Below are 143,205 nucleotides of genomic sequence, written 5' to 3' on the forward strand. Positions count from 1 at the left end.
CTTACAGTGTATAATCTATGTCTAAGAAGGGGTTAAAAAAGTATTTTATTTTGAAAAGCTGTCAGGAAACCGTATTAGATTCCTGTAGAATTGACAAAAGTTAAGAATGGAGGCTGTGGCCTCTGACGTGACTGCAGAGAGCCAATCAGAAGTGGGAAAACTTCCCTCTGGAGTACAACTGTTTCACTCCATGTTATTAACATTTAACAAAATAATAATAATAATAATAATAATTGAATACGTTTCAATAAGTCCAGCCAGTATTAACGTTTTCTTACATTTATTCTTCAGGTTCACTGCAGCTTAGTAAGTGTTTTGATGTGTTTATGAGGTAAAAACGTATTAGATTAAAGCGGCAAATTAGTTTTTAAGTAAACTGAAAGATGATGATTTGATATTTAAAGATAAAGTCACACATGTTCAAAAACATTTACAACTGGTTCGTCGTTTTGCTCACATTCTTTTACCATTTGTTAATGTCCTCCACTTGTAATATTTCACACAGCACTCACAGCCAACATAGTTTTCATTCTTTCCCAAGGCCTGCTCCTCTGATAAGCGTTCAAATATGATATCCACTTCAGCTGCACACATCTTATTGCAGAAATCCACAATAAAAGTTGGATGTTTTGCATTCAGTGAAGATCTAGAATGTCTCTTGATGGATCATTAACATAAAATATCTGTGAGCTATGTGTTGCATTAAAACAAACCATTTCACTGCTACCAAGAAATGATTCAAATGAGCAATTGTGCACAAATGACAGGTGATGTTGATGCAGAGGCATTGGCTTGTGGGGGTTATTCTCACATAAAAAGGAACAGTCATCCACTTTCTAAGAGCGGTGTTTCTGTAAAAGTTTTACTTTTAACCCCTGTAGGAGTTTAACTGCCACATGTACCTCAGTGTTGTTAATCTTTGATCTGTCTTTGAACCAGTCCAGGATGCCAACACAATACCAGGCAGGGTGGGAGGAAGCTGGGCATGATTAGAGGAACACGTACAATGAAATGTGGTTATGTGGGTGGACTTATCAGCCAACACTTGAACCAAGGTTTTTTGGCTTTGTGTAAAGGGCAACAAGCAACAATCAGGTATTTAATGATTCAAGTTAAAACAGTTTTTAAGAAGATAAGGAGGTGAAGATCGAGTGTTTGACAAATCTCCAGTTTGCATTTACAACATATTAGAATTTGAATGTCAGATAAGTAACTCTGATAGTATAAATGATATGTGTTGAGAATATGAAGTTGTGTGTTCTCTCATTGTTGCATGTCCATATGTGTGAAGCATGAACAAAAAAACTGATTGTAAACACTGAATTTCCCCTCGAGGATTAATAATGTACCTTCTTCGTTCTGCTCTGCACAGTTTCATGGCAGTATGTCAATAAAGTGATTTGATGAACTGAAAAAGGAGATATTTTGTACACACACGTGCAAGCACAGGTTTAAATCAAATGTTTATTGATAAAGCAGAAAATAATACAAAATGGGATTGTACTGATTGTACTGTATCAGTAGAGATGTTTGTGCCCACCTATAATAACTTTATTAAATTGTAGTTGTTGTCTAAATCTTTGGAAAAGAGAAGCTGCTGAATCCATAATGGTGTAAATCCTAATTGAGTTAGTAAAAACGTGGTTTCTCAACTGATGATGTACAATCAAGACTCAGAAAAACAAAAGCTTATGTTGTGAGAAGAGGCACACGTCAACTCGTTTTAAATGTGTGGTTAATGACATCGCCACTAGAGGGCGCCCTGTCAAAGATGGTTTAGATTAAGAAGCTTAACACTTGGTACTGTAGGAAAATGAGTCCCACATAGAAACATCGATCTGTTATTAGCCTATTGCAAACGCAGTCATAATTAGTATCAAATGTACCTTGATATATCACCTATTTTACATTCAGAAAACTATATAAAAAAGTTGTATCCACACTCCTCCCTCCTTTACATGTCACACTCAGTTTAGATTATCATTTTAATATGTTTTACTTCCAACCACCAATTGACATGTATTCTGGGAACATCTCAATTCCCCCTTTCCCCTTTACATCATGCAGAATTATCTAGCTAGAGATCATTTTACTGTATACTATTTAGATGCACGTAGTTAGTCAGACTTTAATTCTAACAAGTGAATGAGCTGTTGATAACTTGGAGTACATTTGATCTCCACATAACTAAGTTTAAATAATCTATGAGAATAATAAAGAAGAATAAGCAGCAAAATTACCTTTGTAACTCTAAAATCACTGACTGTAACTTTTAAATATTTTACATTATGTTATTGCACTTTTTTGTTTTATTGTTTTTCTCGACTGTAAAGTTATTTCTTAATACTTTTATTATGTTACTTTTACATGTCATAAATAAAGGTTAAATTATAATAGTTTTTATTAGTTGTAATGTAAAGGAAGTGGTAGAAGTACGCCTTGTCTAATTAGCCAAAAATGAGTAAAACATCACATTTTCAGTCCCAAAATTGATTTTAATGAAGGCCTTGATATATGCCTTCATGAGTGAATAAACAGAGGGGTAGAAAAGCAACAATATTAAGTTAATTTATGTTATCTTATTTTATTTTGTCTTATCTTTAACATCTTATTGTACCTTGAATTACTTGTCCTACTTATAATAATAATAATAATAATAACTTTATTAATATAGCACCTTTTAAAAACACATAAGAACCCAGGCAACACAAGAACCCAACAACACGAGCTGAGACCAAGAGCACCAAAGATTTAAAAAGATGTAAGAATTTGACATCATTAGTAATTATTTATGTAATTTATTTATGTAATTAAGATAAGATAGGATAATACTTTATTGATCCTCAGAGGGGAAATTTGGGCGTTGCAGCAGCACAGACAAGAAAGCTCAAAATACACATTAAACAGAACAGATAAGATAAATAAAAATAAAAACAGAGGGTATATACAAGTACAAAATGAATGATGAAGTTAACTATGTAGGGAATTGAGACAGTATTTACAGACAATGACAAGATAAAGTGACAAGTGATGATTAAAGTGACTTGGTGTGGTAAATAGCAGCAAGTAATGTAAACAGCAGAGAAGAGAGGCAGTGTTGTACCACAGTGATGCAGAGTGCAGTTATATAATATAATGTAGTATAATATAATATAATATAATATAGTGTAATATAATGAAATGTTATATAATATAGACTAATATAATAATATAATAAAATATATAGAATGTACAGTATATATATTGAAACTAAATAATAATAATAACACAATGTTAGTAATGATAATAATGAAGCAGGTCATGTGGGTAGTGTTTTCTGGGGGTGAAGTTTTGTGTCAAGGACAGACTGTTATTTATGTTATTTAATTATTTGACAACATTAGGATATTGCAACTAAAAGTTTTCATGAACTCAAAAAAGGACATCAAATATTTTAATTGTGACAAACAAGAGACTTTCTAATGTCTGGGTCGTCTGCTTTTACTTTGGTGATTCGTCTGCGGAAGTAGATTTTATTCTGAAAACGGGACCGGAAGTGTGCTCTGTAACAGTTTATAACTTGACGGTTGTGTTTTCTGTTCCCCGGGGCCACAGTGTTTTCAACGGGACTCAACTTACACATTTACTGGACTCGCTATGGCCGCTTGACCCAGGCTGAAAACACTCGTTTCTTGTTTCTTGTTTGTAGGAAAAGTTTTTTTTTTTCTCCAGATAAAAATTTCTTCTTCTGTGTAGTTTTTATGTCAAAAAATAAGGATGCAACCCCCACCGAGAAAGGTGAGTTTTCCCCGTTGTAGCCACGCTTTGTTGCCTTTCGTCTGCTTACAAAAACCACATAATTGCTACTTTTTATACTCTGCAGATGAGCGTGCGGCTTGTGTCCTCGAACTTCTTTGATGTTTCTCTAAAATAGCGGCGAAGGAGGAAAAACTTTGGGGGGAAAAAGGGTCCCATGTGCCGCAATTTTTTTAAGGAGAATAGCCCCGTTAACGTTTCCCTCTCAAACGGGGACACCGTCAAACCACAGACGTCCAAAATGTCACTTTAAATAGTGTTTTTATGACGAAACTAATTGGCACAGCTTAAGAAATAGTGCACACATTGCAGTGTGTTACAAGTGATTCAGAAAGACACTCTTAGGATCAAGTAAATATCAGTGTGACTCCCTCTGGTCCTACTGCCATCCGTAGATTAAACACTTTTGCAAGTTAATATCCGAATAAAATGTGATTCTAGTGTTTTATTTATCCATGCCGAATTTGTGAGTGGAGCGAAATTCCTGCAAAAAGTGCGAAATGAAACTATTTTCTTGCATGCAAGTTTGCCTACAGCCCTGGAGCAGTAAAATGTCAGATTTTTTGCATGTTCTTTGGTGTACTTTTCTCCTTCAAGGGGAAAGTCCAGGGGGAGGAGGGAGGGAGGGGAGGGGGGGGCAAAAAAGAGACAAAAACAGTCGAAAATGCAAAAATGCAAAAAATGGCTCGAAGTTAGAACGCATAGCAAGCTGTTAAGGAAGGTTTTAAGCGTTTTAGTTTGTGGAAATAAACATGAAGAAGTCAAATCTTGGCACAGTTTGGTTCGGTGCGAAAAAATGTTCACGGGGGATCATATTTCAAAAACATGGCTCAGCAGCATTTCTTTTCTCTGTAGTACTTTGAGCTGCTCGGTGAGATCAGACACATAGAAGCTCTTTTATCATGGTGTTTATATGTGGCATGATTTAAAGATACATGTTAATGTGGATTTTGTGTCTTACAACTTTTGCCTTGCCCTCCATTGAGGGTGAAGAACAACCATTGCATGTTGTGAAATTGCATCAATAGTTATCAAACGTTGGTGACATGTATAATACGATAACTACACCTGATCTGTTGTTACTTGATTGAAAAGCTATGTGTTTAAAGTTCTGTCCTCCCATGGGGTTTAACTTTTAAAAATCAGAACATATTGTGGATTTTCATGCCATGAAAAGCACAACATCCACTATTCGTTTAGGTTGCATTATCAACCTTCAATCTGGCTCTGTTTCCCTGTTGGTAATAACACCTCCTCTTATCAGGTAGGGGATTAGGTCACTGTACTACCTGGTCAGTGCAAAGCCCCAGGAGACCTTATGACTCGTAGTTATGTGTAAGTTAAGGGGATGTTTCGCCACTGAAGATTTTAAAAATAACACAAAATGAACTGAACTTTAAACATCAGAGGACCTGTGAAGTAGACCAAGCCTCATTAAGACGTCTGATCTTCTGTTAGGCATGTTACATCCTGCTTACCTCTCCTTTAAAATCTGTAGATAAGCACTTCAACTAACAAATGTGTTTGTCCTCAATAAGCCCGGTGATAGTCTTTTTTGAATGAACTGTTGATCTACCAATAGGGCTGGACGGCATGGACCAAAACTCATATCTCGATGTTTTTTCACTGAATGGCGATACTCGATATATATCAATATCATCTTTTTTTAACAGTCAGTTAAGTACAACATGTATATGAAAACAAACTACCTCTTTGTGAAGTTAATTCATTTTCTGCACAACAAAATAAACACAGTTGTGTGTTTTGTTAACCATTTAGTTTTTTGAGTTTGGCTCAGAAAAAGACAGAGAGAGAGAGAGAGAGGAGAAATAGGTGAACTAGCAGCTCTACAGCAGAGACGTATATAACGTTATTTTAATGCAACATGAACTATATCAATATTAACGATATTGTCCTACCCTATATCGGATTGAAAATATATCGATATATCTTAAAAACTCGATATATCTCCCAGCCCTATCTACCAAGTGTCAGAAAATTATGAAAACAGTAAAAAAAAAAAATACATCAGACACATTTTGAGTTAAAAGATATTGAGTTCACTATCACAGATGATTAATAAAATGATTTTATAAAATCACTTTCGAGCAGTTAGATTGAAACAATTACTGGTCATTTGTCTTTAAACTGAATTTAAAGGTTTGTCTGTTATGAAGCTAGTTACAGATGTGTACATTATTATTATAAAATGTTTTCCTTTAGACAACACTAACAGTTCCAGGGATGAGACCTGATCCCCGCTCTTAATCATTTATCTAACGGAAATTAAGAAACCCAGCGTGATAATGGATGCAGTCAATTTTCACTTGTACTGATTGCAGGCTCAGCTGAATCAACACTGCGGCCCTTGGAGTCATTTGGTATACATATGGGAATTATCTTGGGAAAGTCCTCTTTGTGTTTCTGTTTGAGCTGAAGAAAAAAAGAGATGTGACTCATCTTCAGATTCTTTTTCTCATAATTCAGTTTTTTCCCTCCTGACAGGTCCGGGTCACCCAGGAGCTGAAACACACTCATGCAGAGCAGATGAGCAGATTACACATCAAACACCAGACAGAATGTGACCTCCTGGAGGACCTGAGGTGAGCCGTCAGGAGTCAGACTGTAGACAGGCTCGGTGACAGAAAGTATTCATGATGAACCTAAAGACTTGTTGAACATGCATTTATATAGCTTGTCAGTAAGCTGCTCAATTATGCAAAACAAAATAGAATCATAATCATTTGGATTAAAGTTGTGATGTTTGAACTTGATTATTGCATCATCTCGACTTCAGCTGAACTGAATGCACCTCATCGTGGCTGAAAGTGATGCTGCATTTACATAAGTTCAGTCAGACAGCACGAGAGCAGGACATACAATGTGCAGTGAAGCTGGCTAAAGTAAATGTAGACTGCACAGCCATCCAAAGTTAAACTAAGTTCACCCACTGAATTAAGAATAAGATGTTATTGAAGCTCCTTGGATACAGATGTTGAATCGGTGCATCCCATAGCACCAATCAATTTATCTTGATATTCAGTTTTTATAAGCACTGAAAACCAAAATTTCCCGCTACCAGTTTTGCCGTGTTAGCCAGCACAAGCAAGTAAGGCTGGGCGACATGGACCAAAACTCATATCTTGATATTGTTTAGCTGAATGGCGATACTCGATATATATCAGTATGTATTTTATTAACAGTGAAAACACATGGAAAAATAAACTACCTGTTTGTGAATTTAAAAAGTAATATTATAAAATAATAATGTTCCTTAAATACAATAAAAGAGAGAGAGAGAGGAGGAGCAGGGTGAAGAGGGACAGACAGTCAGTCATCATCAGTGAGATGAGAAAAAGGAGACCTGGCACCTCTGTAACGTTATTTTAATGCAACATGAACTATATCCATATTAACGATATTGTCTTACCCTATGTCTTGTTTGGAAATATATCGATATATCTTAAAAACTCGATATATTTCCCAGCCCTACAAGGAAGCCAACTGTTAGTTGTTGCAAGTCTTGTGCCTTGTCTAGAAACACACACAACAGGAAACCAAAATAATGAATGCCTCCTCAAAATAGGAATATCACACCTCAAGCTGTGAACACATCACGTGAACTATTTAGCTTAATGTAATTCATTCATTCATCTGGTAAATCATTACTCTCTTGTAGCTTTTCTTTTGGTCTCTCATCAAGGTCATCTCTGGCTCATGCTTCACCAGCTCGCCTCACACTGTGTATATACTCGACCTTCTTAGCAGGTCGGGTAATAAAGCTTATTTTAGCAGTGACATTGCACGTTGAAGAGTTTGAAAGGGTAACAATTGTATCTGACTGAGTGGCATATCTCCAGAGAGTTTTTATTGTGTTTTTTCACAACCAGCAATCATCTCACATTGTCCTGTGGGAAAAGACAAGTCGAGCATCATCAAGCTAAAAAAAAAAACAGGAACATTTTGTGTAGAAGTTGGAGTTGCACTAGTTCTCGTCTTTTAAAAAGAAGATCCCCTGCTGTGAATGTGTAGTCCTGACATTGAACAAAACTCCCCCTATGTCAAAGAGAATTTCCAGATAAATACCCCCTGTATTTGGTGCAAATGCTAATTTCAGCTCCTGCTCTGAAATGCCTTGTTATGGTTGGTTACAGGGTAGAACGTTTTTACCCACATCACTGATTAAAGTCTGTCTCTGAACCTTTTGATTATCTTATAAGTGCATATTCTTTCAGGGTCAGGTTCAAGCATCCTGTCTCTTAACAGGGTCTTCCTTCATTTAAAGAATATTTATGTGCAACTAAGTCCAAATCCAGACGTGTGAAAGTCCTCCAGCCAGGTAAACACTCGTCTTTGATTCAGGCAGCGAGCTTTAGCACTGTGATTAGAAGCATTTTAAAGGTTTAAAAGCTAAAGGTTGTGGTTGTGTTTTCAGTCTTAGTTTTGGGTTGAGTTGACAGCCTACTGGCTCCCCACTTCCTGTCTGTGGTTGGTGGCAGAGCTCTGAACCTTTCAAACAGCTGGAAGTTAAGGTCATAGAGAGCTGCCAGATGTTCTGACTGCTTTGAATCGCTCGCCGTGGGAGGCTGTTTGAAACAATGTAAAACTCGACGGGTATTGAATTTGCGAGGGGTCACTCTCCCCGAGCCCAACGAGAAATGATTCAGCAAACTGGAAGTTGCATCTGCTCGTCAGCAAACGCTCCGTTTGGGAAAATGACAGGAAGTGAGTAATGGCGGGGCGTCGGGGCGGCGGGGGGGGGGGTATTGGAAGAGAGGGAGCCTTGGAAAAGCAGTGAAGAGGAAGGGAGCAGGCAAGAGGAAGAGAGGGAAGCTCCCAGGAAGTAAGCCAGATTGTTTAGAGCAGGGTGGAGCATGGCAGTCAAGTCTCGACATGTTTAATGACTTAATGATGATTTCGCTGCAGTCACATTTTTCCCAGGGCGCTGACCTCTCGTCTTTTCTTAGACTTTTGTATAAATTCGACTTGAGTTATTGCTGGTTTTGTTCCTGTTGTTGTAAATCAACCTTGAAAACTGTAAAATACCCATAAAAACAAAATCCATCGAGATGTACTGCAGTTCTCAGCCCATATTATGATTTACAGCTCTATTTCTTAAACCCGGCGTCAAGCATTTTAACCAAATTGAAACTTAAGACGTGTTTTTGTTCCTATTTTTTTTTTCTTTTTTAAAATCTCCTATTCCCATCAACATTTGAGTCACATTCCTAGTATGTCCACACATACCTGGCATATAAAGATGATTCAGATTCAGATTATGAACATGCAGCAAAGCAACAGAAGGAAGTACTTTACTTCGGTAGTCTCAGTTAATCCGTAATAAATCAACACAATAACGACAATATTCTTCATTTTTCTACAACCCTAATTCTGCTTCTGTCAACCAATTTGAGTGTTATCACTTTTGAAATGGTATTTTCTCTGGTGTTTCATTTGCACATGTGGACCTGGTTTGATTTGGAGATCATATATTGGGTAGTTCGCTGCTGCAGAAGGCTTTTAGTTACAAATAAATAAATAGTAGATAGTTCAAACGCTGTGATCTTGATAGATAACCTTGGTGTTGTTATAGTGAAGTGTTACCACTTTAAGCATTTTAATGTTTGATATTGAGTCTTTAGAAAACATTCACATACCAAAGATATTTCCAGTTCAGAGATTGCTTTATTTAAAAAATAAACGACTGCATCATGGATTGTCCAATTTGTTCAACTTGCACGTAAATACAAGACAACAAACCTATATTAAAATAGTGTAATACAAAACTACATGTGATGCTTTACAGTCCATATATAAAGAACATCAAATGAAGCCCTTTGGATAATCCCCACATCACCAAACTGTGTAATACTGGAATAATAAATGAACTGCTTTTCTTTATGGATATATTGTCTCATCTGTAATCCAATAATAATATGGTAACATTCACTTTATCTTCTTTTTAGGACTTTTAGCCAAAAGAGGGCCGCTGTAGAACGAGACTACGCCCAGGTAAGTAAATCTTAACCCTCTCACAGCCCTTTCTGATGCTTGGTACCACCATCGCTGCTCTCCCTTGTCATTTGCGCTGCTAAAAATACTCCCAGTTTTTTACGATACTGTCCTCCAAAGTCACCATATGACAGTGGGGTTGAGGATGTGGCCTTAAGAAAGCTCTTTGTTCACATGTGGCCAGAAAGCTCATAAATGGTAAGCAGCCGCAGAAACAAACACCACAACTGAGAGAGAAACAACTTCCACTGGTTATCCTCTCCGGCTCGCTTCCTCCTTCGCCGTGTTGTTTTTTTTCCCCGCAGCTTCCTGGAGATGTCAATCGTCCGTCTAAAAATCCGGTCTTTGCCTCTTTGGCTCTGTTCAGGTTTTGCAGCCCTGTGAGGAATGTCCACCACCACTGTGAAGAGAGAGGGGGGCATGTCGGCAGATCTGACTAGCGTCTTTAAATGTCTGTTTGCTCTTATGCATCTGGTCCTAAAGGCTGTTTCCATGAAGGTGGTTAGATGAAGCAAACAAATAGTACCAGGATGGATCTGTTTCATCAAGCCAACTGGGAGATTATGTGACCATTCTGAGTCGTGTGTGGTTTATTACATGATTTAGAAACCAAAGACTGTATACAAGAAGTGGACATTACCATTGTGACATGACCGAAGTGCACTACTGTTATGAAGCCTGAAGTAATGTCTTTTGGCTGTTGCCTAGGACTGTCCCGATAATTGCTATATTGCAATACTGTTGACAAACCAACTGCAGTGATGGCAAGCCATGACCACAACCCATTTGTTCACATTTATTCTTATCTTCTTGAGGCTCTGCCCTTCTGGTTTTTAACCTTAAATTTGTGCGTATTGGATGTTAGATAAATAAATTATGTGAACCAGAATTTAAAATATAACTTTTCCAGCAACTGAAGCTCCTGAATCTCTCTCTGTTCCCTCCTCACCCTCTTCGGGTCATGCAGAGTTTCAGTCTTTGTTTTTTTTAACAGAAAACTATCCGATTTCTCTGGTCACAACACCAGATTTTACTCTCACCAGTCTGAGAACATTTCAACTTTTGGTTATGATAGAGACAGGAAATACAGGGAAGAGGGAGTTGGGGATTTCATGCAGAAAAGGGCAGAGGGGCTAGGTCGAACTCATGACCTATGCAGTGAGGACTCGGCCTCTGTACATGACCGAGCCAAACCGGTGTCCCAAGAAGTACACAGAATAGTACATGTTATCTTTGTGATTATTCAGATGTCAAAGCACAACTGCCCGTTCCACTCCAAAAGTCTGGAGAGGCTGAAGTGTTAGCAACATATACAAAACCCTAAGCACCCCTATGATGCAACATTTGGTCGACGAGATGGTTCCTTTAAGCCTTTTTATGAACATTAAAATCAGGATACGTTAAGAAATCTGTTGAAGAACCCAAGACTTTGGTGCTTTTATCACATCCTGCCACCCTAAATCACAGCAGGGGAGGTTTCCCAACATGGCAGACCTACTGGCCTTTTTTTTTTACTCTCTGGAATACGATTCTGCAACAGCACCGCAACAAAGCTCTGCCATCATTATGCCTTTTTACATTCATATTGCTTCTGCAGAAGCATAACATGTAGAGAAACAGTTGGGGCTCTGCATACATACACACACTTAGACATGCACACACACACACACACACACACACACACACACACACACAGAATGTGGTGCTCTCCCCCTGTTGGCTTTTTCCAATGGGGGGTGATCCTGTCCCCCTTTAATGCCTCTGTTATTACCTCCGATGGCGGAGCAGAGTTGGACTCACTTTGTTACATTCATAGTGAATGCTAGACATCACAGGGGCGTAAATATCACATCTGAAAGGACAGTCTGAACGCCATAAGCGGTCATGTTGAAGCATTTCGTCTTAACCAGGTTAGACTTGTTGGGACGTTTCAGTGGTGACTGAGGTTAGACATATTTGAGCCTGCTTTACTAAACTTAACTTCCTGAAAAGAAAAATCCTGAAGAAACCCTGGTTAAATTCCTATTTCTGCTTTCTTGGCTTGCTCTGCTGAAAATGCATTACAGTATGACCTGGGATCAAACGTTCACCTTGGAGTTTGTTTAGAGATAGAGTTATACTCCACATTCACAGGTTGAATGTGTGTACACCGCTGCGGTTGAAAATCTCTGACACCTGTTTGTACATAATTTATATTCGCGTGTATTCATGTCAGCTTGCATAAAAAATGTATGATGTCTCAGATTAAGGAAAGAGGAGTACAAATACTACACTGAACTCTGCACACAAGGCAACCACAGAGAGAGCATGAAAGTAACTGTTACTATCCGTGAAGCTGTGCAGCAATGAGAGTTTTGGGATTTTTGAATTTCTGATTGGCTAGATTGTCCATTTAAAACACTCGAGTGTCTGGCAGCTGAAACAGGAATGCAGTTATCAGCTGGTCTGTAAATCAACTTGAAGAAGTAAACACTGAGATCGTATGCAAGTATTTGTTATGTTGGCACACTTTGAGGAACGGGGAACATGAATTACCCCATGACACATTATTTTTGCATTTATTTAAATACTACATGAATGCAGTGGGAATTCAAAAATGAGTATTCAAATAAAGCCATGTGTTTTGTTTAGTGGAGAGTCAAGGTCAGTCTGCACTGCAGGCTAGCTTTTGTAACCCATTTCATGTGTGTTTTATTGGATATGCATGCCCAAGTTATACCAGTGTTTTAAGATTCAGATTTCATCAGATCTGAGCGCTGCAGCACAGCTCTTTCTAATTTGTATGTCTCATGACATGTTGTGAGTTCTCCATAGGAGTTGTTGTCAAAGCTGATGCCTGGATATCAAAAGTTGAGTTTAAATCATTGATTAGTCGACTTGATAAATATTTCTTCTTCCTCTTTAGTTTGAAGGGTGATCTGTGTGTCTTGATTGTACTGGCCGGCTGAGAGTTGTGTGATCAATTAGACACCCGCTGCCAATGATTGAATCAAAGTGGGTCAGAGTGTCTCTGGATGGAACACTTGGTTCCCTTTGGTCACACCCGCTGCTTTTTCTTTTTCTTTAAAAAGAAAATCTCTTCTCTTTACACGCCTTTTCTCTTAACCTCTTACACCTGCAAGCTGCTTCAGCCATCAGCTGATTACTAGTCAAATCACACAGTGTGATAAAATGTCCTCCTCTGTGCGGCTCTTCCTCGGCTGTCCTCACATCCCTCCTCCTCCTCCTCCCCTTCCCTTGTTCCCATCGCAGTATTCAGGCGTGTCCGCTCGGCTAGCTCAGTTGGCGATCCTCTCTCTATCTGAGCCTACAATGGTCGGGTTTGTAGCCGCTCTGAAACTTTGGCACTAAGATCACCAAGACCAGCGAGTTCAGAGCTTGTGTCACCAAAGTGGACAGAGGCAGGATAGATGGGCTAATTTCATTAATGGGCATTTTATCTGTTTTTTTAGCACAAGACAAAGTTAGAAAAAGATGAGAAATGTGGTGGCTGTCTGTATATTAAATGAAAATCCAGCTTGTTAAATTAAATGTAGCATATATCCATGTACTCCAATCTTTTGCATCACTGCTCTTTTGCACAAAAACTGTGCAAAGAATTTCATTATACAAGTTTTTCCACAAAAACTCAGTTTCAGAACAGACTTGACTTGTAAAACTTGATTTCATGGTCATTTGTGATTTTGGCTAATGCTGTGGAACCTGTGGGTGTTACTTTAGATCGATGTTTTATAAAAAAAAAAAAAACATTTTCTACTGTAGTAACAGCCCGAGAGTTTACAGTACATGTAATGACATAAGCATGACTCGAGCAAAATAGTGTCAAAGAGAGCTGTGGTCTCTGGGTCAGGGTGGCTATGAGCCTGATGAAGACATGTGGTTGAAACAAGGTCACACATTTTTGGGGAGCTATGATTAACAGTTATTCTGTTCTAACAATAGCTCTGGTATGTGTCTTCTCACTGGTTATGTACGGAGGGAACAAATACATGGCAATACCTGACAGTCTACCTGTCTGTTATGACTGGAGGCAGAATACAGTTTTAAGTTGGTATTTAAAAATGTGTTTTATAAAGCTAAAGTGGCACTCTTAACAGAATCCTTATTCAGCGCTTCAGCGTTGTTAACTTGCTGAGCCACAGCTGATGAATGAGAACACAACGCAGAACATTCACCCTGTAAACATGCATGAAACAGATTACTCAGTTTAAAACCATCGAGGTGGTAAACCACTGAGTGACTTCAGATGTGCTACCTACTTGTTGTATAACCTGTGCACTGCCCCGCCTCCTATTACATTATCCCACTAAGTGTGAAGACAAACAACTTTATGAAGTCATTTTTATACTTATACTGACGTGACAGTGTTTAACCTCAAATAAATAAATGGTTGAAGTCGGTGCAGAAGAAGGCGAGATGTCTGGACTTTGAGTCCCTTGTGCAAATGAAGCTCCATAAATGTTAGCTGTTACAACTCCAATAAAACAACAGTATATTGTCTTTTCATCACACCCACACTGCATGGTGAAATATCCACATCCTTTAAACTTAAAGCCAAGGATTCATATCTTATCTTTCGGTTTTTACATTCATAGCTCTCTTTAATTTGGTAGACACTCAACAGCTGTGGGGACAATTTGTTTTGCTCCAACCACCTTTTGAATTAACAGTTTTTATTGTAAACATTGGAACCCAAACAAAATCATTTTCTACATAAAACATAACTAAAACGGTCAATGAAGTGAATTTGCTGTAGCTTTTATGAGTCGTTTTGGCTGTGTCTTATTTAAGATAAAATGATGACTCAGCACTACTTTTAGACTTCAGGAGACTACCAGACATACAGTACATGCATATACAGAAACACCCAAGAAATCATCCTTACAGTTTAAAAAAAATAAAAATGTTTACTGGCCTGATATTTTGGGTCTTCAAAGGTTAACCTCACTGCGGTCAAGGTAGAGGAACCTGATATAGACTCTGGAGTGAAAGAGGTCCAAATATTCACATTTATCTGCTATAATTGAACCTACATCAGCATTAAAACCAGTAATGAGCTCACCTTTAAAAAAAAGAGGTGAACAAGTTCATGCAATGCTGATTTTAAACTCCCTGCAATCAGAAAAGACTTTATATCAGTTCCTGCGTCTAAAACTGATGAACATGATGAATTAAACTGGAAATCTTTGAACTCTAATGAAGAAAAGATGTCGTTTTGTTCTGATTCTGCTCTTTCTATCCCTCTGTCGTCGTGCTCTGGCTGCCCGGTGGTTTATGGGACAAGGTCAGAAAGGGGCAGCGTCCTCCATGCATGTCCTGTGTGAAGATGAGATGCAGAAAATGTGTGTCGGTGTCAGAGGTGGAAGGTCATGCCTGTTTTTGTGTCTCCCTTTCTTCTCTTCAAGGCCCTCCAGAAGCTGGCAAACCAGTATCTAAAGAGAGAGTGGCCCGACAGTCCCACAGATGAACAAGCAGATCAGAGGTAACACCTTTCTCCAAACTTATTATGTGTCAGGAAAATAAACTAAAAAGTCTATTTTAGCTAACACACTCACACGCTCGTCTGAAGGCAGATGTTGTTTTAAAACATTGAATCAGCCTTCAGTCCCCAAGCAGGAAGGAGCTCAGATATAGATGTTCTGTATTATAAAGACGTTTTAGTCATCTTTAATGCAAAAAAGTGCAGATTTCTTTCCGTTTCTTGCTCCTTTAATGAAAGTTAATTATCTTGCTTTTGTAGGAAGTGATATTAAACTGATTTAGATTTTAGTTTTGAATGATTTTTTCAGACAAAACCATTTTTAGAGAAAAAATAATCATCAACAAATCACAGAAATACCGAGGGAGACTCTGTGATTAAAATCATCGTTTGTTGCAGCCTTACTTCACATCTTGCTGCCTTCTTCCCAGGGTTCATCTGTTTACAAGAATTGAATTGACAGCTCGAATGGATTCCTTTGTTTTGTCTTTGTTTGCTCCAGGAACATGTACTGTGTATGGAAGGATTATTTAGAGGGTACGATCCAGGTCACACAGTCCAGAATCAGCGCCTGTGATAACTACAAAGTCCAAGTCGCTGATCCAGCTAAGACGGTCCGACTTCAGAAGGAGCAGCAGCTGAGGAAGGTAATGCAGATTTATTTGACACCTCTGCTTGGGTTTCAGACACAAACTTTCTTTGCACAGCTCCACCTTTGTTATTAAAGCCATTTTCATATATGCACTCCTGAACATTTCAGGCACACTGCCCCTGAAGGCAACACATGCCTTAATGTCACAACGACAGAGCGGAGAGGAGCATAAATGGTGAACAGAAAACATAACAATGCAGTTTCACGACGTGCACGGAGATCGCACCAGTCCCATGAATACAATCTATGGCCGTGTACTGTGCGCAGGATATATACTGTATGTCACCATCACCTGGCTCACGGTGAATTTTCCTGAATATTTCCTGCTGCATTAAACAGTTTCTTTAGGGGGCTGGTATGGAACATTTCAGGTAAAGTCAGAGTGAAAAATGTGGCTGTTTGCGTTCAGGCATGCATCTCATCCTGAACACTTCAGGAACTTCAGGAGTTTTGTGTGAAAGCACCACAATTTTCTCTTAATCAAGAAGTTAGTAACATATTTTTTGTCACTTGCAACCATATAAAATTAAACTAAGAGATCTCTCCTTTCCTTTTTCTTAGTTTAAAGCATTAAACTAAGAGATCTCTTCTTTACTCAAACCGTCAGGAGTTACTTAAACAAAGAGACAAATGGCACTTCAATACTGAAGCCTTGACAGTAAGTGCCTTTGTCCATCCTTCCTTTGTTTTCTTGTATTGACACTCTGCCACAAATGTCAGCAGTGTGTTGGAAGTCCTGAATATCTTCTCTGCACTGAGAACCTTTTTGTTTTTTCATTTTCTCTCTGGTCATCGCCAACTGAAACATGTTCAACCCTAGTTAAAGTGCTTTGCTTTAGTAATGTAATTTTGACTTACTGTACATGTGAGGGAGGGGGCTGAGCAAATAACACAGAGACCGACTGCCACATCATACTGTATATGTACATGTGGCAGCTAATGGTTTTTCAGAATACCCCCACGGTGCCCAACCCTCAATGAGCTGCTCTTTCATGCTGTGCAAAAATACCAAAAAAAAAAGAGAAACATGCATTTGTTAAATTGTAGAGGGATATTATGTATGTAGGTATCTCTACAAACTGCCCAGATAAAATAAGGTGTGAGCTTTTTAAATAATTATGTTACTAGTTTTTTGACGTTGTTCTGCTGCTGCTGTAAATGTGACATTTCCACAGGAGATTAATTATTTTACTATCCATTTATTAGTTTTGAAAGTATCCATAATTAAATTTTTATTTGGTTGTTATAGAACCTTAACATAACGTGGACGCAATGCAACAAGATTCTTAAATCCATTAGGGGTTTTGATGTGTTAGCAGTATAAGTAGCAGAAGTTCTTACCCCTCTGGTCTCTTCAAAACAATTTCCAGTAAGAACCAAGAGTAAACAACCCGTGTAATAAATGATAAAAGGTGTAATAAACGATCGACTAGAGGAGGGCAGACGTCACAGCTGCTGTTCTTATCATTAATTACTACTCTCAGTTACTGATTGGGGGCACTGTGCTCGTTCAAAGTTAATCATAAGGAAGTCTGAGTGTACCTTTCTGAAAAGTAACCCGTGCGTCTCTCTGGTTTCTGCTGGACACGCTGCTGCACTGTATAATGGTGCTCTTGTTTGAACTCACCTTTCACAGTTTTCAAACCTCTCGTATGCATCATTATGACATAAATAACCTCCCTCATGATTTCTGTTGATATGGTTTGGTGGATTGCTTTTTAAAAAAAATTTCAGGAGGTTAATTCAATAATATTTTCATAAATGCAAACCGCTCTCTTGTTTTTCTGTGTTTCTGTGTGTGTGTGTGTGTGTGTGTCTCTTACACACACCATCAGTGTATCGATCAGCTGATGGCGGTTCAGGCCGAGCTGCAGGACTCGGTGAAGGAGCTGACCAAGAGCAGGAAGAAGTACCAGGAGGCCGAGACGATGGCACAGGCAGTACGAGAGAAGACGGAGCTGGAAGCCAAGTACGAACCAGATTACTCAAATATCTTTGATACATTATGATGATGTTTTGTTTGGGACTGCAACCAAAACTTGATTACATTCAGTCTACTACTGGTTTGTCTCAATGTTCCCTGGTGGCGCAGATCTCTGTGTCCAAAACACTCCCTCTTTCATTGGCATCTAACTGGTATTGCTCAAATATGATCTCTTAACATATAAAACGGTCAATTTTACTTGAGTAAAATAGATTTTTTTCTGAAGTTAAAGTTACATCAGGGATGGGCAACTTTGGTCACAGCAAGGGGCCACATTCATTAAATTCTCACAGCGAGGGTGGCAAATTGTAGAATAGAAAAACGATAACAGTCAATTATGTCTCAAATTTAACTCAACATATACCAGTGATCAAATATTATTATGGAAATATTTCTGGTTTTCATGATTTCATGGCAGATTTTGTCATGTTTTCTTCATGTTTTGATATATAAAAATAGGACAAAAAATACTTCTTTGGGTTGACATTTTTGTTGGACATGTTTTGTTTGAATAAGTTCAGTCGACAAATAGTTTGAATTTCCCCTCTCTAAAGTTTAACTGTTGGGAAAATCTTTGCGTATTAGTCCATTCTCAGTGTTTGTGCACCCAAAGGTTAGCTTTTCACATCACACTTATGTAAACTGCAAACTGGGCCAGGATTGTTTTTTTCAGACTAGTTGTGATGTCATATCCTGCTCGTATGTACTTGTCTTAAATGGAGCTTTAAGGTGAACACACGGAAACTTTCTCCCTTTCCCTAAACAGACTTCTAGGCTTGAACTCTGCACATTCATCTTCGCACACAGTGAGGCTCTCACATCCAAGTGAAACAAAAACAAGCTGAACACATTTTGAAATGAAGGGAGGCTTTCTTAAAAGAAGCTGCAGAAAAGTTTTCAAGTTTCAGCCCAACAAATATTTTATATTCAAGCTTTGGGAAGGTGTCATTTTCTCTCTTGTACCATCAACTCTTTGTCGTCCTGGCACAACAGGAACAGCTGGCACTTTGACACTCAACACATTGCAGACATTTTTCTGCACCTTAGGACAGTTTGGTGTGGAGCTGATATGCTGCTCTATGAAGTGTTGCTGTCAGAAAGGTTTCACAGCTGGATTGGATCTCATTCTAACACTACAAATACTATGTTGATGATCTGGCCTGACACAGTCCAGTGGCTTCAGCTCTGTTTCTCACTTCCTTTTAACTTCTGTAGAGTGAAATGAACTGAAGGTCATTGAGTTGTAAAGGTGCAAACATCTGCTCTACAAATGGTTTTGATAAATAACTTTACATCTGTTTGTGTTGTAAACTGTGATTTCCTTCATTTCATTAGTTCGTGTACATGCATATAAGGAAGCAGGTTACTCAGAGAAACAAGGTTAAACAGGTTATGAGAGAACATGCTGTGTAGACGTCTGGTGGATGTCAGTCTGTGTCTCCGAGCAGCAGGTTAGAAATCAGATTCCTCCCCTCCCTCAGACCTTATTTTGAAAACATGCCTTAATATGTTATGATAGAAGACATGGCTTTGTTACTTTTTTTTGTCATTTGTCTCTTTTTTTTAAAAATTTCGTTTGTCCCTAAATGTGAAGGTTTCTGCATTTCACAGTCAATTGTTCAGATTCTCTAACAACTGTTGAGGCAACCTTGTCAAGCTCATTTTAAATGTTAAGTGATTTTATATAGAAGAAGGCATCACTATGAAATTATGTTTTTTTTTTCATGCAGTCACTTCACATTTAAAACATTTTTCATGTACATAATTAGATGAAATCACTCACTATAACACAAAATACACTTCAATACAGCCAAGAAATTGGGGTTCTATTTTCTAATCAAATGCAAAATGTCTGATAAAAATGATACTACAAATAAATATTTGTTTTCTTTTGTTGTAGCCAAAAAAAGTCAAATCATTCCTATACTTTATTTATTTCTGTTCAGGTCGAAGCTGAGTCTCTTCCAGTCCAGGTCCAGTCTCCAGAGGGCAAGTGTGAAGGTATGACATCATAACATCCAAATAAACTGCTCGCCCTTTTGTGCCATTTCTGTGCCACAGTCAAACAGTATGAACTTTAACGTTCCAGCTGAAAGCCAAGAGAAGCGAGTGTAACTCCAAAGCCACGCACGCCAGAAATGACTACCTTCTAACGCTAGCAGCCGCTAACGCTCACCAGCAGCGCTACTACAGCACAGACCTCATGGACTGCATCAAGGTGAGGAAATATCGTGCACCGTGAATTTGTAAGTTGATGATTGTGGGGAACACCTGTACTGTAATCGTGTTCTTTATGTTTGGATCTGCAGGTCTTAGATGGCAGAATCTATGAGCAGGTAAAAGATTACCTGGTGTCCCTGTGTCAGACTGAGCTGGAAACGTACCAGGCTGTCCACAACACCTTCAACCAGATCCTGAACAGCTCAAATGGAGTAAGTCTTAAAAACCTCCCAGTCAACCAGTACTTCACTTCATGTCCTGTTTTTAATTTTAGACCCAGAGCCTTTTTGTGTGATTCTTAAAGCTACTGCAGCCGAGACTTGAAAATAGGACAAGATAGCATGGATTTAATCCTGAAAGAATTATTCCAAAAATATTGAATCTGTATGATCCAAAAAAATACAAACATGGAAGCAAAATATGAGCATTGTTTATTAAATCTATATTTAGTCTTCTTACTTTGCTTATCTCAATATTTGCAAGATAGTCGAGCCAAATCCTGAATACCCTGATTCAAAGTATTCATTGATCTGCAAATACTTTCAACATCGTATGATTGAAAGCTAGAAAGAAGATGTGCCGAGTTTCGAGAATTCAGACAACAGCTAAGTTTAATTTCCTCTTTGTTCGAGGGACTCAGAAGAAAGGTAAATTAACTAAGCAGCTGAATTCAACCTGCAAAAGTGAAAGTCATGGGATAAAAATTAGAAACTGCTTCCTGAATGTTTTGTTTATACTCTGCATTTTGCCAATTTTCAGAGTTTCACTGGTGTAGTCAATATTTTACATTCTCCAGCTGTATTCTTAGTATTCAGTGAGACGCTCACAGTGTAGATCCTGGGTGTCATAAAGACGAGCAGCTGATTTGGACAAAACAAAAAAATAGGAAAGGTTGGCAATGGATTGTGTTTTCTTAGCCAGGTTTGATTTATAAATAATACCAAGGCTGATCCTTCTGATGTAGTGGACATGTCTGATTCTGTCAGTATCTCAGTGTTTCTTTGTGAATGGGGGAAGAGCTGAACACTGGCTCCTTATTGGCTGCTAATGAAATGGCCGGTTTGAGTTTCCTCTGTGCTCTTGGTTACACGCTCGTGGCCTCGGTCAGGGTGATATCTTCAGGTCCTCTTGCAGCTCAGGAGTTTCAGTGGCATTTCGTTTCTCTTCAGCTCCGTATGTATGAACAAATCATGAGACAGCAAAGAGTACACAGATCAGTTCATGTGCTTCTAGTGTCAAGACAACTCCCCTAAACCAGATCTTATGTGTGCTTTGTGTAATTAGGCATTCTAATTTGAGCTATGTTCTTGTCTTGTAGACTATGTTCATGTAATGTCACGATCGATTTTCCCTGCAGAATATACAAATTTTGACTCAAAACATGCAAATACAGACTATTTAAATCCTCCACTTCTGGTTTTTCTGGTCTAACGGGAGCAACATAATAACTCTCAGATGTTTTTAAAAGCCATGAATACATGTTTTTTTTAGATAATGATGCTGGTTTGCTTTAATTAGGTTGTTTTATCAGGCACTTATCACTCCCTCAGTGCACTGCTCTGATAAACTGTTTTTATTTTACGTAATTCTTTCACTTATTGGGTTCGACTTTATGGAAATTAACCGTCAGTAATGGCTAATAAACTCTGATTTGTACACGTCCCTGTATTCCGAAACGCCCTAAGAACAGGTCACAAACGCTGCAGGTCGATGTTATTTTTGTTAAGATCTTTGGGAAAATCATCAACTTACTGTTGAGACTCTACAAAGAAACTTGTGCTACTATAAATACAATGTGGATTAAAGCAATTATTAAGAGATTTACTCTAAGATAATATGAATTGTTAACATATACTGCCTGGATTAAATCTCCAAATAGGTTTTTTTAAATCTGTAATTATACATCTAATATGTTCTATAATAAAATGCATATAAAGGGGCAACAGTGACTGAAAAATACAACAAAAGTTATAAAGAATTAAACGGATTACGTCTGATGAAAGATCAGGATTCTCATACATTTCTGCAAAAAGTCTAAACATGTGTTTTTCTGTTCTCCTTTACGTTTCTGTAGGTCGCAGAGGAGTTCCACCAGCAGCTGTTTGTACAGAGCAACCTCATGTTTCAGCAGGCCCCGGACTTCTTGTACCAGCCCATCGACTCTGACACGGTTTGTCCTGACGCTTTTATTTATAAAATGTTACATGATGTGAACCAGTACAGCAACCATTGGAGGTGTATCTGTTCCTTTTCTTCTTCTCTACTCTCTTTTTGGTCCCCAGACCTTAGACATGAAAGTAGATTTAAAGTTGATACCTGTAGGTCTCAGTTTGTCACCATGTTGAACATGAATTGTCTGTGCTGACTCAGCTGTGTGAGACACAAATTATATTACAGAAAACACACAAAACACTAATATAGATCAAGTTGTTCTAGTTGAGTGTGATCAGACAGATTCAGGTGCAGGTGACTTTATTTGAACCCATAGGTAGATTTTTTTGCAACCAGAAACATTGACATCCATCATGACACACAAACTACAGAACAGATGTAACAAGAGACAAGGCATTAGAGAGAAAGTTAACTATTTAAAACATAAAAACAAAACTAAGAAATTATAAAAAAATGTCCCCTTTCCAATTTGGTGGAACCACTGGGGGTCCTTATTCAGAAAATATGTATTTATTTTTGTTCTGTTTTAGTTATGCCATGAATACCACATGTTTTCATTAAAGAAAAGTAAGTTAAATATACACACAACATTTCCAACTTACCTCAAAACCTTGCTGATCCCCGATAGCTTTTATAAATCAAGCTCATTTCATCGTAGTTTTAGCTCTCATTGTGGAATGACTTTTTACCTACCTGCCGTTCATTTACCTCATTCTGAAACAAGAGAGAGTTGCTTTTACAATCCATAACAAATACAAACATACAACACACATGATACATATCCTGGTCCATAAATATTTACACTTACAATAAGAAATGTTTATGACTCTCTACCAGATTTATGGCTTCATGGCTGCTTAGTTTATCTTGCAGCGTTTTAGGGAGTCATATCCCCAGATTTGGAAAGTTGTGTAAAAAAAAAAAAAAAAAACTACAGCTAAAACAAACAGTGTTGCAAACTGTCAGAAATTTAACCAAGCTCATCAGACGACGGTCTAATTTGTTGGGATTGGTGTACATTCCCAAATCAGTTCAAGTGGAACAAGTAGTTCATGACGGGCATCTTAATGGCTGAGCGGGTCAATAACCTGGATTCAGCTCAGACACATTAACACGTCTCAGTCTTTCAAACATTTCTGTCCTGACTGGATGCATTTTCAGGATCAAAAAAGTAATTTTAGAATAAGTGCTTTCTTTTACAAAAAGATCTCTCTTTGCAAAGATGAGTGTCTTAAAGCAACATTTTGGAGGAATTTGCACTTTGGCGCCCACCAAAGGTCTCTGAGTGTAACTGCACTGTCGTTAAACACAAACGGTGCTTTTACGCCTCCCCCTCAAAGACGCAGGCATTTGTAATCAACATTTCAAAACAGCAGTTGCATAATTGTATCACACAATCAGGTCGACCGTATTTAGCCGTCATGACATTTAGCCCCGCCCCCTGGATTTCACACACCTGTTCATGAAGCCCACACTGTCTCATGGACTGGAATCTATTTTTGACAGTTTTCCACCAGTCATGGTCGCTTCATCACATTTTTAACCCTCTATAAAAACTCTCATAAATGTCACCTTTAGTCCAGAAATATTGAATCATCACCCTATGAAGACGACCCTGCTGCCCTAAATGCGGCAGTGGTTAAAGGGTGGCTTCTGTATGTGAATGTGATGCATTGCTGAAGGTGTCACACATACTTCTCTCTTAGCCATGCTTGTCTGTTGCCCCACTCTGCCGGTCCTCCTTTGCTCCGGTCCTCTGCTCCACCGGACAACACTGGACAATTTGTTCAAACTGCAAACGCTGGCGTTGTTTTCATTGGAAGTCAAACAAGCAGCAGCCTGTTCCTAAAGAAAACATTAGTGGTGGAGAGCCTCCCCTCTCCTCCCCTGCCGCCCCCCGCCCCCCCCTCGCCCTCCTGCCCCATACCACTTGCACCAGACGGAGGGATCCGGTGAGGAATAGAGCTGAACTGTGAGGGAGGGGCAGGAGGTAGGCCGGGCCCTGTGAACGGCCCAGCTGTGAAAAGGAGGCATTGTGAGTGGGCCTCACCAGAGTGCACTGACCCTCCCCGCCCTACACAGACACACACAACACACAACACACACACACACACAACACACACAACACACACACACACACACACACACACACACACACACACACACACACACACACACACTGCTGTTGTCATGTGGAAACGTCTTAACTAAAAATGTAATAAAGATCAAATTAAATTAAGAGATACGAGGCAAACCGAGTCGCCCCCTTTCCCTTTTTACTGAATTTAGAGCCAGCTGGACCTCTGCGTGTAAGATCATTATGTTTCCTTTCTGTCTTACATTTTGGATGATAATTAACTACTTCAATACAACCAGAAGAATCAGACTGGAACAGAATTGATGCTGAGACGCTCTATTCCAGCCCCTCTCCTGTCTGCTGTCTGTATGTGTTAGCCAGTCCCCTGTTATATGTAAAGAGGAAGTTGCCACATCAACATAAACATAACTCACACTGGTAGTTCCCTTCACAGGCCTTTAGGAAAACCACAAGGTCCTCTTAAAGCTTAAGTAAGAATTTATTTTGGACACTTTTTTAACAAAGATTGCATTTTATACAAACAACCTCAGAAAGAACTCAAAAACAGGCAGAGCTCTCTGAGAGTTTGCTTTGAAAGTTTGTTGACAACAGTTTCAGTAACTAGAACAAACCTGACTCTAAACCGGTCAATATAAACCTTTATTTAACATTTAGTTGATATATTGTACAGTAGGGGTGAGACACAATATCGATACGGCAATATATTCTTGTCCTGACTCGCTGATAACATTTTGGAAGCGTGGTGCTGAATATTATTATTCCAGTTTGGAAAAAAACCCAACAGGGTCCTCGACAGATATTGACCCCAAACTGCAGTGAATAGATAACGGCCGCTGTATGATCAACACGGCTCAGTTACTTTTTACTGCATGTTTTTTTTTATTTGAGATCATTTATTTCCTGATCAGACACGGAGCAAAGAGGATGTGTGTACAAGACACGATCTGTAGGACGCAAAAGTACAGGGATTATCACACATTTGGAAAAGAGCGCAGGTGACGTCAACAACACCTTTCTGAAAAGTTGAAAGAATTTCAACTTGAGCACTCAGAGCGGCCGCTCAGAAAAAAGCTCCCATCGGTTGCCTGTGATTGAGAACGCTCTCTCCTCAATTGAAAATGACACTGGCACTCAGAAAAAACCCCCGTTGTGGACACCAAGTGTTACATGATCATGTTGCAACATAGAAATGACCGTAATACTATCGTAACGGTTTGTTGTTTTGTAATAAGTTCCTGAAATTCCCTCCCGTTTCCCTGTTTTCTTGAAATGCATTCTTGTTTTTTTTTAACTTTATTACCTACCCTCCCTTATTCTCTCTCTCTCTCTCTCTCTCTCTCTCTATCTATCTATCTATCTCTCTCTCTCTCTCTATCTCTCTCTCTCTCTCTCTATCTATCTCTATCTCTCTCTCTCTCTCTCTCTCTATCTCTCTCTCTCTTTTGTGTGTGTTCAGGTGTTGCAGCTTGAGAAAGAAAATGGAACGGCAGAGGAGCACAGTCTGGATAAAGAGGCAAGGAAATGGGCGAGCCGCGTGGCCCGAGAATACAAGAGCATCATCCACACTCAGAGGGTGAGTACGTGACTCTACTAATGGAGAGATGAGTTTGAAAGGCGGCCTGAGATTACCCTGAGATAATGTGCTGTGCCACAGCGGTTCTTTAAAGTTGTCATAAAGTTAAATTAGCGGTTTATATCTGTGTCAACCATATTGGAACTTGGCCTTTAACCTGAAGAAGGTCGATAATAACAAACCCAGAGATCATAAAAACATTCCCCATGTGTCAGTATAAATATGATAAGAGTTTATCATCAGTTACTGTAATCTCCCTCTCTTCCTGGTTTATTTCGAAACCCACATCAGGAAATTATTCCCAAACTCTGTCAGTGACGTTTTTTCCAGGATCAAACAATCTGTTTCCATGAAGCAGGAAATGAGTCACTGTGTCTCCACTGAAGCTCAATCAAATGTCTTCAATTAGAGGGGATTACTGTAGGAGGAATTCAATGTTGTGATGTTTTTATACAACTCAGATGACGGTTGTGAGTATCATCTGTTTGTGTTGTGTTTCCAGGCCCTGGAGGAATACGGGACACAGGATTCATCTGAGCAGAACAACGGAGAGATGGAGACCAAGATGGAGGTGGCCAGACAGAGTCTGAGGAGGGCAGAGGTAAAGTGTGTGTGGAGTGTGTGTGTGTGTGTGTGTGTGTGTGTTATTGAGTAAGAAATGGGCTCTTCTGTTTTCTCAATCAGGCTCAGGTTACTAAAAGTGGCCCCAGTGCTCCACCTGCTGGTTTACTGTGGTGGAGGAAGTTTTCAGTCAAAGTAAACCACACAGTGAAAAGACTCCACTACAAGTCAAAGCACTGCATTCAAAACCTGACTTCATTAAACCTTTAAGAATATAATCATCAGTGTCTTCTTGAAGGAGGATTGTTTATGTTTTTGCTTTTTTCACTTGACATATCGTTGGGTTTTTTGATTCTGCAACAACTCAACATATTGTGTTGGACTGGTGCTCAAATTGGGTTCAAAGGTCAGGCAGGTGTCCTTAGCAAGATATCTAGGGGGCTCCTTTTTTTAAAATGACAAAGTGACATAATGACAGATGGGTTTCATTCACTGTCTGAAGTACAACATCTTAAAGTAAAAATTACAGGACGAATGTCATCGAACGGGTTCTTTGTTTGTCCAGGGTCCTTTATTGATACATCAGCTGCATTAGTTTGTATCATTGCTGTCCTGTGGAAACCACAAATCTATGATATATTATATTACAAATTGACTCCATTAAAGTTCAGTTGGAAACCGACTGAGATCTTCCGGTTCAACTGGTCCTGGTCCAGGTTTTAGTCTGCATCAGAGTTAGATATTCAGACTCACACGAGCCTCAACAAATCAATGCAAAGTGGAAAATGCACCAAGCAAGTGTAATAAAGCTGAACACAACATGTTTGGACTTTATGAATCCCAGAGGTCGTTACAGTTGCTCCAAAATATACAATATAGTAGTAGAAATATAGAATAAAAATATTAATCAAATAGAATAGGAATATAAGGTTTCAGTAATAGGTACAATAAATATTTACACAAATAAGAGTCAGATGGGATATATACACACATTTTCAAGATTATTGCACTTTGTTATCATGGACATATTATTCATTATTATTATTATATTGCAGTTTTAATAAATAATGATAATAAATAATAAAAGCACAATTAGTGTGAGAGTGTTTGTAAAAAATGTTTGAACACAAAAAATGTAATGCAACACAGCCTCTGTTGTCCAACATCTACACGTATGAAATCTAAAATCCTTGCCAGAAAAAGTATCGGTATCCTCTTTTAAAAATTCAACTCATGACAGTTTCTGTGCTTTTTTTGAGGCCAAACTTCCAAACTCTTGTCCAGATTATTTTCTATTCCTCTTTTGTCCTCATTTTAATTGTCTTTTTTATTTATTTTTATTACAGACGGTGAAAGTGAAAGCAGAGGCCCGTCTGGATTTGCTGCGACAGGCAGGCGTCGCTGTGGAAACATGGCTGAAGAGCGCCATGAACCAGGTGATGGAGGAGCTGGAGAACGATCGCTGGAACAACCTCAACACCCATGATCCTTCACTCTCTGTAAGACCCACAAAGCACTCATGAGTATTTAAAGATGAGAGATGCAGATCATCATAACAGCTTGATTTAAGGAGGATTGGTTTTATTTCCCGTCTGTTCTGTCGGTGCAGGGAACAGCAGATCTAGAGCGAGAGGATGAGGAGGAGATGGAGGACAGCGGTGAAGTGTTGGACGATAGCAGCTCCAGCCCCTCCAGCACCTTGAAAAACTATCCCCTCACCTGCAAAGTCCTCTACTCCTACAAGGTACCAACGGAATATAAGATAATGCTAAATGTGCTGTAAAAAAAAAAAAACATTTCCTAAAACTGCTAAATTTGAACCTGATCTGATACGTTGTTTCCAGTCGTCTCAGCCGGATGAACTCACCATCGAGGAGCAGGAAATCCTCGAGGTTATCGATGATGGAGACATGGAGGACTGGGTCAAGGTGCGTTTGAATTGTGTTCACTTTGTAAGCCAAAGATTTCAATGTCTTCTACTGCACTTGGTTTTTTATATGGCTTTTTGTTTTGTTGTTTATTTTTTGGCCACCAAGAGTCAGATTATATATTTTTTTGCATTTCCAGGCCAGAAACCGCAGCGGACAGGTCGGCTACGTCCCAGAGAAATACTTACAGCTGCCTTCGTCCAACAGCTTGCTGAGCATGCTGCAGGCTCTGGCCGCGCTGGACGCTCGATCACACTCCTCCAGCAACTCCACAGAACCTGAGACTGAAATCCCAACCAGCTCTGTCAACGGAGACTCCATTGGTAAGGGATTCCTCCAGTGTATATACGTTTCCATGGTTTCCATCCATATCCAGATATTTAGTAGACTTACCAAGCCGTCCTTTTGCTGTTTCAGTGTCGTTTGCGAAGGCCCTGTACGACTACGCGGGACAAACGGAGGATGAGCTGTCGTTTCCAGAAGGAGCCATCATCCGAATCCTGAGCAGAGAGACCCACGAGGACGACGGCTTCTGGGAGGGAGAGTTCAACGGCGTTGTGGGCGTCTTTCCCGCCGTGTTGGTGGAGGATCTGACCGGTGGCAGCGAGAACGGAGATGGACAGAGAGATGGCAGTGCACAGGTGTGTTGATGTAGAAAAACAGGAAGCTTACAAACATCTGGATGGGACATGAATGTTTAGACATCAGCACTAAAATGAACACTTTGGATGACTTTGTTTTATTTTTATAAATGACATCCTCCTGCACTGAGCTGATTAATCAAAAACATTAAAGTTTAAAACAGTAATTACATATAAACTTTATCTTTCTGCAGCGACTGGGCAAAACAATACTCAGCAGAAAAAGCAGTTTAATATATTTTTCTCTGTTTTCAAGGCGTCGCCCTCCCCTCTGGCTCAGTGCGATCGATCCCCTCGTAGTCCCTTCCAGCCGGGGCCCCTCCACAGCAGCCCCCTTCAGACGCCCACCACGTCCTCTCCTCAGTCGAGTCCCTGCAGCGCCACGGCCTCTCCCATTGGTCGACCTCCTTCCTATCACAACGGACATCACAGGCCGCCACCGGCGCCACACAAAAGCCCCTTTCAGAGTAAGATGATCTTCTTTTTTGTCTGCATCAGAGTATGAGTGAAGTATGAACCCGATGGTAACGCTGTGTCCTCTGCTCTCCTCAGGTCCAGCTCAAGGCTCGCCTCAACCTCCAAAATACCCTGAGAGCGGCGCTGGCACCATTCGACCTGTGAGTTCACATTTTAACTTCCACTAAAAAATGACCGACACATTGTCATCAGTATTCTTATTGAACCGATGGGGATGGATGTTTGCAGGTCCGTGCTGCTCCTCCGCCCCCTAAGCAGCATCCCCGCGGGCAGGTGAAGCGGAGGGAGGAGGTGGAGATCACGCTGGTTTGAAGGCAGCACCCTGGTGGTGAAGGCGATGAAGAAGAAGGCTCTGTTTGAACCAGCTGGGACTCAGCGACTCTCTGACTCTTAACGGACTCCTAAAGGAAACCTGAGAAACCTTAACCCCCCCCCTCCGAAGACACGTGGAGGCCGGGACACTTGGTGCTCTTTGTCTTTTCACACAGCACCTCACAGGGTCAGTGTGCTGAGGAGGGAGAACGTGCCTTTCTCTTTACTATCCTTTAATTTCCTCTCATGTTCAGTTTTATTCAAACTCCCTTCACCAGCGTTGGTCCGCGGTTTGACCGATGGAAAGGTCTGTTTTCAAGACTTTTATGCAAAGCTACACGTCCTCCGCTCCGTACTGTCCAACTCTTTAAACCTGGACATGAGTCTCACCTACAGACCGTCTGATCTAAGCGTCTGAAAGCATCTGTCCTGGTGCTTGTTCTCCAAATTCATACTGCTCCAATCCTGTTTCCATTCTTTGCTATCGCTCATAATAACTGATATAGTGATAACAGATCAGTGTGATGCATCGTCATCTGTGCAGGCATGACTAATAGAACTGGATGAATCACCCGGGCATTAATTACAAACAATGATGTTAAATTAAAAACAACTTTTAGGGACAGAGTAACGCGCTGCAACTCAATTCTGAGAAGAAGATGGTTTGTTCATCTGTCTGGTAACATCACACTGAGGAGGAGCGATCAGGAAAGAGATGACTGATACGTGGTGACAACATGTAGGATGAAAGTGTCACAGCACATTCAAGGTGTTAACAGGCAGAGATCAGTTACCTTTAGATAAAGCAAAGCTAGCCGATGGCGCCCTGTTTCCAGTCTTTGTGCTAACCCACGTCAGCGGGGCTACGATGAATTCTAAATCAATCATCAAATAAATAAATATATAAATGTATGTATAAACATCCCGGCTTCTCAGAATCCAAAGTGATTTAAATCAGTGTTTTGTTACGGCGCTCCAAATCTCCAATATATTCAGTTTATGTTAAGATTTAATACAAAGAAAAGCAAGAAGTTTCCATGTTTTAAAGGATTCTTTTTGTCATTTAGTCAACGATCAAATGAGTCTGTTAGCTTGTCAATAAGTCTTGCGATTGTTTCAGCTGCTAAAGTAAGCTAACTGGCTGTAGCTTCATATTTAGCACAGGATGGAGAGTGATGTCAATCTGCTCAACAGACTGAAAAAAGGATATCTTTAAGTGAAACAACCTGGCACAGATACACTGATTGGTCAGAGGTGCAGAGTTATAATCATGAAAAGCAGTGAACGCTTTGAAACAAATCCATGTCTACACATCATCACCACATGAACACTAATGATTTTTAAATATTAACCCTGAATCACTCGCTGAGCTGCTCCGGCACCATTATTGGATTTCTTCTATGCAACAACGTCACACTGTGCCGCTCATCACACGTCATGTTGGGAACACGTAGCTTCAACATAAACCAAAAGTCTTCGATCAAAAAAGAAAAAAAAAAAAAAAAAAAAGACTAACTCCAGCAGGAGCGAGGCTGGTCCTCTCCTCCAAACACACGTAACTCCACACAGTTACACTAACAAAGGGAAAAGTGGCAATTTTAGTTGTTATGTCAGTAGGGAGAATCTCCTAGAAAAAAATAAATAAATAATGGATCCTTTACCTTATTGTTGAGTATTTGTTTAAAATCCTTCTTTCTGTGTTAGTTTTCTAAGACGGCTCTAAAGGGAGTAACGCAGTGAACTGTTACTTTCCCTCCTCGTGCGTTGTAAAAACAAAGATCCAGAGAAGATATGAGCGCTGCCAGTAGAAGTCTCTGGTTTGCTGCAGTGGAAGCGGTCGCAGTCGATGACAGTTTTACGACGAAGTCATGTGCAGTTTAAAAACACGCCTTCGTTTGAAAAAAGGAGGAAACCACCCTGAGCTGCTAGCTGTCCAATTTTACGGATAAGAATCTATACTGTCACAGTGAAGCACTTTTTGATGTCTTCTTATTCCTTTTCAGTATTGTGGATGCTGCGTTGTCGGTTTTAAGTTCCTCGTTTGACGTTTTTGTTCACCAGCTATATTGGTATGAAACATTTCCTTTAACCCGCTCTTGTATTATTTAGCCTTAAATAGTCGTCGTAGTGTCTTTGTTTGAGGTCGAGATGTCACAGTTTGTTTATGAAATATAGTTTACAGAGAGCTTGGAGATGGATATCTGTACAAATGACAGCACAGTGTTTTTTTTTTGTTTTTGGTTATTTTACCTTTTTTAGAATTAGGATTTAAAAATACGTATGAAACCTTAGTTCAATTGGATCAGAGGAAAAGAGATATCTGTCGGCCATGTCGCTGTGTTCTCGTTGATCTCCTTGAGATCTGAATGACATCAAACTTATTTTTGAAGTTTGCTTTTACCCTGTTGTATTGAAAAAGAAAAGAAGAAGTGTATTTTTTTTCCCAATAGAGAAGTTGTTGTTAACTTGCTACTGGTCCTGGTTCCACGTCTAGTCTGGATCTGAAATTCAGTGACAAATTGCCCACATTTCAAGCTCTGCTGAAACTGCAGGGCGTCATATTTACACACCAGTGGATGTTAAATTGTATTTATTGTGTACAAATAAATGTGAAATAAAGATAGCTTAAATGAATCAAACCAGAAAGGCTCCTTTGTGTGTGTGTGTGTGTGTGTGTGTGTGTGTGTGTGTGTGTGTGTGTGTGTGTGTGTGTGTGTGTGTGTGTGTGTGTGTGTGTGTGTGTGTGTGTGTGTGTGTGTGTGTGTGATTTCAGAGCACCCTCTAGCTGCCAATAATATTATTGCAAACAGATGTGGTCAATCCCGCATCTCTCCTCGTTGACACGTGGAGTTTTTGTTTTCATAACAACATAACTAATGACCCAATCTGCTGATTTCAGGTCGTGTTCCTTATCTTGGACAACAAATACGCCTCCTGACCAACATTTCACACGGAGTAGATATGTTTTAATTCAACTTAAACGGAACATCAAGAGAAATTAAATAAACCATGCATATCAACTTGCAACATTTTCTTCTGAAGAATGGCAGAAGTTTCAGATCCTGAATGTCACAATTTAAAAAAAAACAGAGTTGGGTGGCTGCTTGAAAAATGAAGCAGAAGTATAAATCATCAGAGTGATCAAATTACAGTAGACAGTTATCCTGATGACAGTGAACGCATCACTCTCAACAGAAAGTTGCAGGCGGCCCAGGTTTGAATCCGACCTGTGGCTCCTTTCCCGCATGTCATTCCTCACTCTCTCTCTCTCTCCCTGATTTCTGACTCTATCCACTGTCCTGTCTCTCCAATAAAGGTAGAAAATGCCCCAAAAATTCTTTAAAAAAACAACATCCTGTCGGTGCTATTCAAATATTTAGTTCCAGGTTTCAAGGTTGTCTTAATTCTCCCTGTGAGAGGGCAATTAGTTTTGCAGTCAGCAGTAAAATAACATACATTCAGCCAGCATCAGCATAATGATGGACAATAAATAAAATGAGTTCCTCAGTCTCGTTGTCCTGCATGCTGTCAGGCTGAATCTGCGGCCTGACGGCAGCAACTTAAATTCCTTGGACAAAGGATGACTAAGATCTGCCAGGATGGACTGAGCCTTCTTCAAACTCTCTGCTCTGTGTGAATAAGAAAGGTCAGACAGGGACGAACATTTACATTTGCCTAACAATTTAATGACAGTCCCCAACAGGAGAAATATTCAGCATTTCATTTGTCAGGGACCATACATGTAGGCATTCTTACATCTAATAACAGTGCAACCTGTAGGACTTATAGCGATGGCTAATTATAGCAGTCCTTGTACCTGGTTAGGCTTTTAGGATTAATACATCATGATACAACAACGCTGAGAAACAGACTTAAAACTGAAGCAGACATAAGATGAGCAAAATAAAACATGTTCATTCTCAACATAAATGATCATATCTTTGGGAATAAATTAGATTATTAAATTACATTTTGTTGTTAGGAAATGTTGTTGGTCTGTGTATTGTCTGAGGTGTAGTAGTTATAACTTTATTTGTATTAAAAACAGAGGTTTACAAACGTGAAGAAGCATATGAAGCATATGACCTCAATAAGTTATCGACCTGTACAATATGTCCATATTCTGTATATCATCTGTAATCTAGTATAGCATGCTCACTGCACCTTAATCTGTATATTATAATCCAAAAAATATACTTATATTTATATTTATAGCATTTATTTATATTTATAGCATCCCATGAATCCAGCCATATATACCCAATAATTCACTTTTTTTTAGTCTACATCTGTAAATTTTGTAATTACTGTACATAGCACAGATTCTTGCACTTTCTGCTTATTGCACTTCTGGTGAGATGTCAAACCTCATTTCGTTACTCTGTACTTGTATATGTGTAATGACAATAAAGTTGAATCTCATCTCATCTCATGAACGAGGCAGAAACTGATGTTGACCTGAGGGTGAGCAAAACATCTGGAGGACAATAAAGCCTCAAAATCATTTAAGTGTTACAATTTTTTTTTTTTTTTTTTATCCATTTAAAAACATGTTCTTTACGTATATTTACAAGATGTCTTACTCAATCCTTCTATTTTCTCGTTGTAAACCTGTTTTGAAAAGAGCTAAATAAATACATTTTATTTTTTTATTGCGACTTTTATTTTGTCGGCACCGGAGCTACTTCCGGCTGCATTGACACTGGTGTGGAAAAGATGGCTGCTTCGGCGGCAACGGCGAGTTCTTCCCCCGGTTTGTGTCCAAATTACGCCGTGATTTGCTCCTTCCTGGAGCGGTACGGAGCGTTGCTGGACTTGCCGGAGCTCACCTTTCCACAGCTGGAGAGATACCTGCGGGACACATCCTCAGGTAGGGCGGGAAACCCCGCAGCTGCTGACGGGGAGGAGGAGAGACTTAATGATAATTGTATCGTTAGCTTGCAGGCTAGCAGCTAGGTGAGCTAGCCGTGTGTTATTGTGTGGTTTTCTAACCTTCTCGTGTTCTTAAATATAACTTAACTGCGACTCAGAGCTGCCTTTCGAGGGGGGGGAAATCATCCGTGCATAATTTAAAGAGCAGCAATGTGCGAAGCCGCCGATTTATTCGAGCTTTTCTCTCACTTTTTAGCTTTTTGAATTGGGCTTAATTTTTTTCTCCAGTCGTTGTAACGTTAGTAGTAACACAACACAGACACGAATATGTTTATATTTCAGTGTCTGCGGGAGTAAAACATGACGATCATTCATGCATAATGTCGTCAGTTTTGATTTTACATCGTTAAAGGTGTCGTTGTGTGCGGCGGGCTCGTAATTCTGCACTTTATTTACAGTTAAAATATTTTGCCATGGAGTGGTTCGCACAGCTTCTGTCAAGCGCGTCGTAATATCGAAGACATCCGGTGCGACCTTTCAAAATAAAGTTCATGTAGCGCGTTAAACATGCTCTTTACGCTGAATTACCCGCGATGATCATTCATAATAACTATTTAGTGTCAAGTATAAGTATTCCCACACATGTCCTCGTATTATACCATCGAAGATAAACTCTTTTTGTATTAGAATAATAACACTGACTCGTTCCACTTCCGCCCGTGGTGCTAATTGTAGCTGACTTGACTTTCTTTTTAATTGAGCTGGGGTGATTTGCGCATGCGCTGCCCCGTCTGAACTCTTCCTGATGGAGTGTTTTTATATTCTCGCCTCACATAGTCATCTTCTGCTCCTACACGGTTTAAAACATCAAAATATTCAACTTTTATTGCTTTTTATTAGTATTAATCGTGTATATCGATCTTCTTCAGTGTCCATCTTGGAGAAATATTCGATTTTAAGCACAGACAGCTATCTAATACAAATAATTCACAGTATTGCTTATTGACAAGTCAGCATAATTCACTTTACAAAGTCTGTTAATCTGAGTTATTATCATGTTATACAACATTCACATGGCTCTTTATTTACCTCCTCTGCTGAGGTTATTGTTTCAAAGCATGCATATTTAAGAGACAGACCTTTATTAACTTTAATTCCTTCTGTTTTTTAAGTATCTTTAATCAAATTTTAAGTATGAAGCCTCTCTGTTATTTCACCTTTCCATTATTGCACTGTTTGTTTTCTTTTCTCTGTATTTTCTCTGTATTATTACAAGCTCAACACTTTCCCTCCATTTTTAAGGACAGCCCTCTGACCTGTAAAAGGACAACAAAGCTTTATATTCAAACACGTGCACACTAAAGTAAACCTGTTTTCATCTGTTTTTTATCGTCCCTTCAACGGTAACCATAAGAGGACATACATCAAACTTCTTATTTTATGCTTTTCCCCGTGATCACGAGGACATCTTCGTTGTTTTCGTAAAAAAAAAGACTCGGCATCATGAGAAAACCAAGCGCTGTTATCACGAGATATTGAGATAAATAAGTCAACAATGTGTTTTATTTACAACCTTACTTGTTATCTCTGGAGAACAGAATCAAATGAAATGTGTGGATGAATGTTTCAGTAATAGTTAATTACAAAAGAAACGATCTAAATATGATCAACACGGCTCCGTTACTTCTTACTGCATGTTTTTATATTTGAGATCGTTTATTTCTCCATCAATAAGAAATGTCCTTTTGTCAACAATCAAGGGGATCATTCAAGGCTGTAAATCTTGTAGTTAGTCTGCTCAAGAGAAGTAAACAATGCAGGCCAAACACTTTGCATGGACGACAAACTGCAGTTAGAAATATTGAAACAGTTCACAGCTTTGGACTTTAAATGGCTTCGTTAGCAGTCACTTCTCCTCGGTCTCATACTGGTTTGTTTTTCTTTGGTCCCCCTGACACAGAGCTAAACTTAGTTTAGTGAGTGATGGTGTGACCACGTCTTATCTTCTGATCTCTCCTCAGTTCCTAAGCTGCTGGCTGAGCTTCACGTCAAGTTGCTGAGGAAGATTGGCAAGTCGGTGTCAGCGGACCGATGGGAGAAATATCTGATAAAGGTGAATTATGAACTCTGGGTATTTTATTCATACGTCGTACGTGTGTAATAAGTAAAAGTAGTCTGTGGACAGTGGATACAGATTATTTGACAAACGCTTTCATGTTTATATTTAAGAAAAACTGCATTTTGATGCAGTCAGATGAAGCTAAAGCTAACTTTCAGCTACTCTAAAATTACTTAATACCAATTTAGTGGAGGAGAAAAAATTGTATTTGAAATGTATTTTGTATTAAGAAGGGACACGTTAAAACTCAGGTGTTCTGTAAAACATGGAGAACATCAGACAAACTGAGTTAAAGCTAATATGCACTCTTTTTCTAGAATTCGTATTGTTCTCACAATATGGCACAATATTATCACACATTTTTCTCATATCCTGCAACCTGGTGTATACCCTTTACCCTCTGGAGTTGCTTTGATAGATTCACCTCTAAAACAAATTGGTGAAGTGATGTTTAAATTTCATCACTTCTTCCATCCTCTGACTTTGTTGTTGTGAGTAAATGTAATTAACAATCAGGTTCAGTTATGATTGTGAGCCACACGGTTAGCAGCTCTCATCGCGGGAAGCGTTTCAGTCGAACTGAACTTTCTTCTCACAAACACCAAAGTGAAGCTTCTCAGATTGAATGTGTGATTTTCTCGTTTCTGTGCAGATATGCCAGGAGTTCAACTCAACCTGGGCATGGGAACTCGAACAAAAAGGATACAAAGACATGACGGAGGAGTGCAAGACGGGAATACTTAAAGTAAGAACATGTTTGTTTTTATAATCAGGGCTGGTTTTTCTCTCTCATTTAACCAGATAATTTATTGCTCATATTGAAGATTTCATAAACCCTCTTCAGACTGCCGTTTTCAAACCGCGATATTTACGCCCCTGTGACGTTTGGCCTTCGGTCTGAATGTCACAGAGGCGTAATAGAGGGATGAAGTGATCCCCTCTGTACCGTCTTCAGAGGTAGTAACAGAGGCGTTAGAGAGGAGGGGGCGTGCAGCGCTGTGTGTGTGTGTGCATGTCCTACTGTGAGTGTATGTGGAGCTCCCGCTGTGCTTCCTCAACGCTGAAACGCAATTCACAAACTGGGACACCGATATTACGCAGTCACAGATTCAATATGAATGTAGAAAGAGGTGATGAGGGTATATCTTAAAAGCAGACTGAAAGGGCCACAGATATTGTTTTTACAGCAAACTGTACCGAACTGTTCTGAATCAAACCGGACCACTTGGTGGAAACGGAGCTTCATTGATCCAGGTTCAGACTAGATATTGACATGTTCTCTGGGACACATTGACCTGTCCTCTCATTCAAAGTTCCACCCTTAAGTAACTACATAATGATTCCTCTTCTCTTTGTCATATTTACTGTTGATGAATACTAAATGTGGCATGTAGCTGATATCAGTAGCCAAGGTTTTTTATTGGGCAGATGAAGTCACCTGTTGAACAAACTCTGACTTGTTTTCATTGTCAAACATGAGAGAGAAAAGGAAGGAAACATTGGTGTCAGAATTGAAACTGTCCAATCAGTGCGTCTCTTAATGTAACTCATCCCCGTGCCCGTCTTCTTTTCTTCCAGTATTTGTGCGAGTGTCAGTTCGATGACAACGTGAAATTCAAAACCGCCATCAATGAGGAGGACCCGGACAAGATGCGCCTGCAGCCGATCGGCCGGGACAAAGACGGTCAGATGTATTGGTATCAGCTCGACCAAGACGACAACGTGCGAGTTTACGTGGAGGAACAGGACGACTTGGACGGGTCGTCGTGGAAGTGCATCGTCAGGTACGTCCGAAAAATGTGATCGGGGGCTTTGGAAATCAAATCAAAAAGTGTGTTCTGTGTTGTTTAGTTTTTATCATGATCGTTCTCCGTCTCCTCCCTGCAGAGATAGAAACGACCTGGCGGAGGTTCTGGCTCTCCTGAAGACACAAATCGACCCCGAGCTCCTCAAGAGAGACCTGGAGAACAAACCTGAAGGTGAAGGTAAGACCGTTAAAAAGTGTTTACAGACTGTTGTTCTGGACGTAAAGGAGAACACCCAAATTAGCATTTTCTCTCACCGATGTGCTTCGTTTGAATCTTTTTTGTACAGTTTTCTTCATCTGCTCTCATTGGATGTTTTCTTTGTGTTTGCAGGTGAAGTTAAAAAGATCGAGGACACGTCAGACGAAGACAACAAAGACTCCAAAGAGGCCGTCTGTCCAAAGACGGAGAATAACGAGAAAGACGATTTGAAGCCGGAAGCGTCCGAGGCGATATCCTCTCTGAACGGCGTCATCGAAGGCAAACCTGAAGCAGAACTTCACTCAGAAAAGCCCTCTGCGGATCACAGCGTCAGTACAAAAGCCCAGAACATCAAAGAAGAGCCGATGGAGGTGGAAACTAAAACACAAACCATAGCGACGAGTGAACAAACGTCTGAGGCGCCGGGTTTGACGGTAAAGCCGGAGAAGGCAGAGGAGGCCAAGAAGAGCAGCGCGGAGGAGATCCAACAGGCTCTGAAGAACGACCAGCAGGCCAAAATCCCTCTGAAGAAAAGAGGGATGAAGTTTACTGAGGACTTTGATAAAAATAGTGGCATCAAAGTGCAAAATCCTCCCGTAACGCCCGTCAAGGAAGCTCTGAAAGCCGACTCGACTCCTGAGCAGACAAAGAAAGCTCAGAGTGTCAACGATCATGTTAACGGCGAGGTTCAGCCCACGCAAGAGAAGGAGCTCAAGAGTAATTCCTGCGAGTTGCTAAACGAAGCGGCCGTTGACAAAGAGGAAGCAGCTGCAGGTAAAACTGTAGAAGCCAGAGAAAAAAAAGAGTCGGACAAGGACGATGTGAAAGATAAAAAGGAGGAAGCCAGCAGTGCAGAAAAGGGCGAAGAGAAAGCTGCAGCTCTCACAGAAGACGTAGACAAGAAAAGTCAAGATGTGAACGTCACAAATGAAAGCTCTGCATCAAAAGAAAAGAAGGAGGAAGCACAGGAGTCTCCCCCGACGCCGACAGAGCCGCCGGCTTCACAAAAAGACGAGAATAACGCGCTCGAGAAGTCGTCTAATCATGAAGAAGTAAAAGAATCCCGACCAGCGGATAAGAAAGAGTCTTGTACGGGAGACGAGACGACATTAAAGGAAGCGGATAAATCATTAACGACGGAGGAGTCAAAGGAAGTTAAATCAAAGGATTCTGAGGAGAAACCATCGTGTGAAGACATGGACACATCAGAGACGAGTCAGGCTGAAGACACCAAGACTTCAGAGACAGAAACAGCCGAGAAGCAAACAGAAACAAACGGTGCTAAAGAAACGACGAGGTCTGAGACTGACGCAGAGAAAACGGACACAGTGATCAAAACGTCAGAGACGCAGAGTACAGAAAAAGATCCCGCAAAGACATCTGTCGAGTCTGAGAAAGCAGAATCACCGCCGCCTGTCGTCGAAAAGACAGAGAAGCTAAAAGACGACTCTAATCAAGAGACACGAGAGGTCACAGCGAGTTCTGCAGACAAAGCAATAATCAGCGAGAAAGCAGAAGAGAGTGTGAAGTCTTCTGTTGTTCAAGAGAAGGACCAATCAGAATCATGTAAACCTGTCGAGGAGAAAGAGAACATCAAAGACGCAGAGACGACTCCAGAAAAAGACGACGCGACCTCTGACACCAAGACAGAAAAGCCAGAGGAGAAGGAAAAGCCCGAAGATGTAAAGAAATCTGTCAACTGCGATGACCGCACGATGCACGACGCCGGCGAGATGAGAGACTCCACGCCTGTAGAAGAAGAGGCAACGGCCGGGAAACCCGATGTGACAGAGACACAAGAGGGTGAAAAAACCGAGATGAACTCAGTTGCACAGAAGGCAACAGATGAAGCGTCTGAAGGGAGAGAAGATAAGCCGTCAAAGCGTGCTGAGAAGTCGAAGGCGGCAGAAGTGGATGATAGCAAATCTGACAGGCCAGACTCAGAGCGGGAGAAAGTGTCAGAGGAGCAGCCCAAAGAAGTCGATCCATCGTCAGAAATCAAAAGGGATGCAGAGAAGGGAAAAGAAAAGGGCACCAAAAAGGAGAAAGTTAACAGTGATATCGAAAAACCTCCATGTGAAGACAAAGAAAGCAAAGAGGATTCTACAACTGAGAAAATGTCCAAAAACGACGAGACAAAGGAGGAGAAAACCGCTCAAAAGGAAAGGGAAAGCTCGCCCAGGAGAGATGACTCCGAGCGCCAGAACGGAAGCAAAGAATCAGAAGAGAAATCCTCGGCTGAAACGGGGAAAGAGAGCAAAGAAGCGGACTCTGAAAAGCCCACGGACGAGGAGAGTAAAAGTAAAAGTGAAGAAGAGGAGTCCGCGACAAAGAAGGAGGTAGCAAACGGCGAGGAAGCTGCCGCAGAAGTTCAGGTGAAGACTCCCCACAGAAGGAGGAGAAGGGGGCCCACCCATCGCAGGAAAGCCGAGCTCCAGAGAGAGGAGAGGGAGAGGCAGGGCGACTCCGAGTCCGATACAAACACGGGGATGTCTCTCCGGAGATCGCCGAGGATCTCCAGGCCGACTCCGAAAGCTGTGGAGATCAACGACAGGAAGCTGGAGAAGTCCCAGGTCGATGACAAAGATGAAAAGAAAGATAAAGCAGAAGGGGAGGTGGAGGAGGAGGAGGAGGAAGAGGAGGAGGTGAAAACTGTTCAGAAGAAACCAAGGGAGAAAAAGACGGATCAGGAGGGTCAGCCCAAACCGAAGGTAAGACCGCTCGAGAGGTCGCTTTAGTGAAAGACGAGGACTGTGTCAGCAAATATACGATACTACAGGAGACCGTCCTGGTTGATAAATGAGTTTACCTTTCAGGTCAATAAGTCAAGCTGAGAGTGGGGATAAGAGCGCCCTCTGCTGGTGTCAGAGGAATGTTTCTAACCCTTTCCTTTACAAACATTAAACCTCAAGAAAACTATTTTTACTCGTAAAAGTTCTTCATTGAAAATGTGACTTTTGTAAAATCGAAGAGAGAGAGAGAGCAAGAGAAGAGAGGGAGAGAGGGGAGAGAGAGAGAGCTGGAGAGTGGAATGACGTGCAGGAAAAGAGCCACAGGTCGGACTCGAACCTGAGGCGTCCCCTTGGAGGACTACAGCCTCCCTACATGGGGCGTGTGCACTAACCACATGTTACATTTTCAGTATAATCAATTATACATTTATATAAACTGTGGCTGTTTCATAATTTTCACTCGTTCTCTACTCTCTACCTCTGGAGTGAAGACTCTGGCTGTTTAAATCTCTCAAACATTATTAACCAGCAACCAGCGTCTGGTAGACGATGCAGATTTCTCTGTAACGGTTGAGACTTCCTTTTCCGCGTTATGTCTGCATTGTTGTTGTTGTTGTTTTTTTAAAGCTCGAGATGACGGCCTCTGATGTCATGGTTCCCGATGAGTCAACCTCTTCTGCTTCTGTTTCAGGGGAGAAAGAGACGGAGGGTCCGGTGGTCAAACACACGAGCGCGTCGTAAAAAGAAAGGCTCCGAGGACGAGGAGAACGCCAGCGAGGGCTCGTCCAGCGAAGAGGAGGACAGCGAGGACTTGGACGACAGCGACGAGGACTACAAGGTGGAGAGAGGCAGGAAGAGGCGGAACCGCAACCGAGAGAGACGAAGCTCCGACTCGTCGACATCCTCAGACGACGACCTACCTCCGAACGACGACCCCTGCAAACATTGTGGTCTTCCAAATCACCCGGAGCTGGTGGGTACTCGCAGGATCTCTCCGTGCAGCTACTTATTGAAACAAGTTATGTGTCACACTTAAAAAATGGAAAAATGATCACATGTCCCAAAGTTATCAAATCAACAGAAAGCCAAAAACAATTCTCCTGTGATCATATTTCATCCCTTAACATCTGTAAGTCCCTGAATGAAAGGCCGAAGGCTCCTCCTGGTGGACTAATTCAGAAAAGACAAATGAGTCACATTGATAATATCCATTCAGTGAAGTGACAAAGAGCCTCTGGAGGGAGTCTAATGTGACTTTGTTTTAGTTCTGGACAAATAAGACCAAGATGAACTTGTAAATCTTCAAGCTGAAGTGTCCCCCGTGGTGTGTGTGTGTGTGTGGGTGGTTCAGACAGAAAATACTCATCTGTTGTTGGGGACGAGTTGTTGGAAGATGAAATATGATCACAGGAGAATAGTTCAAAGAGTCTAAAGGATTATCGGGCTCCAAAACTCCAAACAGCTGTTTCTAGTCCTGTGAGACGGGGGGTCTGATCCTGTGAGAGTCCCTGAAAGTCATCAGCGCACCAAGTACCCCCACGGGGGATCAATAAAGTTTATCTTTACCTTTACCCTCACTGAGAGTGAATCCAGCTTTGACACAGTTTTCTTTATAATCATTATTCTCAGAATCAATTCTTCTGGAATAACTCTCAGAGTGGATCTTATGCAGCGTTACTTTTCCCTGGGTAATGCTGTAGTACTCAAAAACGTAATCGGCCTCGGTCTCAGACTGGGCGGAATCCAAGTAATTTTTAAATGACCTGTCAAGACCCCCACTGATAGGCTTCTTTCTCTCAAGGGAAAATGTCCCTTTCTAAAACAGCAAATAAATGAAGTTGTAGTTGGGTTGCCCCCCCAACTGGTTTGTTGGTTTGTTAGGCATAATAAAAACCTGCACATATTGGTGAAGTTAGACCAAAGTGTGACATATTGAATTAAAAGACGATGTTAAGATGAACTGAGTTAACATCTATCAACATGACTCTTTTTTTCCAGATCTTACTGTGTGATTCCTGTGATAACGGCTACCACACGGCCTGTCTGAGACCTCCGCTCATGATCATCCCAGACGGAGAGTGGTTCTGTCCCCCCTGCCAGCATGTACGTACCAGCCAGAGCATCACAAATATAAAAGATGAAATCATTGAATGTGAGTTAATGATTACATGTGTTGTTTACCCCCCCCCCCCCCCCCGCAGAAGCTGCTCTGTGACAAATTAGAAGAGCAGCTCACGAACCTCGACGCGTCCTTGAAAAAGAAGGAACGGGCGGAGAGGAGGTGAGACAAGTCGTGCTCCAGTTATTATTTTTTTTTAGGGATTGCTACAGAAGTCCTGTTTCCTTAAAACGTATGATTACATGAGTTTTAAATTGGATAATGAGGTTTTTTGTCGTAAGAGTAGTGTACTTTTGCAGTAGTGACAATTTACTGAGTTAGAGTCTGTCTCCACTTTTTTCTGGACGCCAGCGTCTTTTTAAAATGTTTTCAGTGAGTAGAGAGCGTTTGCTGCAGCAGGTGTCCACCCAGAGAAAAGAAGCGCAGCACCCAGCTTCGCTCAGAGCGCCTTTAACTGAAAATCTTCTAACTTTTCAGAAAGGCGCTTTTGACATCACTGTCGCTCTTTTCATAATTTAAGATATTCCCTGTAGCTTTGTCTCCTACGGATGGTGTACCCACATCGTCCTCGCTCAGTGACCAGACAAAGCAGGAGGACAAACATCCTCCGTTCGATGCTCATAATGAAGGAAAAACGATGTCAAATCTGAAACATGCAGTAAAAAGCAACAGAGCAGTGTCGGTCATACTGCGGCTGTTGTCATAGAAACAAGCCGGCCATTCAATTGCTTTGATTTTTAACGCTTCATCCAAGCGCTTATGAGAGCACAGCCAGCGCTCTGGACAAACCGCTGGGTGGACACGGGGCCTAAGGCGACTCTTTTTGTTTCTAATCTAACACCCTCCACTTCTTATTCTCAGATTTCAGCCACGTTTCAATAAAAAACACTTTGCATATAGTCAAGAACAGTTGTGTGACCTCGATGACAGACCAACAACACGGGTCACATGCAGAGAAATGTCCCGTTGGGCTGTTTGATAGGATCTTCTCTCTTATGCCAACAAAACAGCGTAACAGCTGACGGGCATCACAAACGTAGTATTTCAGTAATCACCCAGCACAATCTCAGCTACAGATGTGGAAATGAATGTTGTCGTTCATTTTCAGAGGTCATGTCACCTTGTGGTTCCTTTCTTAACGTGTTCTGTGATCTCTTCCAGGAAAGAGCGGCTCATTTACGTCGGAATCAGTCTTGAAAACATCATCACGCCCTCGGTGAGTATGAAGTGTGATCGCATTTTTCTTTTCTGATTTAAAAACTCTCGCGTTGGTGTTCATAATCTAAACTCTCTCCTTCGTCTCGCAGACGGAGGTCGAGGAGGAAAAGCCGGAGATCATAATAAAAGAAAAGAAAGAGTCGAAGAAAAGTAAGAGCTGGGGTCGAAGGTCAACGAGGGCGAAGAAATCCATCAGCTACAGGTCTGTTCACACAAGTACATTTTCTTATTTTGAGGAGTTCATTTTGGACACTTGTTTATTTGATTTCACGTTTTTTGGTTCAATCAATCTTTATTTGTAAAGCGCCAAGTCCTAACAAATGTCATCTCAAGACGCTTTAAAAAAGAACATATTGGATAATATGCAGGAAGGATTTCTACTTGTATTTTGGCGTTCCTGTTGTCCACACTTCGTGCGGTTGAGGTGGAGGTCGGAGCAGGCCGTGCATGAAGGAGGACGGCGGTGGTTGAATCGTTACATCACAGCGTGTAACACCAACGTGGAGAGAACACTACTCATAAAGTTTTCACTTTTTCTGTGTCCATGTTACAGATTCGATGAATTTGATGAGGCGATCGAGGAGGCGATTGAGGAAGACATCAAAGAAGCAGAGGGCGGAGGTAGGAGGACGTGTTTGAAAAAATCTATTTTACACATGAAAAAACTTAAAATTGTGTTTTCTTGCAAAGAATGAATGACGAGCAGACGAGCCCGCTCTTAAGACGTTACAAAAACAAGAGAAACTCGACCGTTGTAAAAGTTTATTACAAGAGAAACTAAAATAATAATCAATCAATCAATCAAACTTTATATATATAGCACCTTTCAGACAAATTAAATTGCAGTTCAAAGTGCTTTAGAAAAGTTATTGACGAAAAAGTAGTTCATAAAATCATTGAGAGACTAATTTTAAAAAAATATATAAAAATGAAAAAAATAAAATACAACACATTAAAGCAATAAGATATTAAAATTAATACATAGGAGAAAAATATTTAAAATTGTAGTAGGATAAAAACAAAAAGAGTTTAACAAATTACATTTTGCAACCCAGGCCTTGTTTTCCCCGTGTGGTGCTACAGGTGACATGTTTACCTCTGGACAGAGCCAGCCTAGCTCTTTGCCTCCAGTCTTTATGCCAAGCTAATCGACTACCTCAGACTCCATTTTAATACAACTTTAACTCATTTCCTAAAGCACCACATATAGCTGGACTTTTCCCAGCTCTTAAAGGAACAGTAACGATGCGGGTTGTTTTTGTTTTTTCCTCACAGGAGCTGGTCGGGGTAAAGACATGGCCAACATCACAGGTCACAGAGGGAAAGACATATCCACCATCCTCCAAGCCGAGGAGGGCAAAGAGAACGGCCGTCCGCCCCGAAGCAACGCCGGCCAGCGCAGGAAAAAACGCAGACGACTCAACGACCTGGACAGCGACAGCACCGTGGACGAGGAGGAGAGCGAGGAGGAGTTTTGCCTCAGTGAGAGGTGAGACAGCAAAACAGAGAGGCAAACTTTCAACTAGACTGTTAACTACATAAATCCATTCACATCTCTTCCTTCTCTCGTTCGCAGCTCGGAAGAAGAGTTTGTGGTGTCTGAAAACGACTCGGAGGCGGAGTCAGAGGCGGAGTCTAACAACAGCGAGGTCGGCGGCGGTAAGCGTCGCTCTTCTTCTTCGCGGAGGAGGAAGGTGCCTAAACGACGACGGAGCTCGAGAAAGAGGCGGAGACCCAGAGGGTACTCGGATGATGAAGAAGAGGAGACTGATGAAGAAGATGAAGATGAAATAGGTATGAAGGTTTAAAGTCCTGTCTTCACTTTCTCTCCTCTGCTCTGATTGGTTAAGATCACATGAAGATGCTGATGCTGCAGATTAGGAGACTCAGGTTGTCCTTTTGGTCGAATCTCTTTCTCATCTTTATTGCCTTTTCTGTGTTTCTTCTATTTCAGTGACCGAGGGCTCGAGTGAGTTCAGCGACAGCGACCTGGACATGAGTCGACGGCGGTCTCGGCGGAGTCACAAGAAGCAGGTGAACTACCACGAGACGTCCGAATCCGACGGCTCTCAGGCGGAAACCAACAAAGCCAAAGTGAAACTCAGACGTCCGCATGACAGCTCCGAGAGCGAAGGTCAGTCAGGAGCACTCGACTTAAGAACTGGACATAAAATGTACAACTTAAAACATATTCATTTATTCTTGTTGTTAGATTATCTCAAATAAATGGTTGTTGTTGCTTTTGGATTTCAATGGATTAATGAATGTTGATGTATTTCGATCCTTTAATTATAGAGGGCTGTGTGTTTTTTGATGACAGTAATGACAGCTAAAGGTCTTTTTTTTTTCTTCCTGCAGCGAGTTTCTCCAGAGACTCGGAGGAGGAGTCCAAGGAGCGGAGGGTGAAGAGGAGAGCCGACTCGTCAGAGGAAGATTCCCGGCAGCGACACCGGCGTCTGGCACTGAAACGCAGGAGAGCCTCTGAAGACGACGACTCAGACGACGACTCTGATGAGTCATCGGAGGAGGACCGTCCTGTCCGTAAACGGGTGAACCGCATCGACTCGGACGATGACGAGGAGGAGGAAGAGAAGGAGAAAGAGGAGAAGGAGGGCAAGGAGGAGGAGGAGAAACCTAAGGAGAAGAAGGCAGCTGAACAAACAGACGAGGAGTCAAAGGGAACGATCCCAGCGGACTGCAATCCCACTAACGGACAGAACCCCATCAAGCCTGCTGCTGCCGCCGCCGCCACTCCAGGCCTCGTTCCCAATGTGGAAACACCCAAAAACACGAGTGCCACACCAGCTGCTGCTGCTGCCGCCGCACCCAACGGTCTGGTCGGCCAGGAGTCGGGGGCGGCGGCGCAGGAGGAGGACGAAGACGACCTGTTAGGAGTCACAGACCTAGTGGACTACGTCTGCAATAACGAAGATATGTAGAAACAAAAAACGCTGAACTCTTTCATTTTTTTGTGGTATTGTATTTTTATATTGCTTAACTTTATTATTCCCTCCCCCCACACACCAACACTTCCTGGTCGACCTCTGACCCGGATGCTTCTGTCACCTGTCCAAAGCTGTCCCTGTGGGATTGTTCTGTGAATAGGGGGTTCTGTAACAATACCTTTACCTGCAAAGCAACCACAGCATCCAGCTCCACTGCCAAACCTCTGAAAATGTGTCATTCATGTCTTATCTCATATCATCCTTTCTTTTTTTTTTATATACATCTGAGAGATTTTACAGATTTCCGCTCCGGGACTCGTCTTTGTGGATGTGTGATTGGCACTGAAATGGTTCATTGTGTGGGAAGACGTTTAAGGATACAAGACTTCTACCGTTTTAGGAGCAAAAAATAAGTCATTCCATTCTTAATTTGACGTTCTTGACTTGTGTTCAAATGGATTCCGGTTTTACATTTTAGACCGTCAAGCAATAATTTGACATTTTGGGAAAAGAGGTCATTGAAAAGCTTTCAAGCGGAGAGTTCTGATGAGGAGACTGATACTACTCTCTAATGCTCACAGTGAATGAAATTACAGCCAGTTAGCTTAGCTTAGCTTATATAATCAGCTACTCGGAGTGGAGCCTCTTGTACGAGCAGCAGAACCCGACTGCTTGTTGTGAATCTTCCTCTAACTCTTACTGATATTACTTTTTGTGCTAACAGCAGCTTATGATCATACTGAAGCACAGTGTGCCCCATGGCAATCAATCGTGTTGTTTTCTCTTTGAAAAATGTTTTTAAAACAGTTTAGCACGTTTGACAAACTACAAGTTAAGGTTGTCAAAATTGTATCTTTTAATGCCGCTTGTTTTTAAAATGATGCAATCCCCGTTATTTTCATGACCTCAAGAGGTCAGATCTTCAGTCGTAATTTTAGTCCAAAATTGCAGCGAGAGAAAAAGTCAGCACTGTCTAGTGTTGGGGTGCTCAAAGACCCGTCTCAAGACCATTTTTTTAAAAGTCTCAGTCTTGTCTCGGACTGGGTGGACTCCAGATTTTAAATCAAGACCACCACTGACAGGCTATTTTTCCACGTCATCAATGTGAATAGAAGGAAACACCTCTTTCTATAAGAACGAATAACTTCAATTCATTTGAAGTTTGATTTTTATCCCCCGGTTACGGCCACAACCTTCTCTGTGTTACGGTCTAAGTGAGTGACTCGCCCGCTGCACACAAGACGATGATTTTTCAGTGATATTTATGGTCTTGTCCTGCCTTGGCCTTGGTCTTGACTCAGACTCGATCCCTAAATGTCTCTGTCCCAGATCACTCTGGTCTTGAGTATGTCTTGGTCTTGTTCAATGTGGTCTTCACTAAAACGTTAGCACTGTCTTCATTTCACAAATACTTTATCAACATGTTAGTGAAATTAAGACGTTAAGGTACAGGAGTTAGCTTTCACTTTCTCACTATATAAACAAGAAGTTAACCAGTTTTAAGTGCCTAGGACTTCTACGTTTTATTGTTTTATGCCATGGTATCGAAACGGGTATCAATGGTGTCTGATTTTAACTTTTAAGTTTTAAATTCTGGTACTTTTACAACTCTAATATAAACAGTAAATAACCGAGCTTTAGAGGTAATGCTCGGTGCATTTTGTTCCCGCTCCCTCCTGTTTAAAATATTAGTTGCTAAGCTAACTAGCTTCAACACACAGATGTACATACTGTCTTGAGCGTTGCATCAATCTTCCCTCACAACTCGGCAGCAGAAAGGAAACATTTCCCCAGATGCCAACAGTTTGCCCTGATCACTTCTGACTGTTTTAGACTATTTATTCACGTCGAATAACCTTCTAGACTGATGACTAGTCGACCAGCATCCATCTGTCGGCCTTCCTCTTGAGCTTGTTTTGTTGAACAGTAGTGTAGTTTTTTTTTTTTTGTATATTGTACACATATATAATTATTTTGACTCTGTGCGCTGCCATCAGTACCTGTGGTGAACTCACGGTTGTTTGAGTACTACGTCCGTTTCTTTTTTAAAAATCAGAAGTAAAAGCTCGTCCCTCCTGATAATGAGATCTAGTCTAGTTTCCTGTTTTTACATTTACGTTACCGTTCTGTGATTATTATTTTTTTTTAATAATAATGTATTTTTTGTATATCGAAACTTTTATTTGTGGTCGTCTCTTTGAGTGAAATGTAAAAGTGTCTTATTTCTTTGTACATTGTTCTTCATAGAAGGTTCAAAAACCTGCAGACCCTCAGCTTTTTACAAACTAAAACAACACTAAGCTTCAAAACACCCCTCTCCCTTTATTTTACACTTCTTGTTCTGCCCTCCCTCAATCTTCCAACATACAAAAAACACATCTATATATTTACATCCTCTTTAGTTCATCACCTTGAGGTTTGAGTTGCAAACGTTCAGGAACCTCAAGATCCAAGAAAATAAATGGTTTAGTGGAATTATTTGTTTTGAAGGGATAGTCAGGATGCAGTTTTTGGATGGGGGGAAATGGACAGAACAAAAACAAACCAATGACTTCACTGACCTCTGCTGGAACCAGTCTGTGTGTATATCTGTAGTTTTTTGCTGTAATATATTTAGAGGCATTTTTGTAATCATGGAAAAATATATTGGGCAATTCTTTGGGATTGCATGAGTTTCTTATAGTTTTTTTTTTTTTTTTAAGGGAAGGGAAGAAGTATTGGCACAAGAGTTTTTGTAACACTTCGGCATGTTTAAAGGACCTTCTTGTCTTGTTGCATCAGCGCTGAAAGACTTGTGAAGTAGCTGAATATCTCGTCATTTGCAGTGAAGCTGCATAGGTAAGCATGCGCTGACCTACTAAAGGGATGTTACAGAAGCCTGGAGGGAGGAGGAGGAGGGGGGACGGGGGGAGAGAAAGGATTATCACAGAAAAAAAAAAATCTAGGACAGCTGATCTGATTTAAGAGAGTAAACAAGGCCTGTGTTTGTAAAATATTTTGTAAATGAGTCTCCGCATGGTCTTCACAGAGGATAAACCACTCTATTTATCATACTGTTTTGATACTGGCCTCAGCCGACAACATGACTTCCAAGACAAAAACCTATACGTGCTGCTTGCAGTGCACACAACGTAGGCTTCTATACACACATTAGCTGTTTAGATTAGTAGGACAGAATATAGCAAAACCCAATTCTACGGACGTAATAGAAGTGTGTGTTCTGGTGGGCTGAGTCGGAAGAACAGGAATGTGGATGTCTTATGTGCTGTACGTAAACCTGTTTTTTAAAATTCTCCACAGAGATAAAGGAGAATGTGTTGATATCTATCGGTTATGAAATAACCTGTAGCAGGATCCGCATAGAAGAGAGGAGTGATTTTTAAGAGGCTGCGACGGATGGTATTAAGGGAGGAAAGTTGGTGCCAATGACTGAAGTGTTAACAGAGTTTCCTATTTACCTCATGATGAATCTGGGAGGAAAGACACATCCTGTCCGCTGTGTATAGATGCTATAGTAGACTGGTTGTTGGTGTTTTGTCTGCTCCTTACTTTTTTTTTTTTGTTAACTTTACTGTTATTTCTTATGAATCCGATCTTGTACATTTGTCATAATAAAAATGGTTTTAAGCCTTATGTCATCTTCTCTTTTCTGACTTCTGAAATCTTAGTAAGTGCCAATACAGCAATCTCTGATGAAATGTATTTTATTACACTTAATGCAAGCCACATAATCCAGATGAACATCTTATTTCAAGACATTATTACAGGTGAAATATATATATATATATAAATAAAAGCCTGAAATCATTTGTAGTAAGTTTTTTAAAAGCTGCCAATGCTGCAAACAAAAGTTCACCTGTTTAGTTTCTGAAGCTAATTAGTGAAGCTCCAAAGACTTCTACTGTGACTTCAGATTATGTGAAACAGTGAGAGAGTATTTGAGGGTCCTGGTGATAGAGCTGGAATCTGAGGAGAGCAATTTTAGGACAGGAGGAGTGACCTGAAACACAAACCTGTTGTTGTGAACTTCAGCTATGCGTGCATTTTTAACTCGTCCTAAATGTCAAAACAGACACAAACTGAGAGAAACTTGAGCTGATGCAACAACCAAAGTGGAAGGATTTTGGGTACAATGATTAAATGTTTAAAGATAGATGAACACATGACTTCATCAGAGCTGTTTGTATTTCAGGCAGTGAACGCAGCAGTAATCTCATCGGTGGTCTGCTGATCTTGGATTGACCCGCAAAGAGGCCGACAGCTAACCCCTCTAAACACATCTATGTTGCCTGGCATCAGATGATCAAGCAGCAAGAGAGTAAAGAAATTATCACATAAAATGACATTAAAATGTAGCTCCACAGATCCCTCTGGCTGCCTGTTGAGGTCATTGGTGGATATCTTAATGCAGCATGTTGCAGCTTCCTGTGAAGTCCACATCAACACCTCTTCATGTATTCCTACAGATTTACCATGCAGTCAATCTATGTTTATCATATATTGTTAATGTGTTGAATGTTATCTATGCTGCAGCGTGACTAGGTTCAGCTCTTGTGTGGCATTTGGCTGACTCAGGCAGCATGAGCAGGTGGGGTGAGGCGAGGGCAAAGGGTCACGTTGTGTAACAGATACCATGCAGGCCAAAGTATCCTGAACTCAAGATTGAATAGGATTTGTTTTATTCTTTTTGGGGGGTTATTCAAAAGTCCTCTAAAAACACTAAAGAAATTATTTCAATCAGTTTAGGCTATGTTGTCAAATTTCTGTTCTTTGGTCTGGATTATTTTCCTATTTTAAGATCCAAAAGATTATTTTTAGTCAGGATTTTAACCTTTTTAACCTTAGCACAGATGAGAGTGATTTATGATCTCCTAATTTCTTAAAACCAGGCTGTAAACTTTGGGGGCTTGTGGAGCGAGCCTCAAGCAGAACAGCAGGATTTTGCACTTCCGCATTTGGCTTCATTTTTCAGGTTGATGCTCAGCTTGCATTTTGACAAATTTTATCATTCTGTTATTTAGGCAAACTTTCCAGCTGTTAATTGCATTTCAGTTGCTTGTTTCTTTTTCATGTTCACTGCAGAGTGCTGCCTCTGTTTTACGTACTATTTACAGTGAAACTTAGGAAACACAGTGCTTTTCCGCTGAATTAGAATGCCAATTGTTGGTTATCAGAGAAATCCCCTTAGGGTGTCAACCAAAAAAAAATTACAATGTTCATTTTGCTTACACATCAGGAGATCCAAATGTTTACTTCCCTTTTTCATCTAAACCAATACTAATGAATGCAAACGATTTGTAATGCAAGGTGAATAAATTCTCTTCTTTTCTCCTGAACCCACATTCAGCCATGGAGTTCCACAAGGGTCAATGCTGGGACCACCTTATTTACAGTGTAAATAAAGAAAAAAGAAAAAAAAACACCACCAATTACATGTAACTTTTCTATATTTTTGTTTTTAATCAAATTATTTCACACAAGATTCTTAAAATGCTTTAAAGTAACATGTCATGTAATGTTATCTAAAAATATACTGTTCATTTTTCTGACAAACTGAATCAGAAACGCAAAGGAAAATGAATTTCAATGTTCATTCACATTCTTGTTTAAGAGAATCATAAAGGTAGTACTCCGGACATCATCCAGACTCTCGAGGTATCAAAGTTGTAAATGAATTGTTTTTTGATTCACACAGAAATCGACATTTTTTTGTACTTTCATATTGCACAAAGAGTTACTAATTATCTCGACCAACACACAGACATGATTAATGCAGGAAAGGTTTAACTGACGACAGAAGCTTTGGTCTTCAAAACTCTGGAGATAAAAAAAGCAGAGACTCAATCACCATCATGGTGTCCTACAGTAAGTGACATCCAGTTTCCTGAAAACAGTGTTCACATAAGAAGAAGCTTTGTGGTGTGATCACAAACATTTGAACATCATTGATCTGTGTGCAAAGTTAGCCCACTTTCAATAAACTGAAACAGACCAAACAGTTGTGCGGCTTCCCTTCACCTGTAACCCCCTCTGACTAAAGACTCTGTTTAAGGATGTGTACCGCAGTTAGAATCTCTTCATATCAGTTACTTTTCCACTGTCTTTATGTAAATGTCTTATACTACTGTACTGTATCTGTCGCCTACAGATACAGTATTTACTTTATTAATGAGCTGGTAGCAGATCCTGTTTGCAAAGCGCCCATGGATCTGTAGTCAAATATCACTTCATGACTTTCATACAAAACGGAAACTTTAAAAACAAAATGATTTGAGGCATATTGTTTTTTGTGTAACTTTTAAGAAGGATCTGTGTGAAAATTCAAGATGGAAATTGAAGATAACAACCTCAGGAATTGAAAGTCACACTGAATCTTAACATACATGCATCATGTCTGTTTGTTCAAAATTGTCTAAGCACTAAACTAAGATACCAAACGTCTCATCTTTAAAGACAGAACTCTTATCTAGTCTGAGTAAATGTTACAGTTTGTCAGTCTCCAAGTTGAAAAGAAACGTACGACCACAGGAAGTGAGTTCCTCCAGGTGCAGACAACACTTAATCGAAGGCCGGTGCTTTTTTGAGCTGGCCAGCGACCACGACCTCAGTTTCAGAACGCTTCTCACCGACGCTCGTTGTTGCAAGGTTACAAAATTTAACCTGTGCATTCCTCTGTAGTGAACCGTTAGGTCGCTTTTAAATCGCTCCATGTGCTTAATAATTTACATTATTTAAGAAAATATCATGAAGAAAACCATGTAGATGAATCATGTCCTGGCTTTAGCAGCAGCTCTAGACCCTGGAACTTGTTTCCCTCGAAAAGACGAGTATCAGAAGTCCAGCCCCCTTTGCTTAATTTTGATTGGTCGGTAAGCGAGAAGTGACATTGACGGACGCTGCAGAGATTCCAAAGTTCAGGTTCAGTTGAGCCACTGAAAATGCTGAACTACGTTGGTTTAGTATTACAAATAGGCACTGATAATGGACACAGGTCCTAATGTGCTCAGTGGTTGTAGGCTTTATGGAGTAGTACACAACAGAACGTCACACCTTGTCTCCTAGCAACAACAGCACCCAGAGTTCCAAAGTTCCAAAAACTGTTACCGTAGTAACCATGTTGCCTTCAACACTTTCACAACATTTCAATCTGAGTAGAAAGTGTGTCGTACTAAAGCCTATAAATTAAGATCTGTAGTGTTTTTAGCAGCAGTTCAGGGTCTCAGAGTATTGAATTTTTTTTTTTTCCCACTGCAAATCATTAATTCCCAAAGTCATGAAGCTCATTGTGCTTTAGTTACAAAGAAAACGCCCCCCCCATGTTTTTAATATCTGTTTTTCCTACATTGTGCTGTTAACGGACAAAGTGGAGAAATGATTTGCTCATAATGAAAGTCGTTTGAAAATGTGAAATTAAAAAGTTAGTGCAACAGGTGCCTCACTAAGATTCACCATTGAAGCGTTGGCACGTTTACATACACTTGTGAAGAAACACAAAAGACTTTTAAAATAGACCCACAAACTGACTGAAGGTTCACTTTGGCGTGTGCTGCTCTTCTTCTACTGCGTCTTCTGCTTCGGGGCGGCAGCGGGGACGTCCAGTCCAATGGTACTCTTCCCGGACAGGAAAGGGATGAGCTTCTCAAACAGCAGGATGCAGCTCGCCACGCCTGGTGACATGTTTGGAAGACGCAAGAGATTTGTTTTGTGAATTTTGTCAAACGTATATATAAAAAAGGTATAAATCATGAAAAATAGTAAAAAAGAAGGTGGTAATGTAAAGAGATAGAGAACATAACACGTGATTATTGGCTCCTCAAAACACAAAGAGATCTATGGAGCCATAGCCAGACTGGAAACAGGAGGAAACACCCTCAATGTGTTAAAGGTTTTCACTTCTTACCCAGAATTGGTCCCAGCCAGTACACGAAGCAGTACTCCAGGTAGGTGTGGCCACTGCAGGGGAACTGGACGGAGAAGGCCAGCACGGGGTTAAAAACAGCTCCTGAGATACTTCCACCTGCACAGACAAAAGAGAAACTACACAGCTGTAGATTTTTGTACCAAATATTCACCACATCCACCTCAACCTAAACTGATGTTGTACGATTGGGGATTTAAGTGAAGTCAGTGTCCTCTTTCTCCATTAAAGTCTGTTTTTTAAAGCAAGTGTTCTGTGACGGTAGTGGTGTGTTATAATCTCCCTCTGTGTGGCATTGATTCACACTTTAAATGGCAAGTTACTGCGCCTTAGATGAGCTGTTACTGTTGCCTTAAGAAACCAAAAATGTTCTTAAAAAAAGGTTTGAACTCCACTGGTTCCAGCATTTCAAATTGAGTTTTTGCTGGTTTTCTTTGACTGGTATCGTCATATGTTTGGGTATATGTCAGTTTTTTGGAAAAGGAAACCATTTATAGACATCAGCACCCTGTGGTACCTCTTCTCTCTCTTGCTGATATCATCCTGTACATATTTAATTTGTTTGGTTTTTTAAACAAAAACTATTATCCTGATCTCCTGATTCAGATAAGAGTTTCTTTCACTGGGAAGAGGAAGTCACCTGTTGGACAAACTCAGATCTGTTTTCATGGTCAAAGACGAGAGAAAAGTCAGCTTTGTGGGAGACGTACACAAGAAGCAGTGAGAAAAAACATCAGTATCACACTTGGTAATCGGCTAAGATGTAATTTTAAACCTCAGTATCAATATCGGTCCTCGTTTTCAGTCGGTGCCTCGTGAGTAATCAGGAATCATTGCTGTGGAAGATGTAAAGGCTGTTATGTCAGGAGTATATAATTACTACCCTGCTACATTTGAGTCAAGCAGTCAGCAAATCTATCAATCTATTACAGTATCAGTCTATTGGCTGTTTGTTTCTCTTTTGCTTTATCCATCTACAGGAGAGAGAACAGAAAGAGTAGCCTAAGTGGGACACTGGCAGACATGATGGAGATGAATGCTGGTTGGAGGGCCCCCAAGATACTCTAGAATCGCCTCTGTTCATAACCAGCTAAAGAATCCTCACTGGATCTGAATATTATCCCATTCAGTGTTTGACATGTCAGGATCCATGGTGGCCTTCATCCTCTGTAACAACCTTCACTTTCGGGGAACCTGTGGATCCATTTCTGCCCCTGTAGTTAACGCACCTGTGTAAACCATCGCGGTGATGACCGCAGCGATGAAGTGAGCGCGAAGTTTTTCGTCCACTTTGTGAACATGCATGGCTGCAGCCTGGACGGTGAAAGCACAGCCCAGCTCCACGGCCGCGGCCTCCAATAGAGTGCCCCCCAGGGGGTCGAAGCATCTGAACTCGAACTTCTGGTGGTTAACGTGGACGTCAGAAAGACCCAGAGTCCACACGGAGGCTGCGAAGTACTGCGCCGCGAAGGCAGCTCCGAACTGGCAGGCTATGAGGAGAACAGCTGCGCGGGCGCCGCTGGTGCCGCGGCAGACGCTCTCCAGAACTCCGCTGGGATTACATGTGGCTCCCCGGAAAGAGGCTACATGTATGACTGTCATGGTGTACGTGAGGGTCAGGCTGACCGGCAGCTGCAGCCGGGCAGTCTCACCCAGCAGCTTTAGTTCATGTGTGCAGCAACAGAGCTGGAAGGTGGACGCCGCTTCCAGCAGGTAAATCCGGTACGCGCCGGGCGAACACCGCGCAGCTGTCCGGCGGATCGCCTCGCTGAGGAGGACGGCGACCCCCAACACCGCCAAGGAAACCACCAGGTCAGTCATTTCATCCGGCTGTCCCGATGTGTCCTGTTGAGAGGGGGCTGGGGGATTTAAATAAAATCAGCCGACTCAACTTCTTCCCTCCTTTTCGACGTCAAAATCCAGTTGAAGTTGATCCACGTTGCCGCAGCCGCGTCAAGCCGCGAGCTTTCAAACAGGAAGTGCCGCAATTCAGTCTTCAAAATTAAAGCACGACCCTTAATAACCAGGTTACAGCTCTTGAGGTTAATTAATGCATGTTTTTAAAATCATGGTAATGTCACTTTCTCGGGTTATTTCAGTATCATTCTCTCAAATTAAGAGGAAATGTCGTCTAAGAATTAAGCGTTAACGGAAGTCCTTTAAATTCAGTTTTAGGCTATTTATAGAGCACATTGTATACAAATAAACTTAGTGTACTTCACCGAAGACAGCAATAAACAAACTCTATACAAACTATCATTAACAAAAAAGAATAGATTCAGAAGCACATAAAATCCAAAACATTTCTAAAAGGACCCATCCCATAAGACTGTTCCTACCAGAGCACGCACACACACACACACACACACACACACACACACACAGGACCACCCCCACACACACACACACGACAAATCAACAGCTAAAGGCACGAGAGAAAAGCAACGTTTTAAGACCGCTCTTCGAAGAACTTAAAGTTTCTGCAGACATCAGGTCAGCAGGCAGTTTGCCTCCAGTGAGTGAGCAAGTCAGACATGGAGGTGTCATTAACGGCTTTAAGTCAAGAAGTGATCAATTGAATAACAAAGAAGATTGTTCAGAATAGATATAATATGTTCTGTTATATTTAAAGGCCTTAAAACCTCAGATTGAATCTGTTAGTCAGAATTAGTAACTGAAGAACACCTTGTTGTGGTCTTTCATGTTGAAAGTCTCCTAATCCATAACATGCCGGTGTAACACTCAGGATACAAAATTTACTTTGACTAAAATACGTATTTATAAGTAACAAATTATCAAAAAAAACAAGATGTAACAAATTAAGGGGTACTGGGCTGAGAATTAAACACCCGACACAGAATGTTGATAACCGGTTTTGTATTTCAAAGTTAAATTTTTAACAAATAACAAAAAACGCTTTAACTTAATCAAGGAAAAGCCCACAATTAAAAAAAAAAAAGAAAATAGGCCTTCAATTAACAGATTCTTAAGGGCACTTTTTACCCTCCATACAACATATGATAAATATTTCCAATTCTAGTCGTATAAATCAATGCACCAAAACACATTACACGTACTGCAGTTATTTGTCATGTGTGTGCAGATATCCAACGAATTCAAATGTTTATTTAGGTAGAGGAAATCCTACCACACATCCTACCACACCCTTTAACCAGACAGCCAGGCTTGAGGCCTGCCTTTTGAGGGAATCTTGAGTCTCTTGAAGTTGCTCCTTTAGCTCGCCATCTTCTTTGCTCCAGCAATATGACCTGACCAGTGTTCAGTCCTGACACATTCCTCCTCAGCAGCTGCAGCACAGCAGCTCCTCAAGGGCTTGAAGTCTTGGTTCAGTTGAGTCCAGCTTTGTCTCCAGGGTTGTAAGCACAGTGTTTTTCTTTCAGAAGTTCTCCTTGACTGTTTTAGGAATGACTGCATCCTGCTGCCTTCTGACTGACTCCTTGATTGGTTTCAATCAGGTGATTAGTGCACCTGGGGAAAGGGGGTAGATGCCTGTTGGCTGCAGACTGCATCCAATTGGCTCAGGATTTGAATGACAGCTGCTGTTGTCCAATGTCAGCAGTGTTACACCAGCGTTAAGGTTAGAAGGTTTTATTCTGGAGGTTTAAACAGGAAATGCTGCTATTTATTGTACAGGTCTTGATAGTTGTGCTCTTTTTTTGGGGGGGAGGGAGGTATCTACATCCTGGGAGTGACCACAGCTCAGAGGCTCAGCTCAGGGGTAAAAACAATCAAATCTGTGTGTTACAGTTTGAAAAGAAAGAGGGAGAGAAGCTCTGCTGAAGCAGCAGCTTTTGGACAAAAATATAACAATGGATTTTTTTTGACACTTTCGGACATTGAAATAACAAAGTTTTTTTTGGTTATAAAACACTTGGCATAAGTATTAAAGTATCTAAGTATTGAATATTTTTACAAGGTAACTTTGAAAACCTGAACAATTTTACTTGTAGTTAATTAGTTTTGGTCCTCAAGTTAATTCTCACTCTCCCTCCCACCATCTAAAGTAATATTTTAATTAATTAAAGAACCATTTTAATGTTAATAGAGTGGCACACCTCATAATGAAAACTATCACAATGAAGACTAAAAGGTCAGAGGTCATCTTTCTTCATCCTGGATGTTATTTTTCTGCTAATTTTCAAACATAAACACAGAGTATGTTATGATTGGGAACGTGCTAACACTTTAAATAAATAGTTCTGGTTTCCATCACCAGCCTTCCTTTGGTCCAGACTGAGATTTCAAGACGTTCATTCAACATGACCGGGATGTTTTGTGCACGCATCTTGGAGCGTTGAGGTTCATTACTAATCTTAAGACTCATCATCGGACTCTGTGTGTTCCAGTTGGCTGGTCTTCATTATCTACTCGTAGACAAAATCATCAGCAGGTCCTTATTTATAAGGCAGCACTTAACCTGCTCCCCTCATACTTCTGTAATGGTATTCATGTGAGAAGTGCTGGAAGCTGCATTCTCTTGTAGTCTTTGTACTCTTGTTATCTGTTCGGAGAGTCGACTTGAGGTCCGCTGCTCTCCTGCAGCTTTGAACCTGCTGCAGGATGATCTGTGTCTGAGGAATCTGTGATCCCAGATCACCCACTTCACAGTGAGTTTGACCTTTGACCCTCAGGTTGTCGTTTTAGAGCTCCTGTGAGGAAGACAAAAAGACTCCAGATCTCATTTTTACTAAGTGCAATTAACATGTTAAACAACAATTAGCTATTTGTTGCTCTTTTTTGCACTTGAATTGCACATTTGCACACCTCCACTTTGCACTTTAATAACTTGAATTTCCATTCTGGTACGAGCTCTTGACTGATTTTATTGCGCTGTTTTTATTTGGTTTTATATTTTGCTGTGTTGTTGTTTTGGTCCATGTTTTATGGTGATGTTGTCCTTGTGTTTCTTGTCTTCTGTGTGCTCCTGTTATGCAGCCCAAATTTCCCCCTTGTGGGACAAAAAAACATCTGAATCTGAATCCGGTCTCTTTAAATCATTATGAAAGCAGATTGTAGACGTTGTAGATGCTCTGATAAGGACTCTGCTCTTGGACCGTAGATATTTTGACCTTTGTTCTTTAAATGGGTTGAACTTTTTTAAGACGTGCTGCTGCAGGACACTCTTGTAGGAGGCTGTCAATGTCATTCAGGTTTTTCCTGGTTAAATAAACTTTAAATAAAAGAAATACAATTATCAGAAGAGGGCAAATCAAACAGAAATGTGTGATCCTCTGACTTTCCCTCTGGAGCTATCATCACTTGTAGGTCCAAACACTTGAGGACTAACAATTTGAAGCTCTCCATTTCTTATGAATTATGGATGTTGTTTTTTTAGAGCCAAAAATATCTAATTTTTTAAAGTATGACGTCTCTCTCCATCAATGTCCAAAACTCATGTTCAGTTTTGTAAACAAGCGCCGTTTGTCATTTCCTGTTTGTGAAGCACTGTTAACATTTCAAATCATTTTGGAAAGTCCGTCCTGCAGCTGTGAGTAAACAAGAAGAAGCCATGTGGCCATGTTGGGAATGTTGGCGATGGAAACAAGAGGCGGAAACAAAGTGACCCAGATGTTTAGTCTATGAGGACCAAACAAACTTCACATTAGCTACTGGCTTTGTGAGAATAAATTCTACGGTGGCCCTGAAGGTGAACTAAAAAAAACATTTAATGTAAAAATACTTAACAAATCGTAAAAAAAATATTTAATAAAACACAAACATTTCATAAATTATCTTTTTTGTTTCATTCAGTGTTTTTGCGAGTCACAAAATGTTTCTGCTTTACAAACTTTTTTTCTGTCATGAAACATTTTTGAAGATCACAATTCTTTTTTTGCATTTCATTTATGTTCATAAAATGTATTAAAGAAGAACGTGTGACGTTTTGATCCACAGAATGACCGTGACATTCAAATAAGAAGTGAGTAGGCTATTTTATTCAAAACATCTTTTATACAAAAGGGGAGGAGCCGGCCGTAAACACAGCTCTGACAACAACACAGCCAGCGGGACTCGAGCTTCTCACTCACTGTAGACAGTCATGACTCAGAGACACATTTACACAGGACAGACTGGAGTTATGATTTATTTGTGTCAAATATTGCCTTTAAATATTTTTGCATTTTGTGAAACATTTTTGCGGTCAGTGATTTTTTTGTTGTTGTTGCAGTTTCCCTTTAAGGCCACCGTATGAATAATTTACAATGAGATATTTTAACACGCTGATGTTCAGTAGGTTTAAAGTTGAGCTCAGTTTTACATATCAGATTGCTAACATTAGCTGAGGCTGATGGGAATGTGGGAAGTTTTTTACAATACAAAGTTTGGCCAAAAGAGCGAACAATGGAGCTGGAAGATGAGAAGACATGACATCTTATCTCAAGAAAAACACGACTGTCTGACCTACATTTGATTTAAAATCCGCTTAATAGACATTCATCCCAGAAGTAGTGCAACAACAAGTCTGCTGTATTTTAAAGCAGCTCAGCAAAGTTAACACATGAAGTCCGTTTGTTTTTATTTCTATTCGAGCAGTTCTGACATTCTTTCTGCTTTGATGGAAATGTAAAGTGTCGTCTACATGTTGAATTTTCCAGTAACGTGAGGTATTCTTGGTATTTGAATTATGCTTTTGAGATTTTTCGTCTTGCATAAACAGAACTGGAGCCAGAAACAGGTTTACCCTGCAGCATCGATGTGAATAACTCAAACTGTGACTCCCTCTTTTTGAGTCCTAAAAAAATATTCTTTAATGTGTTAGATTATTTTTAAAACGCTTGATTTTAAACTACCTGTTAGGTGGGGGTTGTTTCTGTTTGTATAAATCCCATGAAGAAATCGTGAAACAGACTGGAGATTATAACACCGTTTAATCGGCCGAGGTCAGACAACTTCATCAAACAAGCACGCTTCCAAATCACTTGACTGACAAAGTGCTGACAAAGTAACAGTGTTCACAGTGCTGCTTATATTCTGTCAAAAAGGTGCAACCCACAAATTCCTTTCCATTTGGGTGCATCACCATAAAACAATAAAGATGACATGACACTGATTTGTATAGGTAACAGATGTAGACTCTCTGTCTAGCAAACAGTTGTTGACAACATATGCTTGGCTCCTATCCAAACATAGATCTGCTACTACTTAGGTGCTTCACTCATATAAGGTTACAGCTTCAGACACCTAAAGGTAGGAGTGTTAACACGTGGTAGGCAGACTTGAATAATACATTTCACGAAGTTACCAAGATTAATGAATTTCATGAAAATTCGTACTAACACTACCCTTAAGCAGCTTTTACATTAGAGATTTACTTTCCAGGCAGTGAGTCCCTTTTACATTAAACAGAAATATTGCAGATAAAATGTGGAAACTTTTTAATCTTCATTTCTCACAGATTTAAGAAACATATTTTGTCTCATCGTGTCACTAAAGATGAGATTGGCCTTTTGTGTATTTTAAATGTTTCTAGCCTTATGAATTAAAAAGCCTTGTATACTTTTTCAAACCATCCTGAGTACCCGGATCTGGATCATCAGGGGGTCTCTCACCTTGCCTCACCTGACGTTACCGTGTGTTTACATCACTGTGGCAACAGGTGGCAGTCTGTCATACAGAGGTGAAGGGCATCAGCAAGAGCTCCTGTAAAGCACAACAGACTAAATGTCTTCATTTCCGCTGCAGCTTTCAAAATAAAGGTCACGTTGTTGTTGAATGTATCTCTGTGTCAACTTTCCTGGAGAAATTATGAATGCATTCGGCAAAACCTTCCTTGAGTTCAAGTTTAAATTAATGGTTATTCCGTTTACATCAGTATGGCATGGCCCCCTTTTCATGTCAAATAAATGCTCCCGTTTGAAAATGTAGTGCTGCACATTTGAATCTAAAGTATTTTCTTTGCATTCCTGCGTTAGTAACTTCTGTCAGCTTGACGAAAAACATCTTCCGAGGCCACCTGCTACACGTCGGGGTAACCTACCCGAAGAAGAGCAGAGCACTGCGGCTTCTTCTCGGCCGTCAGTCGGGAGGACGAACCGACCTGCGCGGCTCACCTGGAGGTATGGATCACCAACCCTACATGTTAATAATATATCATCCATCAGAGACACTGAACCTGCTGTGTGCCATCGATGAACATTTGGTGTCAAATATTGCTCCGATCATTCCTCTGAAGGAGAGTGTTTATCCAGACTTCATGATAGAGATTGGTGAATTTGACATTATCCTGCACGATGTTTAAAACAGATGTCTCATTTCACGTGATTTACTGAATTAACGAAGGATTATCATGCAGACTTTAATTCGGCAATGATAAAACACGTCGATGAAAGTGGAAACCACATCTGCAAATTGTTGATTACCATAATGAACAACATTTGACCGCAAGGTTGATGCATGATTCACCAGAATAACAAGCAGGCTGTTTTAAATACTGATTTGTGCTCTGCATGTGACGACATCATTTTAAAAATGTATGATCACTGAATTTGGCAGGTTGTCTTTGTCCTGCAGCTCATTAATTGCAAAGTGTGAAACAGCAGCAGCTTTGTTTTCCTGTAACTGCAAAACCCACACATTCATTAATAATAGCCTGTAGTCGAAGTTGTTTATCACATAACTTTCTTTCAGTAAACTGTTGTTTGTCTAAGAGTTTGAGTAAAACAGGAGTTAATAATCTTCATCAGGTGACGCTGTGGCAGGAAGACAAAGAATATTAGTCATTCAGCAACAATAACAAGATGTTCTTTACATATCAATGAAGCATATTTATTACATTTATTTTTCTTTGTAAAATAAGATAAGATAAGATAATCCTTTATTTATCCCACAACGGGGAAATTTACAGTGTTACAGCAGCAAAGATTGCAAACAAAAAGTGAACACAGTACACAATTTAAATAAAAAAAGAAAAATTGAACATTTACAAAAGATAGATAGATACCACAATATAGAGTTAAAAAAATAGATCAGCTGAGAGCTGCAGTTATGACAAAAACTGCAGCTTTGTGTCGGGACAAAACAATTGCAAGTTCGACTGTGCAGGAGTTTGCATGCACTTTAAATTGTGAACATAAATCTTATTTTTGTGTCATTAAAAAATAAGAAAATGTTTCCATTATCTTGTGTTTTACAGTAGATAATATTGGAGATGTTAGAGAGGGTAAATAACTGATATTTATTTGTGTGTGTTTTATGAAAACATCACACACCAGCCTGTACAAGTCAGCATCCCAGTAATAAGACACACTCTACTGACTACACCTGTATTTCACAATGCTACTTTTTGCATGCACACCTTGCAATAAAAGTCTATTTATTAACATGGAGGAGGCTTACAAACTGTCTGAGCTGTCCTTTGCTCTCCTGCAGAGATAATGACCTGAACACACACCTGAGTGTGAGACGCCACCTGTGAGGAAGTGAAGGCTGAAATAAACAGATCAGGCCAACCACACAAATCCACAACTTTCCTTCTCCCTCTTTGGACAGCAACAGGAAGCTAGGAAGATATTTTCTGGTGATTTTCATGCACAAGAGATCAAAAACAAAACCATAAACCATAAACAGCTTGAGTTTTTCATTTTGTTTGGCTGAGTTTGAACAGATTTACTGCTAATACTTGAGGCCGGTTAAAGATTTCATTCTGTGGATTTATAGCTGAATTTTATCTCTGCACAAAAATATATTTATTTATAGCCTTAAGTTTGAATCAAACCTGACCTATGTATTCATAATTATACATCTGATTTTTAGTATATGAAGCACATAATACCTCTCTCTGTTAATCCTGTATAATATGTTTCACTAAAAGTATTTCACTTTCACTGCCTCTTGTTGTTTCAAACCACTCATACTTAATATAAAGTGTATTCTACCATTTACTGTTTCTATATACCCAGTCATGGACCGTGCACTTTTATCAGAATAGTTTGAACTTTGTTGTTTTTCTTTAATGTTGGAGTATTTCGGTGCGATGTCATGACAGATTGTGTTTCTGTGTTTCAGGTGTGTGTGTGTGTGTGTGTGTGAGCAGGATGGGAGCTGTGTCAGAGAGTGTGTGAGAGCCATGGCGTCCACGCTGTCCCAGCTGAAGTTGGACTGGCCGCACGGCCTCCGTGCTAAGCTGCTGCGGCGCTACGAGCACAAGCCGTTAGTGTCGTGTCTGGTCGGTCTGTACGGCTGCAGGTGGAGACGGTACGAGAGGAGCTTCACTCAGCCGGGAGAGTGCTGCTGCAACAAGGTCAGAGAAGAAGACGCTCACTGGAAACTAAAGTAAAGGATTTGTGGTCTAAACGCAGCTGAAGAGTTTTAATTAAGTAACAACAGTTTGGAGAAAGTTACTTTAACTGCCTGATAAATGCATCAGAGTAAATCAACATGTTCCATACAGTATGGTACCAAACATTTTATTCAGCCATGGAAGTTGATTAAAAGCATTTTCTGTATTATACACGTGAAGAAAATTAAATATTCTTTTAACGTTTTCCTTATTCACACAAGAGGGTTTCTGCTCAACATGATTAAACATGAAGTGATTTCTGTAGTTTTTAATAATTGATGGAGAATAAGTTTTTACTGGAGATTTAGAAAAAAGGTTAATAAAAGTAAAAAAAAAAAAAAAATCAACAAAACACCAGACACACATGCATGGAGATGGGTGAAAAAATTGGAATGCAGTACTTAATCTCTCGCTTGAACTAATACATTTACGGGATACTGTAGAGAGAGAGTAAGGGAACAGAACTTTAAAAACATCTTTAAACTGTGGTTCCAAACCAAGAGACAACCTCAGGTGTTCAAAAAAGAAATGCAAAATCCTGCAGTTCATCGAGTGTCCACTAGAGGCTGGCTCCAGGAACACCGGAAATCACATACACACAACAGGCGAAAAAGCCATTTTTACAGCATAAATAAACATGTTGACAACCTGGTTCAAAAAATGAATTAGGTCTGATTAGTTGATTTTTTTTTATAACAGCTCTGTTTTGATTTAATGAGTGATACGTGTTATCCATAGTTAGGTGTGTAGCTGACATGATTGACAGGTGGGCGTGATGTAACGGTTCATCAAGAGGCTTAAAACCCGCCTCAGCTCCAGCTCTCAGCCTGTCGTTAGGTTGACTGAGTCAGCATTTCCAGCATGGCGGCTGCTGCTGACGAGTCTCCAGCGCCCCCTGCAGGAACAGATGGCTGACGTACTCTTTATCAGCACCTCTTGTCCAATCAGAATACTCGACTGGAACTAACTGTTATAGGAAAAAAACATATTTCTTGAATTTAAAATGTTCCTTGTTGCTTTATGTTTTCAGACTTACTCGACTTTTCTGACAGTCAATAAAGAATTTACAATAGAAGTCAATTAATAAAAAACAAAAAAAACATTGAAGGCTGGAAAACAGAGAAACACCTTTTTAAAATGGTTCTTAACTCATGCTGTCATAAACTGTTCACAATAAAACATGAGCTGGTTTTTTTTAGAGTCACAGTAACACCACTTAAAACCTAATTTCCTGTTTGAGGTCTTTTCTTTGGAAAGTCGTCCTCTATCACCATGGAAACAAGGCGATAAAAGCAGGGGGCGGGGACCCATGTGCTATAGTCATTAAAAGGCTGTTAAAAAAACAACTTGTGTTTCATGTGTTGGCAGGTCGAAGGTGTCAGCTTTGTTCTGCTCCTGGTGGCTTTCTGCTTAACGCTGGTGTTTCTCTACTTCTGGGGACAAGCGAAGAACGACTACAACGACTTTGACTGGTGGGTGGAGGAAAGACACGACCAATTGTCCAATTTTAAAAATGTCTGGGTCTGTTTTTTAGTTTGGGATAATCAGTTTTTGTGCTTAAGCCCTTCATTCTTTAGAAAGTCAGTTAAACCAAAAGTTACACATAGATAGACATGAAACATTTGTTACAAATAAACATACAACTGCTGTCCCCCCCCCCCATACATATATATTAACCCGAGATAAAGATTTAAGTAAGCCCCTACATGAAATAAAATTAAACCTGTGCAATTAAAATTAGACTAATACAAAGAAAAATTTACAGGAATAAAAAAAAAATATATGTGCAATTTATATGTAATACCTCATGTAATACCTGAGCCAAATATTAGTGGGAAAGAAGTGGTAAACAATAATTCCTGCAACCTTTGTTTACCTTTTCACTCAGAGCAGAGATGCTTGTACTGTATGTCAGAATCAAGTCTGCTTTCTGGTGTTTGGTTAACTGTTAACAATGAGGTGAGAAATGGAGGATTTCTTTCCATAACACAGTTGACCAATGATATAATCAACCCCTTTAAATAGTGGGCACTGGTGGAGGTGCGGCAGGCCAAAAAACACCGACATGTTAACTTTAATCTTCCTCCTGTCTCCTCTGCAGACGACTGAATCTGTCCCCCTGAACATGCTGTATTTCTCACTGCACCTCCACTCTTATTGTTGCTTCCTGGTGTTTTTGTTGTTGCTCACACTGTCTCTGATGTTTACCGTGTCTGACTGTGGAGGTTTAACTTTGGGATCCTGGGCTTCTGGTTTCCTTGGTCTGTGGTGCTGCTGGTCATCGCTGCAGGCTTCTTCACCTACATCACTGTACTCACGGTGAGACGAGGCTACTCCTGAAACACTCCTCAAGTCTTGTATAAAGTCAGAGTGAGCCCAACACGATATAATCAGGAGAATTCAGCTGGAGCGAGTGGGAGGGGTCGGTGACCTTTATCCCCTGTGATCGGTCCAAAACCATAACTACACATAGCACTCATTTAAAGGCAAATCTTCTCATCATAGGGTCGTATAGCAGACTCGTCCGAACGGGGTATTCTCCCTCTGTGAGGTCATTGTGTGAACTACCAGATCAGGAGGATTTTAGGGGCAGGTCCTCCAGAATTGGGGACTTATTCTATATTCATGCATAAACAAACGTCGTAAAAAACTTCCAAATTGATTGATTTTGACATGTGAACACGACCGGCCAGATACCACTTACAATAGCTCTCACTAAAGTATCAGAGTTAGCTTTTGTTGTCATCTTTGACATTTTGTGACAATTACAACCCCGGCGTCTTTTTCACCTCCCTAGCTCGACAGATGATCTTAACCTCCAACAATACGCATTTTCCCCGAAAGTCTAACTCTTTGAAATGATCCTAAAATGTGTACTTAACTGTGATTCAAAAGTAGTTATAGATAAAGGTTAATGTGTGTGTTAATGTGTGTGTTAATGTGTGTGTTAATGTTCTCTGCAGCTGCTGGCTGTGTGTTTGCTGTCAGAAGGCCAGAAGCTTTATTTACACTGGAGTCACAAGGTAACATAAGAATTACTTTATTGATCCCCGTGAGGGGAAATTTCAGTTTTTACACTCTGTAGTCATGAACACACACATAGGCTGAAGTACACACACATGCACACAAACAGGATCCTATGGACACGCACTAAGGGAGAGATGTCAGAGTGACGGAGCTGCCCACAACAATAACATGAAGTAACTCTTATAGGTGGACTAAGAACCTCACTGCATGACATATCATCAAATAACCAAACAACATAAAACACACACATGAATGTCTTTAAGTCAAGACGACAATATTTGAGAAGCATTGTTTTTAAGAAGGGGATAAGAAGCTTGAATAACCCCGGTCCTTAATGTCAGCAGGTGAACGGGCTTTTACGTTTTTATCACGACAACATATACAAAACAAATATTTTTCATGTTTGTAGCTCTCGATGGTAATCAGTAAATAAATGCTGCTGTCATGATGTCTGCTGTTTTCCTCGCTGTCAGATCGGGATCCTGGTGAGTCTGACTTTCTCCATCGTAGCCACGGCGGTCCTGTCTGACCTCTGGAGCAAAGAGTGGAAGACGTTACTGCTCTCCTTCCAGGTGACTCTCATCCTTCCAGGTGTCCTCATTCTCTTCCTCATCCTCCTTTCCCTCCTCCTCCTCTAACTCTTTTTCCTAGTCCTCCTCTTCCTCCTAGTCCTCATCCTTCTCGTCCTCCTCCTCCTCCTTGTCCTCATCCTCCTTTTCCTAGACCTCCTCCTCCTCCTCATCCTCCTCTTCCAAGTCCTCTTCTTCCTCCTTGTCCTATCCTCCTTTTCCTCCTCCTCTTTGTCCTCATCTTGCTCCTCATCCTCCTCTTCCTAGACCTCCTTGTCTTCCTCATCCTCCTCCTCCTCTTCCTCCTTTTCCTAGAACTCCTCCTCCTCGCCTTCCTGCTCCTCATCCTCCTCTTCCTAGACCTCCTCGACCTCCTCATCCTCCTTGTACTCCTCTTCCTCCATTTCCTAGACCTCCTTGTCCTCTTCCTCCTCCTCCTTGTCCTCTTTTTCCTCCTCTTCCTCCTTTTCCTAGACCTCCTCGTCCTCACCCTCCTCTTCTACCTCTTCCTCCTCCTTAACTTCCTGAGTGTAGTTTGCACTCACGTTACCAGACTGATTTTTTTCTGTCCTCCTTCACAGATAACCGCACCTTATTTACATGTGGGCGGAGTCTTACTGATGACAGCGCTGGCCTGGACGATTGCTTTGCATTTCTTTCGCATGAGCAGCAGAGGTGAGCTGCAGAATGAAAACATTTTCATCTGGTGAAGGGGGGCCTGGCAGTTTGGGAACCAATGATTTGAGGAGGAGGGGCAGGAGGAGGAGGAGGAGGAGGAGGAGGAGGAGGAGGAGGTGGTGGTAAATTAAAGGGGAACTTTTGATATTTTAAAGTCTGTAACTTACTGTAGAATTGCCAACAAATTAAATACCGCTACTGGTACTTGTAAGTTGTTTCCATGTGAGGTGGTTGAGTATTTGTCTCACTCAGCGGACTTCACTGGTGAGCTGTGATTGTGATGAATGTCTTGAGGCTCTTTTCAGCCAATAAAAAAATGTCCGTGTGTGTTTCTTCAATGTGTGTGTGTGTGTGTGTGTGTGTGTGTGTGTGTGTGTGTGTCTCTTCCAGTGAGGCAGGGTCTGATCTTGGGTTTCTACCTGAGCATCCTGTCCGCTCTCTACCTGGTGCCCCTCGGTCTGTATTCTCCTTGTATCAAAGAGGACGGGACTCTGGGACCTGCACCCGCCCTCCTCGGCCACAGAGGAGCACCCATGGTGAGCAGGCCGAGAGTTAGCTTAACGAGACACTGTTATCGAACCGGCATGCTCACTGTGTGTCGGGTGATGTTGGGGTAATACAAGGTGCGCTGTAGTGGACCAGCTTACCTCGGGTTTGTGTAGTGGAGTGGTCTCTGAAGCGGTTACAGGCACACGTGTGTGGGAGGAGTTAGTGTGAAAAGGTAAAAAAAGAGCCCGTTACCAAACGCAGGTCAGCTGGTCCACTGTTGAAGTCTTCAGTCTGACTGTCTTACTGAAGGATTGACGCTGCACTCGTCCCCTGATTCCCTCTCTAACACAAGCAGTTTAGTATTTAACATGTTCTTGTATGCTGAGTGGTGTTGCTGCTCACATCCTTCCTGTCCCAGATATTTAGAGACAATGTTCCTCTTTCAGCTCAGAAAAACTCTCCACATGTTTACACTTCTGAACTCAGACTACAGCAAGTTACTGCATGTAAATGTACTGCACATAGTTTAACCTTTTTATTCTCTACTTTTTTCCATTTACCACTCTGTTTTTGCACATTTACATTTGTCTACAGCAAAGTATGTTGTATTTAATATTTTCATATTTAAGACTAGTAATGCTAAGTTAAATCCTGGTTGTATATATTCTCATTCTTAGTTTTGATATTTTTAGTGTTTATTTACTTTGTATTTAATATTATATTGTGTTTAGATTTGCTAACATTGTGTTTTTGGACAACCTGCAGCTGTAACGCCACAATTTCCCAGTTTGGGATCAATAAAGTAATTCTATTCTATTATAAAGAAGTGTAACATGTAACTTAGTTTGTTATATCTGTCTGTAACGAGCGACTATAACATGACCTTACTTCCCCTCAGCATCAACAAAGTGTAACTGATTCTTATATTATTATATGAAACATGTGTGTGTGTGTGATGTGCAGCTCGCTCCAGAAAACACACTGATGTCGTTTGAGAAAGCTGTGGAGGCAGGAAGTGAAGGTCTGGAGACGGACGTCACCATCAGGTCAGTTAATATTTCATTTGAGTGTTGTTCTCTGCCTGACTTATTGTTTCTGATTGACAACGTGCAGGTAGAGGAGGAGAAAACTGGAGGAAAGAAACAACAACAGAATAATATTCCTACTAAGTTCAGTCAGACGACTCATGTTTAATATTTATCACAGCAGCAGAACATAGTTTGAGTTTAACGTCTAGACTATGACCTCATCACTCCTCACAGATTATTTCACATGGAGTGATGATTGGGTATCTTTAACCCTCTAGTCGGAGCCTGCAGGTGGATAATGTGGCGGTGGGGCTGAAAGTAAGAGAGCTGAACTGATGCAGGTCAGAGCGGGCGATGAGAGAGTCCGCTTCAAGGTCCACAGCCTCTGCACATGGAGCGTGACAGAACCACAGACTCTAAATATCAGAATTTTCTTAATGAAAGTTAAAAATGTGTGAGCTTGTGAACGTGTCCGTTGTAATTCTCACTCAGATCACTGTTCATAAGAGAATGAGGACCAAACTTAAAACTGTTTTGATCTTTGAAGGCGATCCTCTACACGGTGTTTTTAACAGATTTTGAAGCTCCTTCAGTGAGTGACTAGTGATGTCTCAATGTTCCACTGAACGGCTCAGGAGGTCCTTTGTGTTTCTGACTCGTGGCTGTACATGATTATTCAAATGGTTTCAGTGGTGTTTGTTATTTATTTACTTGTTGTGTACTGTGATGTACTTGTCGATATTGTTTGTTGTGTGTGTGAACTGACCAGGTGACAAATGAGTTTCCCTGCTGGGGATCAATAAAGTTTTCTGATCTATTATAATGTAATTGTGATCATTTAGAGCAGGTATTCTGTTTTTCTTCAGTCTGGCCACTTGCTGATCTAAAGCCACAGCTACTGAGTTTAGCTGCTCATGTCAGGAGTTTGCAGGTTTTTAGTGTTTAATCAAGTGGAAGTTGGAGCCACTTGAAACCTGTTGAAGTTCATTGACTCATGAGGGATGTAGGGATCCTTTGACTTCTACCTTAACATTTGATTTATGATAAATATTTCACTTTTTAGATTTCATTAAAATGTTTGACCTGACTCTTAATCACAGCTCTCATGTCGTGTGTTTTTTTTTTTTTTTTTGGTAGCTTTGACGGGGTCCCCTTCCTGATGCACGATCAGACTCTGAAAAGAACCACCAACATCCACGAGGTCTTTCCAAACCGGACTGACCAGCCGGCCGCCATGTTCACCTGGTCTGAACTGGAGAGCCTGAACGCCGGCGCCTGGTTCCTCTCTGTGAGTCGCACACAGAACAGAAGAGAAGACACTGTGCTGGTTTTAAATGTTTGGTTTTTCTCAGTCTTGACTCAGCTTCTTTTTCAAGACCACATCATCCTCTACTCCCTACAAAGGGAGGTCTCTACAGTGGACTATAAAGTTTACTTTTTGGCCCAATAAAATCACATTTCAGACGCTACAGAATCTCAAATATTTGTTTCAAAATGTTCTTAGAAAAACAGGAATTCATTTAGAAAAGTTTAAAGTCATAAAGTAGTAGTAGTTTTTTTGATGACTCTTCTTCACTACATCAGCTGTTCTATAAAATCAGCTGGCAGAGGAGGAACATGTTGCCCTGCGTGTCACACCACAGCATTGATTATTGATCCCCCGTCTCTTCCCCAGCACGATCCGTTCGGTACAGTCGGCTCTCTGGGAGCAGACGACAGACTGCGTGCGGAGAAGCAGCCCGTCTGCAGCCTGCGCGACTTCCTCCAGCTGGCCGCGCGGAAAGACAAGCTGGTGATCTTCGACCTCTACCGTCCTCCCAGAGGTCATCCGTACAGAGACACCTGGATCCAACGGACGCTGGAGGTCATCCAGAACGAGTCGTCCATCCTCTCCTCGCAGGTGAGGGTGACAGTGTGAGGCGGCAGGTAGGAGGAGGAGTCACAGTCACAGGTGTGTTTCATGCAACAACACAAGAAGAGGGAATCATTTTTGTGTTTCTGCTGCCCCCAAGTGGCTAAAAACCCTCATTACAGCTCAGCAATGATGGACAATATAATCTCAGATCTTTTTTGTTAAACTAATAATTTGCTCAACTCATAGTTCTAAAAGTTTTTGACATTTTGAATTCACACATAATCTAATTATGGCACAAAATACAAATACAGCCAATTATTATTTCAGTAGATTTGAGTAAGTTCACTCGGCTACATTACGCAAAGTGATCACTCTTAAAGGCAGGGTTGGTGATTTCCTCCAGATCCACTTTTTAAAGATTTTGGTGTAAATTGTCTTTAGGTCCTGACAGAGATTAATAACTCATGTTCTCTAAAAAAGGAACAAAGAAAATCCATCATCTGTATCAGTTTGTAAGTCTGTAAAAACTTCAACCAATGTCTGCCACGAGGTACCAATCTGATGAACCAATCAGACGCCTCCCTGTCTCCCTGCTCGCTCTCTACACTCAAAGCTCGTCACCGATGACTTTAGGAGTTTATACTGAGAGTTTACTGACCGCTGAATGAGACATGAGACGACGTAGTTTCTACACAATGACAGAGATGAGCTGAGGTCCACTTCTGGAGAGACGGTGCTCGTGCATGTAAGTGAGGGGGCGTGGCTTTAGAGGGAGCACAGAGGGGAGGAGGTGCAGACGGAGCACTGAGGGAATGCTACTTTTAAACTCATGCTAGTTTTTGAAAATGACCAACCCTGCCTTCAAATCTCCTCTTGAAATATACTTCAATTTACCAGAATTTATCTTCATTTATTATCTTGATTTCACTTTTTTTTTTCTTTGCTTTGTTTTCTTGATTGCATGTCTTGTTGGCTTACATGTTTCAAATGTGTGTGAAACATTTAGTAACAAGAGTTAATAAAGATAAATCCAGATTATTGTCATGTAATTAAATCAAAGCAGCGTTGCAGTGAAACGATCCATAAGCTCAGACTCCTTATCCTCCGTCCCTCCCCTCGTCCACCAGGTGCTGTGGCTGCCCTCAGACCTGCGCGCTCTGGTCCAGGAGATGGATCCTGAGCTCCAGCAGACGTCTGGCAGCCGGCTCCCTCTAGAGGAGCTGCAGAGTAACAACATCATGAAACTCAATCTGCACTACAGCGCCATGTCTGCTCAGCTCGTCAGGTACCACTGAGTGTGTATGAGTGTGTGTGTGTGTGAGTTCATGTGTTAAACGTGTAAAGCTGTAACACTGTGTGTGTGTGTGTGTGTGTGTGTGTGTGTGTGTGTGTGTGTGTGTGTGTGTGTGTGTGTGTGTGCAGAGAGTACGCTGCAGTGAACATCAGCACCAACCTGTATGTGATCAGTCAGCCGTGGCTCTTCTCTCTGGCCTGGTGCTCTGGAGTCCAGTCTGTCACCACCAACGCTCCTCAGATCCTCACATCCATGAGGTCACCACTGCTCGTCATGGTAACAGCTAAACTACTCGACAAGATTTTACTTTTTTTTTTAAATCTCCTTTTCTAGAAGTCAAAGGTCATGAGTGTGGCCTTAAATGTCTAATAGCTTTGTTAATGTAAATGCTGCTGTTCAATAAATCATACACTTACAGTCCATGGAGTCTAGATGTATTAAAATATTAATGAATTCATTATAGTCACTCCAAATCCCTCTCTTCCCCCGTCCTGTGGTGTCGTTTATCCACTTTTTTCCATATAATATTTACCAAAAGTTTCGCTGTTTCCTTGTTAATCTGCTAATTCTGCCTTCATACACACCTCCTTCATTGAATCAATCTCTTTGTTTAACCCTCTGTCCCTCTCTCAGAGTCCAGATGAGTATAACCTGATGTGGATTCTCACTGATGTGGCGTCCCTCGTGTTGATCCTCGTCATCTTCTTCTTTCACTGGTAAATCGCTCACACATCGTTTTAATATGAAGGAGTGTCTTCATGTCTGAATTCTGTGGAAGGTGGGCTAAACGGGTCACGTGTCGTTTGCTCGTCAGGTGGAGAGAGCGAGGTCTGGCGTTCTGCACGGGCGGCAAAATCACACCGGACAACGGGACGTACAGCAAATTCAAAACGGGTGAGATATTGTGAAAAGATGAACTGAAGGGCAGAATGAAAGATGTTGATCATTGAGAAAACATGTATTGTTTTTTAGTGTTAACGAAACACAAGACAGAAGGCGGGACATAGCGTTGGGATGAATTTGATTGGACTGTTACCTTCAACAGAGCTTTTTAATTCATTGAAATTTGTTTAAACGCCCCTGAGTGCAGGATGAGTAGTCAGACATTTGTGAAGTTTAACAGGAAGATAAAATATAGTTATTTTAACCTAAAAATACTCAGATAATCACCCCCTCCCTCATGCTCACGCTGAATGTTCCTGAATATTTCCTGCTGGGTTCACACATCGGCTCACCCTGACTTGCAGAAATGTAATTAGGGGTCTGGTTGCAAAAAGTAAAGATGTAGTCGGGGTTAAGAATTCAGCTTCTGCAGCTCACCCTGAAAATCTGGGGAAATTTGAGTTTTTGTGCACATGTGAAAAGTTGAATTATTAGACTGAAAACTGCATTTTTTTTCTGTCTCCTTTCACAGAGTTGAGCGATATCTGGTCGGTTTCCAGCACTCACTCTCAGGCAGAGAGGACGCCCAACCTGGCGACCGTGTCCGAGCACTGACGTCTGCCGAGCTGAAAACACACAGAGCCTGAAACTGCCAAACCTGTAAGATCTCAGCAGAGTACTTTGTCAAGTGCACTTTGTTTTAATTAAAGTGATGCAAACAATTCTTCTCCGAGCGAGTCGCTGCTTTCATCACACCATCGTCAGGGTTGGAGAACAGAAAGTTAGAAATGGTGGTTGTTTTCTGTTCTGCAGAGTGAGAAGACAATCTCATTACCGCGTTTATATCTCACTTTAAATTTCAGAAACACATTTTTTTTTTTTTGGTGAATTATTTCAAAGTAGATTTTCAAACACTCGCTCATGCTGATGTTTGAAAGCTCAGCATCGTCTTCTTGCTTCTTTCTTAATAAAATCTAAAACCACCGTAGAGCGGCGCCTGTCTTAGAGAAATAAACCTCTCCGTTCCTTTTTGCAAAATGTCATTTATTCATGTCTACATTTGTAAATGTGGTCACAACATGGATGACAGCTTTCCTCCTTCATATAAACAGAAAACTGATTCAGACTCGATGCTTTAAAAATCAACACTAACGGTTTATACATTTAGAAAAGAAAAAAAAATACACAAGTGAGCACAGAATCCGTCTACGTCTAAGGACTGTGTTTACATTGTTCTTTAATCTACGACGGATCGACACATACAAAGACGTGATGTTTGAACTCTGTGGCACACGTTCAGTCCGTTTCCTCGCACACATGCACGACCAACGACGCCATAAAAAAAAAAAAATCACCAGGTTTCATTTAAATACGTTTAAATCTGCAACAGTTCACAGCACGGGGAGTTTTTTTTTTTTTTCTTTAAGAGACGTGATCTAAAACACATTTAAAAATAGAAGTGTGATGAAGTCTGTTAAACCTGAAACTATTAGAATAAATAAGTTTGTAAAATGAAGCTACGCACAAGACGAACACAAAGGAACACGTCCGGGTCGGGGAGTTTGAAATGTTTTTGATGGACTGCTGAACTTTTCTTCTCAGGGATGAAATTTAAAAAAAGAGAGAGAGAGAATGTCGGGGCGACTGTGGCCAACCAGAAGGTCGGGGGTTTGATCCCCAGCATCTGCAGCCACATGTCTGATGTATCTTTGAGCAAGACACTTAACCCCAAGTTTCTCCTGCTGCTCTGTGTGGATGAATGGATGAGTTAATACTGATGTAAAAGTGAGAAGTCAGAAGACTAGAAACATTAATTGTTGCAGCACATGTTTGTTTTGATTTCTGGTTTTCTCTCTGCTCACATTCACACATTTCTTTGTTTCTAAATTTTAATATCCCATTAATGCACTTTGTTTTTTTTTCTTTCAAAGCTGTTTTGGCCTTTCATCCTTTTCCTGTAAAGACTGCTGAGGAGAAACAGGAAATGTTGGGAGGAGAGAGCAGGGTAGAGTAACATGCATCAGAGGGCCGAGGCCAGGGGGTCAAAGACTTGGGCGCCCGCTCTACTGTCTGAGCTAAACTAGCGCCCCCAGATATATTGCATTACTAACCATGCACGTTTGTACTATGTGTTTTTTGTTGCAGCAGCAGCAGAACATGTATGTTGTCTGTGTTTGGCGTCAGTGACCTCATCACTCCTTGCAGATTTATTTTACGCGCAGAAATTTGAGGAGTGATGCTTTAATATTTTAAACCCTCTAATCGGAGCCTGCAGGTGGATGATGTCATGGTGGTGTGGCTGCAGGTCAGAGGGGGCAGTAAGAGAACAGAGGGAGATGTTGCAGCTGAAATCGACCGCCAATTTGAAGGATGTGTTTGTCAGGTGATTGTGGATAATGACGCCCGAGTTGTCTGGCTGAACTAGCTCGCAGGTGTTGCTTTATTTGAGAGCAACATTTTGACCGGCATACAATCAGCGCACGGAGCCCGTTTGTCTTCTGCACAACTTTTACATGCACAGGTCAACCTCATGAGTTCAGCCTTACTGGAGCTTATAGGAATAAGCCGCCTTTTTAAGTCAGTCAATGGAGCTCCACTTCACTGACAAATAAATATGAGGATGGGATAATTTAAGGTTTTTAACAGAGGTGATTGTCTATGTGTGACTGTGCTTGTCGTCTGTCTCGTTGTACTCAAATCACCTCAACACACTTTGACACCAGGCGTGAAACGGGTCACTTTAGCGTTCAATTCTGTCTAAAAATATTTACACTGAAAGCTTGTTTAACAACACTCAACCGGCCCCGTTCATAAACGGATAAAGCTCCCTGACTAGCCTCTAACACAGATTCAAACAGTCATACAAATATATCCAAATTGCCGTTTGGTTGGAAAAGAGAATTTCAAGGCAAATTAGGTGAGTTTTTTTAAGACAGAGCCAATAAATATGAACGTGAATGCAAACGTAGCGGTGTCACAGCGTCACAGAAAACGCCTCCACGACCTCTGGTGGGATCATTTTAAAGAAACAGTTCCCATGTTTTCACTCTGCACTGTGTGCGTGTCGGACTCAATGAAAGGTTTTTGATTGATTGGCCGTGATCGATGAGTTTCCAGTCGCCCCGCTCACTTGCTGTTGCCTCGGGACGACCTCTGTTTGGTCATGGTCGTCAGCATCTGGCTGATGTAAGAGGTCAGGAGGTCGTCCATTTTGTAGCCCTGAGGGGTAAAAACAAACACATCAGACATCCCTTAGTGAATGTCTTATTGATTTATAATGCATTTTAAGATGAAGAAGATTAATTATCGGCAAGGAGAAATTCAATTATACTCTGTTGTTGAACATGCTCCACACACACACACACGGGCTGAAACACACACACACACACACACACACACACACACACACACACACACACACACACACACACATGCACAAACAGGATCCTGTGGACGTGCACTAATGTAGAGCTGTCAGAGCGAGGGGGCTGACCACAGTGCCTTGCTCAAGGGAACCTCTCCAGCTACCAGCGACCCTCTGGCTCGCAAGTCCCAAGTCCCTACTTAGATTTAGATTTTTATTTAAAGTCTTTCTATGTGATTTTTCACACTTAAATGTAGAAATCAAGTATCTCCTCTGAAAATAACTCTGTGAGTCATGACGGTCTACAATGGGTGTAACACCCGAGTCCCACTGTCTGTGATGTTTTCAGAGTTTTCAGAGTCCTATCTTCACTTTGTTTACATCGCCCGGACGGCCGGCTGACTCCTCCCCTCGTGTATAAAAGTTGTTTAATTGAGGGACTAGAGAAAAGAAGAATAACATACTGTACTCACTGCTTAACTGTGTTTCTAGATCACGCTCATTTCAGGTAAATTTACATGCAGTGTGAAGATACCAGCATAATAAAGATCACTAGCATTAGCATGCTAACACAACAATGCAGCGCGAGTTGTTTTGGTTTCATGCTGGTGCTCAAGGGCGACATCTGCTGGATCAAAAAATCACATCTAAAGCCTTTAAATAAAGGGTAACAGTGTAACGTTTCCTGGTGGTTGCACTCAATGGTTACAGAAACTCCACTCACTCCTGTCCAACCAGGGTTTGAACCAGGAGCCCTCCTCTCTGTGAGCCAACAGGGCTAACCACTGCACCAACATGCAGCCCGCTGATTCAAATTTATGAGCAGCATATTTCAAATCTCAAACTTTTACTTTCAAACAGAAATGCTGCAATGTGTTTTGTTGTTGTTGTGATCGGGGTCGTGCGTCTAAGCTTATCGCTGCATGTTGAAGAGTCTCACCAGCGAGGTCTCACACAGCAGCTTGCTGCCTCGGACCAGGTTTCCAATGGTGATGTGGAAGTACGTGTTCCCGCTGCTCCAGTTGGAGATCTTTGTGAAGGGGTGAGTGGTGAGGATGTCCTGCAGGAAACACAACGAGTGAGGTGAGAAAGAAGGTACTCGAGACACACACACACACACACACACACACACACACACACACACACACACACACACACACACACACACACACACACACACACACACACACACACACACACACACACACACACACACACACACCAACATAACGTTAAAAACCTCACTTTAGATTTGGGATCAATCAAACTGACTCCATGTTTGTTGATCGCTATCAAGAGGGTTTCTGGGTAATTTGGATCCGTTGATTGCTGCAGAAAGAAAAAAAAAAAAGAACAAACAATTTTTACTTTTTTTTTGTTTTCAAAATGGACTTTACCCGAGACGTTATACTCAGAGTGGATATTTGACTTTTCACTCCTGTGTGGTTACCTTGATTTCAAAGAAGGCAGAACCAAACGTGGGCCACTTGTAGATGATTTTGAGGAAGGCCAGTTTGGCTTCTTCACGAGATTTTCCTGAGTGCTTGTTGAAGAGCAGCATGATGGACTGAAAGAGACAAACAGGAGACAAAAAGGGTCAAATCTTTAAATTTAAAATGTGTTTAATATTCATCAAGTCTCTCTACAACGCTGTAATTCAGAGACATGCTTCTCACACACATTGGCCTGAAATACACACATGCACAAACAGGACATGGTGGACATGAAGGGAGCGCTGCTACTTGCTCAAGAGCACATCGGCAATGCTCAGGAAGTGCCCCGGCATCTCTCCAGTAACCAGACAAACTCTTATATTTTGGTCCGCCCCTCTGGTTCCCAACCCGAGTCCCCTACAGACTGAGCTGCTGCCGCCCCTGAATACTTTCAGAAACTCCTGCTCGTTCAACCATGACTCCTTGATTGGTTTTTTCTTTATTTGCTGCCCTGATGTGTGTGAGCTCACCCTCTTCCAGTCGTCGGCGGAGAGATGTCTGATCTGGTCCTGAGGGACGAGCTCCTTCAGGATCTTGGCCATATTGTGGAACTGAGATTTATCCTCCTCAAACTTCACCCTGTAGATTAGCGCCCCCAGCTGGTGGACCTCGTCCCTTGAACACTTGTGGTAGCCCCTCAGGTACTTCGGCAGCTCCTGTAACCAAGAAGACAGACGCTGTTTAGAAACTACATGTCTGCATGTGAGGGGGTTTGAACCTGTCTGCTCCTGATTCAGAGCACACTCACTTGATAATAGTGGAAGATGGAGTCAGCCATGTTGTCTTTTCCTGGTACAGTGTTAGTCCACAGCTTCTTCATGAAAAACACCTGATAGGTCAGTGAAGGCACCACGCCTGCACGGCCGACACACAGAGGAGACAGGTGGGAGAGTTACAGAGGAAAAAAACACAAAATATGATCTTAGGAGGTGAACGTGAAGAAGTTAACATGTATGAACAAATGGGTGAAGAGATTCCTCATTAAAGGAGATCTATGATGCTGATCCATATTTACATATAAACATATAATGTTACGATGCCGGGCGTCCATGCTTAACCTCGGCAAAGTTTTTTTAACCACAAAATACACGGTCGTTGGTGTAATCCTTGGATGTTATTTCCTGCTGCTCTGAACGAGACTAGAAAATCTGATGTCAAGTTCCCCCGAAGTATCAGAGCAAAGCTTTGATAGGAAGCTACAAAGGACGGGCTTATGGGCACTCTCTCCAGCTCCCCTACAGCGCCAACAGAGTGCAATAGAAGCTAAAGTCTCCTTTGTCTAAGGGCACGGTCACACTGGCCATCCGTTACGTGCCCAAGCACGCTTCAACCCTAAAGTCCAGTTCGTTTGACCAGTGTGACCGCTCCGTATCGTGCTCAGGCACGGTACACTTCATGCACGAGCACAAACACGCAAGTAAACAACGCTGACAGCCTTCATTCAGGAGAAATCCAGAGTTTCATGTCTGTATCTGAATAACATGACTCAATATAAGTGGGAATGGCGCAGTGGGGGGCCAACTGTGCTTGAGTACGGCATGGTACAGATGGCCAGTGTGACCGCGCCATAAGAACGTCTAAAGACATCTAAAGAAAGTCTGAGGTGTTGTTTAATCAGTTTGTCTGCTCCACAGGGTGCCTTCTCATACCTGCAGACTCCGTAGAGTAACTTAAAAAAAGGGGTTTATCTTGATTTACCGTCTTTCACATGTCTGGCTTTCTTGATCCAGTCAGTCAGGTGTCTCACAAAGTCGAAGAAAAAGTCTCCATCAGGCACGCTGATGACCTAAAGAAACACAAAGTCTCTGATAAGAACTGCATGCACTCATGTTTGCTCCACAGTCAGTAACCATAGCAACACTTTAATTTAGTAACATGCAAAACCATGAACACAAACAGAGCTGTGACAGAGCTAAAAGTATATTTATTAAAACAGACGTAATCAGGCTGCAGGTTGAGTTTACCTTGTCAGTGATCTTCACAAAGAGACTGAAGCCCTCTGAGGATTTGAGCATCAGACGTCCTGAGATGTTGTGACAGAAGTCTTTGGCCTTGGTGCTCGACTCCACCTCGAACACCTGCAAAAAAATAAAGAAAGGGAGAGTCTCAAGAGTAAGAAATACAACATCAACATCATCTGTGTTTTTAAAGGAAATGAGTTCACAGCAGCAGGTTTGGAGACGTGCAGAGTGTTGAGGAGGTGGGGCGACCTAAAAATCTGTCATTACGTTTCTATGTTTAATGGGTTCTGGAGATGTTAAAGGATTGAACTGATGGAGTTTTGAGTGTTTAAGGACCTTTAAGACTCGTTAACATGAAAAAAAGTCGTCACTGACCTCGTCGGAGTCATCGGGGAAGTAAACTTTGTGGAAGATCTGAGTGGTTTTGTGCTGGATGGCTTCGACCTCCACCAGGTGAGGAGGGTACTTCCTGGATCCATTTCTACAAAAAGTAAAAGATGAAAAACTCATGAATTTAAAAGAAACACAAAAGAGATACAGTTGAAGAAGATCAGAAGAGAGCTGCCTGTGTGTGTGTGTCTGTGTGTGTGTGTGTTACCGTAATGCTTTCTGCAGCCGCTGCATGCAGTCTGGAGCGAGCGGATAGTGTTTCTTAGCCTGCAGGTACCTCTGGACGTGAGGCAGCAGAGTGTTACTGGGAGGAAACAAACCAGTGCAGAGCCACAGCAGCTCCCAGCCCTTCTCTTCACTGTACCTACACACACACACACACACACACACACACACACACACACACACAAACACACAAGAAATGGTCAAATTAGTGGTGAAAATGTGTCCTTGTGTCATAAAAACCTCTGCATTAATATTTCTAATCATGATTAATCTCTTGCTATTTTGTCCCTTCAGGCTCCCCGTAGTTAAGCCTCCTCAGTGTCTCCCTGTAGTCTCAGTGATGTAAAAGAAGGACACTGCTGCATCTTTTGAACGTCTTATTTCACTTTAACAAACTCTCAGACAGCTCAGCTGACGAGTCCAAAGTCATATCCCCCTTATGACATCACACATTGACCTTTGGTACCGTTGCTTTGAGCTGTTTGACGTCAGTTTGACCAGTCAGTTTGACCAGTCAGTCTAACCACTTCCTGTTTCTGTTCTCCAGTAATAATCTACCAGAGGGTCCTTAGGTTATTTCAAATAAAAGCATGGTTGAATTTAAACAGCAAGTAAAGTAGCAAGTAGAAGGAGAGCAAGAGCCCGTAGTAGTCTCAGCCTTGGACTGTACACATTTCAAAATAAAAGCCTCACTATTTTTACATGCGATTAAAAATATGATTAAACAAGAATAACTATTGACACTGTGCAATTAATCCCAATACATTTTTTTAACCGTTTGACAGCCCTAATAATTGTACAACAACCTTTAAAAAAAATCCATTTAATTGTTATATTATGAGTCTGCACTCTAAGTGCACCAATTGAATGTGTTCCTCATGTGTTTGCAAGAATACCGGCTGCTTTCACTGGACGTCTTGCAAATGCAAAATGCAAATAAAACAAAAAAAAACTTAAAAGAAAAAACATTTATCACAGTGTTGTTGACAGGGAGTTGAAATCTAAATGTGTGTGCGTGTGCGTGTGCGTGTGCGTGTGCGTGTGCGTGTGTGTGTGTGTGTGTGCTTCAGACATACTTGATGTGATTATCAGTGAGCTGCTTCAGGATCTGACAGAAGATCTCGTCTTTGAGCGGCTCGGCCTTCAGCGCTCCTTCAAAGATCTGATCTGTGAGCTCGTTTACTGAGCGGACGCGTTTGGACGGATAGTCGCCCATGTACTTCATCACGGGTGCAGCGCAGGTCAAGGTCATGACCACGACAACAGGAAGAGGAAATACATCGATCGAATCATACAGCTGAGTCATAAACACAACTTTAGTTTAGTTTTTAGGGAGCAAAGCATACTAGAAGTAAAACTTTGTTGTTAAACAATAAGAGAATAAGGACTTCTTTAAACTGTTCTGAACTAAGTCTCATTAAAGACAGAAAAATGATCCACTGATGGAAACATTCAACATACACCGAGCAGTAAAGGATATACATGAAGGCCAGGCAGGCCTCCTGGGAGAGCTCGTCGTGAGCCAACACTTTCTTCAGCAGCGGCTGTTTCAGAGGCTCCCTCGTGCAGCTCCACAGACGCTCCTTCCCCCTGGACTTGGAGATCATCACCCTGCTCAGAGTGCTCTTTGGAGGAGGCCTGCAGGAGGAGTTAAAGATTAGGAAACACACACAAAACTACACTTAACGATTTAACCAATAATTCACATTTCCTGTCTGTGTTAAAAGGACGAGGACAGCTACCTGAAGTAGTCGTAGGAGAACTCCTCCAGGGTGTAAACCTTCGCTTTGTCCTCTTTGTCGGAGAGGTTCATCTGCGACACGCCGATGGATTCTCGCCTCTGATCAGGAGTCATGGTCACTAAAGCCTGAGAGGGACAAAGACAGATTTTAAAGAGGCTAACAACAGCAATATGCGTTTCAGCTTCAAGTCTTCATCATGACCTAAATGAGCCTGTTTCATAGGCTCGCTAAGCTCCCAAAGCAAGAACTCACCACGATGTCGTACTGCGGCCGGGTGATGGTGGGCAGCACGTAGACACACTCAGCGGGGAAGTCTCCTCTCTGTTTGGTCCGGTCGTTGATGCCGTGAGCCCAGCCGGAGTTCATCACATGCTCTCCAGAGTGTTCGTCCAGGATGATCAGATCCCCCTTAGTGAAACTCAGGAACGTGGACTCTGCTCCTGCTGCACAAAGACCACATTTAAAGGGACAAGCTTTCAGTAGCAGAGGCTTTTCCATTTGTAGCAACCATCCTCAAACATGCCAAACATCTTTTCTTACCGGGGTTAGGACAGTCCAGCAGTCCCACCACATACTTGGACTTCTTCCTCAGGCCGTCGAGGAAGGTGACCACCAGGTCTCTGATGTCCTCTGCGTTGTTGGAGGTGAACGTGTACTCGTCTGCTTTGATTGTGGCCAAGGTGAAACTCTGACCCTGAAGTTTACCCCCTCTGGAAAAGAGAAAATTTGACTTTTCACAAATCATGAAAAACATCATGAAGTCGTGTTTTTAAAAAGTGACAATTAAAATATAAATAATCACTTTATCTCTCATTGTTGCACTTTGTAGTCCTGTGGTTCTCTAAGTTTGTCGTTATCTTAATAGTTGTAGTTTAGAGTTTAAGCATCTAAACGACTGCCTTCCAGTAATCAAATACAAATTTATGACAATGTTTACGCTTTAAGGGGAAATAAGCAATTGTTGAACAGGGTCTGGCTGCAGACCTGTTCATGCCTCGTCTTTACTGAATAAATCAATAGTGATTTTAAATAAGATAGGATGTTGAGTCATTTATTTTTATTTTTTAGATTTCTTTATTTAAAAGGGACAATGCACATTAATTAACAAGAGCAACGAAGTCACACATGTAAATGTGCCAGATTTAGCCATGCAGGCTAATTTTCATCTGCAGTCCCCTAATCCGTTAAATGTATTTATATTCACATAAAAAATGACTAAAACGTTCAAAACGGAATTACTACATATTGAATATCCAGCGTGCAACATCATAGAGATAGATAGATAGATAGATAAATACTTTATTGATCCCGAGGGAAATTCAAAGCATCCAGTAGCAGGTTACAAAGACATGACATGAAACATTTGTTACACATGAACCACAAAACTGACGCCCCCCTCCCTCACATACATATATATTAACCTGAAAAAAGATTTAAAGAATACCTCTAGATGAATCAAACTTAAACTGTGCAATTAAAAATAGACTTACGCAAGAAATGTACATAACCCGTGCAGGGATAAAAATAACATTGTTTATAAATGAATGAAACGCCAAACAGGAAGTGCAAGCCGATTTTATTTTGGAATTGTTTATATTTCCGGTCCTGACAGTGGACGTGTCTCACAATGGAGTTCTGCAGCCAGACTCTCTTGTAATCGTTCGCTTACATGCGAACATTAAAACGCCTATTCAGTGGTGATAAAGAGTTCTGTGTCTGTCATCTTGTTTTTACGTTCTTCTAGCAATGACATGCGGCAAACGAGTCAAAGGTCGGATTTGAACCCGGGCTGTCCGCTTTGGGGTCTGTAAGCTCTGTACATGGTGCGCACAAACTAAAATTTAAATATGTGATGTATAAATATAATTAATAAAAATATAAAACATAAAATAAGTCAGATTTCAGATCCCAGTTTCTGTTTTACTCTATTTGAAAAAAGGTTTCATTTGCTGCTGTCACTTCATTTTATGCAGCAGATATTGTTACAGAAAACGACTTGAGTGTCATCAAACCTGCTACTGGACACAGCGGTGATCTCTGGGAACGACAGCTCCAGGAGGACCTGCTCCTGTTCGTCCACAAAGTAAACCCCGGTCCAGTTCACCGCCACGATCACGTCATTCTTGGGCAGACTGGGCCCTGTAGGAAAAAACAACACAGCGTGACATCAAATATCAAAAACACCAACACAGCACCGGGTTTACACTGAGACACATCGGTCCGATCAACACCTGTGAGTCACTCACCTGAGAACTTGAAGGCCTCGTAGAAGCGCGAGAAGAGCAAAGGCCACTTTAAGCGAGCGAAATCCACCACGTCCTCCTTCACCCTCTGCGTGTTCGGCCTCCTTTTAGCGTGTAATCCCTGCATGGGTAGTTAACGGTACAACGGTTAGCTCGGTTTTATTTAATACTGCAGGGGTGTGGGGGGTTTTAAAGAAGCCTCTGTTGCCAACCAGAGCGGAGCCATGACGAGCTTTCCTGCGGTAACGTAGGCGAGGGGGACGGTTAGGGGAAAGCAGAGCGGCCGTGTTGAGTTGCCGGGGTAACAGGAAAGACAAACAATAATGTCCATTTCAATCAAAGAGTGACACAAATATGACTTCTTGATTCAACAGTAACAATGGAAGGAGGCGATCTGGGATGATCCAAAGCTCATTAAGACAGAGCAGAGGTCACCAGGAGCTCGGTTTAAGATCTGCCCTGGCAAAAAGGACCAATCAGGTGTCAGTGCTCGATACCTTTTTGTGGGCGTTGATGATGAGCTGGACCCACTTCTCTGCGGTCTTAGTCGTGCTGATCTCTCTGTCGGGGATGTAGGAGGGGATGAGGCTGAGCAGGCGGTCTTGGAGGATCTCGGAGCCGTAATCCACGTAGTACTGCTGAGAGGCCAGCTCGGCCAGGTCGTCCTCCTTTTGGGGACGGACACAAGAGCAGAGGGAGGGTCAGGAGAAATCAAATACCTGATATAGGTTCACACAACTTTCCTTTTGTAGCTGTGGGAATGAGGAGACCATGTCATAACACAGAAAAGTGGGAAAAGTGTAAAGTGTCCATCTATTAAAGGCTTTATATGTGATTTTTTGATCCAGCAGATGTCGCCCTTGAGCACCAGCATGAAACCAAAACAACTTGCGCTGCATTGTTGTGTTAGCATGCTAATGCTAGCGATCTTTATTATGCTGGTATCTTCACACTGCATGTAAATTTACCTGAAATGAGCGTGATCTAGAAACACAGTTAAGCAGTGAGTACAGTATGTTATTCTTCTTTTCTCTAGTCCATCAATTAAACAACTTTTATACACGAGGGGAGGAGTCAGCCGGCCGTCCTGACGATGTAAACAAAGTGAAGATAGGACTCTGAAAACTCTGAAAACATCACAGACAGTGGGACTCGGGTGTTACACCCATTGTAGACAGTCATGACTCACAGAGTTATTTTCAGATATACTTGATTTCTACATTTAGGTGTGAAAAATCACAGATAAAGACTTTAACTAACACGGCATATGAATCTCAGCTGCCCGACCTTTTCACAGCGGTACTCTCCAAACTTCACCCCTCGGACAATCTGCTGGTAGATGAGGTTCGTGGCGACGTAGTCATCAGCGGGGTTGTGCCAGGGGTTGAAGATCTCCTTCCTGAAGAACAGCCTCCAGGGGGCGTTCCTCTCCTGGGCGCCCTGCTCTTTAGCGTACTGCTCACACTGAGAGACGGCGTCCATGACGTGGTCGCTGCCGCTGCCCAGAGATGACACCTGGAGAGAGTAGAGCCACATACTGGTGTACTTTAATATAAATGAGAGGTGATGCATGACTGAGAACTCAAAAAACATATATACTGGTCTGAAGACAGTTTTGGACCTTGTCGAACAGGGCGATGTACAGGGAGAAGCCGAAGCGATCCCTCAGGTTGATCTTGTCTGCGAGAGCGTTGCAGAGCTCACTGGCCGTCGTAGCCGAGTCTGCCAGGAGGGTCTTGGTGGTCCCATCCATGAAGGTGACCGGCAGCATGATGGGCTTCTTTGACTTTGTTGCCTGAAGGGACAGAAAAGTTAAAACGGGGTGCAGGTACTTTGTAACTTGTTGCTGCTGTGGACGGTTTATTAAAGTAATTTAGCAGGAAGTAAGGTGTTTGCATGTTATGTTCACAAAGTCAAATAAAATACCCTTTTTTTTAATACCAGATAAAACTCATGAAAAAAAGAACATCCAGTACCTGTAGTTCTAACCAAGATGGCGGCTGGGTCCTTGTGCGGTTGACAAATGTCCTCCTCAACCTTTCCTCACAATATGGAGCGTAACCAGGGGGACCGTTTATCAAAAATGTCCGTAAGTACTGACAACAGAGGAAAAGGAGAGAGGGGGAAAAGAGAGCAAAAAGAACAAACAGAGGTCATAAAATCAGCAAAATGATGAAACTTTGTGCTCGAGACGAGAAAATACAAATGGAAGAATGAACTGAATATTATTAGAAAGCACAGGGTATCCCGTGCACAGCCAACCCGACGTCCTCAGACGAACACTGACACATTACTTTCCTGTCACTTTTGAGAGTGAACAACGTGTTTCGCCTGAAGCTTCCGATGCTGGGCGAACCGGAGGAAGCTACATGCGAAACGTGGATAAAAACGTTGACTTTATTTGTCCCAGAAGGGCGTTTGATTTTTGCGGCAAGACGCTAAAAGGACAGCAGAACCGTGAAAAAGTACACACTCAAAAACAAACAATTAACACAAGCGCTGGTTTACGGCAAAATACCGTAAAATTGCTCCCAATAAAGGGACAGCAAAGTATTTTTTTTTTTTTTTTTGAAGATCTATTTTTGGGCTTTTTGTGCCTTTAATTGAGAGGTAGGACAGTGGATGAGTCAGAAATCAGGGAGAGAGAGAGAGAGTAGGGAATGACATGCAGGAAAGGAGCCACAGGTGGGATTTGAACCTGGGTCGCCCGCTTGGAGGATCATAGCCTCCATAATGGGGCACTAACCACTGCACCACCAGCGCCCCCATTAAAGTAGTTTTACGCGTGCCACGGTTTATTTATCTTTTCATCTCTAGAAAGGCGTTATAAGCAACACATGCCAAAAACATTAATTTTTTTGACAGAAGGGTGAAAAATCCATCTTAAAATTACAAACTGTTTATGTTCGTTAATGATGCTAACACATAAATCTTGTGCATTTTTTCGCTTCATAAAACAGAAATATTTTACTGAGTTTTGAGATAACTCAAATATTTTTGTACAGATGTTGACAGGAATAAAGAGTTGGATTGAAGGTGGTACATTTTTTTTAAAGCAGCAGTGGAAACGTTCTTTTTAATGTATCAATTACTTCTTAGATCTGTGGTCATACGTTTAGCTTAATCCCAGAGACGGTATATCATGTCTTTAGGATGCTGCGATCAGGCTCATCCACATGAAGTGACTTTTCTTACCTTGACAAACTTCTCTGATGGAGCAAAGCAGCCGACGCACAGAGACAGAAGGATCCAGCCGCGGGCGTGGCTGCTCTTGGATGGATTCTGAGAGAGCTGTTTGCAGATCTGACAGTAGATCTCATCCCTGACATAGAAACACAACAGCTGGATTAAACACAATGGATAAAACCTTCTGGATTTAATCATCTTGCAGACTCTACTTTTGCTTTGAACGTTTCCCCTCTTAAAGGTCACATATCATGAAAAATACACTTCACCATGTTTTTAACACTAATATGTCTCTCTAGTTTGTCTACAAACCCCCCAAATGATGAGAAAAGTCCATCCTCTCCATCTTCTGCCTCCACTTTTCAGAAAATGTGTGCTCAAACATGCCGTTTGGAGATTTTCCCTTCATGACATCACAAAGGGCAGTAGCCCCTCCCCCAGGTGGGTGACACTCCCACAGCTAGGTGTTTGTTCTGCCCTCTGAGTCTGCCTTCTCACCATAAACAATAGGGCATGGAGAGAGAAAGCACCAAGTACACCCAAGCCCTTCCAGAGAGGGGGCGTGGTCAGACACAGCTCATTTACATATTTAAAGGTACAGACACAGAAACAGCCTGTTCTGAGCAGGGCTGAAATAGAGGGGTTTATAGACATGATCAACTACAGGATCAGAGTGGATTTAGAACAAGACACTTCACACACATGTTTTGAGGAGCTCTGAGACTTATTTAAACTGAAGAAGAGGAGAAGGATATGTGACCTTTAAGAAAAAATAGAAAGTGCATAAATCGTTCAAAAGTTTCTAGTTTCAGTCATCATGAAACACATCGTTCACACATTCTGGATTAAGTCTGATGTTGAAATGACAGAACAACATTTGAATGAAGGTCACCTGAGAGCGGGCCTTAAGATGCCGTTGCCGATGATGAAGTGAAGTTTCTCCAGGTTGGAGGTGGGCCTGTCCTCCAGCATGCTGTTCCCCTGGACACCATAGTCCCCCTCTGTGAGCCGCCTGGTCACCTGACGCAGGAAACGAAGAAGAAAAACTCTAAGACTGAGCTCCAACCATTAACACGTTTCTCTTATTACACTGACATTAACCATTGACTGGATCTGTTCTAAACTGAGAGACCCTGTGATGGATACTGTACGATATTTTATACCACAAGTCAGTTCTGACCGAGAAATCTGAATGAACAAGAGGCACTCGATCCCTGCTAGTTTTTCTAACGTGGTATCTGAGTATCGGTTTTCCTTATTCTGAATCTTTTACTGCTAAATGTTGTCGTATAAAAAGCTAACTCTGGGTTTAAAGGTCAGCAGAAGATGCTGGTTTGAATCGTACCTCCTCTGTGATCTTTGTTTTCCTCTTCAGAGTGAGAGACACAAGTTTATGTCGGATACTGTTCCTCTTCTGGCCGTCTATGGAGCTGTTCTGTTAACACAAACATGAAAACGTAGTTAATCACACAGCAGACCTGATGATAAGAAAAGCTAACAAACATCCGGTTATTTGAACAATGTGTCCCGTCAGCTTGGTCTCACCTCTCCCTCCACCTGCAGCTCCTGCAGCTCCCTCTTGTACGTCCTCTTGCCGAGGGTTTCGTAGATTTTGGTCATGACCGGAATCTTTTCACTGCCGTCATTGATGACCATCTGACATTTTGGCTCCGGGAGGTCACCCATGAATCTCAGCACGGTGATCCACACCGCTAACGCAGCCTGGAGAACAGGAAACCATGGTTAAAATCAGCAGGTATGGTAAGTTAGTCCTTTTGTTGCACGTCAGTCACAATATGTGTTCTTAGCGTAAATACTCAAAAGTGCTTTTCTGCTTTTTTGAAAATGAATACAAGTCAGAACATTTGTTTTTCAGCATGAAGGGTTAGGGTTAGAAAGAAAGAAAGAAAAACATAAAAGTGTAAAAACTGCAGTTCCTCTGATGGCCACTTGAGGCTAACTCCAGAAGTGAGTCAATCCTCCCTGGAGCCTTTTTTAAAGACTTTATATGTGATTTTTCACACTTAAATATAATATAAATCAAGTATCTCCTCTGAAAATAACTCTGTGAGTCATGACTGTCTACAATGGGTGAAACACCCGAGTCCCACTGTCTGTGATGTTTTCAGAGTTTTCAGAGTCCTATCTTCAGTTTGTTTACATCGCCTGGATGGCTGGCTGACTCCTCCCCTCGTGTATAAAAGTTGTTTAATTGAGGGGAAATTATTGTTTTATCTGAATTGGTTTTCCTTTTTTTGATGACTAAGAGGATGACCAGGAGGAGATGAAGGACGCTGTCAGGCTCTCACCAGCTGGTCTCCTTCGTCCTCGTGGAACAGCAGAGGTTGTTTCAGCGGCCGTCTGATGTATGTGTGAGTGGAAACGCCCTGGAAGTACGTGGCGGCAAACTTGGAGAACTTGTACTCGGACAGATCTTCGTCCTCCTCGTCGGGTAACGGCAGAGCTTCGTTCAGCTCCTCTTCTTCAGTTCCCTCAACGTGAGGAGTGTTCTCCAGATCCTGAGAGAAAGAAATGAAACACACAAACAAACACAGAACTGGAAAATGGCGCTTTACAGTGATGTTTACGTTTTCCTATTTTTGAGAAAACATCTCGTATTTGACCTGCTGACTGGACCTCACAGACACGCTGAGGGATCATCAAAGTCTAAAAGTTCATTTTTGTAGAGGGGAACATTTTTGACTTCTCCAGATTTCATTGCAATCCATCCATTGGTTGATGAGATGATTAACTCAAAACCATAAATGTCAAACTAAAGGTGGCGCTAGAGGAAGAGTCAGAGGTTCATAAAGTCAACAGGATCAGCTGGATCATCTGATAAATTCACATTTTCGTTCCATGGATAAAAATTGAATCCAGATGAAATCAGTGCAAACATTGTTGATGGGAACACACAGCATGCACATCTATTGGACTACAAATCCCACAAACACACACCTCAAAACCAGATGGTGCTTGTCCGTCCTGGTTGGGCAAAGGCCCCGAGTTCCCCAGGAACCCGAACATGCGGTCCACCATGTCGGAGTGATCCACGGGCTGCTCCTTCTCCCTCTCCATCTGCTCCAGCAGCTCCTTCTTCCTCCTCGCCTCCTCCCTCTCCTCCCTCTCCCGCTCCTCCTGCTGCTGGGCCAGTTGGACGAGCCTCTCCTGGTGTTTCCTCTCGGCCTCTGCCTTGGCCCGCCGAGCCGTCATCAGGTTCCGCAGCTGCTCCTCCTCGGCCAGGCGCTGGCGCTCGGCCTCCTGCCGATGCCTCAGCTGCGAGAGGAGAGGTGAGACGGGAAAGAGAGAGAGAGGACAGAGGAAGAAACTGGTTAGCGTTTAGCTCCTGTTTGACAACTTGTGCGATTAAAAGCTAGAGCTGAGATTTGAGTGCAAACATTATATTATCTGTTTGAACAGATAACTTTTTTGAGCTTTTTGTTGATGCTGTTCTACAAAAAATATGACCAGACAACAAAAAGCAAAAAAATATGAACTACAGCATACAGTTCTTTGTCTCTAGTCTGTAATTAAAGGGCTTTCAGTAAGCAGTGCAAGTCTAAATGTCTACATGCTGACATGACAAGGAAGCGATAAGAAGTGAAGGTCTTAAGGACAGCACAGAGAAATGACAACATGCAACGGAAGCCGCCTCTGGTTCGCACTCGAGCTGCTTCCCAAGAGCTCACCGACTGAACTTCTTCTTTGTGGAGCCCGACTGGAGCTGTAGACCTGCTGAGCAGTTCTACTTGATACTTTTCTCAGAAAATCTATTTATATCTCAACAAAGCTGATCACAAAACTGAGATTAAAAACAACAAAACATTTACAGAAAACAAATCATTTATTCAGCGTTTTTCTTTTTTAGAGCAGGGAAAGAGAAAGAAAGGGTTAACGGAGGCAGATCAGATGATGAACGAACAAAAAAAAACATGATGACAGTTTCACATACAGACATGAAAACAGGGGAAGACAAATCATGTGATCAAAAAAAAGAAGAACGGAGGTTTTAATGGAGACATATTTCAGGCCAGCTTCATCTGAGAGAGAGTTCTCAGTTCATCGAGACACCCTGACATCTGTTTTCTGTTTTGTGAAATCAGGTTACTTTGTTTGTTTCTTTTTTTGCAGCTATTCTTGTTTTGATATTCTGTATAAATGAAATGTTCAAAGGGTAGGCATAATAAGCCTCGGCCATTGTTTTTTTTATTTTTTATTATTGTTCGCGTATGTTCTTTGCTTTGTGGTCATGGACCGAAATAAATATTTACTACTACTATTTACTGTTACCCTCCCTTCCTTCCTTCTCATCCATCCACCCTCCTTCCTTTCCTTTCCTCTCATCCATCCACCCTCCTTCCTTTCCTCTCATCCATCCACCCTCCTTCCTTTCCTCTCATCCATCCACCCTCCTTCACACATATTCGGTTTCTTTGGGCAGGGATTGGCTTCATGTTCAGAAATGTAAAAGTAGTAAGGTTTGTTTTTTTCACTCTTGATACGACACTCCATGATGTGTAGGAGGAGAAACACTCTGAAAGGTTTCTCTCTTTTCCCCAACAAGTGGAAACTACAGATAGAGGTGGAGGAGGCGGGAGCGTAAAGGCAGGACGAGGCTTACACACTGTGTGATTTAACTGTACTGTAAATCATCATGTGAACAAACTGACAGATTTTGGCAAGATGACGAAGAAGCACTCAAAGAATACCACGTTCCAAAATCTTGTCGTGTAATTATCTATTTTATTATTTAAAGAAGTCCTGTTGGGGACTAGACTACCAGGGGAACTGGCACCTTCAGCTCTTATCTACCTCTCTCTCTGTCTAGCTAGCCTAGCTTTCCAAAAAGTCAATATAAACACAAAACATTGTGATGCGTTCGGATGAAGCTCAAGATCAGCTACCCTCAGAAAACATTTGTGCCAATTAAGAGGAGAACCAAAAAAACGTTCAGGAGGAACATGTGGCAACCCGGGCATGGTGTAAAACTTGTTTCCACACATATTTTAAGAAAAACAAACAAGATCTGCACACCAAGAAGTGTTAGTATGACGGATTTATTGACATTTCAAGCCAACTTGGGAGCATCTTGGTGTTTTGTGTTTTTGGATCCAGCACCCACTGAGGGATGTGCGAGCCTTTTTTTAAAATCATTTTTTCATAGTTTTAAAAACAAGAGGAGTTTTAGACAGCTTTTGATTTTTTTTGCATGGAGCCAGGCTAACTGTTTGATCAGTTTTCGATCTGCTAACCTCTGCAGCTCAAACACTGCCCAGCCTTCAACCCGGACTTGTGCGCTGCTGCTGGACTCTTCTAAGTGTGTGTCAAAGCCACATAGGCTGCTGGTCATACCTACATCTGAAGGTATGATCAGCAGCTACATGAAACCATAGGATAGCAGTGTTCATACATGACAGAGGTAGAGGTGTCTATCTTCTCGACCTGATTTCAGCAAGTAAAGAACTAAGCCAATGTAAAAAAACATCAAAATAAACTTTTATGTATTTGTTAAGATGGTTCAGAAGTTTAGTTTGGCAGTGTGTAGAAAGATTAAAAACAGTAAGGCGTCATAAGAACCCTCTATTCTCTCCCCTGTGTTTGTCTTCTGCACCTCAGCACCAGTAGCCCTCTCCCAGTGACAGGCCCGTCCCATGATACAGGTGACAGTAGTAAACGTTAGACTTTACCTCTGCCCGCAGCCTCAGGCAGAGGCGTCTGGCTATCATGCCTCTGGTGTAGGCCTGAAGGGTCAACACGGCGCGGAGACGTCGCCAGAACGCCTGCCGGACGAGGAAGCCGCGACAACGCGCCTGAATGAAGGTCACGTTGAGGCGGGTCAGCCGGTAACTTCTGTAGAACCTCCTCGCCCTGTAGACCGCCTGGAGCCGCAGGAAGCCACACTTCATCTGAAGGACGGAGACACGATTTAAAATACAGAGATGTTAGTGAAACATGAACTTCATTTGAAGATATGATCAGAGGAGTTTATCAGGAGAAACAAAAAGCTGCATCATTTTGAGAATATTCAACCAGCTGCATAAAGAAAAGGAGGCTGGAAAACGTACATGCGGTGATGTTTGCATGTATATTTGTGAATGCATGTGTGTGCATGTAGATGTAGAAGTATTTGACTGGTCTTCAACCTTCCCAAAAGAGCACATGTCACTCCGCTGTTCATCTCCTTACACCGGCTCCCAGTTACTGCTCGCATCAGATTTAAAACTCTGCTGCTCGCTTACAAAACAGCGACAAAAACGTCTCCTCCAGTCCCTCTGCACCTTTAAGAAAAAGCTAAAGACCCAGCTCTTTCATGAATACCTACTAACTTAATGATGATGGTCTCCATATTATTGATGATGATGATGGTAATGACGATGGTTTTTGTTTGATAACGACGACTTATAAGATGGTTTCTATACTGATTAGAGCTCTCAAGAACTGCCCTCAATGTTGTGCTTTGCCTCTGGTCACTTCCTGTCAGCACCTGTGTGTCCAATCAGACTCAAAGCTGATCGTTTGCTCTTGCTCACATTGTTCCCTTTTTTCTAGATCCTTGCTTGTGTTGTTCTTACTCTCTGATGTACGTCGCTTTGGATAAAAGAGTCTGCTAAGTGAATTGTAGAATTTGTCAACTCATCTGATGTTAGGTTTCTATGGGTACTTTTTTTTTAAATCCTCTGCTTTGAAAATCTACAAAACTGTTTATCTAAACCTCTGTTACTACTGTACTTATACTGAACATTTAAATAGATGTATATTTTTGGAAAAATCTGGATATTTAGAAGAAAAGGGTGAGAGGGACATCCTTTAAATTAGCTGAAAGGAGATGCCCTTGTGGTCGGCCTTGATTAAAGGGCATCAATATGAGTTTCATTCTGTTAAAAACCAGATGAAAACTTCTCACAGGAGCTTTTATTAGTAAAGTTAGAATATTTTAACCAATACAAAGCCACAAATGCTTTGAAGGAGTGAAAGACTCACAATTTTGTAATTCCTCCTGCAGCGATAACCCCTCCAGACCTTCTGGAGGAAAGTCACAGCACTCCTCAGTTTGAGGAAGTAGGTCCTATAAAATGAACAGAAGCCAAATATTTAAAACCAGCATTAAAAACAATGTGTCCTGAGTCCCTCCATTACTGCAGAAAAGAAAAAGAAACATGGACAACTACATACATACAAATAGAGCCTGTGATAAAAAAAAAACACACATAAAGAAACACAGTGAGTCCTGCACATTCCTACTTTTAGACCTCACTGATGAGAATGACGCTTTGTTCTTTAAAGTTGTTTACCTCTCTCTGAGTCCACGCACGGCCTTTTGGATGAGGATGACCTTGTCTGTGATGGCGGTGTCCCTCTCGACCTCCAGCTGCATGTCGTGGTGGTCCTGATCGGAAAGTGGCAGACACAAATTAAAATAAAAGGTAATGAATTTTAGGAATTAGAAAGCTGATCCAAACTGTCAGGAATCCTTAAGTCCTGTTAAATTTGTGTGGAAATGTGGACAACTAAAGCAAACTAGCTCAAAGTGGTTCATGCATTTATTCCTAATCTAGAGACCCTGTGTTGTTCAGGAGCCAATCAAATCAGTCACTTGATGTTATATTGGCATGTTGCTTCTACTTTTATTTGCTCTTGTATTCAAAATATTTGTAACCCACAATGGAAAGGGCATCTGAAGTGTGTGGATGAAGATTCGTGTCTTCAGTGGAGATGTGTGAGCCTTTGATCGAGTACTAAAGGCAGAGTAGGAGCTGGACAGTTTGGGCCTCATTCATCAATATCTTCTAAAGTTTTTTCTTAAGTTATTCTTCAGAAGATTGTTAAGAAGACTTGACAACAGATTCACCAACATGTTCTTAAATGACTGAATTGTTTGCAGCTGTGTTCTTATCTCCTCATGTTTGTATGTTGAAATCGCGTGCATTTTGTTTCTTATTAGCATAGGTAACCGCCCACTAATGCCCATAAAAGGGCATGACTGCAGGGCCCTGCAGGCACACATGCTGGTAACAAATCCCACATAAGAAAACCTCGGTGCATCACAGAATCTTATTGAAAAGTTCATGGAACTTAAAAACAAATGTGTTATTAAGAACGGTTGGTGAATGAGGCCGTTTGTTTTTCGGTTTCTTGATGACAAAAAACAAACAACCTTCAGGAAAATCTTGGTCTTTCCGATCTGCCAGTCATCATGTTTCCCCAGCCGGGCCTGGACGATCATCTGACAGGTCCCTCGTAGGTCCTCCTGGAAGGAGAAGGAAAAAACAAAGAGATGACAATTCCTGGAACCAGAAACCGACTCAGCCTACTCTGTGTGATCTCACAGGATGAAACATGTATTGAAGCCGTACACAACAAATAAAGCCTCCAGTCAACCTGATTGTATTCAGGTATCAGCAAAGACCTCATGAAAGCAGAGAAGAAGAAAAAAACTCTCCCCTTTAATCTGTTTTAAAGAGGATTGTTTTTGGACCTGTATGTGGGCGGGTTTGACGCCAGGCATGAGGACTCGGTAACGGTCCACAAACTCCATGAAGGTGTATCTGATGGGGTAACCGGCACGCCTGATCCTGATGGTCTCCATCATGCCGGAGTACCGCAGCTGACGAATACACAGCTCCCTGTCAAACAACTGAAATAAAAACACACACACAGAGAGAAACAGACCGGATGAACGAGAGATTCAAGAACACAACATGACAGTCAGAAATTTGTGGAAATAATCTTTAATTAATGTTGAGAGTTTGATTAGAAGATTAATACTGTCATGTCTATAAGGATAATCCTGCTGCAGGCTAACTTAGCTTAGCACAAAAAATAAACAGCTAGAAACAGATTAAAAAATCTCTTTCAAAAGGTAAGAAAAAAAAGGTACAGAACAGATTCAACATGTTTAATCTTGATTTAAAAAACCAACCAAAGCGCATGTGTTGGATTAGTCTACTTTCTTGGCGTCACATCCTGGAGTCTCTTCTCACAGCGACCAAAATATTTCCAAGAAGTAACCGGCCTCCTGCCAAAAACTAGTCTGGCGGATAATCCCCATAAATATAACAACTCGTCGTTTGAACACTTTGTTTTTTTTTGCAGAGTTAGTGAGAGGTCTGATCAGCGGTTCATTGATGTGTAACGTCCAGAGAGATGTTTTCAAGGTTTCACCGTAAAGTCCCTGGATGGTTATGACTTAAAGGGACGTAAAAACGAAGGTTACTTTTGGGATTTTGATGCCTTTAGTTTAGAGATGTGACAGTGGATTTAGTCAGAGACCGAGGAGAGAGAGAGTGGAGAACTACATGCAGGAAAGGAGCCACAGGTCAGATTTGAACCCGTGGCGCCCGCTCTCAAGGTATAATCCTCTGTACATAGGGGCGCACACAAACTGCAGAGCTACTGGCGCCCAAAACAAAGCAACCTGCATTTAAATCCTTCAAATAATATGCAGGGATTCCACACGCACACACACACACACACACACACACACACACACACACACACGTAGATAGTTTTAGCCTCACCAAGGGTTTTTTGAGCTCGTTGGGTTTGACACAGCGGACGAAAAAAGGCTGACACACGCTGAGCGTCCTCATCAGCATCTCCAGAGATCGTTTGAACTGACTGCTGAGAGTGGGCGAGCGTTTCCTTGTCTCGACCCCCTGCAAACACGCGCACACACACACACACACACACACACACACACACACACACACACACACACACACACACGGAAAAAAACACATAAAACATCGACCCAGCTGACGATGAAGGCTTCCACTGCTCTAAAATGACAAATGAGGGACAATTTTTAGTTGTTGTATCCTCATCAAGTCATTACTTTTTGCCCTTATGAGGAAAACACTCGACTATTAACTATTTCTAACTTTCAGTCTTCAGAGAAAATCTCACAAGACTACTTTAATTAAAGTCATTTGAGTTGAGGTGTCCATCCTGTCCATGTTTAATGGAAAAACAAAGTCAAGGTCAAATATTTAGTTTAGGTTTGGGAAATGTACAAAGTGACCGGAGTGATGACAAACTGTTCTGACAGTTTTGAATCTAGGGGTTCAAGCACACATCATTACACAGATATGAGGGAACACAGACAACATGACAGGAGGTCACTTAGAAATGTGTTTTTTAGACGGTTTGTTGGTTAAATCGTCATGTGAACGTACCGTAAAACTTAAAATAAAAGCCCATCCCTATTTAAGGCCCAGGCCTTTTTACTGGCCTGGTGTTTACACACATTTAAGATTAAGGCAGGTCTCAATCAGATGCCCCGATGCATTTAGTGTTGCACAAGTCAGCAAGACACAAAGATTCAAGACGACATTTAAAGGTCACATATGATTAAAAATAAACTTCCTCATGTTTCTCTGACTCTAACATGTGTCTCTAGTCTGTCTACAAACCCCCCAATGATGAGAAAAGTTCATCCTCTCCGTCTTTTGCCTGCTCCACTTTTCAGAAAATGTGTGCTCAAACAGGCCGTTTGGAGATTTTCCCTTCATGACATCACAAAGGGCAGTAGCCCCTCCCCCAGTTGGGTGACACTCTCACAGCTAGGTGTTTGTTCTGCCCTCTGAGTCTGCCTTCTCACTGTAAACAATAGGACATGGAGCGAGAAAGCCCGAGCCAACCAAGCCCTTCAAGAGAGGGGGCGTGGTCAGACACAGCTAATTTACATATTTAAAGCTACAGACACAGAAACAGCCTGTTCTGAGCAGGGCTGAAATAGAGGGGTTTATAGACATGATCAAATACAGGATCAGAGTGGATTTAGAACAAGACACTTCACACACATGTCTTGAGGAGCTCTGAGACTTTTTTAAACTGAAGAGGAGGATATGTGACCTTTAAACCTCAGTGAGTGACAGGAGATTGGACTATGAATTTAAGTTTTACGGTATCAATCAACAGACTCTCCCTGCCGTCTCTGCGATAAAGACACTGCACACCTGTAGGGTAAAAAGAAGAGCTTAAGAAAAGGCCACTTGGAGGGTCATGAACACACACACAGGGTTTGAATCACCTCATGTAGCTAGAGACTGTTGATTACCTTGGGAGTGGGAGTGCTGGGCTGCTGATAGCCACACAGAAACTGATGCGATTGTAAAAAGACAGAGGAAACAGAAGAGAGAGAAAGCGCAGTGAGAGGAGGAGCGTGCAGTTAGCTAGAGGGAGTCACCAGAAACAAACTTTTTAAATCAGCAGGTGAGAATGATTATGGCAACATTACAAGTCAACATGCAAGCAGAAATCTAGTGGTTTAAGAGGTTGTTTTTTTGTTTTTTGTTGTCTCACCATGGCAACGTCAGCCTGGAAGATCTGCTTGATGAACTTGTTCTTGGACGAGTGGACGAGCTGGATAATGTCCGTGTGGAGGCTGTCTCGGTTTTTCTCCAAGAATCCTGAGAGAGTTTCAGAGACGGAAAAAAACTGTTCTTTTAAGTTCTGGTCCAGTTTGTTTTAACACCGTTACATCATCATAGAGCGCTATTGGCTGACTTCCTGTTTGAATCTAAATAAAAAACAGGAAATGATAGTTCATATAATTTGCACAAAGAGCTGGTTAAACATCCATCCATTATCTAGACTGATTTTTCTTTTTTGGGGTCGCAAGGGGGCTGGATTGCCCAATGACAGGTGATCCTAGTCGTCATTGGGTGACAGGCGGGGTACACCCAAGTGGCAACCTCCAGTCTTGAAAAATGAAGCCAATGCGGAAGTGCAAAATCCTGCAGTTCGTCCAGTGTCCACTAGAGGCTGGCTCACAGCATAAATATGTTTACAGTCTGGTACAAAAAACCAAATAGGTCCAACAGAGAACTATGGGAGGAAGCCGGAGTACCTGACGAGAACACACACATGCACAGGGAGAAAATGCAAACAGCCTGTCTGACGGTGATTCGATCCAGGAATTGTCTCACTGACCACCAACTAATGCCAGATTTTTAAAACCGCTGATCTTTTAAAGTCTTTATATGTGATTTTCACACTTAAATGTAGAAATCAAGTATATCCTCTGAAAATAACTCTGTGAGTCATGACTGTCTACAATGGGTGTAACACCCGAGTCCCACTGTCTGTGATGTTTTCAGAGTTTTCAGAGTCCTATCTTCACTTTGTTTACATCGCCAGGACGGCCGGCTGACTCCTCCCCTCGTGTATAAAAGTTGTTTAATTGAGGGACTAGAGAAAAGAAGAATAACATACTGTACTCACTGCTTAACTGTGTTTCTAGATCACACTCATTTCAGGTAAATTTACATGCAGTGTGAAGATACCAGCATAATAAAGATCGCTAGCATTAGCATGCTAACACAACAATGCAGCGTGAGTTGTTTTGGTTTCACCCTGGAGCTCAAGGGCGACATCTGCTGGATCAAAAAATCGCATATAAAGCCTTTAATATCTATGCCTTTATATTCTCCACCAGATATGATGCTGTTAGTGTTTTGTAACAATTGGGGGTTTTAAGGTCAGCTGCGTTTTGGATGCTCATCACATCTCATCTGACCTTTAGTTTCCCATAATCCTCTCTTGAGAGTGTGAGTGGAAATATCAGCATCACAAACAAGAGAGGAGCTGAGTTGGAAATCCTGCAGGACGGAATTAAAACACAAAACGAATGAGACTGATAAAACAGAACCCACCTCTGGTCTCGTAATGAACCACACCAGCAAAGTGTTGGATACCAAACTGGGTCTCGTAGCTGTTTTTAGGCGGGATGTAGTTGCAGTTGAGCTTGTGTTGTGAGTTGAGCTTGTACAGCATCGTAGCATCAGTCCCCTGATTAAAAACAAAGAAAATACTGTTCACTTCCTATAATGAATTGTAGCTCCAAAGATTTGACTTTGAAAGCCAAAATATGTAAAAATAACAAAAGTAAAGGCAGAAAAGTAGCCAATATATCTGAATAAGAATACAGACTTTATTCATTTAAATGATAGTTATAACTGCTTGAAGTCTCCTCCCTTGTATTTCGTACCTTAGGGAACTTGCTCTCCTCGTCGATGAGCGAGATGATGTTCATGGGTTTGTTGGCGATCATGTCCAGAGCGTCCTGGTTGTCGGTGAACTCGATGTGCTGCCAGCTGATGTCCTCCAGGTTGTACTCCTCCTGCTCCAGTTTGAAGACGTGGCGGACGAAGAACTGCTGCAGGTTCTCGTTGGCGAAGTTGATGCACAGCTGCTCGAAACTGAAGTGAAGGGGAGGAGTCAGAGCAGAAAGATGAGAGTTGGACGTACAGACCGAAGGCTCAAAATTGATTTTTTTGACGATTGTTAAACAAATAAATGATGATGGTTTTTTAGTCACCTGTTCAGGATGAAGTTCTCGAAACCAAAGATGTCCAGCAACCCGATGGACCTGCGCACGATGCTGCTCTCACAGGTTGGCGGTCTGTAAATGGCAGCATTGATCTTATCCACGATCCAGACAAACAGCCGTCCATAGATGCCCTGAAAATTGAACCCCACAGTCAGTTAATGAATTCCCACAAGGCTCAAATATCTCACAACAAATACTGTATGGACGCCATGAGTTTTGCCATCAATACTAATGATTTTTTGAGGGGGTTTTATAGGCCCTACACAAACAATTAAGAGTAGCTGAAGAGTTCATTCTGATGTACCTTGACGAAAGCATCCCTGACATCCAGGCCCTGTTCCACGCTGAGAGGCGTAGTGACACTTTCCCCACGCGTGATCAGGGTCCGTGTGGTCAAACACACCATCACGTCTTTAGGCTCCACCTGCAGGGAACAAGACGCAGAATTAATGACACCAGTGATGGGAAACACAGCTGCAAGATGTGCCTCCTTTTTCTTAATAAAAAACGATGCACCATCTTTTAAAATGAACCTGTAATCAGTTTGTGTTGCATTACTTCTTCAAGAAGTGTTGCTGTTTTTTACATAATAATTTGCTCTTTTTTAAATCAACAGACTAACAAACAAACACACCTCCATGAGTGAGGCAGCAGTGACCAGGTCGGGTGATCTCACAACCACACAGGCGTCCAGGTTTTCAAATGTACGAGCTGCAGAAAGCAAACAGGATCATCGTTTTTCCTCACATACTGAAATCAGTAATAAGCGTTATATCTAAAGTTCATTAAAAAAACATATATTTATCCCAAATAACATCTGCACAAAAGTCCTGAAAATGGTGTTTAAAGAGGTGAGCTTCGTGTAAAAACAGCTTTAGGGGAACTTCTAAATATCATGAAACACACCTCTAACCATACTCTCTCAAATTCAAATTCAAATAACTTTATTTATCCGTTTGGAACTTCATTTGTGTAAAAGAGCATCAATGTGCATACAGCTAGAAACAAAAACAACAACAGAAACCCACACATACAAGTGGCTCTATTAAAAGCATGATAAATAGGTCATAAATAATTGTTATAAGCAGTTAAAAGAGTGGTGTTAAAAAATACTCTAAAAACTCCTGTCAAGTTAAATCCTTATTACAGGAGCAGTGTTGCTTCATCATACCCTCGAAGCGCAGGTTTCCCATGTGCAGGATGGCCGCCAGCAGCTTGGAGATCTCCCAGTTCTCCGTCTCAGTGAACATGAGGACCTTCATGGCCGAGGTGATGCTGGAGTAATCGCTCAGGTCGTCGCGCCCGTCACACTGTGTGCATCTCCCCTGGAAGGAAAGAGAAACGCGACGTTGAGTTCTCTTTGTAGGATAGTGGAGAGGCTCCTAGCAGCAGGTTGGATTCACCACCACTTCCACTAAACATCTCTGCCTTCACCTCATGTACCATTCAATAAATTAATTCGACTACATCCACTTGTCTCTGTTTTTTTTAATTTAATTTATTTATTTATTTAACCAGGTTGGTCCCATTGAGATTAAAAACCTCTTTTTCAAGGGAGACCTGGCCGAGACAGGCAGCCGCAAAAACACAAAGTTACAGACGGAAAGAGAGACACAGTACAATTTACAAAACACAACATTTTGGATTAAAATAGAAAAACCATCTGTGAGTCATATCTGGGAATCAGTTGTTCACACAGCCGAGCTAAAACATCGACTTCCAATAGAATCTGCTTCCATGTCTTTCATTTTAGATTTAAAAAGTAGTAAAGAAGTAAAAAAAGATTTATTCATGATGAAGATTTATTAATAAAACTGTTTCAATCCAACTCTGATGCCTCTTTAAGAGCAGCCGAAGCAAACAGGACAACTGAAGAGTACATTTCCGTTTTCTCTCACGTTCCTTTAAGCCCATTACTGCTGTCTGTCACCGGGTTGGATTTCCGAGCGGCTCTAAACGCAGCTCAGTGTAAGTCTGTGACACATTCATTCATTACTCTTCATTCAACTTCACCACTCCCTCTCTCTCTCTCTCTCTCTCTCTCTCTCTCTCTCTCCATCGGTATTCCTACGCGGGCGATCAGCTGATCGTGGGGCGGTTACCATGGTGAGGTAGGAGTAGTCTGTGGCGAGACCCAGGCCCAGCTTGGACTTCATTTCTGGAGCCATCCCCCTCAGCATGCAGTAAAACACATGGTAGTTCCTCTCATCGGGAGCCTGGAGGAGAACAGGAGGAGTGAGAGAGGATACACAGAGAGGAACATCCGGGTCATTAAAGTCAAACAAATGCTTTTACAGAGAGGCCGGGTGATCATCTATGTTTGTTGTTAATTCCAAATATACCCACGAAATGACCAAAACATTTGCTGTGTGTTGTAAACATGTTATATCTCAAGTCTCCACAGAACTGTAGTCAGAAATCAGGGAGAGAGAGAGTCGGGGAATGACATGCAGGGAAAGGAGCCACAGGTCAGACTCGAACCCGGGGCCGCCTGCTTAGATGACTGTATCCGCTGTACATGGGGCGCATTCACTAACCCCACTACTTTTGTTTGTTTAAAGGCAGGGTTGGTAATTTCCTCCAGATCCACTTTTTCAGATTTTGGTTGAAATTGTCTTCCTGACAGAAATTAATAACTCATACCCTACCCTCAGAAAATCCAACATCTGTGTCAGTTGTAATCCTGTAAAAACTTCGACCAATGTCTGCCAAGAGGTACCAATCTGATGAACCAATCAGATGCCTCTCTGTCTCCCTGCTCGCTCTCTAACCCATGCATGCACGAGCCTCCACTCAAAACGATGAGCTGAGGTCCGCTTCTGGAGCGATGGCGCTTGTGCATGTAAGTGAGGGGGCGTGGCTTTAGAGGGAGCACAGAGGGGAGGGGTCGGGTGCAGACGGAGCACTGAGGGAATGCTACTTTCAAAATCATGATAGTTTTCTAAAATTACCAACCGAGAATAAATATGTGTTTCTTCTTGGCTGAGCTTTGCGCACTGTAAAAACTAAAATCTTAACGTGGGCTCATAAGTGGAACCAGGTATGTTTAAATACAGTCGGGTAAGATTCTTGTCTTTGCAGTGTGATCGATGATCCAGTGTCTCACCTGTCGACACACGCGGGACTTTTCCAGCAGGTACTGCTCGATTTTGGCTCCTTCGATGGCCCCTCGTCTGTTGAAGTGGATATCTATATACTTCCCAAAGCGGCTGGAGTTGTCGTTGCGGATCGTCTTGGCGTTTCCAAAGGCTGAAAGAAACGAGAACACACACACACACACACACACACACACACACACACACACACACACACACACACACACACACACACACACACACACACACACACACACACACACACACACACACAGGGGTGATGGACAGAAGAACAGAAGCAGAGACAGAGCTGGGTAACAGTGGAGTCTGACGATCAGGGATGTAGCTTTAATGTATAAAGTGACTGACACAACTTAACTACGCTGACGAGATGTTTCAGGAGTTTAGCAGCAGGCTTTCTGAGCCTTGTTTAGTGCGGCCGCTCCGAGCGCTTCTCGCTGAAATTCTTTCAACTTTTCAGAAGGACGCTGTTGACATCCCTGGTGCTATGTTCAAACTATATGGTGATCCCCCTATTTTTGTATCCTGTGGCTCGTGTTGTGTACCAACATCCTCCTCGCTCCGTGTCTGATCAGAGTTGTGAAATCAGGAGTTATCATCCTGATAGAGTAGGATGGAAAGCATCCTCCGTTTTATGCTTACAGTAAAGGAAGAAAAACGATTCCCAAATTTAAAACAGTAAAAAGCAGCGGAGCAGTGTCGGTCATGCAGAGGCCGTTGTCATAGAGACAAGATGCACGTGCAGCGTGGAAAACGCTTCATCCACTCGCTCCCAAACGCAAAGTCAGCAGTTTCCTGCTCGATGCACACAGGCCGTTAGGTTCAAAGTTTACTCTTTAGCTCGGAAAAAATTTAAGAATTATTATTTTTTTTGAACATCCACGCTTTCATGAAAACTGAACAAACTCGTCCTGCTCCTTCATTGTTTGATCGTCTGATATTACTTCTACTGATTGATCATTAAAAGCTCAATTTTAATGAGTGAACTCTGAAATCAGAGTACAACCGAGAGGACAAAGTCATGAAAAGATACTCAAAGTATTTCTGTACCTCGGTCTTACGTTTGCATATTTTGGGTCCAAAATGAAAAAAAAGGATAAACAGTTTTGAGTGATTGAGCGAGTAGGTTATGAGTAGGACACTGCAGATCTGTCACTGACATGCTCAGTTTGTTGTTGTAGGTGTATGACAACATCATAAACAGAATCAAAAATTTGTAAAAAAAAACTGTGAACAAAATATTACACAAATTGTGTAACCTCAATCTACTGAAGATCATATTTTCATGTGTTTTCCCCCCACAGGATTTTCTCAGTACATGAGTGGTGACTTTTGGTGCAGTATGAAAACACTGCGGCTGTCTGACCTTCCAGGATGGGCGTGGCCTCCAGGACCTGCTGCTCTATCCAGGAGTGCTGACCACTGATGGCTGCCAGAAACTGCAGGATCAGCTTTGTGCTCTCCGTCTTCCCTGCTCCAGACTCTCCGCTGTTCACACACACAGAGCAGACTGTTACACCATCTTACAACACATCGTCTCTTTCACCCCCTTTTTCAAACAACCCAGTTCCAGGGCTGGTCAGATACTGGATCCAGTGTTTAATCTAGCACCAGTTCTTTGTGATTGGACAGACAAAGAACTGGCTCTGGCCCAGAAAAAAACGGTTAATGAGTAGCATCAACTCCTTTCTGGTCGACAAGAAAGAACAGTGTATGTCAGGGGTTTGTGGGCGGGGTTAACGTTTATAAGGTATAAACTTCAGAAACTTTGTCATCACAGTCCTGAGTTATTCCAGCTAAGGGGCTTCTATAGCTTAAAAAAACAAAGACCATTGACTACAAACAATAACATTTGTAACACCATACAAGTACAAAAAAAGTCTGACAAAATGAGATGTTAAAGGCTTTATATGCATGAAGCACCAGCATGAAACCAAAACAACTCACGCTGCATTGTTGTGTTAGCATGCTAATGCTAGCGATCTTTATTATGCTGGTATCTTCACACTGCATGTAAATTTACCTGAAATGAGCGTGATCTAGAAACACAGTTAAGCAGTGAGTACAGTATGTTATTCTTCTTTTCTCTAGTCCCTCAATTAAACAACTTTTATACACGAGGGGAGGAGTCAGCCGGCCGTCCTGGCGATGTAAACAAAGTGAAGATAGGACTCTGAAAACTCTGAAAACATCACAGACAGTGGGACTCGGGTGTTACATCCATCGTAGACAGTCATGACTCACAGAGTTATTTTCAGAGGATAGACTTGATTTCTATATTAAAGTGTGAAAAATCACATAGAAAGACTTTAAGTTGAGGAAAATTGCAAAAAAAACAACCACAGCCACACCAGCAACTACTGCATTACTCATGTTGCCACCAAAGTTCTCTGTGGATGGAAAGTATAGCAGGAACATCAAAACTCATAATGGGTTAAACGTTCATCTTATTACCAACATTTGAATTCTTTTCAGGAAGGTAATGAAGATGTGTAATCTGCCTTGATGATCCTCCAATGTACACAGTCTTTCTCATTTAATATTCATTGGTCTGTGTTTATTTTTAGTTTGAGAATCAGTGGGTACATCGATCAGACACACGCTGAGTCTGAATTCTCTGCACCAGGGTTTCTCAACTATTACCGCCCGACAGTCGTCTGTGTACTCTTGTTAATTTAATGTGCAATACTTTGATCACGTCTGATTGGACGTTGACACATACCTGATGATGCAGCACTGGTCTTTGTTGTTCCGCTGCATGTTGAAGTAACAGTTGTCCGCGATGGCGAAAATGTGCGGTGGCATCTCGCCTATCTTCTTATTGGTGTAGAGGCGGATGTGGTCTGCAGTGTAGATGGGCAGCAGCTGGTAGGGATTGACAGCGACCAGGATTGAGCCCGTGTACGTCTGCAGGGACAAGTTAACCAAAGAGTTTCAATGAGCAATTCATCAGTCAATCATTAGTTATGACATCGGGGTCCATTGGGGGTGATATATTGAGTGTCTGATCAGTTTCAATAACTTGATGGTCGACTTGTCTCTTTACTTTTTGTTTTCCTAAAAGGTCACATATGATGCAAAATACACTTCACCATGTTTCTCCAACACTAACATGTGTCTCTAGTCTGTCTACAAAGTCACAATTTATGAGTAAAGTCCATCCTCTCCGTCTTCTGCCTTCTCCACTTTTCAGAAAATGTGTGCTCAAACAGGCCGTTTGGAGATTTTCCCTTCATGACATCACAAAGGGCAGTAGCCCCTCCCCCAGGTGGGTGACACTCCCACAGCTAGGTGTTTGTTCTGCCCTCTGAGTCTGCCTTCTCACTGTAAACAATAGGACATGGAGCGAGAAAGACCGAGTACACCCAAGCCCTTCCAGAGAGGGGGCGTGGTCAGACACAGCTCATTTACATATTTAAAGGTACAGACACAGAAACAGCCTGTTCTGAGCAGGGCTGAAATAGAGGGGTTTATAGACATGATCAAATACAGGATCAGAGTGGATTTAGAACAAGAAACTTCACACACATGTTTTTGAGGAGCTCTGAGAATTATTTAAACTGGTTGAAGAGGAGGAGAATATGTGACCAGAAATTTTGAATTGAGGACTGCTTCCCCAATAGAAAGATTTAAACAGAAAATGTCTTGTATTGTCTGATATGAAGTCCATATTTGATTGATGAAATTGACCTCAGCTCCAATACAGAGCACAAACTGACACTGCACAGAGTCTATATCTACTGCTAATTTTAAACACGGTTATTAGTTTGGCCTCAATGAAAACTCAAATGGAATCTTGTTCTTTTCCTCATAAAGTCATAAAGTCATGGAAACCAAAGTATATTCTCAAGCCATCCAAATCAAATGAGTTTAATTAAAGAAAAAAAATCTCAACCATTTGAAAGTCAAATAACTGTGGATCATTTTTATGCAGATAAAATAATCAAGTGATTGTTTTGGCTCTTAATATAAAAAACACAGGTCTCAATAACAAGTTAAGGTCCCCACTGTCAGTGAGTTAATGCTCCTCTGCAGGAATCTGTTTGTTTCCTCCACAGATCGAAGGTGGGGAGGGACGATCTGTTGATGGTGTTGTTTATAGTCTGCTCAAATTCACGTTGTAGAAGGTCGATGTAAACAGATTAACCTGATTAAGAACTTAATGAAGCCGCGGCCTGTTGTCCTTCTTTTCTCCATGTAAACAAAGACAGAAAAAAAAAGAAGCTCTGCACCTGCTGTGGTTCTTCGCTGTACTGTCGGGTTAACTACATGTCTCTATTCTTAAGACTCTGAGAAGGCTTAAAAACCTTCCTCTTCCAATGAGCCTCCTCTGACTTTGGCTAGCTCTCTTTGTTTTTTTGGTCTTGTTTTAACTTTCAGATTGGTATAAAATGGGGTACCGGTGACTCCCTCCCTCCCTCTCCCTCCCTCTCCCTGTCTCCCTCTCCCTGATTTCCGCCTCTATCCGCTCTCCTGTCTCTACAATAAAGGCAGAAAACTTACATAGATGACGCGTTCATTGTAGCGGATGAGTAGGTTGCGGAGGATGCCGGCTTCGTTGAGGTCGCCCAGACGGATCATGTCCTCCACCCCCTGGATGGAGGTGGGGTGCATGGGCTTGATGTTGGTGGCATACTGAGGGGAAATGGAGTGGTCCTGTGTGAGGGGGGTGAAGAAGGGAGAGTGGATTAGATTTCAAACGATTAATATCGTGATTAATTTATGAATTTCAATAGTTAATCATGATTAATCACATCTTTAATTCCATTATTTTTGCATTTCAAAACTGTTTCTGTTGAGCTTTTATTCTGAATTCTGAAGGGTCCTCCCTGGTAGCCTAGTGGTTAGTGTGAGTGCCCATTGTACAGAGGATAAAGTCCTTGGGTTTGATTCCAACCTGTGGCTCCTTTTCTGAATGTCATTCCCCAATCTCATGACTCTATCCAATATCCTGTCTGTCCAATAAAGGCATAAAAAAGGCCAAATAAGTATATATATAAAATAAGGTTTGAATGATTTTACTGAGGCTTGAACTCATCTCAAAGATCACCAAATCATGTTTTTCAGCTGTACAGTCAAACCCAGAAGCTCAATTTTTCCGACCCAGTTAGAGAATCCGAGTTCTCGTCGTTGTGCTCTTGACTCACCGTTCCTTCATCGTCCAGAACCTGGATCTGTCCGGAGTCACAGAGTTTGACCACGGCTCCCACGGGGACGTCAAACTCCCGGCCCGTTTTAAGGTCCAGCCACACATAGTCCCCCTGAATGTAAAAAACACAGCCACAGTTAAATCTGGATAGTCAATAAACGATCAGTTAAAGACGATGTGCTTGAGATTAAATGAGAAACTGAAACACGGAAATCGACTCCAGGTCTAATTCATCATTCATCATAAAGAACTTCTATATTTTACGAGTATTGACTCAGCTTAGTAAGAAGAGAATAACTGGGGAATATCAAAGTTGAGTCACACACCCACTGTTCACCTACTTTTACCACTGCCAACTCTCTGAATGGGAGGATTAAGTCTGAAAAAGGCTTAAAGTGGACCCCCCCCCCCCCCCCCCCCCAGCCCACAGCCCAGTATTAGGCAGCATGATATAACCCCTGAGCTCAGAGCTCGCTGTTGTTTGGGTATTTAACACTTGTGAGGAGGACTACATTCAGTACGATATAACCGGGGGGGGGGGGGCGTGTCCAGACTTTTTCAACCGGGGTCGCCCAAAAGGGGCTCGGACTTAAGCAGGATTGGCATGACGACTGTGTGAGTGTCAGTATAGAGTAAGAAACTGCTTCATTACGTGCATGAAGATTGCACTGGTCCCTCACCAGTCACATGATATATCATTAACCTCGCCCTCTCAATTGCTGTGAATCTTCCAGAATATGTCCTGCTACGTTCACACATCGGCTCGCCCTGACTTCACGCAGGTGTATTACTAAGCAACGGGCTGGAAACATTCCTGGTAAAGTCGCAGTGAAAAATGTCGCCCTTTGCATTCACGCTAACAACTCGACGTCTTTAAGGTGAGTTGCATGTGTGACAACATCAAATGAATGAGATTCATAGCCGAGGCTCGAGAGTCGAGATTGAAGTTTATCTGAGTCATGGTCTGCAGGACTTTGGGGGGAGAGAAAGGGGGGATCAGCTCCTGAATGAGTGAGGAGACTACTTCCTCTGCACAAACATACAGTAATGTGCAGGGACTCCAAAATGCTCTTAGATATCGACAACAATACATTCTCATTAAACCTCAGAGAAGAGTTCAGAGAGACAAAGTGTGAGAATACAGGAAGTAAACAGTCATGAATATGTTGCTGTTCGACTTCCTTATGTAGTTTTTTTTTATGCTTTGAGCCTCACAAACCTGATTCTGTGGTTTTAAGGTCAAGGCTCAAAATGTGAAAATCCTTCTCCATAAGTGAACAATTAGTAAAACACAGAACGTAAGAACATCATATTTCTTCTTTTGTATTTATATAAATTAACGCTTTACATCCAAATGTTGCTTTATAATTAATCTGTTGTGCAAGAATCCTATTTATTTATTGACTTCCATCTAATCTTGTTCTGATATTATATAATTGCTTTCTGCTTATCTGGGATCTAAGAGGGCTCCTTCATGAAAAGTGTCATCTACACCCTGAAGAGCAAATAACAAAGGTCATCAATGAGAGGAAAAGAAAAAGTGACATCTTGCCATCCCATAACAGCTCATACTCAGACATCTTCAAAAAAGCTCTTAACCATGAAAAAGCTCATTCAAACTCTGCTGTTTATTATCGTTTATGAGGCCGCATATTGTCACTGTTCTGCGTCTGATAAAGACGATGTGGCTGCACCACATCCCGACATGTGCAGAGGTGTGACAGTCTGTTCTCTGCTGCCTTCAGCTCCAGCTGATCACATTGTACTTAAACGTATGACGAGGGACGAAGCTGGCCAAGTGGTTTCGTTTGCGCCTCATGCACAGATGCTGCGTCCTCGAAGCAGGCTGTCCAACCTGTGGGTTCTTTCCTAGATGTCATTCCCCACTCTCTCTCTCTCTCTCTCTCTCGCTCCCCGGTTTCTAACTCTATCCACTGTCATGTCTTAATAAAGGCAAATCAAGCCCAAAAGAAATCCCCCCCACCCCCACCACCTGCTTAATCTAGCTGAACACTGCATGACAATAACAATGCTGTTAGTCTATTTTAAAGTCTGCAGCCGACGGGGAGAATGACTCTGTAGCTTCAGTCACAACTTTTGTATGTCATCATGTTTATAATGATCAAGTGTATGTTCTTATTACAACTCAGTAACTCACAGATTGAGCAAAAAAAGAGGGGGATTGTAGATAATTAAAACCAGACATGAGGGGAAATGAGTCCTACCTGCTGCAGAATGACCATGGTTCAGCCTCAGGTCGATACCAGGACATCAGAAGACACCATGTGTGGGCTCTGGACGGGAGACAAATCACAGATGTTGTTAAACTGAAAGAACAAAACCATGCTTTCAAAAAGTCTTGAGTATTTACACAGGAAGTACAAAACATCATCGGCATAATTCAGATTCAACCTGACGAACCCTTGTGTCCTTTTGGCATGTTTTTTTTTTTTAAAGTTTACTCCGACCTCTGAGGGAAAAGGTCGACTCTTTAGGGAATTTAAAAACTCTATAACATGTTGTCGCTCGTCACTAATTTTGTCGGTCTGGTGTTTGATGCCTGGCAGGTAGTCAGCAGTGGGTTTTTAGAACATTTATGTGGAAAATGAGGTCAATCACGACGGACTTTTGAGACCGAAAACCCAAACAAGGAACTCAAAGCAGCTTAAAAAAGCCCCTCAGAGGGGGAGCACGCCAAAATTGGTGTGGATGTAATCAAACTCTGAAAAAATAATTGATTAAGGGACTTATCATAAATCAATAATTTAAACAAGTAGAGGAACAAATAATCCTTAACATACATAAAGATGAACTTTCTGTCTGCGTGTCTACAATGGAGAGTCGGACATTTTCCTCCCTAAAAACCTTGTTTGATAATATTAAACATTTCAGAGCAGGAGCAGAGACATCAGCCGTGTGGCTCAGCAGGTCCAATGAAGAAGAGGTAGGGGGGGTTAGAGGGGGGTTACAGGGTCTGCTGGGGGCTGTTATAGGCTTACTTGGATTCCTGGGGCTAATCCCGCCGCTTAAGTACGAGCCATAGTTGTTGCAGTTGTGACTGCTGAATAATTTTCTCCCCCTCTGAGCCGGGGCTCCATTTCCTCGCTCACAATGACGATGTAATGAACGTGCTGCTCTGACCTCTCTGTGTCCAGCTTACTTTGAGAAGGGAAGTAGAACTCTTACTGGAAACTTTGCATCATAAAGGTGTGTGAGTCATGAGTGTTAAAGTTTGAATGGAGAACACTAAAGTTAAACTCAGTTTCATTCAATTCTTAATGCTTTAAAAACAGTTGTGTAGAGGAGAGGAAGGAGGATTGATTGTTCCTAATTTGAAGAATAACTTTCATATTCACAAAACCTCAGAATGTTAAAGGAAGTATGTGCAATTTTTTTTTTTGATCCAGTAGATGTCGCCCTTGAGCACTAACATTAAACCAAAACAAACTGCTGTTTGGCCACGCCTCCTCCAGAGACACGCCTCCAACTTCTCTCCACTCACATTCACATGAAGGAGTTATCAATTAGAATGTAACATAATTAAGCACCATTAAGCGCAAGCAGTGGACAAAATTGTCCTTTACTCGAGCTGCGATCACCTGTGTCCTGCAGTGTTGTGTTAGCATGCTAATGTTAGCGCTCGTTAGTTAGCTCGTAGCTTCATATTGCACATAAACTGACACAGAATGACCGTGATCTAAAGACACTTGTGTTTTATTAACCAAATAATCAGTGAGTATTTTCTTCTTCTTCTCTCTAGTCCTTGACTAAAACAGTTTCATACACCGTCCTGTCCATGTAAACACCATGTAAACACCATGTAAACACGATGTAAACACAATGTAAACACGATGTAAACACAGCTCTGACAACAACACAGCTGGTGGGACTCGAGCTTCTCCACATTGTAGACATGACTTTAATTATTGAATTAAAATACAGTATTTGTTTATTTTAAAATAAAGTATGTAAAGTACCCTAAAGGAACAGCTGGCCATAAGGATTAATTTTAAATCATTATATTAAAGATGCAACAATGGAATCCAGTTATAAGATATGCATCCATTAAATAAGGAAGAAAATAAGTGAAACTTGGACAGAAATGAACTTTTTCCTGCTAATTTATTTTCAAAAATACAAATCTGTTGTACCATGATTAGCTCCAGGGGCTAAACAAACATGGGACTGCATGAGTGATGAAGATAACCCAGGGCACAGATGGGGGGGTGGGGGTGGGAGGGGGGGGGGGGGGGGTGTTAGTGTATTAATGATCCATTAGTGGTCCAATAAAAGGATTAACATCTTGTCGCATGTGCCACGCTGTGAACTCTGTCTCTTTAAGGCGTGAAAGAGTCTTCAGGAGCGGTAAACAAACAGGACTACAGCAGCAAATCACCAAATGTTCAGCTAACACCGAGACGGAGCGTCTTAACAGTAACCACAGGGGGCCAATCTGGAAACTGTCCAAACACAGACCTAACAGCTTTGTGCTTTAATTTGATATTTTAATTTGTTGTTAAATGTTACTTTGTGTCACACTTGTATTGTTAAGCACTTTGTATGAAAGGTTCTCTATAAATAAAAGTTAAGTTGCAGTGTTTGGGTTTCTTCTACGGAAGCCCTAAGAGGACATACATCCATACATTGGACTTTACATTTTGGTTGTTTTCTGGAGATCTTTACTAATTTATCTCGGGATAACAACGATGATTTTTACGTGGTAACGAGTAGATTTTGGATGTTGGGAAAACCAGCATTGTTATCCAAAGATAAGGAGTTATAAAAGTCGAGATCTCTAGAAAACAAACATTTAGTCGTCATCACATGAAAGCTGAGAGCAAAGTATGGATATCATCTTAGGGCTTCTGTATCCTCCTGCAGAGGAACGGTAAAACTGAACTAACTGAAATTAAAATGTACAAAGGAGTATTTGGGACACATTAAGGGGAAAAAATCAGACATTTTGAGATTAAAGTCATACATTTACAAGAAGAAAGTCGTTGTTTTAGTCTATCGTTATATCAGAAGAGCAGCCGCTTGTATGAAAATGAACATGGAGCATCTTGTGAAGTGATACTTTTAGTAAAAGTTTCACAGATAAGGAAATTCTGAATCTTTTGGCACATCGGCATCACATCGTCATGAGCCATTTCACTTATTCTCTGGTGTTCATGTTTTCCTTTTTTTTGGCCTTCTCTTCTTCAAATGTGTCCGTTCAGTCTTAGTGTGCATCGATTAGTGACCCCAGGAAGATTACAAACCAGCTAATGTAGCTCCAAACAAAGAATCAACGCTTGACTCTGGGTGACTGTTCGGTAACAACGTTTACATCATGAATGTTTTGGCTGTGAAAGGCTGAAAAGTTTCGACATTACCGGACCACAAACTTTAAACAACCTCTCTCTGCAGAAGCAGGAATATAATTGTGGAACAGAAAGGTCTCTTTATAATCCCTGGTGGAGGATATAATGTAACTTTTCAGCCTTGTGTGTAGCAGCGCCACATGACGTGTAAACACACTTTTTCATAACGACGCAGGTTTTATCACTTCTGGGTGTCGAGGATGAAACGGAGGACATGCAGAGGCGCTGCTTGTCCTGCTCGGGGCCCCAGGACAGTAGAGGCGCTGCTTGTCCTGCTCGGGGCCCCAGGACAGTAGAGGCGCTGCTTGTCCTGCTCGGGGCCCCAGGACAGTAGAGGCGCTGCTTGTCCTGCTCGGGGCCCCAGGACAGTAGAGGGTCCCCACAGGGCTGACAAACTTTAAACCACAGCAGTGGCTCAAAATGTGCAGAATTTTGCAATGACAGTCGGAAACCTCCCTAAGGTGGCCCCATCTGACAGCCCTCCCTCTCCATGCACTGCTAAGCATCAGATGCTGTTTTTTTTTTTTTTGCTGTGAAAACCAAAGTTTGTCCATGAAAGTCGGCTCAGAAAAATAAATATGAAAGATCTGTGTGGGAGTGAAAAGAGGAAGAAGCCGACATAACGGTGATGAACGCTGGTTGGAGGGGCCCCCAATTAAACTTTCCTCAGGGCCCCGACAGACTCTAGAATCGCCCTCTGAGGACATGATGGCTAAATGTCTTGGTCTCAGTTTGGTGCAGACCTAAAGCGGTGATAGGAAGCTTTCTGGACCTATAGAAGTATAAAATCTGATGAGCACTCGTGTGAGGTTTTTATTTCGAGCTAATTGCTAACAGGCTTATTATTTAGCAGGTATAATTGATAGCCACGTCCTTAGGAGGTGGATGATCTCCATGACCGATTACGTCACAGCAACACGTTGAAGGCTGTCCCGATTCAAAGGCTCCTTCAAATGCGGCAGACAAATGCGTCCGTCTTTCCCCGGCCGACGAAGGATAGCCAGGGAGCCCCAAAAAAATGATCTGAAGCGGCCGAGTAATACTTTTGTAAAAGTTATGTAATTGATTTAATCTCAATCTAACAGCGATCAATACTGATGTTGAAACACAAAAAAGGGGGGTCTTGAAACTTCTGACTATATTTAAAATAAAAGGTTCGCTTACGATAGCTAGTTCTGGTGCTGTTGTCGAGGTTGCTAAGCAACAGGGGCAGCAGCACTTGGAAACCAAAGGCTCAGGGCGGGAACAGCTGGTGAAGCAAACAGGGAAATCCTCTGTCAACCAAACTGTCTGTTTTCAGATCGAGTGGTCTGAGCTGGCTATGAAGACTGGGTCCTTCAAAGACTGCTACCCCTGTAATGGGACGTAGCTTGATTAGCATTAGCATGCTAACACTTGCTGAAAAGCACTGAGTGCAGCTGAAGATAAAGAGGATGCATTCAGAGGTTTTTTTGGCCAAATCACAACGATTACCATTTCTCCTCACAGGAACATAAGTTCTTACTGAATGGCTGATGGGAATGGTCATGAAGAGACTGAACAAATAAATCGATCCCTGATGACGATGCATTAAAGTTATTGTCTTTTGTAAGATACATAAATTTATACTTGAGGATCTAAATTTGACTTGAAAGGAACGTGACTCAACAGGTTTCCCTCCGTCTTTTTCAAACCCATTTTGTTTTTCTCCACCGAATTTCTATCGGCAACTCTTGTCTTTTTTTTTTTCAAGATTTCTTTTTTGCCTTGAGACAGGACAGTTGATAGAGTCGTAAATCAGGACGATAGAGAGAGTCGGGGAATGACTTGTGGGAAAGGAGCAACATGTCCGATTCCAACGAGGGCGAACAATTCAAGGACTACAGAGTCTGTACACGGGGCACGCAAACTAACCACTCGGCCACTGGCGCCCTAAACAACTCGTGTTTTTTTTTTTTTAAGATTTATTTTTGGGCTTTTTGTGCCTTTAATTGAGAGACAGGAAAGTGGATTGAGTTGGAAATCAGGGCGAGAGAGAGAGTGGGGAATGACATGCACTTGGAGGAGCAATGCCTCCATACATGGGGCGCGAGCACTAACCACTGCGCCACTGCGCCACCAGCTCCCCGTGTTCAATGTAACTTCAAGAGTTATAGTTTTAATGCAATAACACTGAATTACAGAGAAAAATATAAAACTTTCCTGGTTTAATTTCTGTCCCACCTTCAGCTTCAGAACATGCTGCTCTTCAGATTACAGTAAAAAGCCACATACACATCAAAGCAGCAAATATTCATCATGATACTTCAATATTTTATAACGGGCTCTTAATGCAGAAGTTTGACTTGTAGTTGAGTATTTTAAAAATTGTGATATTGGATTTTTTTTTTTTTTATATGTACTTGTTTGAATACTTTCTTAACTTCTGAGATTACAACTGAGATATTTCCTCAGAGTTCAAACCCTCCACCCTCGGTCTTCACAGCTCATGAGACCGCCACTCAACCCGGTCGGAGATTTTCATGCAGCGGCCACCAGAGATCTTGTTAATGCCTCGACTGCTAATCTGCATCTGTGTGTGTGTGTGTGTGTGTGTGTGTGTGTGTGTGTGTGTGTGGCCCATAATGCTGTCCTAACGAGCATGTGCACAGTACGTGTGTTCTGACTCACATGGCAGGGCTTCAGAGGCACAGAGAGGCGTGAAGCTTTCATCATTGATCACAAGAGTCTGAGGTTTCCATGTCGTCCATGAGTCCTGCAGCTCGGCCTCTGAAAAGAATAAAACAGTCAGGAGCTAAAGTAGCCGAAAAACTCAACATAAGTAGTTCTAATAAACGCACCACTCAAGAACTTTTGCATAGAATACTTTGACTCTGAAGTCCAGTACGATCTCGGTGCTTTTTTATACTTCAAATCGACGACTTGGGTATCTTTAAGTCCATGTGATGGCGTTAGCTGCTTGTTACCTTGTTGCTGTTTGGAGTTGATCATGCTGTCAATTTTGCACTTTTTTTTTTTTTTGCAGGTGTAACTTTTATATTAATCGTGTTTAAACTGAATATCTGTTTTTCTTCAAACTCTGTCAAAGATTTTAAAAAAGCAAACTAGTCTCAGGGATCACACATTCAAGGATTCATCTTTTATCTTAACTCCCGTTTAGACGTTTAAAAAAACATGTTTGTGTTGGACATCAAAGCACTGTCAGGAGTATTTTAATTATCTATAACAGTGGGTCCCAAAGTGAGGGGTCTGGACCCCTTGGGGGATCGCGAGACACAGAGAGAGGGGGTCGTGAGATGCCTTCCAAAAATAACAAAAACATATAATGATTTTAAATAACATAGTTTATCCATTACTGTGAAAATATATACAAGAAAGTTTGTTAAGGGAGATTTTTGCTGAAATTTTTTTATTTGTTCTGTACATGTCAAAACACACAAGAGAAGACGATTCACACTCCCATGATATCCCATGTATGGAAAGGAGCAGGGAGAAGAATAAATCTTGTTTTGCCTGGCCCCTTACTCAAAAAGAAAACAATAAATGTCTGGATGGTCTGTCCAAATTACAATCAATGAATGAATACCATGCAAACATGAAACAAATCTGACAATTCAGTCTTCACTTCCTTAGAAAATAACATGTTAACCTCCTCCTGAGACCGTGGGGGTCCCCAGTCTCTCGTACCATTACTCTGGGGGTCACAGGCTGAAAAGTTTGGGAACCCCAAGAAATAAAATGTATAATCAGTTAAAATATTCAAAAGTTACTCAGTTAAAATTTATATTAATTTAAAATACTAAATGCTTTTTCATATTTTCATATTTTTTTTCTGTCATTTTGTTATATCAGTGTGTTTAGTTAAACTAATTCAATTTCCAGAAGTATTTAAGTTAATTTACATTTCTAAGAGTAAACAGTAAATACTGTGTGTTTTATCTACCTGTTAAGATTAAGACACTGGCCCTTTAAGGGAGGCGCAGTGAAGAAGACACTGAGGTGTGTGTAGGCTGAAAAACAAAGCGTGTGTAAAGCTGTGGAGCATTTCTTTAATAAAAGTTGCTAAAAGTGAAGATGGACGAGTTCTGACCGGTTCATTTCAAGGGTGCAACACTTGCTTAACTTAACGTGATATATTTACACCGGTCTAAATGTGAAGCTGCAGCAAACAGCTGGTTAGCTTCATGTCGCCTAGAGGCTGGAAACAGCAGGGCAATTACCTACAGTACACCCGGCTCTCTCATTTAGTCAGTTTAAAAGTCAACGTGTAAAAACAACAAAGTCGAAGGAATCCCATTGTGCTTCTGCCTCTCCACAGATGGAGGTCGATGCTCTCAGAGAAGGACCTTAGACGTAAAGGAGAGGTTGAAAGTTTCACTCAAAACAGTAGTCTTAAGTCCTTAAGTCAATCTGATTGCTCCAGTATTTTCTTTGGATTCTATCTTTGTGAAAGAGTCCATCAAATTATTTCAAGATTTCTGATTCTGCAGGTCGCATCGACAGATTTCTTGAAAACCTTTGACGGAGCCAATCTTCATGAAACAAAGATTGAAGTGAATCAGTTTTTTTCTGATGTTTTCCTTTGTGTATCTGAAGATCTAATTTCCTTCAGGATAATAATAAAGTTGAAGTTAAAAAAGCTAAGCTAGCAACTCCCAGGTTTCAAGTTTATAAAGAACAAAGACAGTAGATTAGTCACTCAGCTAACTCTTTATTCCTTGATAAGGGGTTCAATGAGAACAGACACCCGGCTGTTAATTGGCTTACATTGGGCTGGTAGTAGGTGCAGCTGAATGGGCCGACATGTTATTTCTTTTGAACAGTAATAAGTGATAACAGTGGACCCGCATGAAGTAGAATTATCAGAGATGGAAACACTGAAACAGCTCAGAGGAGAAAGGTTGCTGTACTGAAGCAGGGCTTTGTTTTACAGCTAACTCACATTTTTTCTGAGCTCAGCTGTCGTAGCAGTGAGGCCCGAGCAAAGCTAGGAAGTGTGTCACAATACAAGCTTCATTATATGGTCAGCGTGGCTTAACTTTAAGAACATGTGAGCGCACATAATGAGTCATCATATTTATATACTCTCAGCTCAGGAACACTTCTGGATAGAAATAAAGAAGTCAGACCACAGTCTTTAAAATCATCACTATTAAAGATTTCTTATGTGCATCTCATGTTGATGAATATGTGTTCAAAAGTTCCTGAACCCCGGGGCAATCAGAGATTTTAAATAGATTCATAACTTCCAAAAATCTACTTTTTTGTGGGTAACATGTCACTCCCTGCTAACTGCTAATGCTAGCTCTTTAACTCAGTAGAACGTCAAATGGAGCAGCAGGACATTCAGCCAGTCTCACAGAGGACTGGAGTAGATCCTGGAGTTTGTACTAAATCAAAAATAGACTTTGAATCATGAATCCAGAATCGTTTTGAATGGAAAATAGATTCTGAATCCAATTGGACCCCAAGAATTGAAATCGTGAGACACCCAAAGATTTCCAGCCTTAGTGTTGGTAGTCTAACAGTCAGTGCACCTCGCCCCATGCACTGAGGCCGTTCGAACCCGACCTGTGGCTCCTTTCCTGCATGTCATTCCCCACTCTCTCTCTCTCTCTCTCTCTCTCTCTCTCTCTCTCTCTCTCTCTCTCTCTCTCTCTGTCCTCACTCAAGCCCAAATAAATCTATGAGAAATAAGAAAATCTGTGAGGAGCACATGTGGAGAAAAGCGTCCAATCCAATGTCCTATCTCGACAATAAAGTCATAAAAAGCCAAAAATAAATCTTAAAAAAATAAAATAAGTTATTGAACAATAAAATCATCCATCTTGAAATAAATCTGCTCGATGTTTGGGTCATTCTTACGAGAGAGAACTTCCAACATGTAACTCGTTTCAGCTTCTCAAACGAACAGACTCACTAGTTTTCTTCTACCTGATTTAACTTTAATGAATACTTTTAGGAATTGGACTTAAAGTAAGGACCGGGGGGGGGGGGAGCAGGCGGGCCGGAGAGCCTTGAGGTTACTCAGAGCGCCCCATGTGCAGATGCTTTAGTCCTCATCACAAGTCCGAACCTGACCTCGCCCCTTTGCTGCATGTCACCCCCCCTCTCTCCCGTCCCAACATTTCCTGTCTCTCTTCAGCTGTCATATCCAATAAAAGACAAAAATGGCCCAAATAACATCAAGTTTAACTTGTCTAAGCTTCTCAAACGTAGAGAGTCAATACTTTTATTTGCTCTAACCTTTATGAACTGCATAAAAACGAGGCCTTTTGAAGGTTTCCTCTTCGGCTACAGGAAGTTGCAAAGGTGTTTTTTACACTTTATTTACCATTTTATAGCCGATAATGTCGTGCAATATTTGGTAAAAGAAGATAATCACATGTTTCAGGCTTACTTATGATCCTTTCAGTTCCAGCTGTCTTGAATGTATCTTGTTATTATACATTTTTTGGGGTGTTTTTAAACTTGACTATATTTCCTCCTTACGCTGTTGAATCGTGCTTTCAGGCTTTGCTTAATATGATCATGGCTGATTACTTTTTTTACGCCCCACTTACATCTTTTATTGGGACGATTATCTCCCTCTCATTTGTCTTTCCTTTCTGCTTCAGACACATAAAACTGCTGTCTTATCTGAGGAGGTAATCTCCAATGGAATCTAAATTGGAAGCTGAGAAACTATTGAGACTTTATGTAGCAAACACACACACACACACACACACACTTTGGCCTACTGTATTTACTTGAAGGGTACATAATGGCTCCTTGAAGTGCTGGCACAGGACGAGGAGCAGTAAGAGGCTTTGGCCTAAAGCTACAGCAGAGCAGCAGCACTGTGGCCTGACCGCAGCCTAAGCCTTCAGCCCTCGAGCCCCGTCCACCTGCCCCCCCTTACCTCTTAAAACACCTCGTTCTCCTGCTCCTTTCTGTCCCGTGTCTTCCTTCAAAGGCGTGAAAAAGGCCAAGTGTTAATCGGATGGTTGTTGGAGTTGGAAGCAGACAGGAGAAGAAGCTGGAGGATGAAGTATTTCTCCTAAATCGTGTCTTTGTCTGCCATTCTCTCCAAGACTTCATAAAATGTTTTGTCCCTCAAAGTCTTTTTTTGCTCCTGTTGGTCACAGCCTCCAGGAGATGTTCCAGATCTGTCAGGGCCTTTTTACAGTTTGATGTCTGGGTCATTCAACAACGAGGCTCTCCAGACTCTCTTGCTGTGTCTCATTCATGGCTGCTGATCCTGATTAGCTGGAGGTGGAGCCTAGTGGGTGGCACATACAGAGAGACCAGCTGGGTGGTGGAAGGAGAGAGAGAGAGAGAGAGAGAGAGAGAGAGAGAGAGAGAGAGAGAGAGAGAGAGAGAGAGAGAGAGAGAGAGAGAGAGGTGACCCAGGTCACGATTTCCCTAGCTGCACATAATTTTGAAAGGGTCTGAGACAACATGTTTCCTTACTTACTAACTTCACTCTTTGAGTATTTTTGCCAGGTCCAGAGGAGTGTGTCTTTAATACTTTACTTGAAGTCACTTGTTTGTGTTCGATCTCTCTTTGCAAAAACTCTCGGGGCCCCAGGCATCCAAAACACATCCAGCTGATTGCTAAAATTATTTAATCAAATCGTTTTTTTTTTTTTTTTTTACTGTGTTGCAAGTAAAACATTCATTTCAGGCCACATGTATGCTATTACATGTTTATGATTGTGGAGAGGCAGAAAGGCCGGGATGATGTGTTTCTCAGTGCAACATGTGTACAAGCGAGGTGATGTGGTCGTGTTATGAACGCTGGACTCATGAGGCGTGGAGAGACAGACTGAGACACTTCAGGTTTGTTACGCTACGGCTCACATTAGCTCGTTTTAAACTGGATAACAACTTGAAGCCAAATTCAGAAAGAATGCTCCAATATATTTTTTTATTGATCAATAATTAGAAATTTCAGGGGACCCCATTTGAGTGCCATACAACCCCATATGGGGTCTGGACCCCAAGGTTGGAAACGCTGGCTATAGAGGAAAATAAAACAACTACCTTTGAAGATATGGTGATTTTTTTCTGGAGGCTTTAGAGACACAGGAATCTGCAGAAACATGTCTGCACCTCATGTTTTCTAAGAAAATGTTTCCTCTAAATAATTTTTAATGATTTATTCATACAATTTAATACAAGTTAGTAGTGTTACAGTCAAGAATACACTAACCGAGACCAAGACATACCCGAGACCGGAGTGCTCCAAAACCGGGACAAGACCAAGACATTTAGGGATCGAGACAGAGTCGAGAACAAGACCAAGACCAAAACCAAGGCCATAAATATCAATTAAAAGTCATCATCTTGTGTGCATATTTACCGGGGGATAACAATTTAATTATAAATGTATTAAAGTTATTTGTTTTTTTTAAAAAGAGTCATTTTCTTTGTTATCACAGTAATGACCTGAGATCAGTGGTGGTCTTCACCGGTCTTAAATTATAATCTGGAGTCCGCTTAGTCTGAGACCGAGACAAGACCAAGTAAAAATGCTTTTGATTCCAAGACCTTCAAAAAGTGGTCTCGAGACCAAGACTAATTTCGAGTACTACAACACTACAGCATATTATATTAAAATATAATTATGTGTGGCTTAATTTAAACGCTTCAAAATGGATTAAACTTGATGTGAATGATCGTGAATATGTCTGAATGTGTGTTCTGTGTGTACGAGGAGTTATGTTGAAAATGTAAAAAAATAAAATAAATAACAAGAAGAAGAGACGTTTCTCGACTTCCTGTTGAAGTAAAATAAAAGCACAACAAACCCGGCGATGGTTTTCCTGTTTTATTTCAAAGTCATGCCACAAGTTGACATTAAATACAAAAGAAAAAATAATAATTTCAGATTGTAGCTATAAAATAACCACAGTGTAACCGAGAACCAAATCCAACGAACACGCATCGTAAAAGAAAAAGAAAAAGAAAGAAAAGCTCACGCTGAAAGAAACACACAGACAAGCACACGGTACAGAACATACAGCACAGCTCTCTGAAACCTAGCTATCAGTAAACATACCTGTTTGGAACGCAAGGTCAAAGTGGATATATAAAAAATTAACAAGGTTATAAAATACTGATAAAAGATATTTGTTATAAAGACTGTAGCATCTTCTAGAAGTGTCACCATGCAGTAGGTATTCCAGTCTCCAGTTAATAAACATCAGCAGAAAAGTACAAGAAGAATCACAAGCTCATTCCTTGAGTGGACAAGACTCGATCTCAGATAAAAATGTCAATGACAAGAATGCAGAAGGTTTCAAAGTGATCTGGTTGTGACGGAGCCAGATCCAATACAGTCTACAAAATGCTTTCATCGAGATAAACAGAACACAGCCTTTCTGCAGCTGCTTGTTTGTTCCTGGACTCATGCAGCCGTATCTGAGTTAGCTTTAAAAATCGGCAGGCAAAGCAAACCTCAAACTGCAATCGTGTCATAGCTCGGTGTGGAAGCAAAAAGAAACAAACTTTTAAGGAAAAATCTTGGAAAGAATTACATAAAATGTTCTTTTCAGGGCTCCAAATCTGGAATCTGTGTATCTTTTCTTCGTCCCAGGAAACCTTGTTACTTACTTACTTTTCATTATTTCAAAAAAGAGATTTTAAAGGAACTACAAGATGCCTGTTGCATCTTTAACAACATACTGTAATCATTCCTTTGCATAACACTACTGATTAGTGGGAGGGCAACCTGAAGAAGTGGCTCCTGATAATATAAGTGAGCATTTTTATACCCAAAGTTAGTTCAGTTTGTTTGCTGAATCAACAGCTAGTGACGCAATCAGGAATTTAAGGTAGTTAGAGTTGGTACTGGTGCAATAATGGAAGAACGTCGATGTAAAGTAGCGCCAATCGTGCTCGAAAGTTTGACTTTCACAGGTGGTGGAGGAGAATATTTATGATAAATAAAATGTCATTGTGGTAACAAAGCTTTGACTAACTATACAAGCTATTCAAAACAACATCAACATTTATACCTAAAACCTTTTTTTAGATTGACACTTTTAGACCAATATGGATAAAAATAAAAACAAAGATGTTTGATTGAATGCTGTTAGCCGCTTAAGGATTTGTTTCATATAATTCACAGCTGCTAATCGAAAAAATGTAAACATGGTTTTAGCACGATGGCTGAAAGGACAAAGTTGGATGCAGTGATACCAGTCTTGTCAGTTGATATGATAGACTGTAAATACTAATTCACAAAGCCTGAGTGACATCATCCGTCTGTTCCTGCAGGGGGCGCTGGAGTCCCATCGATGGCGGCCTCCATGTTGGAAATCCTGTCTCAGCCTAACTTTCAGTCAACCTAACGACAGGCTGAGAGATGGAGCTTGACAAACTGTGATATCGCGCCCACCAGCTACACACCTTATTGGGAATAACTCTTATCTTTCATCAAATCAAAACGGATGAGTCATCAAAAAATTCAGTGTGAGCCCATCGAGACATGAGCTAATAAAAAGTATGTGCTTCTTTTTTTTGGTTTTCCTGGGTCTATAGCCAGATTTCACAGTGCAAGCTGCTCCCCATCTGTGTTTGTTGTTGGTACAAGGAAGTGTCACGTCAGGCTTTCTTGAAAAATCTGCTGCCAGAACCCTCGTCCAGTTACTGTATTCACTCAGTCATAAGGTTTATGTTACTTTCTGATTGCATACACATGTACACTGGAAATAAGTCTCCAAAATTTGGTGGAGCCATTCTTTAGCTGGGTGTGAGATTCATGCTAAGCTTTTAAGCTAATGTAGCTTGTTATTGCTAACTTCTTCAGGTTGTCCGCCATCTTGTTTACTCTGAAGTACAAGGTAGATCACACTATCCTGTCTGAAGAAAAGATTTGGACCAACTGGGAAATAATTCACTTGATTCCTGCAAGTATTCTAGCTGATCATTCCAGAACATCAACCCTCTGAAATATACTTTATAATATCCATCGTTTCATGAATCCCATAATATCAACTGAGAAGTCAAGTTGCTGCTACTTTTATATACATACTGTATACTGCAGGGTACTGGATACAAATATTAGAAAACTGTTTTTAATGCATGCAATTGTGCAACACAAGCCTTCTAGTTCACACAGTATGTTTATCAAAGTAGCAACAGCGGGTAATGTTTTAACGACACTCTGAGAAACAAAAATATATATTCTGTGACTCTGCAATGGTTGCGAGCGGTTTTTTGCTACATGCACTGGCATTTTGTTTTTTTTGGATTCGTTACAAAAAGTCACCACCGTTCCCAAGCAGCTCAGCTTCATTTGAATGTTTTCGTGTTCGGAAAACCTGCTTTGGCATGGCCGTGCGGAAAAGTATGTACAGAAAAACTGATAAGCTTTTAAAGTAACTGAACGAAAAACACAAAAAAAACATACAAGGTCCGTTCACTCCAACCAAGCCTGGTCAGTCTAGTAGCTGGAGTGTTTGTGTATTTATGTCATTGTCTGAAGGTCCTGACACACCAAGGAGATCGTCGGCCCTAGTTTTTGTCGCTAGCTGTCGCCCCCATCTGTCTTTTATCGTTCGATTCAACATGTTGAATTGGCGTCTGACTGTTTTCTATCAGATATTATTCTCAATTGGAAGTGCCTATATTACAAGTGGTGGGTCACAGCGGTGTGAAAATGGTCTTCTCGTAACATAACAACGGTTTATATATCCACATCCTTCCCCGTCCTCCACCTCTTCCGGTTTCCCCTTTTTGGAACGACGATTACAGACTACCGCCCCCTGCTGGCAAGGAGAGTTATTTCCTCTCATGCATGCGCAGAACATACGTCGTCGTTGGCCGTCGGCTGTAGTCTTTGCGGTGTGCAACTTTTTGGCCAAGATTTGAGGCGGCGTGGGGCAGCGCCATTAGTTCTTTGCCGTCTGCTTGGTGTGTCAGGGTGTGTGTGTGTGTGTGTGTGTGTGTGTGTGTGTGTGTGTGTGTGTGTGTGGAGGTTAACAGTAAAAGCCTTAACACTTTTGGCAATTATGACAAAGACAGAAAATAAAAAATAAAAACAGTTGAAAAAACTTAAAACTTGTACCAAAATAAAAACCCTTCAAAATATAAGTTAGTCTTTCTTACATTTGTCCAACAATAAGATTAAACATCTTCACAATGTACAATATGTCTTCATCACTTAAAAGCATTACTCTCAGTAGACTGTTTGTCCTTTTGGCACTGCTGTGGCATGTGAGGAAAAGCTTGGAGAGAAACGACTTGTTAAGATTTCACATCGAGCTCGACACCCCTGTTATTTGTGCTCCTTGCTCTCGCCATCAGCGTCAGACTGTAAGTGACTCTGAAGCACAAATACTCTCATGTATCAGAGCTGTCAGGTTGCGTGTTAGAGGCTGTGTTTCTGTGCCACATCCAAACAAACACAATAAAAAGAAATAACACAACTGGCTGCTGCTGACATGTTGATACTAGAACTCGGGATATTAAGTCTTTGATGGGTGGAGGAACGCCTCCATTGTCAGATATGGAACATTCATGAACACCAATTCACTCCTTGTCAACCTTAACCTCCATTAACTCATGTCCCTTAACGTTTGGCAGCACTTTGAAGATGAGTTCAGGCACAGCAACGCCTAAAGCATTCTCGCATGTTTATATCTGAAATACTAACATGATGAGTTTTAGCAATGTAAACAATCTTGTTTGAGCTTGATAGCATGCTAATACGAGCAGAACAACTGATGCCATTATCTTTGCAGATATTTAGCTCTTAGATTGATTAAATAAAAGTGGGTGATGGAGCTATATGAACATCTCGAGAAGGACCAAAGTGATAAGCATTCATCCTAAGGGGAATATGAATGGCTGTGCCAAATGTCACAGCGATGCATCCAACAGTTGTTGGAAATATTCACTCAAAACCACAAATATCAACCGGCCTTTACCACTTTAAATGTTCAGCTGAAGCCCTCACTTTGCAAGATAACTGTGTGTTACATTTAAAGAAATTGGTGACGGAGCTACATGAGAATGTCAGGTTTGATGAAAGTCATTGGTTATCATCGTGAGTGGAATATGATTGGTTGTATCAAATCCCAGAGTGATGCACTGAGCACTGTTATAGTGCCAAGAAAGATAGCCTGCTGAAGTACAGTAAGTGAAAATGTTTTATGTGCAGCCACAATGTAGGAAATCCTAGATGAGCTTTTTCATACTTTGAAAACAACTTCAATTGGGAATGTTGCTGCTAAATGACTCACTGATTCTGAAACCCTTTGACAGAGACGTACTGAAATATCCTCCAGTGGAGATAAAGGGTTTAGTAAGAAGGTCTCCACCTTGTAACGCAACAAGTAAACACAGCGTCAGCATTTATGAGGATTCATGAGCACATCCTGCACAATTTAAAGACCTTGGACTGGCATCTGCAATAAGTAACCGAGTGTGTGACGATGGAAATGTGTAATCTAAGTCATGAACATTGTGCTCACTTTAAATGTAGACAACAAGTCGCTGCTAGCTAAGAACTGTTGAACATACCGCTAAGGCTATGTAATGAAAACTTGTATCTAACACTGATCGATGCAGTGATCACTTTAGCTTCATAATCACTGCTCCTCCTGGTGGAAAGATAAACGTTTGCAACTAGTTTCCACAAGTGGCGCTACAAGTCCACCCTCGTTGACTACACCCTCGACTACGTCATTGGGTATATCATTACAGGACTCTGTAAGGTCGGAGCATGGACCCAGTCCGGTCGAGGTCCCACCACAGAAATAGGGGAAGTTGTTGTTGGCTTCTTCTGTATATATATCCTGTACAGACGCTGAGGGAAAACTTCCCAGTAATAAATGATTGGTTCTTATTGGTGGTTCATGAACTGTGTTTTCTTTGCTGCCCTCCTTCCAATGACAAATCCAACGTCTTCATATTTCCTGTCCTGCGCCTGATCGTACTCCATCACACAAACTATAAGGCTTTACAAAACAGGTGTAAAGTAAAAAGAAAACCTTCAGCCATAAATAAATGTTGGCACAGCTCTAACGATGGCACTGATATTCCCTGTCACACTGACTGAAACTGGACTTTGAATTGGCATTCATGAATGTACCATGTAGCAGTTATTAGTCTTAGGTAAGGTTGAACGTTATATATTTGTGATCTCTTGAGTAGAGAATTAACCGTAAATCTGGATGTGAAATGTCCATGATAACAAAACACGGATTGGAGACTGGTGTGTTGAATTCCAACGAGCCAAATTAGGGTTCAAATGTTAAGAGTGGAGTTGATGCCATTGTCTTCTTGCCTGAGTTTGCGCCTCTCAAAAAAATGCTAGAACATTTGATTAGTGACTCAGAAAAACAGAGGGACAAACTGGGGCTTCTTTCACCCACTGGTCTGTGTACCTTTAATTTCAACAGCCTGCTCCTTTGGCACCAAAACTCTCTCATATTAAATCTTCATTTTACCGTCATTCATACTTGTTTTGAACATTTCACATCATTGGCCTGGGCGGCGGGGGGGAGATTAGAGTCACAACTGGAAGCCACTGCCCACATCAGCCTGGCTCTAATGGAGCAGTTTGGAGGCAAGCGCCTTGCACAAGGACACTTCAGCGGTGCTCAGTGAGGGGGGGGGGCTTCTGTTTTTCACCTTGACTGTAAATAAAAACCAGCATCTACCCAGGAACATGTCGAACCTTACTCTGCTTGGCACTGCACTGCTAACAAGCTAACATGACCTTTCTCAGAGTCCTCTGTTTCCGTCCCTCTGTCAGACTGAAAACAACACCGAAGAGCACAGAGAAGATAAAATAGCACCTAAAAAGTAGTCAACAAACTGCTGCTAATGTTCATCGATGCTAGAGGCATTAAGAATGCATCACTGTATAACAAGACATAACTGTTTCAAAACCTGTTGATATGATCAGACTGACATGTGGTGCATTAGTGTAGACATGCTGACTGCTCAATACTAGCATTTCCAAGACTTCTCAGATAGAAAGAATAGATATATATAGTAACAATTGAACAGTACAATACAAGGCCATGAACATATCGGAAAGAAACTCATGCAAGACACATTTATAAAGATGCTGTACATAAAGGTGTGTGATCAATTAAAATGACCGATTAAAAGATCAATTAAATGCCATGTGTGACAGTTCAAGTAATGGAAAAAGGCGCTGAAAATCAGGAAAACCAACTTGATAGTTTGACTGAAAATTAGTCCACTGACTGTCATACATTCAAAGGAAATGTCTTAAAAAATGACTTAAACTTACATTTTAAATTCTTCATATGAAACACAGGGATGAAAAAAAAAACTGTAGACATTAAAAAAAAGTTAAAAAAAACTTGGAATGAAAAGTCTCTGCAATGATATTGCACTTTTAAAAAGTAAACAACAAACAAACACATGTTGTGATTTTCTTTTTGGGCTTCTGTCACAAAAAAAAAAAAAAAAGCCTCGGTGCCAAAAGGTCAAATCGGATGCAACATGATCTACACGAGAAATGCAACAGTTCATCAGAGATACTGTAAGTTGTACCAGTGTCGGTTCAATGATTCAAAAAGCGATCTGAAATCCATCTGAAAATCACTCAACAGTCCGTCAAATGTCCCGTAGTCGTTTTCCTGCTGCAGAGGCAAAAGCCAGGACCGAGGCGATGGCACAGGTTGTTTGGCAGGATGTCTCCTCTGCTCGCCCTCCTCTCTCTCGCTTTCATCCTTAAGGGTCTTTGTTTGCCCCTAAATTAAATAAAGTGCAAGGTGTGATGTTTCCCTAAAGGGCTGTTTTTCCTCTCAGTTCACACCTTTCCACAGAGATCGTTTTCCTTCCAGGTAAATTAAGAGATATACATTCGCCCCAAGCACTCCCAGATACTCCCATTTAGAGCAAGGCTGGATCTAGCAGAACACACACACACACACACACACACACACACACACACACACACACACACACACACACACACACACACACACACACACACACACACACACACACACACACACACACACACACACACACACACACACACAGTCCAACAAACATACATTACACTCACGCCTGTTCTGTGCCAACAGCAGAAGCACAGCTGCTGTCTCTCCTGGGTCATGTGACTTGAGTCTTTTGGCCCCGGGGCCCAACAGACTCAAGTCAAGAGGAAGCGTCAGGCAGTGGTGTTGCCGTTTAAGAGATGATGTGGCACAGGGGGTGGTGTTTGTAGCTAGGCCAGGCCGGGGCCAGGCCAGGCCAGAGCGGTCCAAAAAGGGACTAAGAGAGCGGAAGGTTCTTGGCTCATCTTTGGTCCCATAAAGCACTTGATTATGTCAGGGTGAATCTTTGCACTCCGTTAAACTGGGAAGGTGTACACACATGTTGGAAGGAGGAAAAGGGGGTAGCACTATCAAATCACCGGCTGCTAAGCTACGACCGGAGAGATGTGCAGCACAGGCAAAGAGTTCAGTTTTTTGTTTTTTTTAAGCCATGCAGTTTTTAGGATCGTCCATAGCAACCGGCAGAAAGCGTCTCGGGGAAGTCTGAAAATGGTTCTAAGTGATGGAAGACGGGGAGGCATTAAGATTTCACACATGAGCGCGCCCACAGAACAACACAGAAAAGCTCTCAGAAGAGGGAGAGAATAGCTGCTGTTGGCTATCGGTTTTTGTAAAGTCCACAGTAAAAAGTGACAGACAGTGCTGCATGCTCTCCAAAAGCACCGGCAAAAAACTGGTGACGACTTGAGGGGGTCTAGGTGAAGCGGCGGACGGGGGGCAGGACTGAAAGCCATGTACAGTACATAAAAGAGTACACAGGATGTCAATATATGTGGAAACGATGACACAAAGCTGGATGTCATGTCGGGACTTTTTAAGGGCAGGAAATGGAGGCTGTGCTAACAGTGAGGACAGCTGATGGAGAAGATAAAGTATTTAACATAACCCCCCCGCTCTGACTCCTCAAGGTGGAGAGACAGACTCAACCTTAAGGCAATGCATAGCCCTTGGAAACATTGGCACATGCATGGAGAGTGCAGAAATTGTCTGCATACGTATTGTGTGTGCATGTATGAGTGTGTGTGTGTGTGTGTTTGTGTATTTGAACACAACATTGTGCAGAATAAAACATCTTTGTAGATTAGAGTCAAATCGATGCACTGATTTCATAAAACTCTGGGTCATTGAGTGGGCTGCAATGGAACTCGTCTGTAATACATTTCTGATGCAAACACTCCTTAATGGATCATTTTGGCATAAATGTGTTAAAGAAATACTAAATTAAAGATTTTCTGTGGTCACCTTCTGTTCAGAAATAAAGGTGCAGGCCTTCAGAAAAAACATGAATTCAAACGCTGAAGAAAATGGGCAACCGATAAAAAAAGTGCAAGCAGCTGAAAAAAAACAAAAAAACAGCTTCCGCAGTGTCTGGAGTCAAAAAACGGTAAATGACCGTCGGACACGATAGATCGCCACCTTGAGTTTTCTTTCTATCGTTGCTTAAAGGATGGGGGCGGGGTCAGATGTTGGTGAGCGTGGTGGAGGTAATGAGGCGCACAGTGAGTGTGCCCGGGAGGTCGTTGTCCTGGCGGCTGCCCTTGTCGCGGAGGTGGAGCGTGTGCTGCTCCTGTCGCTCGTTGGGGTCGCTGAACAGGATCACCTGACCCAGAAAGGTGTCCACGATAATGTTCTTGTTGTAGATCTGTTGGCCGCTCGATGAGGGGGGGGGGGGGAAGGAAGGAGGTCCGAAAGGAGGAAACCAAGAAAGGAGAGAAAAAAGGCAAGTGAGCAGAAAATACAGTGGGGACAGAAGGTTTCAATCGATAGAGGGTTGTGACACAGAGAAGCAAAGAGAGGAAAGTGCTGATGTACGGAAGTAAAGAAATAAGTGAAAAATTTGAAATCTCACCAGGCTTTATATTTGATTTATAAAATACAGGAAGTCCAAGAGTCTTTGTCCTCTGTTCAAGCAGAGACGGACAAAACTGTTGGCATTAGAATAGAAAAGGATCCAAACTAGGTATTCTTGGCGTTAGCTCCAGGTCTGGAGAAAAAGGCAAAACTACTCACTATCATGCTGGATTTGAAGAGTCTAAAAATGTAAATTCTCGTTGGCGTTTCTTGTTTTGGATTTTGAAAATTTCAAAAAAATCAGAGACTCGGAAAAAGACCAAGTACTTTGAGTTTTCTGTTGAATCTTTCATCACAAGAAGTTACACTGATTCACAAAGTCTGTATCATGCACATCCACCCACATTATGAATTTGGTATGATCAATTATTATCAATTCTTCCAATGCACTGCGAGGAACTTTAGGCGAGTTTGTAAAAGAATGGCCATTTTGGTAACGAGAGGTAAACAGTAACTTGTGTTGGAGCAGACTGAGCTTAAAGGAGCAGCATGTAACTCTGACCCCTAGTGTTTAAAATGGGTACTGCAGTCCAGATTCTAAACATTGTAGAGAGCTGTCTCCCCCCCCACTCTCTAGAGTGGATGCTCACTCAGGTCACCATGTGGTGGACTCTGAAGCTTCAGTGTTTATCCAGCTCTGCATGGGTCTGTAAACCTTTCTGTGTTCTAACCTCTCTCCATTTTTCAAAAGCATCTCCAATATTGATCCTAGTTTGAGCACGTTTCTGCTCGTGGAGCTTAGTTAGCAGCTTCACACACATTAATAAAGAACTGGGAACTACTTTTCATTTATCATAATAAACATTTAAAAAAATGTAAGTGTGAGCCGACATTTGGGTTCAGACGGCTGCTGAAAGAGCAACTGAATAAATGATAAAGAGGGAACAAGAGATATTAAAGTTTAAAGGCAGAGTCAAGAGCTTCTTCCTGAAAAATAAAAGAGAGACTTATACAAAAGTAATGCCGCTCAATTATCCCTTCTGGGCCTCCATATATGTGTGGTGGTGACTGTTTCTGCAGAGACTCTGAAATCTGACTGGATTTTACTGTTTTGTTTGTGCTGGTTGACTCTGGACGTTTGTGGGCGGAGCTGGTGGAAGGAGTTACGAGTGGAATTCAGCATCTGGACGCGATTCAAACCGGTGAATATGACGGACGTGGACGTAGCGGCAAAAGCGAATACCAAGCTGATAAAACTCATTCCACAACGAGGGTGAACCTTGTGTTGGATTTCACCTGAAGACGTAGAGTTGGTCTGCTTTCCGTGGGACAGTCAGGTGACAAACACCGGGGGTTAGCTCGTGCTAGCGTGAGGTAGCTTGCAGTGAAAGTACGAGCAGTATGAGGCCGGGAGGAGGGGCCCAGTTTGAATGTTCTGACTCTACCTTTAATTTTCTCTGTGAGATGTTTCTTTATTTCTTTGAGCAGTCGCCGTGCAACAAACAGTCAACAGCTCGACTTCTCCGAGGAGAGGCGCTCTGTGTTTTTCACCTCTTCAAAGCTCCTTTTCATTCGTTTTATGTCACTTGACTTTAAAGTGACACAACCCGGTAAGGACAGAGCTACTTTGTCGTTAAGTACTTGTGAGTGGAATTGCTTTTTAAAAACAGTTATCAAACTTTTTCAATCTGCCATCGGTTGAATCAAGTCTTCATGTGTTTTCTTCAGACTTCACAGATCTGAATCATAGTCGCCCTGATAATGTGGAAAATAAACGTTTCTGTCCGGCTTCAGCCCGAGGGTCAGTGTGTTTGTTTGACTGAGAGTTAAGACAATGCATAATGTGTTTATTAAAAATGATATAGCTAATAAATAGTTGATTAAACCTTTACTATACAGGGATGTGTCTATGATGTCCTGACAAAGACTTGAAACGTGTAGACACATCCCTGTTTAATAAAGGATTCTTAAACTGCATTAGAGTGCCTCTGACTGTGTCTGTTATCAGGACAGTCACCTTTGTATCAGCTATTTGATTTCTGTCCCCTCGTCTTGAAGATCACCTGACTTCTCTACATTTTGTTTGACCCAGTACAGCGCTCACTTCTACCTTTTTTTCCCATTACAAATGACATACTGGGGGCGCTGGTGGCGCAACGGTTAGTGCACGGGTCCCATATATGGAGGTTATAGTCCTAAAAGCGGGCGGCCCAGGTTCAAATCCAGCCTGTGGCTCCTTTCCCGCATGTCGATCCCCACTCTCTCTCTCTGACTTCCGTCTGTATCCACTGTCCTATCTCTCCAATAAAGGCACAAAAGCCCAAAAATAAATCTTTAAAAAAAAGAAAAAAGAAAATGACATACTGATGTATTTTTGATTGACATGTGGTTTAAGTCAAAGTCCTGATCACTTGGCTGGAAATAAAAAGTCAGCAAGAGAAAGCATCTCCTGTTGCTATTAAGATATCTCTGGATGAAAGTGCATGGCTCTAATCTTTTACAGTTGACTTCATTATCAGTCTTTTAACCTTTACATTATCTGTTAGTTTGGAGATACTTACAATAGAAAAGAGTTAGCATTAGCATTAGCATTCAGTGTCAGTAAAGTCTGGTGTCTCTGGTCGTACTGATGTCTGAAAGCGTCCATGAACAGGATCTGTTCAGCTCGCCATCATAAGAGTGCTTTTTGTAAATGCAGCTTTCTGTGTACGCCCCCGCAGCGGGTCGTCGTGTGCAGAGAGTGACAGCTCACCTCGATGTGGATTCCCTCCTTGGGTTTCTTGCGGTAGAACAGGCCTTTGATGTCGAAGTTTGGGCACCGTGCGTCCTTTTGAACCGGAGAACGAACCCTCTCTCCTTCACAGGTGATGATCACGTACGGATCTACAGCTGGAGGAGGAGAACTCCTTTAGAATCAGACGACTGTGCTGATAACAAAACACTGTGATTAATATGCTACTGGTTTGTTTGTGCACACGAGTATCTGATGAAGTATGTCGATACGGTAAAACTGTATTTATTTTATTTTCTCTCCTATTTATATACCCACGACCTGTCAGATTTATTGAAAGATCAAAACAGCTGATGAGGGTCTGTGGACATTTAGTGTGCTGACTTTTCTGTCTCTTTATAGATTTATTGAAGGACCCGACCCCGAGGATGGAGATCAGTAGACCTCAGTCCAGCTCCATCACAAACAAATACAACTAAATAATGCTGCATAATACAGAAGCCTCTTTATTTACGAACTTGTGATGTCATCGATTACTCTCAGCGTACAACCTGATGTGAAATTAATAATCTAACATCTGCTACTTCTAGTTCATTTCACTGTTGATACTTTTGTACTTTTATTTCCGTTTTTCCAATGAAGAACTTTGAGTAATGGAATCCAACACCTCGTTGGATTTTACTTTCCATATTTCTTCTCCTGCTGCTCCATCAGTACAGGAATCTCAATTAGGGCCCGATAAGAGATTTTTGTGGCCGATGCAGATATGGATATTTGGGGAGAAAAAAGAAACAGATACTGATATAACGGCCGATATCTTAGATCTATGTCCGATCTGTACAGATAGATAAAGATATTCACACATGTATTGCTTTGATTCCTCAAATGCAGTTTTCAAACACACGTGGAGAAGATATATAAAGAAGAACAGATGGTCACTCAACTTTCAAATTAATTATAAAATTACACGATACTGAAGAATGGTAAACAACTGTTGTTGCCAAAACAATCAACATGAATTAAACATGCAAAACATCCAACAATGATGTTATATCTAAAATATATTTTGCCTGTCATATGCAAATACACCTTAAATTAAATAAACTCAATTACAATTTAATTATTACTGAAATCAAAATCTAGTAACTACCAATTCAGATTTTTTACAAATATTCTCTTCTTTATGTTTCTAATTCTTATGACGGCCTGTTTCAATGTCTAATCTATTTCTACTGTCATTTCTAATCCATCCATCCTGAAGCCATTATGCAGGATAATAACATTTCTGACTCTGGCACCCTCCTGTGGACACTGTGTTAATCATCACTTGGCTCATTATGTCTCTTCACAGATTTTCAGCAGAGCAGTCGCTCATTTAGTGATAACAGAATCATTAAAAAAGATACTATATTTACACACAAACATTCACACGTAGTGGCTTTAAAAGTGGGAGGGGTTTTAGACGTCACAGGTTTGTGCACACACTGCAGGAGGTTTAGACTGAATACTACGGGGCTAGAAGCAAACAGCGATCTACATCTCCAGCAGATGAGGCTACGATACCTTGTGTTTTGTTCAGGAGTCTTTTCTTATTTGGATTGAGGCAGTGAAGCTCTGTGGGCGTTTACAGAAGTTTTATAGAGCTTTGTGATAAAGAGAAGTGATAAACAACAGATTCAGTGTCAGGATGACATTTTTATCCACCATGTGTCGTGTGGTCTTACCTCCATTGGATTCCTGTCCCTGCAGACCCTCAGCGTTCAGTACATGGACCTGAGTGACCAGCTGAGGGTAGCCACACATCCCCGTCCAGCACGTCTGAGGAGGCTCGTCCAGAGACAGCTCTCTGGGAAACAGACAGCATACGGGACTGTTAAGCAACCGTTTAAGACAAATTAACTTCTGTTCTTTAAATCATTTTGTTTAATGTTAAGTCAAAGTACTTTTTTTGAGGGTTGGGCAATACCTTCCTATCTGATCAGACATTAAGGAAACATGCTATGTTGAAGTGCTGGCTTCTCTGACAACAATGCAGCAGCCAGTATGTCCTCCTTCTAACTTTAGATTCTGCTCCTGAATGCTCTGGATTTGTTTGGACCAGAGAAGGTAGGCGCTTTTAAGGCTGACCCCCCACCACACGGCCGTTTTGGACGCCCCTCGGTTTGCCAGATATGAGAGCAGTTATCAGGTCAACAGGTGTTGCAGCGATGGAAGCGGTCAAGAGAAGTGGTTCAGATAGAAGTGATTGTACCCGACCTAAAAAGCCTCTGCATGTTTCTAATAAGCTCCACGAGCAGAAACGTGCTCAAACTAGGATCAATATTGGAGATGCTTTTGAAAAATGGAGAGAGGTTAGAACACAGAAAGGTTTACAGACCCATGCAGAGCTGGATAAACACTGAAGCTTCAGAGTCCACCACATGGTGACCTGAGTGAGGGGGGGGGGGGGGGGAGACAGCTCTCTACAATGTTTAGAATTTAGACTGCAGTACCCATTTTAAACACTAGGGGTCAGTTACATATCGCTCCTTCAAGTTTTTGGGGGATACTTCAGCACAGTTAAAATTGTAAAGCTCAATTAAAAGCATGTTTAAATACTAACAGGATGATGTTGTTGCATATCTGCATGTTCTTGTTTTACTTATCTCCCAGGAATGATTCATAAAACATGTGAATGATTGAGTACATGGCTTAAAAAAAAAAAACAAAGTGATTGATTCAAAGAAACAATAATAATTATTAAAAGCCATGTTTAAAAAATGTGCGCAGCTGCTTCTAAGACATTTTATAAGTGTCGAGTGTTATAAATGTGCTTTACTTGCAGTCTGAAGGCACATCAGTGAAGACACGGAGCAGGAAGTCGCCCTGCTGCCCGGGGTCAAACGTTGTGGGAATGATGACGTAGCGGCCCTCCTTTAGCTCCTTCCTGAGGAAGACGCAGCGCGAGTTAATGTAGATGGAGCCCGCTACTTTCTGCTGGGCTGAGTGCATACGGTACTTTCGATTTAGCTCCACCTGCAGGAAGAGAAGATTTTTATTTATTTTTTTAGTTCTTTTGACTGTGAACGGAAGACGTTTGGTATTCCTGCACGAGCGTGTGTTTTGTACCCGATGAATGTCGAAGCCTATGGCGAGGTTTTCTCCTTTCCCCTCTTTGGGTGTGGCTCTCTTCTCTTTTTGCTGTAAGCAGATCAGCACCTCGTCCTCCGACTTCTTCACGTCGAACACGTACTGCAAGAGAGAGAGAGAGGGGTCAGACTCTCCTCACACACCCACCATGTCACCACCACCTGGACTCACCTGTGGGTTCTGCAGGAAGGTGGCTTTGTGATTGATGCAGCCTCCGGACCGGTTGCGGAGGGGGTCCTGCCGATGGACCCAGGAGCCCCTCATCACCTCCTCCTCCCAGGTTTTGTGGATGCTAAGGTAGGAGGTGTTGATGAGGCGGCACAGGATCAGGTCGGTGAAGTACTGGCAGAAGTCGTCGAAGGTCATCCTGCAAGGAGGTCAGGAAAAGGAGAGGAGAGAAGAGACCGGAGAGAGTGGATACCAACTAGAGGGAAAAGCTTGAAAGAAGAAGAACCTTGAATAGGTGCAAAAAATAGAGGAAATGAGACCAGGAACAAAGAAAAGGGTTACATGTTACAGGGGGGGACTACAAGTTCTGGTGCTGACATGGAATGAGATCTTATTTTAAATCATGTGGACTCAATGAAAATCAAGATCTTACTTTTATTCATACTTTTAAAATCAGAGTTTCTCTCTTCTGACAGCGAAAATCAACAAAGATGTTTTGGTGTATAAAGAGGGGAACAGCTAGCCACAGCCACAAGACAGCTTTATAAGTTTCTATTTATTATGTAAATGAAGTCACTGCAACAAACTATTGATTTACACTTTGGTAAGAGAAATAAAACAAAAATAATAATTTAAAAGTGCTGGTAGGTTGTTTCTGTAATCTTTGGCTCGCAGTTTCCCCTTGTTTCCAGTGTTTGTGCTAAGCTAACTTGCCCCTGGTTGAAACCTTGAGTGGTGTCGATGTTCTCATCAAACTCTCAGCAATAAAAACAACAATTATTCTCAAAAGGCTAAACTGTCCTGTAGAATTATTCACTTGAAGTCGTCTAACCAACACTTTTTTTTACTATCATAAATTCACCGGATGATCAGAGAATCAAAAAAGACCAAGTACTTTGAGTTTTCTGTTGAATCTTTCATCACAAGAAGTCTTTGTGCTGCCTTAAGATTATATTTCATCATTTAATCCAAAATGTCCAAAATGCAGAATCCGCTGTAACAGTTTAAACGGCTTGTTTACTCTGACCAAACCGTTAAAAAGTGTTTTCAGACCTACACATCATGACAACTTTTTTTCTGTCTGCATTTCAATCGCCATGGTGATGGGAGAGTAGCTACTCTGAAGCAGGAAGTAGAAATATTCCTCTAAACCGGATCTATGAGCTGAAATATAAGTGGTGCAGTGGGGGGAGGGGGGTGGTGATCCAACAGTTCCAAGAACTATGAAAAACTTCCTATATATATATAGAGATATTTTTTGAACCATGCCAGCACCACGTTAACTCATGGGTCTATGATACGGGATCTTCAGCGGTGCTTTTATGGTTTCTCACCAGAACTCGCCGTCGTCCTGCACAGTGACGCCCAGCTTTTCTCTCTCGCTCTTGCTCACCTTGTTCCACTCCTCCGAGCTGCAGAGAACAAAGACATGAGAGCAAACGCAGACATTAGAGAGAGAAGACAAACAACATCAGTCAGATAAGTTACACAGTAAGTTACTGTGTTCGTGTTTAGAGCCCTGCATGCTGATTCTTTTGTTGAGAGAAAGTTGTTTCAAATTAGCAGAATAATAATTTAAGATATTTGACTGAAAGTTTTATTAACAATTAGCCGGCCAATTAAATCACACTTTCATATGTATTCATTGTTTTCACAGATTTTGTAGTTTCCCTATTGGAGGTTTTTTTTTAATAACCGTTATTGTGACGGACTTCTCTTCTCCCTCGCAAGTTAATAGTCGGCGGGGTTTCACTGCATCTGGGAAGACTGTACATCATTTCAGACCCCTTACACTGTTTTTGTCCACACCGGGTCTTTGTTTTGTTTTGTTGTGTTGGCAGAAAAAAAGTAAT

The 143,205-nt window shown here is 41.5% G+C and overlaps 6 protein-coding genes across 9 annotated transcripts in view; 3 read left to right on the forward strand and 3 right to left on the reverse strand.

The window, feature by feature from the left end:
- Nucleotides 1–3,571: 3,571 nt before the first annotated feature.
- LOC109993947 (F-BAR and double SH3 domains protein 2) lies at nt 3,572–32,543 on the forward strand. Its single transcript, XM_020647118.3, has 20 exons — nt 3,572–3,777; nt 6,301–6,398; nt 9,762–9,807; nt 15,213–15,289; nt 15,789–15,933; nt 17,774–17,907; nt 19,869–19,923; nt 20,012–20,140; nt 20,232–20,354; nt 22,217–22,312; nt 25,869–25,985; nt 26,488–26,586; nt 27,893–28,045; nt 28,156–28,290; nt 28,391–28,474; nt 28,614–28,797; nt 28,892–29,115; nt 29,372–29,582; nt 29,668–29,732; nt 29,821–32,543. Exons 1-20 carry the CDS (start codon nt 3,757–3,759, stop codon nt 29,902–29,904), a joined length of 2,280 nt encoding a protein of 759 aa, XP_020502774.2. The 5' UTR covers nt 3,572–3,756; the 3' UTR covers nt 29,905–32,543.
- Nucleotides 32,544–34,606: 2,063 nt separating this feature from the next.
- rsf1b.1 (remodeling and spacing factor 1b, tandem duplicate 1) lies at nt 34,607–51,548 on the forward strand. The gene is made up of 16 exons (XM_020647123.3): nt 34,607–34,774; nt 36,798–36,889; nt 37,548–37,640; nt 38,474–38,679; nt 38,783–38,880; nt 39,034–41,612; nt 42,325–42,606; nt 43,632–43,736; nt 43,835–43,914; nt 44,914–44,968; nt 45,060–45,172; nt 45,524–45,591; nt 46,246–46,459; nt 46,547–46,764; nt 46,925–47,104; nt 47,329–51,548. Exons 1-16 carry the CDS (start codon nt 34,621–34,623, stop codon nt 47,907–47,909), a joined length of 5,118 nt encoding a protein of 1,705 aa, XP_020502779.2. The 5' UTR covers nt 34,607–34,620; the 3' UTR covers nt 47,910–51,548.
- Nucleotides 51,549–53,351: 1,803 nt separating this feature from the next.
- On the reverse strand, nt 53,352–57,809 carry LOC109993936 (aquaporin-11). The gene is made up of 3 exons (XM_020647104.3): nt 57,063–57,809; nt 55,816–55,932; nt 53,352–55,582 (listed from the first exon to the last, which is right to left on the reverse strand). Exons 1-3 carry the CDS (start codon nt 57,652–57,654, stop codon nt 55,473–55,475), a joined length of 819 nt encoding a protein of 272 aa, XP_020502760.1. The 5' UTR covers nt 57,655–57,809; the 3' UTR covers nt 53,352–55,472.
- A 5,945-nt stretch (nt 57,810–63,754) lies between these two features.
- On the forward strand, nt 63,755–76,677 carry LOC109993939 (glycerophosphodiester phosphodiesterase domain-containing protein 5). 4 transcript variants are annotated; one of them, XM_065963012.1, is made up of 17 exons: nt 63,755–63,911; nt 65,224–65,371; nt 65,862–66,094; nt 67,502–67,605; nt 68,359–68,452; nt 69,097–69,156; nt 69,634–69,732; nt 70,311–70,404; nt 70,798–70,943; nt 71,860–71,942; nt 73,062–73,212; nt 73,600–73,824; nt 74,907–75,064; nt 75,202–75,349; nt 75,707–75,789; nt 75,888–75,967; nt 76,488–76,677. In XM_065963012.1, exons 3-17 carry the CDS (start codon nt 65,921–65,923, stop codon nt 76,568–76,570), a joined length of 1,782 nt encoding a protein of 593 aa, XP_065819084.1. In that variant the 5' UTR covers nt 63,755–63,911; nt 65,224–65,371; nt 65,862–65,920; the 3' UTR covers nt 76,571–76,677. The 4 variants fall into 4 exon arrangements, with proteins under 4 accessions (XP_065819084.1, XP_065819086.1, XP_065819085.1 ...); XM_065963011.1 differs by lacking the exon at nt 65,224–65,371 and having other exon boundaries at nt 63,763–63,911; nt 65,860–66,094; XM_065963014.1 differs by lacking the exons at nt 67,502–67,605; nt 68,359–68,452 and having other exon boundaries at nt 65,860–66,094.
- A 2,358-nt stretch (nt 76,678–79,035) lies between these two features.
- On the reverse strand, nt 79,036–124,712 carry myo7ab (myosin VIIAb). Its single transcript, XM_065963010.1, has 50 exons — nt 124,401–124,712; nt 120,170–120,268; nt 114,383–114,451; nt 112,156–112,269; nt 111,512–111,664; nt 109,731–109,915; nt 108,375–108,496; nt 106,999–107,141; nt 105,995–106,108; nt 105,064–105,217; nt 104,527–104,603; nt 104,197–104,316; nt 103,881–104,023; nt 103,551–103,761; nt 103,216–103,351; nt 101,864–101,970; nt 101,619–101,660; nt 100,078–100,215; nt 99,036–99,194; nt 98,715–98,807; nt 97,852–97,946; nt 97,541–97,625; nt 96,247–96,465; nt 93,518–93,835; nt 92,869–93,078; nt 92,105–92,281; nt 91,905–91,994; nt 91,452–91,579; nt 90,569–90,695; nt 89,350–89,469; nt 88,995–89,168; nt 88,661–88,888; nt 87,871–88,041; nt 87,377–87,494; nt 87,143–87,269; nt 85,671–85,840; nt 85,383–85,573; nt 85,131–85,255; nt 84,869–85,026; nt 84,465–84,618; nt 83,372–83,527; nt 83,149–83,254; nt 82,777–82,890; nt 82,511–82,598; nt 81,561–81,667; nt 81,283–81,468; nt 80,770–80,886; nt 80,565–80,648; nt 80,260–80,379; nt 79,036–79,174 (listed from the first exon to the last, which is right to left on the reverse strand). Exons 3-50 carry the CDS (start codon nt 114,398–114,400, stop codon nt 79,082–79,084), a joined length of 6,585 nt encoding a protein of 2,194 aa, XP_065819082.1. The 5' UTR covers nt 114,401–114,451; nt 120,170–120,268; nt 124,401–124,712; the 3' UTR covers nt 79,036–79,081.
- A 1,584-nt stretch (nt 124,713–126,296) lies between these two features.
- capn5b (calpain 5b) overlaps nt 126,297–143,205 on the reverse strand; it is a 70,973-nt gene continuing 54,064 nt past the window's right edge. The window contains exons 7-13 of the mRNA XM_065962904.1: nt 142,687–142,764; nt 141,356–141,551; nt 141,164–141,286; nt 140,874–141,070; nt 139,780–139,901; nt 138,077–138,213; nt 126,297–135,175 (exon numbers count right to left, since the gene is read on the reverse strand). Of these exons, the coding sequence (XP_065818976.1) occupies nt 134,993–135,175; nt 138,077–138,213; nt 139,780–139,901; nt 140,874–141,070; nt 141,164–141,286; nt 141,356–141,551; nt 142,687–142,764 (1,036 nt within the window). The 3' untranslated portion in view covers nt 126,297–134,992. The remainder of the gene's footprint in view (nt 135,176–138,076; nt 138,214–139,779; nt 139,902–140,873; nt 141,071–141,163; nt 141,287–141,355; nt 141,552–142,686; nt 142,765–143,205) is intronic.

The sequence above is a fragment of the Labrus bergylta genome, chromosome 14 (assembly GCF_963930695.1).
Source record: "Labrus bergylta chromosome 14, fLabBer1.1, whole genome shotgun sequence".
Lineage (NCBI taxonomy): Eukaryota > Metazoa > Chordata > Actinopteri > Labriformes > Labridae > Labrus > Labrus bergylta.

Bases quoted from the DNA above. Each gene is read 5' to 3' on its own strand.
- LOC109993947 (XM_020647118.3), top strand. From the start codon at position 3,757: ATGCAACCCCCACCGAGAAAG. The intron at 25,986-26,487 runs GTGAGTACGTGA...TTGTGTTTCCAG, and splicing joins GCATCATCCACACTCAGAGG to GCCCTGGAGGAATACGGGAC. The intron at 28,798-28,891 runs GTAAGGGATTCC...TTGCTGTTTCAG, and splicing joins TGTCAACGGAGACTCCATTG to TGTCGTTTGCGAAGGCCCTG.
- rsf1b.1 (XM_020647123.3), top strand. From the start codon at position 34,621: ATGGCTGCTTCGGCGGCAACGGCGAGTTCTTCCCCCGGTTTGTGTCCA. The intron at 37,641-38,473 runs GTAAGAACATGT...CTTTTCTTCCAG, and splicing joins GCAAGACGGGAATACTTAAA to TATTTGTGCGAGTGTCAGTT. The intron at 43,737-43,834 runs GTACGTACCAGC...CCCCCCCCGCAG, and splicing joins TCTGTCCCCCCTGCCAGCAT to AAGCTGCTCTGTGACAAATT.
- LOC109993936 (XM_020647104.3), bottom strand. From the start codon at position 57,654: ATGACTGACCTGGTGGTTTCCTTGGCGGTGTTGGGGGTCGCCGTCCTC. The intron at 55,933-57,062 runs GTGCGTTAACTA...TTGTCTGTGCAG, and splicing joins CACCGCGATGGTTTACACAG to GTGGAAGTATCTCAGGAGCT. The intron at 55,583-55,815 runs GTAAGAAGTGAA...ACATGTCACCAG, and splicing joins CTGGCTGGGACCAATTCTGG to GCGTGGCGAGCTGCATCCTG.
- LOC109993939 (XM_065963012.1), top strand. From the start codon at position 65,921: ATGGCGTCCACGCTGTCCCAGCTGAAGTTGGACTGGCCGCACGGCCTC. The intron at 69,733-70,310 runs GTGACTCTCATC...CCTCCTTCACAG, and splicing joins CGTTACTGCTCTCCTTCCAG to ATAACCGCACCTTATTTACA. The intron at 70,944-71,859 runs GTGAGCAGGCCG...TGTGATGTGCAG, and splicing joins GCCACAGAGGAGCACCCATG to CTCGCTCCAGAAAACACACT.
- myo7ab (XM_065963010.1), bottom strand. The intron at 82,891-83,148 runs GTCAGTGACGAC...ATTTTTTTGCAG, and splicing joins TCCCCGATGACTCCGACGAG to GTGTTCGAGGTGGAGTCGAG. The intron at 81,469-81,560 runs GTGAGTGTGCTC...TCTTGGTTACAG, and splicing joins CCATCTTCCACTATTATCAA to GAGCTGCCGAAGTACCTGAG.